We start from the raw sequence: 141,020 nt of genomic DNA on the forward strand, positions 1-141,020 counted from the left end.
TCTATCTATCTATCTATCTATCTATCTATCTATCTATCTATCTATCTATCTATCTATCTATCTATCTATCTATCTATCTATCTATCTATCTATCTATCTATCTATCTAATCTTAATTTCTTCATACATTTTATTGGTAATGTTATTATAATAAGAAATTATTGTTCAAAATCTAATTTAGTTTTCTGTAGTAAAAATGAAAACAAAAATATTAAACTTTAAACTTTCAGCCTTTCTATGCTTAAAGAAGTCTTAGGTTTTACACCAAGTTCACACCTTTTAAGACCCCATATGACCAGTCAACAGTTCTGGCTGGAGTAAACATGCCCCGCTGAGGTTACAGATGGGCTATATCCTGATGGGACAGTATCAGCCATCAAGTTTTTCACAGCTTTCTCTTGCATACAAAGAGATGTTAACATCCCAGCTGCCCCTCCTTACTACAGTAGATTCTCTCTCCCTCCCAAGATAGTCACATGTTTGTGTGACAAGCTGTGAGGAAAACCTTTTGCTCGTGTGTGATGTTTACACATTTCACATTTTTTCAAGGCTCTTGAGATATGGTTAAAGACATGTTTACCCCCAAATCAAGTCATCAAATTTATTTGTACCTATATCACTTTTCACAATGTATATAGTTTCAAAGCAGCTTTACAGAAAACCATGATGTTGACATTAACAATATCGTGATATAATTATAGTCACATTTAGCAGATTGGAGCTGGATGATTGTGCAATTTTGCAAGCAATCAATCAGTTGAGATTTGCGATGTAAGTATAAATCGCCCTACACAAGTATGAATGCAGATAAAAAATGAACTTATATAACAACTTTATATAAAGATCTGTGCGGTAATATAGTTATAGTTTGCGATGAACTAAAATCAGGCTGCTGAGATTTGCTATATAGTCTATATTGCTAGTAGAATGCATTACATTTTTCAGTTGTGTAGCCTACTAATGTGAAAAATTAAATGAGATGCTCAATGCACAACCCCCAAATTGTAAGGAATATTATGCTATTTGAAAAACAATTGGTTGTACTTCTGTTGTGTATTTATAGAATAATGCACCAGCATTTTTATCACAGTGAAATCAAAGTCAAGCAATTAAAGTAATCATAGGTTTAAATAGCACATCTTTTTCCTCAGTGTGCCTAGAAACGGATAGCAGTTCAAACACTGAACCCAGATCAGAGAGCAGAGTTAAAAAAAACGAAGGGACTTTGGCCTCAGCATGTGACGGTCACAAAGGGAAACATTAGGTCTGCCAGGAGACAAAGACCTTTGATTCCACTGATTTCCCTTGAACCTTCAATGACCAGGAAGAGCAAAGGCTCTCTGGGCAGGCAGGTGCAAACAAGGATATGGGGTGAGAAGCGCAAACTGCCATCTCCCCTTTGGACTCAAATACAAAGGTTGCTGGTCTTGCCAAAGAGGCCATCATAGAGAGGGAAATTACTGTTTAACACAATATTGACACAGTCACTGAAAATAGGCATTGTGAAGTCAGAGCGAGATGAACGCTGACTTCATATGTAGCTGCATAAAAATATAAATATATGATTGTAGCTAACAAAATAATTGAATACAGTGTGTGCATAATTATTAGCAGAGCCGGACAGTAACGGAGTACAATTACTTGAGTACAGTACTTAAGTACAATTTTGAGGGATCTGTACTTTACTCGAGTATCATTTTTGGGGAGTATTCATGACTTTACTCAAGTACATTTGAGAGGCAAATATTGTACTCTTTACTCCACTACATTTCTATCCATAACCGTGAGTACTGAGTACCCGTTACTTCTTCAAAAAAAAAAAGAAAAAAAAAAGGAAACCCTCAATTTGTTGTTTCCCTCTCAAACGTGACTGGATTGTGCAGGCGCCACTGATTGGGACAGCCTATCAGCAATCACCTTTCAGGTTTAGGTTCAGAGGTGTGTGAGAACATTGCTATATCGCCTTCTTTGCTGGTTTAGGTTTATTGATTTGATTGATGAAAAAACAGAGAAACTCACATGTACACCCCAATTGTTAGCTGAATTTTCTTTTCTGATATTACACATTAATGTAAGCTGAGCATTTGCTTTGATGTTCTTGAGTATGCGATGTGTTTAACACAGTCAGGTTCAAATATGGTTGCAAAAAATCCATTAAAACTCTAGCTGACGTTTGTCAGAGCGTTGCCATTGTGCTATTGCCTTGTATTGCCTTTATTTAATGTTAAATAAAGCAACATAAAAAGATGAAAATGACTTCATTTTACTTTCAATTCCTTTTACATTCTCCATTAACATTTTTCATAACTTTAAGACGTTTCTGTACATAAATGTAAGCACTGTGGCAGTAGTAATGCAATATTTTGAATATGTACTCTTGTACTCTTGATACTCAAGTACTTTTAAAAACAAGTACTTCAGTACTTTTACTTAAGTAGACATCTGACTGTAGTACTTTTACTTGTACTTGAGTAAAATTTAGCAAGGGGTATCTGTACTTTTACTCAAGTAATGAAGCTGTGTACTCTGTCCGCCTCTGATTATTAGGCGATATTCTGATCAAATTATTTTCCAAGAACATTTTACCAATTCAAAATCACATCATTCTTAATAACTAGCCTGATAATTTTGTATATAATCATTTCTAAGTGATATATAATTGTTAATTGTTAAGGGCTGGACGTGAAAAAAAATGCCTTATATTCAGATAGGCATAATTATTAAGCAAGTTTTCTTTTTTGAGAGATTATTAAATGCCCATGAGAAGGATGCAATACTATAGAAACTGCACGGTGTGACCATTGAATAAGAAAATGCTATTTGTAGCAGCAGGGACACAAAAACAGGTTGAGAAGAAAATATATTGACTGCAAAAGACTTTAAGAATTAAGGTGAAGAATTAGGTGTGCAACCATCATAAGCTTTAGTCTCCAGAGCCACCATTTTCCAGAACTGCAAACCTGGATTCTCCAGATGTACAAGGTGTGTCAGGTCCTCAGAGACTTTGCTAGAATCCTGAAACATGATTATCCAGGCTTAATCAGAATGACAAGCGGAAGTGTTGTGAAATACATGAAGACTGTTTTTTTAAAGATAGATTGAAAGTGTCTCTTGATGGACCAGCACCACTTTCTCATGTTTGAATAATTTATATTCTGAATTTTAAGAAATAATTAATATGTTTTTGTGAAAATGAGAACTACATTAAGCATCATGTTTAAACAACGTATGCACACAATGCCTCTGCACCTCACTCCCAATATGGGGACAGGAGAGCTGTCAGTCAATAAATGGGAAAACAAAGTAACTTATTCAAATAATACTTATTTGAAAAAGTAACGCAGATATTTTTTGGTAAATAAAAAAAAAAGCATTACTTTACTCGTTACTTGAAAAAAAAGTAATCTGATTATGTAACTCACGTTACTTGCGTCACCCCCAACACTGCATATTATACGAAATTAAAAGTTATTAAGGTTGGTGTGTGTGGCTGTCCTACGTGCCAGAGGCATAATGGGCAGTAAGTAAGTAAAGTTGGTGTGGTTTGGAATTGGTCAAATATGCTTAGGGAAAAATATTGTCAGAATATCGACTTGCCTAATAATAACTATGCAAGCACTGTATTGTTAACATAGCACAGCACCCTAACCCAGCGCTATATATATATATAAATGTACCTGCATAAAAGGTACATTTTTATGCTGTGCAGACAAAGTGAGAATGACAGGCAAACGTTGTGTACTGTTACTCACTGTACTGTACATTTTTCTCACTGTGATTCGAATGACACATGATGTAATCCAATAACGGTGTCTCTGGTCGTCTCGCTTCTCGCTTCATATGCTTTCAATGCTAGCAGGCTAAAGCTAGCATTTCCCAGATCGCCTACTGCACCTTTAATTGATGCCCAGAACCAAGCTGTGAGTCTAGGGTTGAGTTGAACTGCTGCTGATGAGGTGTTGTCACTTTATGTTCATATGACAATGTACATTTCCTCAAGCAATATGTTCAAAGGTCTCGGAGCATAACTGTGAAAAAACAATTCAGTAAAGCTTTCAAAAAGTTTTTCAGCAGCATGTTACTGTCTGTCACAGATGTTTTGCTATTCTTTTTTAATTAACTATAACTGGGTCAAATAAAGGCTATAATTTGAGACTGTGGCCAGTTGTCACAATGTTAGTAACTATAAATATTTAAGTACAATTACACAAATCTTTGTTTTCTCCAGCAGTTTTTTTTTTTTTTTACGTTGGTTTCAGACACTTAAATTGGTTAAGTTAGTTGGCAGGTGCAACGTTACTAATAGTCAACAGAATGTCTAAAGGGGACTTTCAAAATAAAGTGTTACCGCTATTTTTTGTGAATTATTAATATTCCAATATCATCATATTTGTGTTAGCTTTTGGGTAAGCAAACGGACACCGTAAAACCAAAACATATGAGCTACCATTTATATTTTTGCTGTTTCATTAATTATTTTGTGTTTCATGATTATCTTACTGTTTAAATTATTTATCTATAGGGTGTTTAACGGCAGTTTGACAACTTACTCCGTACAGCAGTACAACTAGCCTGGCTATTGATCAACATGTTTTTAATTAATTATTCATGAACAATAACCAAGACTTTAAGGTCTGTGCCTAAATTTTACTTACTTTTTGAAACTAGGAGAAACCAAAGAAATATTCAGTGGAGTAAAAGGTGTGAACTTGCCCATGTTTCCCCCTTTATCTTGTTGTGTACTTTTAAAGTGAGAGGATGTTGCATTTAAACTAATTTGGCAAAGTATTCAGATTGCCCAGAGGGGTTAATTGCTTGTTTTGGCCTGTGGTTGGCGTTTTTGTATACTGGAGCGTTTCCTGTCCATTAATGTGTCAATGTTTTTGTTTTTTTCTAAGAGTATATCAATATCCTCACTGGTTGGTTAATGGGACATAATGCTTAGTCAGTGGCTTTTAGTTGGTTTCACCATCTTTGGCGGGCGAAGCGCTGTGCCTTTTTGAATGAATGCTTGTTTGAGGTGAGACACTCTGTAGATTTAGGTCTTGTATCATAATGTAACCCTCATTATTTCCCTGAGCGATGCAGATCAATAACTGCTGTTTATGCATGCAGCCCGCATATACGGCACTACATTTCAGAGAAAGTAAAGTTGCAATTATGGCTGCTTAAAATCTGGCATGGTTTCAGTGTCCAAAGAAGCAGCACTGAAAAATAAAAGACAAACGTCATACCAAAAAGGTCTCAGTGGATATGAAACCATTATGTTGTTTCTTCTTTGTGCAAAAGATAAATTATCAAATAATAGTTCAAATAAAACCATTTATTATTCATAACAAAGGACCATAATCAGATGTTTACAAGAGATCACATATGCAACGGCGGCAGAAGTTACAGTAGCTGCATTCGGGGACTGGCAATGTGGTTAAAGATCTAAGGTATCTCAAGAGAGCAAATGAGAGGGAAGTGGAGGAGAAAGAGACTCAGAAAAACGGAAATAACCCCATGAGTGTATTATGTGGAGGGTTGTGACACACTGTGGCTTTCTGCACTTATGTGGCAGAGCGGAGAGCGGGGGCGTAAGACTTGGCATTTTACAGAGGAAAGGCCTCACTGTGTGCACATTGTGCAGCCATGTGTGGCATCACCACAGTTCACATCTTACCCATGTACAGTCTCCCAAATCTTCCCAAAGGGACTTCCAATTCTCATTGGCCTTGTTCCCTTTTTATCAAAATGCTTAAGCATGGAAAATCACTGACCTAGCTTCAGGGAATCTAAAGCTTTAGAGATGCATGAGCTGTGCCTAACCTGCTTTATAGTTTATCCAATGCACGGAATAGTCAAACTATGAAATCAAAAATGCATTTTTAAAAATGTTGATGTTGAATTTATTAATCAGTATTCCATTCCGCTTTGACTCCTCCTAGCAATAAAATGACATTTGAGTAAATCTCCCTTGAATCTCAGTGGCATAAATAGTTAATATTTCTCCTTTGTGCCGAGGAAGGCATGTGATAATCCTACATTTGAATGGTGTAACCCTATCAAAAGCTGGACTGTTCCATGACAAATTGCTTATGTTAATCTCTACATGAGCATACCTCTTATCAATGTGCTGAGGTCCCACATTTATTTTGCCTTGGGCGACTGTCTCTTCCATGTGAAGGATCTCACATTATAATCCACAGATCACATTGAATGGGGCAAGTATCTCATTTCTCATTGTGCGCTCCTTCCATTTAGGGTACATGCTAAAGGAAAGCCGACTGAATGAGGCTTTGAGTTGAATAGGACCGCAGGGTGAGGTGCTCAGAGCCAGGGCTAAGTCATCAGGTGGAGGGTCATCTTAGCCCATTGTGTGATTTAACGCTGGGTAAATGTCACCGCCGAACATCCCAGATCTAGCTATTCACTCCTACCTTTCACTATAGTCAGTTCTTATAACAATGTGTAAGGGTTTTGCAGCATTGAATGTTCTCCTCTCAAATGTCAGATAAGTATTACACTCTAAGCATTTAATTAGGTCTGCCAATTAATAAAAAAAAAAAATCAAATTACCTAAATGATGTGCTGATTAAATTAAAAAACACAAATAATGTCATGAATTCATATTTGTTTAAGGTGCCCCTGTGGTGAAAATCAAGTTTTTAATGTTGTTTATGTCTATGTGGTGTTTTTAATATTCTTTAAGACAAACCATGAGCAAATTCATGTCAACACCATTGCTGAGTATTTTTGCTGCAGTGAACCAGAGACAGTCTCAAAAACGCGATTTGAAATCACTGGTGTTTCTGGCATCACAAACTACATTGTAACCAATTAGAGGTGCGTTTACCAAAAGCATCGTTAGCCAACTATGTTCGCAAGTTCCGTCGTTATCAGCATAGTTCAACGAGTCTGTGTTTCCCGAAACCATCGTTCTAACGAACGTTCGCAAACAGCATCGCAAACTTGTGTGGTTGGAACGACAGCTCCCGACCTGTGGTTAAAAGCATAGTTTCTATGTTACATGACATGTGGACTTAATAAATCATTATCTTGTAATGGAGCCTTTTATACATTTTTGTGTTTCTTTAGAAATAAACAATGGACAAATGGAGTCTTTAAACGCCTCAGATGTAAAGTTATTCGCTGTCAAAGTGACGCCAAAATGAATGGGAGTCAATGGAATGCCAACAGAAGGTGGGGGTCCGCTAGCCAATGGCGGTGCCCGGGGATGCTTCAGTTTCCGGCGGATGGATTACCCCCTTGGATTTAAAGCGTAATTTTTTGAAGAGTGCGCATGTGCGAACGAACATGCTCTAGTCTACTAGAACGAGCCTATGATTGAATCTGGAAATAAAGCAAAATAACTGATGTCCTTGTCTGTGGACATCCTATAACCACATATAAACATCAAATAACCATGTCTGTAATTTATATCAAAACATTTAGCGTTAATTCGGTCTCAAACAGTTTAATTAGAAGAAGTTATTAATCCACCACGTGCGTGACGTCATAAACCAAGGTGGTTGAACGACCACTTTGCAAAAACATGGTTTCGGGAAACAGTCGTGACTAGTTGATTTTTCCAACGATGCATCATACTATGGTAGTAGCAGTGAGTTACGTAGTTGTACGGGAAACGCATCCCAGGTCCCATGGATCTCTGAGCTGGTGTGAGTGAGTGGAGGCGGGGCTAATTTGCATATTCATAGAACCGTGTATACTAAATGAGGCAAGGGTGAAGAGTTACATTCAAGCTATTTTAAGGCATGAGGTTTAAATATGTCATTTTGGTGATCAAAGATGGGTTGTATGGGATAATATGATTGACTACAGGGGGACTTTAAAAATAAAAAATAAATAAATGTAGATACTTCAAAACATTCCATTATTATTTTTGCAGAAAAAAATTGTCTTTACTTCCACTGAAGCATTCCCAAGGCTTGGTTTGGCATGAGGTGACGATGCGGACAATAATAGCGGACTTATACAAATATGCTTTTTCTTTAGGTTGTATTTAGCATCAGCTCTTTTCTTCCATATTGTGACATATACACCAGAGTTTAACTGAATATCAAAAAAAGAAACAAAAGGAAATATAGGGTAATGTTATCGGTTGATGATGTGGGCGTTGCACTCAAAAGTGAAGGCAGATGAACGTGAGCTTGCAGGGGAGGAGTTTAAGTAGATTGGAGAAGTCTTCCATATATCACCAGAGATATAATACATTAAACTGACAGCTCTGTATTTAGTATTTTATATGTCCCAAATACTTAAAAGGCAAGTGAAAATCAGTGATTTTTACTAGTCAACAACACAAAATGCAAATGACTTAGGCTTTGTGTCCCAGAGAATACTAACCCAGTTGGCTCATTTTATGTTATTATTTTTTAATGAGTTTCTTTTTCTGGCATGTCCTATATTCTTTCAAAAACATGTCAGAATTGTCCGTCTATATGACTCGCTCGCGCAGACGGGGAGCTGAGAAGCAGGTCAGGCGCTGATCCACATGTGTCGTGGTGGATGTGTGGCTGAGGGGGAGTGAAGCCCCACCAAAGCGTTGCAGCGATGTGTCAGACCTGCTCGCTCTTTTGTGGCGTGCCATTCATTCTGCTCGCATGCCTTGTTTTCACATCTTGTTGACCTACTTTGCGCTCTTGGAGTAATCCTCCAGGATCGTTCCACGGGTGGTTGGGGTGGAGCACTTTGCTATGCCTATCCCTCATTAGAATATCAGATAGCAGGAGAAGGCCTCTCGAAAAAACGAAAAAGAAAAGAAAAACAGGAAAAACATCAAGGACTGTCTGGAAGTAGAGCACATGGGCGTTATGTGCATTGTCTCAAGGGCCTGGGCTTGAACTCATTTACCAGGGCCTTGGCCTGTAATCGCAAAGACTATTCTGAGTCAATGCATTGTGCTTTTGAGTAAGGCTATCTATTCTTAGAGGAAAGACTTCAAGTTGGTCCCCTGTGTTGAAGGGTTCAATAAAATATAACCCTGTTTGGCTAGTTTTATTCGTCTGTCAGACTCGCTTTATAGATCATGAAGTCATTGTAATTTTATGCTTTGACTAATCAAGAAACGTAACGTTCATTATGTTTCAGCTGCAAAGAATGTTTTAACTTTGAGTCATGCCAAAATGCACGTCTATTTTTATGTCAAACTTCCTAACAGATCAGAGCTACTTCTTATGTACATTTTGAAGTTTCATCGCTCTGATTTTTATGATCCCTCTTAGATTGCCAGAGTCCCTGGTTAATAAACTGGATCTTGCCCAGGCCCTTCCCACTCCAAAGCAACCAGCATAATTACAGAAAGGATCTTTAATTAGGGCAAAGAGAAGAATTATCCAGCTGTGGCCAATGCAGTCTTCTCCTACATCATTTTCTCTTTCAGTGAGCCAAAAAATCAAAGGAGGGAGAGGACTAACATCGAGGACGGGGAGGGCACCTTGGTGGAATTTACCCAGCAATGTTGTTTTTGCTTTCTCATACTGTTTTCTGGGACTTTAACCTCTGTCCTTCACCACAGACTGGAGATCAGACTTTCCTCGTCATCTCGTTTTAGTTTTACACAACACTGTATCACAACAATGTATTGCACAAGAAAAACAATAGCTAGAAATAATGGGTTCATGATATATTTTGATAAAATTGCTTTAATTATTGTGAGTCAGTGGAGATCTTTGGCTGGTGCATCAAATCTCTCTGCGTTTTCAGTGTCTTGCGTCAGTGTCATGTTTTTAGGACAAATATACACACAGAAGGCCAGAGTAGGCCATGTTTGGGGGATGGGAGTTGGTGGTCAAGCTGCTTACCGACTCTTGCTGCCGAGCTGCCAGGGAGAAAACGCAAGCAGGGTCAGTCCAGTTCACAGCAAGCTATTGGCATGCTTTTGCCCTGATTACTCATTACCAGAACAGCGGGAGGTAGTCTGGGGTACAGAGAGCTCCCGTGCCCTGGCATACGGGACAGGCCCCACCATTCATAACTAAAAACCTATTACTCTCCATTACAGGACCAAAGGTTAACAGCCAATGACCCTCTGCCCACTGCTAGCAAGACACTGGGGTGATACTGACACTGCTTACAAAGGAACACAGGGCTGAATATTCGTCTATCTGTGATTATCAGTGTTAAGGGCAACGCTGCTAATGACTCATCTTAAGAAGAATATGTTTTGTGGGGAATAGCTTGTGTGCTTGTGGCCACCTGGGAAATTGGCCCAGTGAGTTTGTGACCACGTTGGCGCAAAAATGGTCTTGAGTGAAAGGGACAAGCTTCATAAAGTTGCTTTATGAGCTGGAAATAATGGAAGTAGATGTCTTGAGTCCAAATGATTCCAATTATGAAACTATAAGATTGGGTTAGAAATCCTGAAAACAACAATGATGAAATTAGAAACTGGGTGTTTCTTCAACTACGAGCCTGTGGACTTTTAGAAAATGAATTCCTTTGCAACCCATTTTTCACACCCTCACTAGATAGTTGCTAATTTAATACTAAGGGCCAGATTTACTGAATAGGGCACATTAGTGTGAAAGCGCAATTCCAAAAAAGCGCCGATGGGATCTACTGACGTGCAAATTAAAGAACACTGACGCAGCCGGATCATTTCCATAATGACAAATGCAATCTACCAAGAGCAGCGCAAATTAGTGTCTGGCTTAAGATGTGCTTTTTTGGGCATTAAATAATGGCGCAAATACAAATAAATTGACGTGCTCAAAGGGGGGATCTAAACCTTTTGTTGACTAACACATCTTACACCAATTTTAAAATTATGTATTGTGTCTGATAACATTTTGTGTTGGGAAATACATTTTACTTGTATTTGGAATATAATGTCTATCTCCTTTATTCTTTGTCCAAAACTATTTTAATGTGACTTTCATATAACAAAAAAGAAAGAAGTTGGTTTAAAAGTCATCATGAAATTATGATTGTCTTTTCTTCCCTATCGTGATGTATATACATTTTTTCTTTAACAAGAAGAAATCGTGATGTATACCCATTTTTCTTGATTTTGTCTATTGGGATTTGATTAGATCGTTGGCATTTTCCATTTCTGCGATCTCATGTGAGTGACAGGTTGCTGGGTAGAATATAGAGTCTATACCCAATTATATTCATATCCTTAAGTATATTAAATTAAAGACAGCAAAAAATGATATGATGGGAAGTTTCTATATATGAATCAAGCGCCTGAAAGAACCCGTTAAAGTTCTATATAGAACCTTTTCTTCTAAGAGTGTGCACTGCTTTGCCTTTCATCACAGAGAAAATAAATGATGCCATTTGGGTCGGATGCTCTATAATGTCTATTTAAGGGTATCTCCGAATTTGTTTGTGATACTAAATAAAACACAGATGATGAAACCACAGTGGTAAACTAAGGAGGCTGACCTTGTCCTGCCTCTGTAACACAAGCCTAGAATGATCTGCAGGTCAGCAACCTTCCCCTGCCCTCCATTATCAGACCACACTCTCTCCTTCTAGCTCTCTTTTCTCATGCTTCTCTCCCACACTTCTCTCTCTTGCTCTCTTTGTCTCTCTCGCCCCTCATGGGGGTTTATATCTCCTTATCTTTGTCTATTCAAAATGTACACGGGTCAGCTATTATAGTCATGCAGCGGCCTTTTTAAGCTGTCATCACTTTTCTCACTATTACAAAATAATGCAACATTATAATGTCAACAGAGGTCATGTAGTATTATGTTCCGCTTCTCCTCCGCATTGATCAATACACAGCAGAAGCACGTGAAAAGTTTGCTAGTATGTGTTGTTGTGCGGGGAGGGACTCACATTTTCCAGGTGACTGAATGATTGTGACGCAGAGCGATGTGGAAAGCGCTCTGTTATTGCTGAAAAACGAGACGGCGTCAGCAGCTTCTTGATGTCCCCCATTCAATGAGTAATTACTGCAAATCGCAAAGGCGAGTGCCAGAGAGCCTGAAGACGCCTCATCCATTTTGACGCTCATCTTTGCAATTTAAACCACCGGTGATCTCTCAAAAGGGCCTCCGCAATTGCGGCGCATTTGCACGGCATGATTTTCACTTGTCCTTGTCTGCCGAGCTCCTTATCTACGACGCCCTTCGTTATTATTCTCTGAAAATAACTCTGTGCTCAAGGTGAAAGAAGCCTTGTGAAAGCTAGCTCACTTTTTAATTCTCTTCACAAGTCACCAGCATTTTCAGAGTATTAGGGATTCATATACCTGCTGCACACCTATGCTAGTAGGAAAGGCTCCATGATATCAAAATTGAGATTTGTGGCTTTTATGGTTATGCATTTAGCAGACACTTTTATTCAAAGCGACTTTCTACATTTGAACCTACAACCTTGGCCCTGTTATAACTCCATGCGCTACCAGCTTAAAATGGGTCTTTTTAATCTGTTAATTAGCTTCGAGTTCATATATACGGTAAAATTGACAGAATTTCGCTATACTGACAAAAAATTTATGTAGTTGTCTTCTAGGAAAAACATAATAGCAAAAAGCAATAATAGCAAAAAACAGCAAAAAATGATATATGATGATAAGGTTCTATATATGAATCAATTGCCTGACAGAACCCTTTAAAGTTCCATTATAGAACCTTTTGCTTTATGAGTTTGCCTTTCATCCCATTTTGTACTCATAGGTGTTTACATATTTTTGTCGAAATAAAATGGTTTCTTGATATAGTAAAAAAAAAAAAAAAAAAAATGCCTATAGCATTATAAAGTATCAGATCTTGGTGCATGACATTATTTCTAAGGCTGGCTATTTAAAAAAAAGCACAGAACCATTAGATATTTCCGCCCTAAGCTGTGTGTCCTCATCACATAATTAAATGGGTTCTAATGTCAAATTTTTCAAATGTACCGTTACAGTTCAGAGGTCAGATACAAAACGATCCTCTAGGGGTTCAAAAACATGTCAGTCGAACATTAGTAGTGTCAGAGAATTTATGTGAAATCCTCAGTAAACATCATCCTTCCGCAAATTAAACCATAATCCATGTTACTTTAGCATTTACTGGACACCATTTGCCCAGGCATGTACTCTTGGCTCATATCTCTCTGTCAATCACAGATGGCATTTACTGGCTAAAACAGGGACTAAAGCAATCTTGTGCCAACAAGGACATTCATCTGCCAAAGACAAATTGGTGCATTGAAAGTCGTTTAATAGATAGGCTTATGTGAAATATGGAAAATGAGGGTGTGTTCTGGTGTTCGACAGCACTCAGAAATGAACATTTGCTTGGTTTACGACCTGTGTTGTCTCATTAAATATTCCTTATTAACACAGAGCAGTAAATATCTAGCTTTTTCAGTGTACTGCTAAATAATAAGACACTGTAGGCCTTCAGGTATTTATGAAGCTAACACTGAAGTCAAACGATATCTTACAGGGACAGATCACCCAAAAATGAAGATTCTGGCAAAATGTACTTACTCTCATGTCGTGAAGTTATTTTATGGAAAACAAAAGAAGATATTTTGAAAAATGTTTTAAAATGACAATGAAAATCAGTAGCGCCAAATGTTATTTTAGACCAAATTGACTTTTTATTCTATGGACAAAAACAGTTGAAATGGCACAAGGGTGAGTATGATGACAGAATTAGCATTTTTAGGTGCACTAAAAAAACACATACACAATAGGTCTAAATGGCTATGGTGAAGAACCACGCCAGCCTCAGGTCACTAGAGACTTGGGGATTGACCCATTGATAGATAAAGACAAAGGTCTCAGTGGTCAAGCTCGTTATCCGTGGCCACTCTGTTAGAGCCCTTATTTCCAACAAGACAGAAGATTGGAGAACCAAATACAACAATATTGATTTTGCAATTGATAGTTGCATGCCTGCTATTGATCAGGATCAAGCATCTGCCATTTGCAGAGGTGTGCATTTTCCATTGGTAGTGGGTTTGCAATTAAGACCCGTTTAGCATTCCAAGCCCATGTGTGATTTGTTGTAATGGATGTTCATTAACTTGCTACTTTGCTTTTGGAGGTCAAAAGACAGATGCCAGAATCCCAAGGGCTTTAGCCTTCTGCACCTCATTTTGTGACGTTTTATTTGCACAGAATAATTAGTAATTTTGAGTAGTTGAGTATTTGAATTTTGTAGTTGCAAACAGAATGCTAGAGAAGTATGAATACATTATAATTATTATTACAATAAAAAATGCAAGAGGAATGTGGTTTAAAGCAGTTGTCAGACTCTCAGACAACCCAAAGACCCCCTAGTATGAAAATAACAGATTTTCTTGGAAACACTATACATTGACTTTGATTAATGACATCAACAAACATTATTATTATGCTAAACTAGTATTTTCTTGATGAACAACCTTTAATTTGGCCTTTAAATGTCCATGATGGTTTCACTCTATAGAAGCAATCAAATCAACCAAAGATGTTGCAAAAGGCTTATTTAATATTTGACTATTTATTTCTAAGATACATAAGCATCGCTGTAAAGTTAGCAAAGTCTTAGATTTCAGAGATACAGTGTACATTGACATCAACATATGTTTTGTGTGTGTGTGTGTGTGTGTGTGTGTGTGTGTGTGTGTGTGTGTGTGTGTGTGTGTGTGTGTGTGTGTGTGTGTGTGTGTGTGCGTGCGTGCGTGCGTGCGTGCGTGCGTGTGCGTGCGTGTGTGTGTGTGTTGTAATGTGAAAATGCAGAAAGTTTTCTGTGATGGGTAGGTTAAGGTATAGGGGATATACTATACAATTTGTATAGTATAAAAAAGCATTGGGTCTATGGAAAGTCCCCATTAAACATGAAAACACCACTTTTTTAACATCTGATCCTTTCTAACCTGCTGGGTACCTTTATTAAGTTCTTAATTAGAGAATTTGTGTAAAGTTTTCTGGATTGTAAACATGTCTGTGTCTGAATTACAGGACTTACAAACTCAAGGCCAGCTTTACCTCTACCCCCACTTCCATCTCTTGCTGCAAAATCAATGGAGTGATGTAGGTATATGGAGGAGGACATGGGGACAGGCTTAAGCAGACTGCTTGTCTGAGTTCCATTTCATGCATCAGCGGCTACAAGCTCAAACACCATGATCAGCCTTTGCTGTTCAACACCGCACTTGCTCACACTAGTATATGCACCATATGCAAGCACGCACACACATAGCCATGCAGACACAAGGCGCGTTGAGAAGGCAACACAACATGTTATTGGACGCCACATTGATCTACTGAATATGAATTCTTGCTGCACCAGCGCTTCTGTGGAAACATTGTGGCATTCCTCTTTGGAAGAATAATTCAGCCTTTGTCAGTTCATACTCTGACAACAGTTTGGCATATAGGGAGTAGAGAACGGGGGGGGGGGGGGGGGGGGGGGGGTTTCCAGATATCAAGCGTAGTGTCAGTTCTGCTCAAGCTTGCATCAGCTGACTCTCAGCTGATCCACGTCTACCTATAGGAATACGACGCCTATCACTGTATATAAACTCCTTCAGTATTATCAGCAGCTATCGCGTTTCTCAGGAGCTGATTACCCTCCTCCATCCCCAGCTCCTCCTCTCATCCAGTCAGGATTTGGCATTCTGATTCCCCTTGAATCAGAATAAATTCTTGAATTATGTTGTACTTTAAAATCTTGAATTAATTATATCTGCAATATTCATGTTGGTTCTGTTCTGTTTACCCTAAGGGGGGTTCTTGCTGCTCTCCCTGCTCTTATCCATGCTAGGCTGCATGTATGCACAGTGAGTTCTCGCCAAGAACGGAACCAAACCGCCAATCCTTGACGATAGTGGTCCTGACAGAAAGCAGATTATCCGACTTACCTGGGTAAGTTTACTCAGAGTAAGCTGATAAAATCAACGTTCTGTTCCAAAACCTGAGGTAACTTTCAGGGTATGTATAGCCACAGCAACTTATTCTCTGAACATAACCTTATGTTCTAGGGTTAGTTTACGTCTGAGGTCTTCAGCGCATGCACTATGAATGTAATCGCCATTAAACAAAAGAAGAAGAAAGAAGTAGGTGCGTTCACGGCATGTTGTAATTACCATAATTCCAAGATTCTTGTAGAGCTCGTAATTACAGCTTGTAAGATGGGAATTTTCTGAGAGCTCCTACCACGTGATCGCTGGAATAGCCTACCTGTAACTCTGAGTATCATACTCTGGGTTGACTTAACTTACTCCAGACCGCAGTTTTGTAACCTGCATACCTCAAATAAGCAAGGTTAATCAACCAAAAATTCAGGGTATATGTGCTGGTAAGTTAACCTTGCTTTCTGGAATACCCCCATGACACAACTAATAGTTCAGTCAAATTAACTCGGTAATATTTTTAATTAAATTAAAATTAAATTATTACGCCTTTTTTTAAATAGAAGAGAAATTGGTGTTGAGTCAAGTGTAAAATATGGGTCCTGAAGCAAACCTAACTACTGATGGATGGCTAAAGGTTATAGGGTTGAATCCCAGAAACTGAAAGGTCACTCATCTCTACTGTACCCTTGGGCAAGGTGTTTAATGTACTGCTAATTTAATGGACGAATGAAATGACAGCAAACACAATGGCAGCAATTTTTAATGATCTAAATCAGAGAACAAACGAAATAACCTTGTGACATCTCTGATTCTATTTCTGACTGCGCACATCCAAATATAAGCTACTGTGTCCTCTGTTCCAGCTTAATTCTCTGTTTATAGATAGTGAGTCACTAAAAGAACATGCATCCGAAGACCTTTCTCTTTACTGTGACCATAACAAATCAAGGAACTCTGGCTCCTGACCTGTAGGTGTATTATAAGAAAGCCAGCTGCCTATAGCTGAAGTTAATTCATCATGACATGGTCAATGAGGATCACACTGGTATGGCCTGCAGGGAAACTTCCATTAGTTTGCTGTCCACTGCACAACGTGTCTTATTCAGGGGGTAGGACTGACTGAAGAGAAACAGATCCATAAATAAAACTGCATAGATCCACTCAGTGACTTTTTCATCTCACCATCTTCCGAAAATAGAACTCACCTTGTGATAAGGGTTAAATAAATTGAGGGGAAAACATATCTCTTCTGAGCTACAAAACAGTGACCTTAGACTCGATGGATGGATGGATGGATGGATGGATGGATGGATGGACGGACGGACGGACATTTTTGGGGGATCTGTCCCTTTATATTCCAAGAGCCATCCCTTCAGTTTTGGAATGAAGAGGTATCCCTCATAGCTTTAAAGTACCCAATTAACTCAAGGAGAGATCTGGTGGTGAAGTATTTGGGGAAATCAAATTCCTTTTCAACAGGCCCCTTGCAGGAAAGCCAGCAATAGGCCCCTTTATCTAATATGTGCCAAGAATAATTAGGTTATTCCAGCACTGCCTGTTGTTGCTCAGTAATTAGGCTAGTCTCTTATGGATTCACTCCAGGTCACAATGACCTTGAGGAAGAGGGAAAAATTGCCCACTATTGACATCTAAACTGAGGATAGCGGGTCAATTCCCACAGCCGGCAGGTTCACCCTGATCACGTACTGTGCGTTCCAGCGGCGGTGATGCGGAAAACCGTTGGAAGTTGAGGACACGGAGATGAAAAGGAATGTATGATGAAGTGTAGCAAGGTCCTCAAGGAGACAATGAAGGCTCTGCCCCTCCCATGCCTCTTCCTGCATCTCTAGTCCGTGTTCTTGGCCTTGCTTTTGAGGTAACTCGAGTTTCAGATACACTTTTTGTTGTGGTCATGCATTTAGAAGCTGTTCATCTTTCACAAAGCGCATTATGGAATAACAATATTAGGCTACATTTAAAGTAGGCTATGCTTGTTTTATAAGTCTTTGGCAACCTCATGCCTGTACTCAGGCAGAATATGCTTTTTCATATTTTCTACTAAAAAAAGAATTACTTGCGACTGATGCATTATTCTTTTCTGTATGACCAGAAAAGATTGAGTATTTTAAGTTGTTTCCACTGTTGATAGGAAAATGCAAGTGTTCGCGTCCACGCCTCCGTGCCATGCAATGCGCGCTCCACACTCCTCACAAACCCTTGGATATGCGTCAAAATCGTGTTTATTTGTGATAATCTTAGCCCTGTATTATTATTGTCTAAACCGTATTATGATAGCCTGGGAAAACCCAGACCACTTCCGGCAAATTTAGATTTGCTCTGCAAGTGGGTCTGGCAAAGAGCCCATTGAAACCCATTTCCAATCCGTCGAAATCACGGCACCAATCAGAAACGTTGGGGCGGGCTTTACACGATGATGACAGAGCAGAGACGGTGAAGCAGATTTTGTACATTACAAAGATGGATGCCGCCGTGGAACATCACAACATCACTCGTTCGAATCAGCTATCGCGTCTGTTTCAAGCGATTTAAAATTGGCATTTTCGTTAACACAAACAAAGAATTGCTGAGAGTCTCGAGATGTTTCTCCGTTGCTCTGCATACGTCATGTCATTCATCGCTCTGATTGGTTTTAGATCTATCCGACGTCCGTTGGTGACGCCCCTGTGGAAATGAATTGTCTATGGAGCTTTGCCAGACCCTAACTCAGTTACAACTGAGAGTGGTCTGGGTTTTCCCAGACTAGTATTATGAATGACATTTGACGAATTGCTTTGTTCATTTTTTGGATAAAAGCGTCTTCTAAATATGTAGCCTAATAAATGTTAAAATAATGATGATAATTATTATTATTATTTGCATACACGGACCCCAAAAGTCAGGTGACTGTAAACGTGCAAAAACTGTTTCCATTGCAGTTTTGCAAAATATTCACTTTCTGGAAGTGAAAAAAACACACCGTATTTTCAAAAGCAGTTGACGTAGCCTATATTAGGGTTAGATATTAGGGTTCGGGTTAGGAGAACAATTTGACTTGTAGTTGCCAACTTACTGTCATTAGAGTATTAGTAGACTGTATGCCTTATATCTGCTAAGACTTTATTTTGTTGGTCCCCAAACAGACATTCAACTGACTATAAGTAACTTGGCAACTCCTAACCCGAACCCTAATATCTAACCCTAACCTAACAGTCTACTACAGTCATAAATAATACTCTAATGACAGTTAGTTGATATGTAGTTGAAAAGTTACTTATAGTTAGTAGTGTGTCTAAAGTGGACTATCAAAATAAAGTGTAACCCACTATTCTATAGCAACATGTTGTTGTTGTTAAACAATGCTTTCTCTGAAATACATTATAAATTATATTTTAGACTAGAAGGTCACCTTGTATTATTGTCTCTGTAATTTTCTAGTAAGACAATGCTGTCTGCCAAGTAATCCATGCTTTTAAACTCGTTTTGTGGTGATAAATGTGCATCTTGTATTTTAATATGGTGATAACAGATTTTGTTCATCCATGCTGTTATGCAATGTACAAGCCATTAAAGATCTTCTGTCATCTACATTCTGCCAACATGGCTAGTTACAGTGTGGTAATTGGTCCTATTGGATCCTTAATCAAAAAGCTCATTGTTTCTGCTGCCTGAAAACCAACGATTACAGTCCCATATGCTGAGATGAAATGAAACAATTACAAGTGATGGAAGCCAAAAAATCGTTAAAAATAATATTTTTTCTTGTATTCAGCACCCATAATGGGACTAATATGTGTCACTTAAAAATAATCCACATATTTATCTTATTCTTATTTTGAATTTCAATGTTTTTTGTCATTTATAAAAGGAAATCTATTTGCAATTAAAATGCACATGCAATACACAAACATTATCATACTCTGTCATGATGACACATTTATAAATTGCTGGAAGCAGGGGCGTAATTGTACATCTTTTGGGGGGAGTTTTGTCTCACTTGCTGCTTCAGGCAAGATAAGACATGACCAATGGTGGAAAATAACAAATTCTATGTGGATATTTTTATTTGTAAATAAGTGCTAACTAATTGTATAGGTTTCAGTTTGGGAACACATTTTCAAATATACACGTGTGTGTGTGTGTGTGTGTGTGTGTGTGTGTGTGTGTGTGTGTGTGTGTGTGTGTGTGTGTGTGTGTGTGTGTGTGTGTGTGTGTGTGTGTGTGTGTGTGTGTGTGTGTGTGTGTGTGTGTGTGTGTGTGTGTGTGTGTGTGTGTGTGTGTGTGTGTACATATTTATATTTGTGTGCGAATAAGTTGCATTAAAAATCCACTTAGCTAAAAAAATTTGTTTGAACAGGCATGATGCTTCTGACTGGCCGTTCTGACAAGATGCATTGAGACAGACTGAATATGTGTTAAAAACCAGATAAAAATCAACAAGAGGTCACCCACTGGGGTCATCCAGTCATCAGCAGGAAACAGAAGAGGTCATGAAAGGTCAGACTGATAAACACCTTCATTGATGGGTGTAAGTCACCAGCAGGGCAGGAAACGAAGAGCTCCACCCCTCAGGGGTCACGAGAAGTTAAAGGTCCGAGTGAGGACACTGTTCTATGACGCAGGAGAGCACAGGCTGCGCAGATGAGTAGGCAGTATTGGTGCAATAAAAGTTCTGAGTCACCTCCTCCTGGACAGGACAGGCTGAGCTATTAGTATAATGTGAAGTCATATGTCTATTGAAGGACTGTGGCATTTTATAGCCTCCAAAATCTGCATAAATTAATACATGAATGAATATATAAATATGCATACATGAATGAAATGAATAATTGATTCACTTGAATAAATTCAACATCTTTCATTTTTCTAATGTTAATGCAGCCGTTGTCAACCTAAAATTAATGAATCAATAGTGCAAGTCATTATCATGAGGATGGAGTGTTTTTCATATAGAAACGTGATCAATATTGATGGCTTGTGGACGGGCCATAGCAGCTGAAAACTGGTGAGGAACCAAAAAAAAAAAAAAAACAAGGCTATCCTGCTTATTTGAAATAGCAATAGAAGTGGTGTGATTGACCGTTCTGAATGAAAAATGACAAACCCGACTATGTGGAGTCATAAAAACAGAAATATTGTGAAATATTACCATCAAAAATAGCTGTTTTCCATGTGAACATATTCTAAACTGTGTATTCCTGTGAAGGCAAAGCTGAATTTTCATCAGCTTCAGTGTCATCTTTCAGAAATAATTCTAACATGCATCATTGAACACAGTTGAGCTGCTTATTTTTTTGTGCAAACTGTAATACATTATATATGTGATGATACATATATAATATAGATATGAAAGACACAAAGACAAATTATTTGATAAGACAAAGAAACATGAAATGAAAAATAAATTACAGTATAGATTTTATGATGTTATCAAAGAATCCTAATCCCAAATAAAACATATCAGTTTCCACAAAAATATTATGTTTTCAACATTGATAATAATAATAATAATAAATGTTTCTTGAGCAGCAACTTAGCATGTCAGAATGATTTCTGAAGGATCATGTGACACTGAAGACTGATGTACAATATCACTGTTTTCACTGTATTTTTTATCAAATAAATGCAGCCTTGATGAGCAGCAAAGATGTCAAAAACATTAAAAAACATCCCAACCCCAACTTTTGGAAAGCAGATAATAAAAATAATGATTATATTGTAACAGCATTATAACAGTATTTAGCCTTAAATTGTTGCCTGCCACATCACACCTCAAAATAGTCGCCACTGAAGACTTTTGGAACTGTGTGCGTCCTTGTGCCATCCTGAGAAAGTGCCATTGAGATGAATGGGAATGCTAATGGATAGCTTTCTCCAGGTGTTATTGACCTCCTCAGTCCAAAACATAATGAGAAAGCCATAACTACACTCCCTTTCATGCAAGCAAAATCGGTGTAGTATTTACTCAGCGTTCTAAATCTAACCGACCCTGAGATGTATTTAGGGACCGTGACTTACTCTCCCGAGAACAAACACAGGCAAACACGAACACACAGGCAATATATTAAGACTTTCACAGGGAGGTCTCTGTTCCAAGAAGACCTTAAATAAACTGGCACATAGTGACCAAGAGGATGCAGCTGGACCATCTATCTGACTCCTGGCGCTCGAGCTGAATAGACAGAGAAGGGAAAGGGGGGAGAAAGAGAACGAATGAGTGAAAGAGAGACGGATGAGGGCAGAAAAGAGTGCTAGACTCAAGAGCACAATGTGTGCACCTGGATAAAGCTCCCCCACATTACTCAGCTCTCATCCGGCCCAGTCCGGATACGCTCATCAAAGACCCCTGCTGTCTGAACTCCCCTCCACTCTTGTGCAACTTTCCTTTCGGTTTAATAACTCCTCTTCCTGCTCTTTGAATTATTTTTACAGCATCACGTCTGAGCTTTAAATACTTCCTGGGACTCCGAGAGTTCTTGGAACGGCGTCGAGAGCCTCTTACAGAGGACACTGTATCTTACTTACACTTCAGCAACATAAGCATCGCTGTAAAGTTAGCAAAGTCTTAGATTTCAGAGAGACAGTGTACATTGACATCAACATATGTTTTGTGTGTGTGTGTGTGTGTGTGTGTGTGTGTGTGTGTGTGTAACCCTAACCCTAACCAACTTAACTATACTTAACTATATTTTGGGGACAAATTTGTACCAAGTTACTAAAACCTGATGCAGATGCAGAAAACAAGTTTTGTGTGATAGGTTTAGGTGTAGGGTTAGTGTAAGGGGACAGAATATACAGTTTGTACAGTATAAAAACCATTACGTCTATGGAATGTCCCCATTTAGATAGCTAAGTACACAGTGTGTGTGTGTGTGTGTGTGTGTGCGTGCGTGCGCGCGTCTGTGTGTGTGTGTGTGTGTGTGTGTGTGTGTGTGTGTGTGTGTGTGTGTGTGTGTGTGTGTGTGTGTGCGCACACACTAATCCACCTTACACCCGTTTTCTATGTCACACTTGTTGATTTGACTATTCTGAAGAAAAAATACATGGCCATTTGTCTCTGTTTGTCTCCCAGCGTGCTGCTGGGCCAGGCTGCTCTATAAAAGGCAGCTTTAACACTGAAACAGAGAGGCCAATGGCCCTGCATAGCTCTGAGGGACAGGAGTACAGAAGGTCATCTACAGCATGGCTGATGAGGCACTGTCTGTAACCCAACTCACTAAGGGAACAAAAGGCCACAGAGGTCACGACCTCTCAGTCTCTCAGCCGAATGCAAAGATAGGAGTTCAGAGAGACAAAGAAAGGGATGTGGATTTAGTGAGCCATTAGCCACTATTCAGCACTGCAAGTGTCAAATAAAATATCATTTTTACATTTATATTTCTGAATATCAGAAAAAGATAAATACAGTATTATAAAATATTCAGCAGGGTCCAAAAGTCTGAGACCATGTGATAATGCATTTATTTTGCATTTGCAAGTATTTGGTTTGTCATCCGTTTTATCGAGAGTTGAGAATGTTTCAAAGATCACTTTGGGCTTTAACTGAAGCAAGAACATTTAATCTATCATCAAAAATAATAACAATTATTATTATGATAATATATATAGGCTATATAATTTTTTATTATGCATTTTGGTTTAAAATAAAAATAATATTCTGTAAATTGTATTATTATATAATAATACAAGTTTTATAATTTTTTTAAAATTATATTTAATATAAAGAATAATAAATGTTGATAATAATAATAAATGTTAAATATTATTGTAAATGCATACATATTTTATATAATTTATTAAATTATATTTATCATTTTTATCACATATTTCGATGATTCTAAGTTTGAAAGAAAAAGGTTATTTAAATGCAACAATAATAAAACATATTATTTCTAGATTTGAAAGGAAAAAAAATCCCTTTTTTGGGTCTCAGACTTTTGGACCCCACTGTATAAATGTATATTTTTTAAATAGATGTGTGTATTGCCACCGAGGATTCTGGTTTATTTTTCCGGTTTATTTATTTTTCTGGTTTAAGGTTTTCAAATCAACATTATTTTCTTCTTTGACCAAATTCAGCTGCTACAATATACCTTCAGGTGTGAAAATTGTTGTAAATAAAAGCTCCAGCCATTGTTATTTTATAAAAGCTCTACCTCGATGCGATATTTCAACAGATGAGCACCTGATGGGTCTTGGAGAGCTACTTTGCACTTCTATCCCCATTCTTTATGTGTCGTACCGCCCACAATCTCAGTAATACCTCTCTCCTAATCGCTGTAGCACAAGGCCCTCTGGAAGACTCCGACTCCATCACTTAATCCCGTGTCCTGTTTGATTCTGCAAGGCACTCATCGCAAGGCTACGTGAACAGAGTGGAATATGTTTTCACGCCCGGGTGGTTATTTGATTAGGTATACCGAAGGTTTATGTGATAAAGCGCTAGCCAGGTCTCGCTGTAGTAAGCTCTGTTCCAATTCAGAGACAAGGACAAGAGGAACACATGTACTGTATGGGACAAGCCGAGAGTTTAATGTCATCTTGCTGCAGTTGCTCCACACACCTTCCTAAGAGGGTGTAAAGCGCGACTCCCAAGTTTATAAGAAGTTCTTGTTCTTATAAAACAGAGCCACTTATAATAAAACAGCATTTCGAGATGGACTCGTTGTTCTTTTTCAGAGGTTCTGGTTAGATTTAGCTCAAAGATAAATGGGATCATTACAGAGTCTTCTTTCATTAAACTTGTCGGTGTTATTATTGATTTCTATAAATGCTAGCAACTTTGAGCTGCATTTAGCGAAGCCTTCACTCACGTATAGCATTATTGACATACGCGTTGCCGTTGTCTGGCTCTGGGAATAAACGTTTGTGTGTTTAGCTTTGTTCGGTAATCTGTTAACCATTCCTGCATTTGGAAACAGGCCTGCCTGCAGTGTGACATGAGGGGGCCGTGGGCAGGCCGATTAGAAAGCTGCTTCATTACCCTTTGTCACATCAGCTCAGATTTATGGAGCCTAATGGAGGACATTCTGTTTCTGCCATTTACAGAGGGAGATGAGAAATCAGAAGTTTTCTGCTATCCATTACAGTCACTACATTGCGCTTTGGAAGAGATACTTTTTTTAAGCAGCAAGACCGGACTACTCGATCGCCCCTTCAGACTGTTTCACTTTCCAAATGGTGTCATTTATTTCAGAGATGTTGTTGGGTTGTTTAAATGAGAATTGTGGGTTATTTTGACCAACTGCATTCTGAGAAGATTTTTTAGCTATTTCGCCGTGAAATGCAAACAAAATAAGTCATGCACTTACACATTAGATTGGCTCAATGGTAGCATCTGCTGGCTGTCAATGGCACTGCAGTGCTTGCTAATTTAGGGCTGTTTCCATAAATTACTTTTAAGTAATATGAATTCTAATAAACTGCCATGTATTAGCCTTTAAAATTTCTAATTCAATTATTTTATTCATTTTCTTACTGTCCTTGTTTTATTTATATTCTTGCAAATTGCTTGTGTTCTGTTCTAGACATCTTCCTCTGGATGTCATTGGCACAGGTGAAGGAATTATGAGATGACACTGCAGAACCCCTTCAGAAGGTCACATGGCCGACACATAGTTCAAAACCATAAAACACTCAACTTTGTTTGCTTAAAAAGCCTGTGAAGAAGTTTGTAAAATGTGCTATTCTAAAGTTCAACCATAAACCCTGGCAACCCTAAATCACTAGTCATGATCACTGTCACCTGCATCCTTAGAAGCAAAATGAAATCCCAAATGTTTTATTGAAGTGATTATTTATACAGGAATTGAATTGCTTACTAAATGAAACTTTTAGCAATTCATTTAATGCATCAAATTACATTAGAAGATTTCATTTTGTTAAGTGGTAAAGGCCTACTAAATAACTGTAAGCTTTCCAATAAATTGCTTTTATTAAAAAATGAATTAATGGATCGATAGATGTATGGTTGAGTGATTTATGAATAAATAGATGGATGGATAACTAAAGAGAAGAGAGAGACAGATGGATAGATGGATGTTTAGGCTGAGGAATGCTAATGTTCTTCTTATCTTAAGCATTAATTATAAAATGCACATTTTGTATATTAAACTGAAATATTTCCAATGCTTTCAATTAAGACAAGCGCACTGCATTAAATCTGGTTCTGATTCTACTTGTGCATTGCTGTCAAAATTATAGCCCTTAATACTGCATATATATTATATGCAATGATACATCTTTTTATAAAATATTAAAAGGATAGTTCACCCAAAAATGGAAATTCTGTCATTTACTCATCCTCAAGTTGTGCTAAAAGAAGAATCCAGGTCAACCAAACAGTTGCTGGTCTCCATTGACTTACATATATGAAAAAAGGGACCATATTCTTCAAAATATCTTCTTTTGTGTTCAACAGAACAAAGAAACTTGTACAGGTTTAGAACAACTTGAGGGTGAGTAAATTACATAATCTGAAAATCTAAAATGAAATTTGGGTGAACCACCCCTTTAATAGTATTATAAACACATTAATCCATATGTGTTCCAATATTATTTTTACCTTTTTTTTATGAAGGCCATGCAGGCCACATTTGCTAAATGTTTGTCTAATTACTTTTGATCTTTGTTGCCCCCTGCTGTCTCTGTTAGTTAGACCCTTGTGTTTTTTAATCTCCATATTACAGCATTTACCTAATGATTTCAAGATCGTTATGGCTTTTTTTTAAGGTATTTTTTGTTTTCACAGATACCTCATTCTAGATTACACATCTTCATTTACTAAAATCACATATTTAAATGACTAACCACATATTATGTTATCATCAAGATATACAGTGCAAAATTGTGATAGCAATGAAATCGAAATGTTTAACGAACACTACTTGCTCTAAGTAAGTTATTAATCCATTTTTTCATCCACATTCATGACAACTTTGTGTTAAGCTGTGAAATTTCTTGTCTGGTTTCTCAAGTGGACAATATTCTTCAGATTTGGCAATGACTTTAGTCTAGAGAGCTGAACATTGCCTCCAATCCCCTAAGATCTCTCCTCAAAGCAATAACTAGTCTCAAACTTCTATGGAAATGCCAATGCCTAAAAACAATACAATACTAATCTTCAGAAAGATTCCCCATAAGGCCTGTCCGTGCCCCAGCTGTAATAAGCACTGAATTCACGTGGCCTCATGGCCCTAAGGTCCATGCTATTAGAGATCATTTTGCCAGCTGGCCTGTAATTTCTATTTTGAGATGAGATTTGCATTCTTAATAAGAGGTAAGAGGCCATGAGAGGTTATGAAATAACTGAGTGATTTAGTATAGAATGAGAAGTGGTCCAAGTACAGATCCCTGTGGAACACCAGAGGATTGTTGGTGGGGAGATTAATTGGATGGTTTTCTATGGAACCTGACAGGCTTAGAAATGCAGGCGGAATTTGAATTCAAGGGCTCTGCACTTTAGATGCTCATCTCACAAAAATATGGTGGTTTATGGTTTCAGTCAATGTTGGGGAAAGTTACTTTCAAAGGTAATGCATTACAATATTGCGTTACTCCCTAAAAAGTAATCCATATTTTTTATGGATAGTAATGTTACATACTTGCTTGCTTAATAACCCCCCATAAAAAATATAATAAAAAAAAATATATATAATATATATATATATATATATATATATATATATATATATATATATATATATATATATATATATATATTAAAGCCCCTTTCACACCCGAAGTGAATTGAATAATCATCAGGCTGAAAGAAATGCAAATTCATGTCTGTAGAGGGCGCATCTCAAACAAACCTTTGAGCTGCTGCCATTCTGGATTGAATAGGAAGCAGGAAAAGATAGTTCAACACAAAATTATGTTTAGGCTATCTAAAGTCATTTTTGCTTATATGGCTGAATCAGGTCATCGAAGATCAGCAGCAAAGACATTGGTTAATAAAGTATATTTGTCTTATTGGTTATTGGTATATTTGTCTTAATCGTTTTTTGTGAAAGTGAAATGAGTAACTACATGCGTACATTAGTCAAGAACTACAATAAGCATAGCATGCATCAATAAGCATCATAATGTTTTAAAAGTAAAGTAGTCACTTTACTTGGAAAAAGTAATCTGATAATGTAACTTTTGTTACTTGTTGTGCATTACCCGCAACACTGGTTTCAATAACTGCACAAAATAATTCTATAATAAAATAGAAGCACAATCAAACCAGTTCAGAGGTTCAGAGGTTTATTCCTGAGGGTGTTATGCTGGAAAATAGATTGTGATCTTAGTCCTAAAATAAATTATCAGATGACAGGGGATGGATAAAAGAGTTGAAAAGGTTAGAAAAAGATGCCCTAGAGTAACAGGCTTGACAGAAGTTCTTGGATCTTGCATCTGGGCTCAAGGACAGACAACAAGCTAAGTACAGAGAATTTCCAGAACTGCAATGTACAAAATAATTTTACTTCCTTGTCAAGGAACTCAGCTGACATCTATATCTAGTTACATGAAACCTGTCATGCTGCATTACTGTTCTGCGTTAGGAAGAATGTATTTACGGTAAAAGGTGTACCCAAGGTATATAAAGAATCACGTTCCTCTGCGTGACCAGACCAGTTTTCATCATGAAGGCCATAGTGTGTGCTTTTATTGTGGTGCTCCTCTGCAGCGCATCAGGTAAGAAAAAAATCGAATATCTAATATCTATCTAATATAACGAACTGGACATTGCTATTATGTCTCGGAGTAAGTTTGGAATGTAAAAATTTTAAATAAAATGTTTTACAAAATACTCTGATAAGGGCAGAAAAATGTCACCATTATCATCTATTTGTGTAATACTGTATGTGATCTCTCATCAGTGCACTCGCTGACATGCTACACCTGTGTGGATGCGGACTGCAAGACCCCGACTGAATGCCCAACCTCAAGCAATTTCTGCAAAACGGTTGCAACAGGTAAGCAAACAATATTATCTTAGTTATTTCAGAATTTTGAATAGTGAGTATAATTTGAATAGGCTATCATTGATATACTATTATAGATTTTGGTCATATTTTAATATTTTTTATATAATTTCTATTTAAATTTGAGTTTTCTTTTAAATATCTATATAGTTTTTGTATGTTTTAGTTTTTTGTTTTGTTTTTATTTTACGTTTTTAATTTAAGTTTTATGTATTTTAGTACTTCAACTTCAACTAAATGTAAATGTGGGCAGCTAACTAAAATAACATTTATAAAAAAAATTAAATGGTTTTAGTTCTAGGTCATGATATGACCCTAAAACAGCTTCATATGTAGGCTATTTATTACTCCTCCACTCGTGATTAAAAAGGGAACATGTAATTTCTTTATTCTAGAAATGATTGACCATGTTTTTCTTGATATGTTTTTAACCGCAGCCACTGAGTTCTCCCGGACGTGTGAGGAGTTCTGTGTGCCTGGAGTGAACATCCACTGCTGCACTTCTGATCTGTGTGACTAATCTCAATGTCACCAATCCTGTCGATCTACTGTCCTTGAGTCAGGCACTAATGCTCATTGTAATAGTAGCACTGGGTTACTGTCGGTGTATGTTTTTTCTTTTTCTTTTCCATCTGGTTCAAAGTGGATTGTTTTACAAATCACAGCTTAAATTAATTTCTAATTAGCATGATTTCTGTCCCAGCTCTGTATGATTTGATTTAAGATGAATAAAAACAACTCAGTAAAACGCTGTGTATGTGTGTGTTGAAGTCAAAGCAGTATCAGAGAGATGTAGGTCATTCGAGAGAGATGTTACGATGCCATTTGTCTGGATTAACCGTTGCTTTTAACAGATGAGAAGACTGGAAGCTAAACTCCTCTCATGAGATGCGAAACTACATATCAAATGTTGATTATGGGTGATTTAAAACATAACCAAACAAGCTTAACTCCATGAGAGTTGATGAGATGCTCTGTGCATTTTTATAAACCCTTCAGAAGTTTTGGTCAACAATATTCTGAGGTTATTGAACTTTATTGTTCCGTCTTTTACTTTTGCACAGTTAACTGTTGTGCTGCTCGTTATTATATTCATAATAATACTACTTATAATACAGTAACATTATATATAAATACATCCGTATACATACTACTGCTTCTTGTACACAAATAAATTGGGCGGATTCTAATAATCTTAATTCAAACAAGGAAATATGGGTCAGAATTAATCCCCCCTTCTTTATTTTCCCTGACCGCAGGGTTTGTTATTAAAGAGATTGAGGATTTTCTTCTTTTGAAATAACCAGCTGGGAACCTGCGCACCTTCTTTCACACAGCGCATGTGACAGCAATTTATCTTGTCATGTTCACTAATGGACAGCAAAAGATTAAGAGCCGGAGGCCTAGGTGGGTTGAATTGACATGGCATTTTTGTCAATTTACAAGTTCTAAGAAATGAGCAAGCGAATGAGCTGTCGTTTCTCAGAATCTGAGCTCTTTTGCTGATTGAGAGAGAGAGAGAGAGAGAGAGAGAGAGAGAGAGAGAGAGAGAGAGAGAGAGAGAGAGAGAGAGAGAGAGAGAGAGAGAGAGAGAGAGAGAGAGAGAGAGAGAGAGAGAGAGAGAGAGAGAGAGAGAGAGAGATATTTGTCAAGAAAGAGGAAGAAAATTGGAAACAGGACACACAGCAGTGATGAATTACCTTTAACTGAATTGGGACTGTAAAAAAAGGCCTTGCCATCTTGGCTTAGCTGCGATTAACGTGAATTCCAGTTTGCAACTGGATATCGAATAAGAAAAAAAAATGTTGGGTGGGGGTTTATTTTAAATATTCAAAACTGATTGGACAGTGTGAAGTGGGTGTACCTACTGAAAAGAGCCAGAACAGAAATGCAAGTTTGTTAAAATGATGCCCATTTGTGCAGACATTTCATTCATATTATAAAGATTACTGCAAAAAATATATATATTTTGCCAATTTGGAATAACATGCACTAATGAATGATGCACAATAAAACCAGGGACATGCATTAAGAAATTAAATAGGCTTCATTTGGATTTCTTGTTGACTTTCAAATCTGCTATTTGAATTACTTCAATAAAATATGCATTTGTAAGTACGCAGGACTAATCATTAAATTTATGTGAGCGCATTAATTATCTGAGTGCATTAGTTGGGCTTTCTCTGTCAGACCAGCCATCACCTCAAACTGCCCTTTTCATTGCAACATAAAAGAAATGAACAGATTGCATAATTTGGCACACTTCCCAAAAAATAAAAACAAGCAGATTATCACTGAAGCAAATCAAATATCTGGTGACCTTCACAGTCATCTGTTTGCACAGCCAGAGAACACCTTGCTTTCATTTTGACCCACTTTCTGCAACAGCTTACACATTCTTCTACCAGATTCACCTTCTTTCCTGATATCTGAAGCGCTGTGCTGTGCACCATAATCCTCTGGGCCTATTTTTAAGACAGTTCCAGATATAAACGACCTAAGGGTTGTTGACAAGACATCACATGCACTTTGTCTAAAAAACACTCGCTGTGCTAGCAGGTAATGTCATATGCCAAGGCGGTGAATCCTCAGCTGGGTAGATTTTCTCAAGCTGAGAATGGATGAAAGGAGATTTACCCAAGTGACTATGCCAATGCCACACTCCTTATGCAATGTAGAAAGTGAAACTCTGCACTCAAAGGAACAATTCTGTGTGACTGGAGCCTTATACAATTGACTTTCGATGGTCTAACCTTATAAGGTTGATTCAGTCATATTAAATAATATTTTTAACTTAAAACTATAGATAATCCAGATGGTCCCACACAGTGCAGGTTTTTGAAGGTACTTAAATGATAGATTTTCCTAAAAGCTATACATTAATGTCACCTTCATTTTCCCTGTGGATGGAGACAGAACATGGTGCTTGGTTAATAAAAGATCACTACCATATTTAATATATTTTTATGTCACCCGCAAGAACAAGAGGTCAATGTTCCCTGTGTAAAGACAGCTGGTGTTCTGTTCCTAGGCTATAGCTTATTTGTCTTCAGTCTACAATATGTTGAGATCCACATGTACAACAGTGGCATATGCAGGTAAGAAATACTACAGAAATTAAAGTAATCAAATGTAAAATAACGATAGTCTTCATTGTAAAATAAAATTTTCTTTGTCTTTTGTTCTTTGATTAACAAGACAGCAGCAGGAATATTAGGCTGCTGTCAAGTTAAGAGGTCATGTCCAATATTCTGTTACACAACATATGCAGGGCGGGCGCGGGAATATGTTTTAGGTTGGGGTGCTGTTTTTTTGTTTGTTTTTGTTTTGTTTCACGTTTGAATAAGAATAGAGCTGCACGATTAATCGCAATTAAACCGCACGCGATTGGGCAAAGGCTGCGATTATTTTATTCAGTGCAGTGCGGCTGATCGGTTGTAAATGCTGCTCCATCTGAACACCAGAGGGCGCTGTCACGCAGACATGTCAAATATATATCCCGCCGCAGAAGTAGGCTACGATAACGCGCATTATTCCAAGGCCTAAAAAATACACGACTGCTTTATTCTGTGTAAGAAGCTACATCATCTCACAGAAGGATCCTCAACTGTCTCTATGAAGTGAGTTTGGAGTAAAAGCATGTTATTAAGGCCCCGTTTACACGATGGGAAAACGCAGATATGTCTCTGCGTTTTGGCCTGTCATTTACACGAAAACGAAAATATTCGTTTCTCTAAATACCCGGCTATGTGTAAATGTGGCCTTAATGTTGTCTTTTGTTGGACAGGAGGTTCATGCTTCTCATGTATGGAAAGATGTTTGAGGCGTGTTGCTTTTTCAAATGCACGTTATAAGCTATGGGGAGCCGCCATTGTAGCAGAACTTCACCTGCTGTTAGCATTCCATTGACTCCCATTCATTTTTGCGTCACTTTGACAGCGAATAACTTTACATCTGAAGCGTCTAAAGACTCCATTTGTCCATTATTTATTTCTAAAGAAACACGACAATGTATAAAAGGCTCCATTACTTTGTATCTTACGTTGTGACTTCGTAGAAGCCGTTTTTGTCAATAGGCGAACGATTGCGTCATAACCACGCGACTCTCTGTCGCACTGTAGAGAAATTACCGTATAGACAGGCAGAGAAGCTCGCAAGCAATCGCGGGGACGTGAAGGCATAAAGTCAAGGGAGAAGCCCATAGAGATTCATAAAGTTGCTCCTGCTGCTAGCTCATGGACAACTAATAATCACGCTCTCCGTCTCTGCGAGATTCGGAAGGGAATGATTCAGATTTCCTCGGCACAGCTACTAGAAGACCCACGTCACATCTACGTCGTCAAGCTCAGTTTGAGTCTGCGCAGTTTGCCTGGCGATCAGGAAGTGAGTGCTTCAAATGGGCTTCACTTTTCTCCGTTGAACTCTATGGGGTCGCTGTGTCCATCTTATATACTGTCTATGGTTATAAGTGACTCAAACTCACAGTGCTTTTAAGCCCCGTTCACACCGCCAGCGACACGCAGCGACAAAGCGACAAGATCCCATTCATTTCAATGGAGCGCTGGCGACTTCCGGCGACACGAGCGACAGTGACCGTTGGCGACAGAATGTGGGCGTGTCAAGCGACAGGAGACAAGCGACAAAAGTTCAGAAATTTCAACTTTATGCAAATGAGAAGCGATTTTCGCGAGCGACAACCAATAGGAAAGAAGACTTTCTGTGGAGCTCACGTTACGTCACCGTCTCGAGTGCAGGCAAGACAGAGTCCGAGGGCGATTTCACTGTTTTATATGATTTGACTAACCACATTCATGGATATAATAAAAATGATGCATGGAAAAGAAACTGTCGACAGTCTCAGTGAGTTTAATTCATTTATAGTTCGAGTGTTGTACGTTTTTGATGCAAGTTTAGCACTGCTGCAGTTCACTTTACAGTTTCCCCTGCATTGTGTTGACTATTAGAGACAAGAAACTGTATTATTTGTCAAATACGAATGACGTTTTAATCATTCATGACCGTATGAGTGAGTTTAATTTGTTGCTTGATCGATCGTTAATCTAGTAAATGATTTAATCCACTGGACACTGCTATGGGAATATAAAAACACTCTCCCAGCAGCATACTGTTTCTTTTGAGCCTATAATTTCTAGTCAAATTAAAATAATATAAAGTTAGTTATCACTTGTGATGGTATTTAGTATAGATATGGCCAGGCGTCCAGTCAACCAATAACATTAGAGCGACAGCACTACCAACGCCCACAAGCGACTTCACAGTACAGAGACTAGCGACACACAGCGACAAAATCGCTGGCGGTGTGAACGGGGCTTTAGATGGAGCAGCGTTTACAGAGCCATAACGTTACATCAATGACAAGATGCGCATAAAAAATTATCGCAGCCTTTGCGATTTCATAATCGCGATTTATAAAACAAATAGATTTAAGTGCGATTTCGATTAATCGTGCAGCTCTATGTTGTTGCTAACTCCAACCCTTTATGACCAGTGTTTCCATCTTCTGACTAACGTTAACTCAAATGGCCTTCAGTCACCAGATCGCAATCCAATAGAATAGGCTTGTTTGAGATGAGCAAAATCTGCGCAGAACCGATCACCGGTGATCACCGCGAGATGCATGCCGGTTAGAAATGTGTCCGACTGCGTTCCGCCTGGCTCTGATGTCATGCTGACGTATGTCAAAAATCTCTCGCGAGCGCAAGGCACACCTGTCGGATTCTGCAGTTGCGCGCAGTTGCTCTCCACCGACTGCGCGGATCAAAAGCATGATGGGAAACGACTTGCTGACGACACAGCTTAATGCTCATTGGTTTAAACAACCATGATGTAATGTTCTCTTTTAAAATGTTTGATATTAAAACTCTGATAATCATGTTTTATGTGTATAAATGATCTGTGAATATTCCCAAACTCTCTGACAGTGCGATCTCTATATGGATTATGTGATTATGTAATTAAAATATATAGGCTATATATAAACACATGTATTAAAGAAAAAAAAAAGATTGATAAACACGTATTTGGAATGGGATTATATAGCCTAACAAGTGATTTGGGTGTCTTGTTCATTATATTTATTTTCATATTTAAGCAACAGAACTTAAATTACATCCAGTTTATTAGCAACACTGTGCACGAGCGTGAATCCCGCGATGTCCATCTTTGATCTCACAGGTGTCAGATCCACTGTGAGAAGAGAGAACTGTCCGGCTTGCCCGCGCTTTTTTCACTCCTCCCCTCACTGCAGCCGCCTACTCTCGCATACATTTCAGGCGAGGCAAGGCGCATCTCAAACAAGCCTATTAATTGGGATGTGTTGGAAAAGGAGATTTGCATCATGAATGCGACAGCCGACAAATCTGCAGCAATTGTGTGATGCTATCACGTCAATATGTAATCTCTGAGGAATGTTTCCAACGCCTTGTTGAATCAATGCCACAAACAATTTAAGAAGTTCTGAAGGCAAAAAGGTACTAGCATCCTGGTACTATACCTTTTTGTGTATACATTACACACACATACATTTACATACATAGTTTAATAAACAAGTTACTTATATTTTAGGGAACATATGGCTAAATAAAATATTTCTAAAATATGTTATACAGTAATCAAATATTAAATATAAAAAGTTTCTTTTTAGTTACAAGAATTGGCCTGAAGTATGTGAATGGAGCATCCACAAATAATAATTTCAGAAATAATGTTAAATGAAAATGACATTTTAATTTACACAGAACCAAATCTGCATCAGAGATGCTCAGAGCTTTAGTCTTTTACATGCCTGTGTAAAGACAGGATGCCTCTGGATCACATTTTTAACAGTAAATTACTCCATAGACTCCGTCATAGCCCAAACAAAAGCTCTCAACCCACTTCTCTAGTAAGTAAACAACATCAGCATTAACAAGCTCAGCACTTGATAGAGGGGCTGCCTGGAGTGGTAATGGTCCTCCACATCTATTGGATTAGAGAAAGGATGTCATTCAGTATTAATCTGTGGAGCAGTAGGCAGTCTGGAACACTAAGCACTCTGCTCTCTGTCTGCCTGCCTCGTCCCATTGTTCATCCTATGCTGTGGGCACTGGAAAGAAACCATACTTCCCAGAATGAATCTCTTCTGCTTCTCTCTGGTAAGATGTGATTCTGTTTTCTTCTCTGTGGTTTGTTGCTTGACTGTGTGTGGATGAAACATGAACTGCTGGAGGGTTCAAAGGCAACATGTGACAGTGCATGAAGATCAGGAACCATGCTTTAGCTGCTTTCGGAGGGCCTTAGTTTTGCTTCCTTAGTGAAGAAGTCAAGTCAGTGTGTTGTGTATTATGGCTTACATTTGTAGCTCTTGCATTAAAGAGAAACTATTTATCACAATATCTCATTCAATTTCATTAGAATTATTTATTTAATTATTTTATTTATAAAACAAAAACATTCACTGTAAAAAAAATATATCAGAAGTTGTAACAACATATGTTTTTACATTGCTTTAACTCATTTTTACACTGAGCAATTTTCAAACTTTTGTTATAAGTTATACAAGATTCAACTATTTTTTTTTCTGTTCACCATTTTTGCAATTTAGGTTGAAATTACTTAAACATTCAAAAATTTAAGACAGACAACTTTTTTTACAGTGTTGGTAAAACATTTCTCTGCCAGATGTTGTTTTGTGCAATAGGATTGGTGGTATTGCGTCACTGAATTTACGCTGCTCTGATTTTCTGTAAGCAATATAATGCTTCTGGTTGTTTGTTTTATCTTTTGCGCAAATGGATTTGCACTCAAATGCACTATATAGGGGCCATTTACACGACAAAACGCAAAGTGATTATGCGTTTTGGCCGATCATTTACACAACATTGCCGTTTTGTGCAGTAGCACCTCACTGCAGTACATGAGATCCAGGGGGCGGAGTTGGATCCAGATCTAAGGGGTGGAGATGGGTTTAGGGGTGGGTTTAGGCAGTGGTGTAGTCTAGTTTTTTGTAGTGAGTATACTGTGACCCCAGCACCCCGCACCCCCCCCCCCCCCCCCGCCGCCTAACCCGTCTCATACTAACCCGTCTCATCACCCCATAAGCACCACCACACTCACTAATGCATACAGTATGTAATTGAGAGCATTATGAGACTAAGTGTTATCAACATGTCAATTTATAAGCAACACAAGACTTTAACAGCCAATGACATTTACAGCTGAGGAGACTGGACTGATTTTCTACTGTTTAGTGTTAATCACCATTTAACTCAGCCAGTTAAGAGCTAGCCTACATTTAGCCTTAGATGTTATATGAATATGGTCCCTGAAGCACAGGTTTTATCAGCTGACAATAAAATAAATAAAAATAAAACAATATAGTCACAAATACAAATTTACTTTTAGAAATGGTGCTTTTGAAAGAAAATTGTGTTATTGTTTTGGCAAGTTTACTGTTTAAATTAAAACATTTATAAAAACTTGTGTGATATTCCTTTTTAAAATAAGTTTTAATAGATTTCATCATTGTTATTATTTTACAGTACATTTTACTGTGCAATTTCTTTCATAATTTCTTTGAGTTTATACCGAACTTTTATTTTGACAGGTTGTCGTAAAGACATTACAGTTTCTGTGTGTGTATGATACGAATGAATGACGATAGTTTTATCAAATGAAATGGTGAAATTCTCATGAAGTGACTCTCATAGCAGCTCTGTGATGAAGTTCATGTGTCATGTGTAGCCTACATCATGTCCTCATAGCTACAGTGAAGCGCTGACACAAGCACGCGCTTGCTTCAGTGTGTGTGTGTAGTAGAGCACACATTGAGCGCTCATTCCCAGAGACGCGTTGAACAACTGCAGTCTCTTTTAGTTTTTAATATTCACGCGATTTGATCTGTGTCCATTGCAAACACAGACGCGGTGAATTTATGAATGAAAGTGTGAAAGTTCTGTCACAAAACGAAGTTGTTACGTATCCTCACGCTTTTTTTAGTGGGTATACGGAAATACTTGGCATTTCCTAGTGGGTATACGGCGTATACCTGCGTATCACGTAGACTACACCACTGGGTTTAGGGATCAGGGGCTGGAGATGGGTAGGTTAAGGTATATGTAAGGTGGGAGGAAACCCCCTGGATTTCGTGTTCTGCAGTGAGGACCATCTCGTTTTGTGTGCCTGAAAACGCAAACTTTTGAAAATGGACAAAAATGTCATGCCCATGCGTATTATGTGTTCAGTCTATAAACCTTATTCAAAGCAGGGCCATTACAGGTTTGAAAGCTGTGAGGGAAAGACTAAAGCCGCGGACACACTTAACGACTAGAGACAGAGTCAGAGACAATTGCGTTCAATCGGTGTTTACAGTCTGTGTTTAAAATCTGCTCCAGTCGTTTGAAACAGTCTGTAAGTGTGTTCAGTTCAGTCATGGAATGTTTCAGCTAGTCGTTATGTGTGTCCCCGGCATTATTGTGTTTTCAAGGGCATCCGCTGTATAAAGCTCCTAGATCACTCAGAATAATTTTTTCACATTTTTGCGGTGTTTCGTCGTCAGAACAATTGAAAAACACATGAAATAACTGTACAACCCACTGAAGATGCATTTCTATCCCTCACAGCCTCCCTTTTATTCCCTTTAAGAATAAAATCTGGCGCTGCTGTGAATAAGGTCTATATGCGTGTAATGTTTCTGGTAACACTTTACAATAAGGGTGCACTAATAAGCATTAATTCATGCTTAACTAATGCACAGATAATACTGAATTAATGTATTACTAGTGATTATCTAAGCTATTCATTAATGATTGCCTCATTAGCAACTAATGAGGAGTCTGTCTAATATATTAGTTCATATATTAATTGTTATTAATTAAATATGTAATTGTGGATTAATTCCATAATCACTTATTTTATTAATAAATAGTGTTCATTAATTTGTTAATTACCACAATGAGCCTAATATGCATTAATACATTATTAATTACAACATTAGTAGAGTGTCAATTACTACAATTACTAGATGATGAGTTAATAATGATGTGCCTCAATAAGTAAAGTCACAACATAATGATTGTTAGCTAATGATTAATTAATCATTAATGACCATCACTAGAGTTTATAAAAGATGTTTATTAAACACTGGTTTCCAAAAACATTGTAGTAATTGACACACCACTAATGCTGTAATTAATAATGTATTAATGCATATTAGTTTACCTGTATTATCTGGAAGTTGAAATATAAGGCTTTGGCTCATTGTGGTAATTAACAAATTAATTAACAGTATTAGTTAATAAAATAAGTGATTATGGAATTAATCCACAATTACATATTTAATTAATAACAATTAATATATGAAATAATTAACCAGACAGACTCTTCATTAGTTGCTAATGAGGCAATCATTAATGAATAGCTTAAATAATCATTAGTAATAGGCTAAATTAATTCAGTATTATCTGTGCATTAGTTAAGCGTGAATTAATGCTTATTAGTGCACCCTTATTGTAAAGTGTTACCATGTTTCTTTACAAAGTCGCCAACTACTGGCCTGGCATGCATAATACAGCATTTTTAGTCGTTTTCACAGATCCATGTGAACGTTGTCGTGTAACCTAGGCTATAAATCAGGGTCTGTGGGGTCTTCAATGGGGTCTGTGACTCTTAGTGGAATTGGTGGTTGTAAGACATTAATTATTTGATCTCAAACTAATTTTTGTTCAAAACATTGCTTTAAACTAAAATACAGCATGTACTTCGTTTAAACCAAGGTTAAAGTTGAGAAGCTTAAATTAAGCAAAAATTTTCACATTTGAGAAAGTGAAATTAAAGTGTGCATATTATGTATGTTTTTTTTTGTATAACAATATATGCAAATATATTAATATATTACTTGTATTAATAAAATACCATATTCTTGTTAAAAAAGGCTAGGCTTAAAATGCAACACTCAGACCTGGCTTAGCTTAAGCCCGGATTATAGGCCTTAGTTCAATAAGGACATTTAAGTAGCTGTTATAAACATGCTTTAGAAAAAACATTACTTGTTTGCATCTTGAGACAAAACAATGGGACTGACATACTTTAAGACTATAAGACTATTGTCTGTGATTAGGTATTTTGTAACTAACAAGTCCGTCTCTGTCCACCAAGGGGATGAAGACCCTTGCAATAAGTACAGTGTACTTAACGTTATTAGCTTATTAGCAGCACAGCTTGTAAGTGACATGTTTGTTTTGTAGGAGGGCTCGATGGACAGCCTGTACGAGGCCGTGCAGGAGTCCTGTGAGGCTCAGGTGTACACCATCCCCAGCAGGTCCCACAGTCCAGCTGTTCTCTTAGATGACACCACCAACTGGAAGAGCGCAGGGCGTTCCATCTCCATGGTAACTTCACAAATGACTGCTGGAATGTTGCATGCATACTGCACTGTCATGGGAAATGTATCAGCCATCTGGATGCACGCTATAACAGTGCTGTGGACATCATGAGCTTCCATTAAAATAAAGGCTGCTGCTAACTGATTATACTGAAACCATATGGAAATATATTAACATCTATTTCAGGTCTGTTTGTGAAAGAGAAACCTGGAATGTTAGGCTTGCGCATTCTTGAGAACACGTCAACATATGCATGCATGCGATTTCATATTAATACATTTCACATAAATATATACAATAATGTATCACTATACTGCCTCATACTGTATTTATTTTTCAGGAAATTTCTCAAATCAATTCAGACAACACTAGAAAAAAGAAACAAAGGTGAGATTAAAAAAAAAAGTTGAACTTCCAGTCAAAGTAAAAGTGAAAGGGCCCGTGTGGCTTCCATATAGCGACATATTGCAAAATGTAAACTCTCTCTGCATATTTGTATTTTATTAAATGTTGTCTTGTCAACTTTCAGGTCACTACCAAAGTCTGTTTCTGAAAATGATGCTTTAGGTATGTGATATATATTTAGTATTTCTTATGCATCACATGACCAAGCTGCAATAATACACCCTTGTTGTTCTTGTCCTTTCACGCTCATAATAAAGAAACTAGCTTGACTGACAGGCAAACAAAGAAAAAGGGTTTTACAGTGTTTATCAGATCCTTATATACATGAATGACAGGACAAACAAGATTGTCTAAATTTACTTCCTCCCAATCAAGATTTCCAGAGTGAAAAAAGTAAAAGCATGGGACACTGGTGGACCTTAAATGAATAAATCTCTAATTGTTGTGGTTTCCCTCCTGCAGATAATACCATCTGCACTAATTCTGGCTGGCCGGCTGCCAAAAAGCAGGAAGATTTAGTCCTCCTGAGGAACAATCAGAATGAAGGTAAAACCACTCTGAGGATTTGTAGGTTAAGCCCGACTAGATTTCATTTAGAAGACACACACAGGCAAGCAACAGCCGCTTAACATTGGCCAATCAGAAACCCTTATTGCGTCAAATCCCATTCACAGTGAATGGAGAGTGGGTACAACACACCCACAGTGTTGTGCAGTCATCAGCTCACTTAAAGCACTTGCTTGTCCTGCGTGGGATTAATTAAGAATCAGCAGGGTCTTAATTGTAAATAGGGCACTGGACTTTAGGGCACTGAGGACTTTCAATGACAAAGTACTCGGGTAGTTGACAAAATGTGTCATGGACTTTTTAAATCAACAGTCAAGATTTTAGATTAAAGCTAGGGTAGGCAATGTTTTTCATGAACACTTTTTCTTATACTGGTTGAAACTCTCATCACATCCTGATAGCAATCAATAATAGAAGTCGTCTAAATTTTACAAAATTGAAATATATTTTCGGTGGAAGTCTCAGGACCAAAAAAAGTCCAGTGCAATGATAAGATGTCCTATCTGCCTGTCACCATATGTATTTACATACCTTTGCAGACATCACACATCATCAGCATGTTCAATGGCATGAAGCTCTCACTGTAAAACAGTAAATGATCAATAAGTTATAACAACATGTGTTTTTACATTACTTTAACTCATAAAAAAAGTTGCAATTTGCTTAACTTATTTTGATAAGTTATACCTACAAGATCCAACTAATTTTTTAAGTCAGTTTAATGCAATTTAAGTTGAAATGACTTAAACATCCAAGTTGATTGTACGGCAATCTTAACAACAGAAATGGAGGCAGCAACTTTTTTTTAGACACGCACCGAGTGCACCTTTCACAGTTCCTCCTGCACCAAAACGAGCTTATGCTGCATTCACGTCATGTCATGATTACCGTAATTGAGAAATGGCAACCCGTTGCATTCTACTCAGAGCAGTTCACGTCATCAGACTCGGATTAATGCGTTTCTATATCAGCACAGAAATGAATCTAGCAGTCAGGTGGCACAAGTAAGAGCTCTGTTTACGTTCATTATTATTGTAGGTCATTTAACGCCACCTCTCGGCTCGTGTCGCTTTGCAGACTCTGCTCTGGCTGTACGTGTCCATGTGGTTTGGACGAGATGTGACTTTGGAGACGCTCTGAAGGGAGGGAGGGATCTTATACTTTCAAAGATAGCTTGTTGTTGGTAGCCTCTCTGAAATTGCCTACCCTACCTTTAAATGTATATAGGAGAAAAGTGGATATTTCATAGCTGGTCATCGTTTCTTTGTCATTTTACTGCCAAGGAATCGTCCTTTTGCCTTTTAAATGTTCCTGTGGTGTGACACAGAAATGAATACAGAAAGTAAAAGTACAAACATTCCATGTAATCTCTCATTTCATATTTTTTTAATGTTCATAAAAGATGCATAATGATGATTAAAGAATAAGCCAATTCCTAAATGGTTTTAGCTGGAGTATAGCAGGACATGTCAACTTCACACATGTATTTTATGTCAACTACCCATTTGTTGCATACATTCTGTCCACGTCTTCCTGATTAGTGTAACATAATCTAACTAATGTCAAATGTGGTTTATTATTTTTAATAGATGATGAAAAGATTGTTAGCCTACACTAATCTGAATTTCAAATGGTGGTGCAACTTCATTTTAAGCTAATAATGTTGTTGAACCTGTCTGTATGGATGCACAACATTTCCTTGACTAAGCGCAGTAAAATATCCTGCCGGTATTTCCCCTCGTCAAAATACATGAAGAAGCAAAACAGGAAATGAGGTGCAAAGCCACATAACTTTTCTCATACGGAATGTGCTATTTTGAGCTCTGCTCTGGTTAACCTTATTTTTTTAATCTTGTCAGAGATTCTGTAATGTCGTGGTTTTATGTACCGAAGTCGTCTGCTAATAAAATAAATGACTAAATAAAAAGCTAAATATTCATAGTGACTTGGTTGCTAAGTACTATTGCTTACTAATTCAATTAATGTGTTTACATTTCAGATATAGTGAGAGCTGTAAGAAGGGCTGAAAGCCAGAAAATGGCAGACCGAAAGACCAATTCAAGAAACATACAGCAAGAGAAGCCTGTCCAGGTCAGAAACCGACATTTTGTTTTAAACATTATCGAGATTAAAACAATATTCACGGAAACAATATATTTTAAATGTCGCATTTTCTCCTTTTCTCTATCAATCAACATACATATCACACACATACATGTTTTGCATTACTTTTTCTGTTTACATTTTTCATTCTTTTACTGCTACATTTGTCTATTATGAGGGGTGTAATCCAAACCAGCTAAGCAGCAGACAGAATGACATGGTGAGTTCAAACCCTGTCCACCCAGGTGGTTTTGTGCCAGCTGGAATGTAACTGATCGTCATGTATTTCATAGGGGCCGGAACAACAGTTGTCCCCAAAAAGGGTATTGTGGTTGATTGTGTCTGTACAGATGGTTGGGTGTGGGGCACGTTCTGCCCATGTAATCCCTCTGCCTACATTGCATTAGATTCAGTCGAGACTGCTAAATTTGTTTTGTGTTCACCAGTATAAGGTCCAGTGACCGCTGTAAAATGGCCAAAACTGAAGACTGTGGAGAATATTGTTAGCATAATGAAATAATAAAATGCATAAAATGATTATATTTGTCTTATATGTTTAAAATATATATATTTTATATGAATTAAATTAGGCCTAACTTCAAAATTAAAATGTAACGATGTCATTTAACAATTTTGTCTGTTAACAGCCTGAGACAGAAAATGACAAAATGACAAGAGGGACAAGGGTGAAAAAAGTAGAGAGGAAAAGCAGTCAAAGAGGAACTCCAACACAAGAGACAACAGGTGAATTAGCATATTAACTTGGAATAACAATTACTTATGTTGTGCAACAACGATGTGTCAATGTCACTGACAGACAATTTTTTTTATTTTACATCTATTGTAAAGCTCACATTAAAGGTGCCAAAGGAATGAAGCATGACATTGGACAACAGTCACATAAGCAGGAGACTTACTGTATTTCTGCTGAGGGGTCAAGGGTCACGGAGACAGCCCGCTCCAGTAGGCATCGCTGGAGTAACCCCACTGAAACAGCTGTAAACTGGGTACAAGCCTACAACACCTGTCAGCCTCCCCACAATGAACATCGTGTCCACACCTGTGACTGCGCTACATCCAGAATCCCAAGTCAAGGAGATAAAGTCAACGTTCAAAACATGAAGAGAGACTCCTTGCCCAAAGGAGTGGTGCGTTCCACAACCAATGTGGATTTCTGTGCCCCAAATGTAAGTCATTTTATACATACACTATCATTCAAAAGTTTAGGGTTGTTGTATTTTTATTTTTTTGAAGAAAGTCTCTTATGCTCACCAGAGCTGCATTTATTTGATTAAACTACTGTTAAACAGTAGTATTGTGAAATATTATTTGAATTTTAAATAACTGTTTTCTACATATAAACATATTTTCACATGTAATTTATTTCTGTGGTGGCAAAGGTGAATGTTCAGCATCGTTACCTCAGTATTCAGTGTCGCCTGATCCTTCAGAAATCATTTTAATATGCTGATTTGGTGCTCAAGAAACATTTATTAACATTTAAATAGTCGTCACAAGCGGAGTGATACAAATGGTTAAATGGTTCCAGTGCTGATACTGGGGGAATATCGCACGGTTCAAAAGCCGCTAAAGCCCTTCGTAAAAAATGATGATAGTAAGCGAATGGTCTCCACACATAGTATACATTCATCAAATACTCTCGTTTCCGCTAAATCCCAGTGTCAGCCCATTCAGAAATACCAAGAAACCGCTATAAACGCCACTTCCCTTTGTCAGCAAAATCCTGTAAGTCCACAGAAACCAATCAGAAGACATGAATCAAATGATATGATGAAAAACGGTGTGCTTATGAACCGGCTTTCAATTTCCGAGCTGCAAGTTTTTATCATGTGTTATCCATGGTTACAGTGACAGGATTTTGTGAGTAGCAAGTAAACACAACAGTGTTCCTTGTGCTGCTGTAAACATCTGACAGAAACGGATGCGGCAGTCACTTACAGCTCCCCCTACTGTGTGGATCAGTTTCATTGGTACATTTTGAATTCTGCTTTCGTCATCACTTGCAATGTTTCCAGATGCATCTGTAGTGATTTTGCAACTGTTTCATATGTTTTGTTGTCCAAAGAGGTGGAGATTTTTGGAAAAAAAAGCACACGCATTAACTTTTGCAGAAATTTTGCAGAAAAAGACAGTTAAAATTTGTTAAATACCAATGAATTGATTAAAGTGACATTTTTGAAAATAAGGCATTTCAATAAGGGACTAATAACCTTTGAAATGATTGAACCTAAACATAGGATCCTAAAAAAATGCTAATTAAATGAAAACATGTCAGACGGATCTGAACTCTTATTTATATATATATATATATATATATGTTGCAATATATGTTGGTTATATATCTCAAAGTCTCATAGCCTTTGCAAAGCGCTTAAATAAATTGAATTTCTATATATAGTATACACAATCCATACAAGCTTAATTCATGTGATATGAACCTCCCATCAAGTGCTGAGTGGCGATGTTGTTATTGCAATATAAGACTCAAAGATTGTCCTGGCCTGCCAACCAGTGACGTTTCCACACGCTTAAAACAATTCAGGGTAATGACCTCTAGTGTTTTCTAAAGGTATATACAGACAGTGCAAAGTTGATAATCCTATCCTGTTTCCTGGATTCTCATATGGCTATCTTGTAAGGGTGAACTACTACACTGTATCACTCTCAGATAAACTGAAGCTCTCATAAAAGGTTAGGAAGGGCTGTTTGTTTCCAAAGGCTTGTGGTGCTGGAAGAAATAGATTATAATGCTGTAATCCTGGATTTGGATTTTACTGCGGCCGATTGCACACGGCTGGATTATGCTGTTATTGTCTGTAAGGTTTTCTTGAACACTATTGGTCAGTTCATGCCTCGTACAGCAATCCACATTAAGGTCTTTGTTCATTTAAATGAGAAGTTTTCAATTTCAGTGCCTCCAGCCATGCCAACTTGCCAAGCGTAGTTGCAAAAATAATGATTATTTTCAAACAGGTTTCCGGAAGACTCTCGCCGTCTTCCATTGGTCGCTCAAACAAACAGTCACACCCCCAAACTCATGCCATTGGTAGATCCAATGTTGCTGGTTTTGGCTTACTTATATTTGTATAAAGAGCCTGTGACCTACATGCTTTGCATATACAAAATACGTAAGACAGACGTCAGATAAAACTCGTTGTTGTGCAGTTTTGCAAAAATTCCTAACTAAAAGTTGTGAAAGCAGACGGGAAGTATTTCAAAAGCATTGGTCCACTTCCTTTGCGTGCAATGGAGCTTACTTCCCCTATACAAAAAAAAGCAGATTTAGCAATTTGGGCAAAGGAATATTGATTAATAAGCTTTCACTTGACTATATTTATAGCTTTTCCTATAATGTGAAATGATGAATGTGACAATAAACATAAAAGTTATATAAAAGACAATAGAAGCACAGATTATTGCATTTATTCTACAATCTGAGGGCCTTCATGAAATCGATATGGTGCAAGGAGGGTTTTATTATGCAAAAAGCACCTCTATGGAAATTCTTTTTTTCTGTGTGTGTACACTTATGAATTTGTGTTACTCGAAATGACTCTGAAGTGGTAAACCACAAAATGCAGACTCAAGCATTCAGTGTTTTTCCCCTGTAAAACTGATGCCTTGATAATAGACCGAACACGCATTGGCTCACATCCTGTGTGCTTTAAGGAAGTTCTCGTGCTCAGTTGTTCTGCTGAGGCATTGCAATTTATACACTTGTGGAGCTGAGAGAAGTAAAACCGCTAGTTTTACATTAGAGTTTCATTTTACGAAAAAAACTGAACGCACATCAAGGCGATGCTTCAAAGGGCTGCTTCAAATGCATCAGACAAACCAAAAAGTCTTAAACCTAAGGTAGGTTTTATTAATGTATCTTAACAATGGTAATAATTTGAAGGTAATCATATTAAGTGTTGATTAAGATCCCAGTAGATCTGACACTGGAGCAAAACAACAACAACTTGACACCACATAACATTACTGAACAAGTATGAATGGCTTCATCGAGGTCGGATCTAACTTAGTTTGCTATTTGTATGAGATTACATGGATTTTTAATTTAGATAATTATTTGTCATTTCCTGTGAAAGAGCTGACAGGCTCTGAGTGGATTAGGAATCTATCAGTGTTTTTATCAAATTGAAAACTTTACATTAAAATGATGATTTAAATGTAACATTATAATGGCCATTTTTGTTTTATATAAAGTAATATATATTTTATACATACATGTGCTTTGATGTTATATCTATTCACTGTAACAGTTGCTGGTATAAAATAAGGACAATCAACTTGGATGTTTATGCCATTTCTTAATGACATATAAAAAAATATATATAATTATATTATACATTATAATTATATATAGTATAATTATATTATACAACTTACAAAAAAAGTTGCAAATTGCTTAACTTATTTTGAAAAGTTAAAGCAATGTAAAAACATACGTTGTCATAACTTATTGATCTCATAATTTTTTACAGTGTTGTAAATCTTCTCTCTTTTATTTACCTGACACAGCGATCCACCAGTTTTGGGAGATTTGACGCATTCAGAAATCCACACTCCCCTTCCAGACTTGAGGAAAATGGAACACCTGAGGTAAGAAGAATTTGGATGAATGAGACACTTTTATCTGCTCTTAAAGAGCCCTGTCATGATGCTATGTTTCCTTGTTACATACTTCTCACTATACCCTTTACTGCAAAACAATCAGTTACAATTGTCTAATTGACCACTGGACAGGATTACTTTTTTATATACAGACGGATTAATAAAACATATTGTGTTCATTTGTGTACAAAACAGGCAGAGGGTGAATACACGGCAGAGAACTGTGAGAAACCAGGAAGTCTGGGCAAAAAGATGAAGGCCATCTCGATGACTATGCGTAAAAGGATGGGCAAGAAACACGTCAAGTCCTACTCTGAGGACATGGTGAGTCACAATGCAAGTTCCTCATATAATTACTGACACCTATTAGGCAACTCCGTTTTTCATTATTTTTCAAAATATCAGCAGTTTGTTCAACCGTGTATAGGGGAGACTGGGGGTTGGTTGACACATTTAAATGTACAGTATAAAGATGTATTATCTCCCTTGTTTATATTATTATTATCTCATCTTATAATGCTTATAAGTCTTATATAAATATAGAACTGGTTTATATCTCTATTAGCTAACATTTATAGGCCTATATATTTAAATTTCAATCTCTTTTTTACATTTATAACTTTTGTTTTTACCCAGATTTTACCCAGATACCCCTTATTATTCAGAAATTTACCAAAAAATTATGAATAATTATTAATAATCCCCCCCCCCCCCCCAAAAAAAAACGAACCCATGTAGCCAAACTACCCTAGTCATCCCTGTCATTCAATCTGCAGAATAGTTCATAGGAATATCCAAACTGATATTTTGATTGGTCCAGGGTGATGACACTGAAGGAGAAACGGAGAATGGGACTCCAGCAGAGAAGAGCTCAGACCGCACCAGCAACTCGTTAGAAAGCCTCTACAGTGGACAGAGCTCGTCCAGTAAGTATCCACACACGTGACTGAATTTCAAAGTGTTTTGACATTGTAATCATACTCTTGTTTATATATTTATTGGCTCAGGTGGTGTGACCAGCAATTCAGATGTATCCAGTAACAGAGACAGCTTGAAACTGGAGGAGGAAATGCCCTACACGGGGCAGTTCTGTGGACGAGCAAAAGTTCATACAGACTTTGTCCCCAGCCCATATGATACAGACTCCCTCAAACTGAAGGTGAGCTGGATTAATCAGCACAAATTTAAAACATAAATTGCCAACAGGAAGTTAATGGTGTCGGCTGTCTTTTTTAGGTGGGAGACATCATCAGCATCATAAGTAAACCACCTATGGGCATATGGACTGGAATGCTCAATAATAAAGTGGGAAATTTCAAGTTTATTTATGTGGATGTTTTGCCCGAGAAAGAGAAGGAGGAAGAGGATGAGGCCCCGAAAATAAGATCTGTGAAAGTGTGCAAGAATCCACGACCAAATACACTTCTGGAGTTATTAGAGAGACTGCATTTAGAGGTATAACCAGACAGGACATACATACACATGAACACACATAGAAACATCAAGGCCTATTGCAAACAGACCGAGGGGGAAGCTTAAAGGGATAGTTCACCCAAAAATAAAAACTCACCCTCAATTTTTTCCAAACCCACAACTGTTGGTTACAAATATTCTTTGTGTTCAGTAGAAGAAAGAAACTCATACAGGTTTGGAACAGATTGAGGGCGAGTAAACGATGACAGCATTTTCATTTTGGGGGTGAACTATCCCTTGATTTTATTTTGTTTTAACTTGACTCACAATTATTTTTGCATATATTCACAACATTTTGAGACAACCCTTTGTACACACCACTATGTATCAATCATACAAAAAAAATCTCTCAGCTCCCATAGAGAATGATTTGAAAATGCCTGCTCATACAGTATCTACTCCAATGGACACATATGTTTAGAATTAACTGCACACTTTTTTTGGCCAGATGTAATGTAATGTAATTGATATATTTCCATGATAAATGTCCATGAATTTGTCCTTAAATGGACAGTTTATAGCTGTATTGCAACTTTTTAATGTTTAAAATCTTTTTTTGTCACAGGAATATGCATCTTCATTACTCTTGAATGGCTACCAGACAGTAGATGACCTCAAACATCTGAAAGAGAGGCATTTGATTGAGCTGAATGTGACTGATCCAGAACACAGACACAAGTTGCTTGCTGCGTCAGACTGCCTCTATGTCACAAGCAGTAAGTGTCAATACAACCAATTTGATTGACAGCTGTGGGAAAACCATATTTTGGTTTTCTCTGTGTCCATCTCATGAAACATTATGTCAGCAAGCCTCAGGAAGGGCATAGATTCTGCTATCTTTGCATCGTCTATTTTTGTGTTTGGATGAAACTCTGCCTTTTTGAAATACTAGAGGTTGACTGTAAGTCCTGTAATATTGAATGTCACAACCTTATCTGTTTTAATTTAATCCATGGCGCTCTGTGCGGTCAGGAACAGACCTTTTCAGGATTAATTGCTGTTTGGATGTGGGCTCACTGTGTGAGCAGGTGGCACATGGTTGGGCTGCTCTGGCTGATATGAGTGTGGGATAATAACCAGGAAGACATACTGCCATTTAATTAACATTAATTTCATTTGGGTTTTTGCGCAAACCTGATTTGATTGGCAGAGATTAAATTAACGAGCAGGAGTTTGTATGAGAGATTTAACCTTTCTGTGCTTTGACCTACAGAAGACGGAGAGGGAGAGATGAAGGGCGATGAAGAGGAAGACAAAGATAATGACTGTCCCAGAGACTCGGGTTGTTTTATTCCAGCAGAGTGTCCTGACAGTTGAGAAGCACTCACTAGTTATTAACTAATGTCTCTCTATACTGATATAATTATTGGTAAAGCTACAAACAGACACAGAACTATGTTTTCTTTTGTTATAATATGTGTTAGTCTTTTATTTAGATACTTGTGCTTTGTCTTTACACATTTTTGTTCAGCTTTGTGTTGATGTAACCTTTTTCTGTTCAATGTAGATGTCATTACTTTCGTGCCACCATACTTGTGTGTGAGGAACTTTTACAAATGTTTGTCATGATTTGTATATATAATATTATAAAATGATAAAAAATAAATTATTTATTCTGCAGCTTTCTCTTGTTTCTAATTTTGGAATAGGTACACATTGATATTGCTGCTAAAATTTAGATCATGAACTGTTTCTTTCTCAAAATAACTATTTGGTTTTGGTGGGTGTTTAGATAAGTTTCCAGATGACTAGAAGTCCTGTGCTTTAAAAGGAGGTTTGGGTCCAAATCACTTTCCATAATATGCAACCCCCCTCTCTGAGCTGCTGTCTAATATTTAGGCTACTGATATTATTGGATTCCGGCTAAAATGTGCTTATATTTGGAAAATTAAAAAGGAACGTTTTTTTTAACAAGTCTGTAAGAACTAAGAGTAGGACAGGCACAGCACTGAGGTCATATTATATGTGTATTTAATTATATGAATGCATTGGTGCGTCATAATTTGAATGAAAGGGCACAGTGGCAAGTCAGTTTTAAAAAATGTTTCCATATCAATTTTACTGCAATCATGTAGCAGGAAATAGCCTAAGTTTGTGACCACATTTATTCATTTTACTTCTATGTTCTGAAAAAATATAGTATCAGATCAGATACATATTATAATAGAGTGGAAAAATATTTTTATTTGATTAATAATACTACTATTTTTGTAAATAAAGATTTGCCAATAATTAAATATTTAAAAATGTTACAACTTAATTTTGAGATTGGATTTAAATGTATTATTATTTTTATTGTTGTTATTATTATGGCCATTATTTGTTTGTTTGTACCATGCGTACTTAAAACGCACTTATTTTCTTATTTCTTTCTATTTATAATTAAACGCACTGACTTCCTTCAAATTTCCTGGTTCGAACAGGAAATTGTGCAAAAGTCCGCTTGTGTTTTAAAGAGCATTTTGGGAAATGTAGTTTACAGCATAGATAATTCCTCTCACATTGCAACCATGGGGCTGATGAATAGAACTACAACTCCCTAAAGCCCTACAGCTCGTATTAGGTTGACGTGTATGTGTTCGTACTGTCGGCGCAGAAACTGAATGAACATCTCTTGTACAGTTATCCATAACAAATTGTGTTGGAGATATGGCGGGAGAAATGTCCATTATAGGTGAGTGTTAATTTGAACTAATGTACCCGGCAAGATACATGTCAAATTTATCCAAAGAATTGTTTGTGTAACGTTACGTTAGCCGTTAGCTAGAAACCGAACTGACGCATCTGGCATGAACGTCCCAAATAACTGACTAACGTTATACGTGGATAACCAGATTGATTACAATGAAATTAGACAGTTAAGTTAGTTATCTTGTCTACCCTGAGACAAAACAGTCAGACTCTAACATAAGCGGATCTTATTCGCAATTTATACAGCTGACTTTCGTTCTTTATATTAACGTTACAGTTGTTACAGCGGCTGTCTCAAAACCTAACGTTAGTTAGCTAGACAGCATTTTGGGCTTCAGGAATATTGTTTAGATAAGTTAGCCACCCTACCAAACGGCATCGTGGTCTTTGCCATGTTTTATTTTTCCACATACCATGTTTTTGGACATATAAGTTACCATGCTATCCTTTGAAATGCTTATGAACGGCATATAACGTTACTGTACATGGTAACCAATTGGTCCTGTACCACAATACGTTTTTGTAAGGGAGCTCACTGCCTGATTTCACCATTAATTTCTTTTCACCAGTAATATATATTTGTATGTCCCTACAGGTTCTGTCATCCTGGCTTTATTCCTAGCAGGATATCTGGGACAGCAATACCTGCCTCCTCCGAAGCCCAGGGTCATTGGTTTAGATCTTGGGACCACGTTCTGCTCAGTGGGAGTGTTTCACCCCGGCACAGGCGATATTGAGGTTATCGAAGATGACAAAGGTCGCAAAAGCATCCCGAGTGTGGTGTCGTTCACCCCTACCGGTGTGTTTTCTGGACATGAGGCCCAGGAATTGTCTGACACAAATCCTCAAAACACAATCTACGATGCCAAGAGATTTATAGGGAAGATTTTTGACCAAGAGACTTTAGAGAAAGAGAGTGCACGATACCCGTTTAAGGTACGCATTTTATACGTTACATTCGTTCATTACTCTTGCAGTATCTCTGACATTTTCTTTTTACTATTTTACAGGTGGTATTCAACAATGGGAGTGCAGAATTCTTAGTCTCTACAAACACCACCTTTACAGTTACTCCTGAATTCATCGGATCCCGTCTCCTCCTCAAAATGAGAAAGATGGCGGAGAAGCAACTGGGAGTTCCTATTAATAAAGCCATCATATCAGTACCGGCAGAGTTTGACGAGAGGCAAAGAAACTACACCATCAGAGCTGCTAACCTAGCTGGTCAGTTTACTACTCACTTCTTAAAGTGTCATGAAACCCTCCCATGTTTTAGCCTTGGTGTTCACATCTGAGAAAAGCTGAAAAAGACTCAAGAAATGGCCGTGTAAAGCTGTGGAAAATTGGGAGTGTAGATGGTGGGAAGAGGGGAGAAAACAATCAATAAAACACAGACCTAAAACACACTCATTATACAGAATAATGAATATTAAAATATGAGCGTTCTCTTGTTGTTAAATAAATTGCGGCGTTCCACACAGAAAAACGCTCTCGTGTGTGTGCTCCGCATATTGTTACAGTCATTATATCTCCCTTGTATTTGCAGTCAAACTCAAACTCTAAACACATCGCGGGGAAAATGCAAACAGCACTTTTTGGTTACTGAGGGAATATACACGTACGACACATGTGCCTGAAGGACAACGACACTTGTCCGTCCCGGAATGTGTCCGTGCGAGTGTCTGTGCCGGAATGTGTCCTTGCCGGAACGTGTCCGGACCCCGCGTCCGTGCCGGTCTCACTGATAGCAGCGGCAACAAGCTCAGCAGCTTGATTTAAAAAAAACACACACATCTCAGCGCTATAATGCCTCTTATTTTACAAAAGAAACTAAATGAATGCTCTGCTAGTTAACTGGAGATATTTTATTTAGTCGTATAATGTACATCCGTGCCGCGAGTTGTTTCAAAATAGTGGTCGGGAGAATATCGACCCTGGAAAAAACCCATATTGCTCCACGACGTGTCAGTGTCACCGTACGGTCGCTTTGGCCAGGTGGTATTTATAGCGTAGGGGGCGGGACGCTTTACATTCTAGAGAGCATTTGATTGGACAGAAGATGTGATGAAAAGCTGAAGTCCGCAGTGACGTTATAGAAATCCGTGATCCATTTTAGCGGAAGTGAGGGACTGTATGTTTTGAATGGTTATATCTCCTAAATGTGAATTTTGTCAATGATTTGATTTCAGGGGGCCTTTAACATCTCAAAATATATATTTTAGGGTTTCATGACCCTTTCAGGTGCGGTCACATTTAATATTTTTCTTCAATTTCTTCCATACTACGCTATCTTTTTTTGCACACAAAATGTTGCTGAAATTTCACTTATGTCACCACACCTTGTGTGACAGCGACAGCTTAGTTATGCCTTTCTATTGAAATGATTGAAAATAGCCTGCTGATAATGTTCTGGTTAAAATCTATAACAGTTCAATGATCAATAGTTAAATGAAATGATCAATCTTTTATCCAGGGATGGACATTCTGCGGGTGATCAACGAGCCCACGGCGGCAGCAATGGCTTATGGACTGCATAAGGCAGAAGTGTTTAATGTGCTAGTGGTGGATCTTGGAGGAGGAACACTAGACGTGTCACTTCTCAATAAGCAGGGTGGCATGTTCCTCACCAGAGCAATGGCAGGTGAGTCTGATTGTGATTGACATTATAAATGTCAGCACAGAGATTTTACTGTGGGAGATATATATTTGTGGCTATTAATGGGCAGAATTACTTTACTTGCTTAACTGTGTATGTATAGTTGTTTATGGTTGTCAACAGGCCAGGGCCGTCCTTAGGGCGCAACTGGTGCAACTATTCCACTCTTTAAGTAATTGTTGCACTTATACCACACTTATTCATTTAATTATGAATTATACACGTGGGGATTTTTTTGTTGTTGTTGGGTGGGGGTGTTTATGAATGTATGTCTGAAAGAACTGTCTCAGAAAACTTTCCATGGCATTTTCTTTTCATCCTACCTCTGTATAATACCTAATACTGTGGTTTATAAGCACACTGCTTTTCCATAAGCTCCACCTACTGCCAAACAGTGAATTTGCATTTTCATTCAGCCCGTCTGCCGTTTTTGCTCAGACGCATTATATATGAGATGCATAATAATAGTTTAACATTTTGACTCATACCTTTTCCTAAAAATGGTTTTAATTTTTTTTTACTGTTCATGACTACTAAATCGTATCTACAGAGACGGCAGCCAATGAGTGTGAGGATTGTCTCTGACGGTGGAACACCACCTGCCACGGCATTTCTTCATGGCAAAATCTATTTATTGAGCGGAGAGACACACCACTTAAAAACACTTTCTATAGAAAACCTCATGTGGGTGTATTTAATATTGCTTTTTACTTTGCGTTTAATTGTATTGTACTTAATGTCATTAAATTAAAATATCATGGAAATTTCTAGTCAATATAAGTTGTTTTCTAGTTCTGCTCAGTTCTACAATATTTGTTGTCTGGTTATTATGTTTTGTGAGTCTTAAATCTTTAAAGTGATTTATTTCAATAATTTTCTGGTCATCACAAATGAATGGAAAATCATTGAAATTCATGGTCTAGAATATGGAGGTTGTTACCCTGGTTATGAACTTTTTTTTTAAAGACTAATTTTCCTCCAGGCTCAGTGGTTTGACCTCAATGGGTATTTAGGTTGCAAGGTTTTGGGTAATACTCTCTCACTGAAACCTCACTGACATTTAACACGCATGGAAATGATGCCACATCAGGTGCACAAGCCTCATCCTGTTTCAGCACGTGATTAACACGCGTCTTTATCTCCATAGGTAATAACAAGCTTGGAGGGCAGGACTTCACCCAGCGTTTGTTGCAGTTCTCCATGGAGCGAGTGCGGCAGCAGTACGGCGTGCCCGCTACTCTTAAAGAAGACATCCACCTTCTCCGACAGGCTGTTGAGGCCGCCAAACTCAACCTCACCCAGGACACTAAAGTTCATCTCCGAGTTCCTCTTCACCTGCAGACAACAGGAGAGAACGGAGCACAAGAGGAAAAAGTCCTGTTTCAGGAGAAGCTGACGCGGGAGCTCTTCGAGGAGCTCAATGCGGATCTCTTCCAGAAGATTCTGGCACCCATTGAGACCGTCCTCATAGAGGGCCATCTAGAGAAAGAGGAGGTGGATGAGATTGTCCTAGTCGGAGGATCTACAAGGATCCCCCGCATTAGACAGCTCATCAGTCAGTACTTTGGGAAGGACCCGAACACCTCCGTGGACCCTGACCTGGCCGTGGTGACCGGGGTGGCCATTCAGGCAGGCATCATGGGCGGCTCTTGGCCTCTCCAGGTCAGCGCAATTGAAATTCCCAACAGGCACCTTCGCAAGACCAACTTCAGCTGATTGGTCGAGAGACTTGAACTGCTGCTTGGGCATTTGTCACATGACCGATCTGTGCCAACAAGCCAAAAAACTGGTTAAACGACATGTTTAATGTCTTTGCTTCCTCAAATGCATTAGCTTTGCAATGAATTGGGCCAAACGCAATGGCTACTAGAGCATTCGTTCTTAATGTCTGGAGAATCACAATTTGTATGTTTATCTTCTGAACAGATGCAGAGTATTTATTTAGATTTTCATTATATAAATAGCATTGAGAGAATGTTTTTCTCCTGTTATCCCGAGCAAGTGTCTGCTTGGGACAATATCGGTTAGTTTGTTGCCATCTGTGTGCCTAACTGGTACTAACTGTGCAATAAGTCTTTTACAACTGGTTTTGGCAGGTTTAATGATGTTGTATTCAGGGAAGCAGCTGTTTGTATATGACTGAATAATCATTCCATCCTCAGCTAGTTATTTATTTATTTATTTTGCAGAGGCTAGTTGTCTTTAACAGCTAGCTTAGCTTTCTGTCTACTTGTGCCTTTTTATTATTTACACATTTAAATGTGTTTGATAGACTAATCATAGTCTGATTATTTTATTTTTAAAAACTTGTCTTTTTATGCAAGTTTGTTTTGTTTTTCTAATAGAGTTAAATAGTGTTGTAGTAAACAGTAACTGCCAACTATTAAATACAAATCATCTAAAATGTACCAGCATGACCGTGGTATTAAGTTTAAGAAATATTCAAACTGAAACTTTTTACAATTTAAGTTAATTAACAGATTTAGATTTCACACTTAAAGTTTCATATTCTATTTTTTCTGTCCATATATATTTAACCTTATGGACAAAAAAAATGCTAAACAATTTTTTCTGTGTTTGCCTGTTCCGTTTACATAATACTAAATGCTCAATATTGGAGGTGAAAATCAATTATGACAAGTGTAAACTTAAGTTTATTGCACTTTACATATGTCAGAGTCCAGAACACAGTAAATAAGTCAAAAGGGAAAAATGATGATACATTTATCAGTGTGAATGCATATCCAAACATTTCCTGTAACTCTGTTCAAAATATTGAATTATTATAATTCTATTTTTGTAAAAGTCCTGTACGGTTTTATGTGTCATTAAAATCCTTTAACTTTTGCTACTGTGCAAAGAAATACAAACACTGTAAAATCTGCAGAGTTTTTTTTTTATTGACTGACCTCTGAAACACATCATAAAAACATCAACCGGCACAATCGTTCAGCCCCGTCCTCTGTGTGACAGCACAACCACTGTAAACAATGTCACATCTCACATTTACAATATTAAGTCTGGGGTCAGGGCACCTCAGCAACAGGAAGCCCTGTACAAAGTATGCAATACATGAAAAGCTACTTAAACAAGAGGGTTGACGCTAAAATTATAATTTAAGAGATTAAAAAAGAAAAGTCACTGAACAACATTCAAACACTTTTTATTATAGGACAGTGTCCAAGTAATATTGCACGGCATCGAAACTCCAAGCCAGCTTTCCTTATAAACAGTGTTCAACTACAGCCTAAACTAAACTTTTGGTTTCTGTAATCCCCCACTCCAAACTAATTAGGGGATTTATTTCGTTTTTCTTACATCAAACCACAGGTATGTATGCAGAACATGTGCCTAAATGTTCCATGTATTCTGGCATCATACCGACCAAGATGATAAGGCTGGGTGGTTTCAAATGAACCACATGCTAAATAGGTGGAATATCAAACACGGTAAATATCACTGGAGGGCTAAAGGCAGGCACTCTGTAAACACCTGTTAGTTCTACAAAATTTACAACCGTTTGAACAGAAGGCATCATTAGACTGTGAATATCACATCAAATCAAGGTCTAGAAATAAAAAACAGCTGGCATTATATATATATACGTTATACTCCACATTGGCTGGCTATGGAAGATTAGAAAAAAATTAAATCCCCAAAAACCGATAGATAAAATCCACTATATTATCACAGGCATGCTTGCAATACGAAGCAAGTAACAGGCATTCCAGCATCCTCAAGCGTTACGTGGGGGAAGAGGCCACAGATTTGGTAATAGTCAGAAAAACCACACTTCATACTTCTCTTATTGTCCAGAATTTAGAACAAGCAACTTAGCGGAAGGAAAAAAGAAAAAGAAAAAAAAAACTGTACAAGAGTCCATCATCACCAGTAGACTAAGAGTTAAGTCAGTAGTCAGTTCAGAGGATACACCACAAGTTGGTTCAGGATGTGATGTATTTTTTTCACTCCATGAGTCAATGAGCAACGCCTTAATTGGTGTAATAGTTAAATCCATTTTCCATGTATGGTTCATCGCTGCTGACTCCGTTGCTCACCTCTGTGGAAAAAGAAGAAAGGCGGCAATAAAAATTAAGTTTAACATCCATGACGTTTGCAAGACGATGCAAAATCGTGAACCGGGCATCTTTAAACACACTTGAGACACACCGGCTCTGTTCCAAACCTTAGTGAGCTGCCTACGTAGTCTGCATTGTATGAGGCGTCAGGTGTGCTTCTTTTTCAACCTTGTAAGAAATGTTTTTTGCCTTAAAACCTTGGCCAAATTCAGTAAGTCGGTATTACACGCATTACAACAAGCAAGAAGTTTTTCACTCAAAATAACATTTATTCACTTTTAGTCAAGGTTAGTTGTTATTACTTTTATTCAACAATATCAATCGAAAACAGTTTCATATGACTAAAAATGTACATTTTACTCATTATTGTGTTTTTGTGCTGATTTGTTCATTAGCTTAGCTGGATGCTAACATCAGAAGTCTCTCATATTCAGACAAAATTGAGGGAAACTTTTTTCATTCAGTACGTTTACTCAGTAAATCTAAAGAAATTGCTCAAATTAAAAGACATTTATAATGTTACAAGAGATTTCTATTTTAAATAATTGATGTTCTTTTGAACTTTCTATTCATCAAAGAATCCTGAAAAAGATCTCAGTTTCCACAAAAAATTCAAATATCACACCGATTTCTGAAAAACACTGTTGATATTTAAAATCCACACCCAAACAAACACACACACAAACAAATATTCACAAAATGATCTGTTTAGTTGTAGTTGATTTAAATTTTCAACAGCATTAAGCAGAAATCGCTTACTACACCTTTAAGCAGCACAACTGTTTTCAACATTGATATTAAAATAAATGTTTCATCACCAAATCACCATATTAGAAGGATTTCTAGTGGTTCAACTTAATAATAACGCTTTATTAGAAGGTATAGCTGCCTAATATGTAGTCTGCACACTTGAAACAGAGCTGTAGATGTTCTTTTTGAATTCCACACATCTGAATGATCCTCCCCCTCGTACTCACCATACGCAGCCCACAGTTACCCTGGCCAGTGATGCTACAGATCATTCAGTCTGTGGGATGTCAGCGGAGAATGGATGGATGGATGGATGAATGGATGCAGGAAGAGACAGGACGGTGGCAGGCAGTAAGAGACAGGAGGGAGAGGGGAGGGATTCGGGAATGAGATGGAATGGGATGCGGAGACAGACAGTAGTGGAAGACTCAAACCCAGGAGGTGGACAGCTACTGTGGCTGACCTTAAAAACACACAGAGGCATGCGAACACTGTTGGGACACATGCACACACAAAGCTAATCCAGAAATACAAATGCATGCAACATGTGTTATGTGTACAGTTAACCCTGTGAAGGCTGACATTTGAATTGTGCCCAAACAGAGCAAACTTGTTTGTTTTTTCTAAAGTAAGATTGTTATTCAGAATGGCAGCCGCGAGTTGCGCCCTCTACTGGACAGACGTCAATTTGCATTTCCTTCAGCCTGAGGTTTATTCATGTCACTTTTGGTGTGAAAGGGCGCAATATTCTAACACAACACGTTACTTTTAAAAGTAACTTTCCCCGACACGGTTTATTTATATTTTAATCTGCAATTCAATTGACTTAATCCATGGACCAGTTAACTAACATATTTAACTACAATGTAACTTCTTCAGGTTTAAGTTCTTTATCGTTCAGCTCTTTGGACTTTCTCCAAGTTTGTTCCTAACGTTCCTGGCGACGTAATAGTTTTCTTACTGTAACTTGGGCCTCAACATGAGTTTCTAGCCATTTATCAAATGTTTTACTCACTATATATTATAATTAATAGTGACTCCCTTCAGTTTTGAGTCACAAGATGGTGCTAATGAGCTTGGTCGTATGAAAAGTGAGACATTGTGGAGTAATAAATGAGACATTAAATAAATGTAAATGTTGCACCAGTACATGTACAATGGTGAAATATGTAGTTTAACAGTAATTATTACACATTTTGATTGCTCAATAAGCTCTTTCTCACACACACACACACACACACACACACACACACACACACACACACACACACACACACACACACACACACACACACACACACACACACACACACACACACACACACACACACAGTATGAGAGGTGTTTTGGTGGCTCTTACCAGAGAAGATGAGCTTCTCCTTCATGATGTTGACATCTCTGCTGGATCTCCTGACAGCTGCGCTCAGCATGATCTGCTCTGGGTTGTAGCTACGCATCCCACTCATTCTCCACCTGTGATCACGTGCACACACAAACACACACGTACACAAACCGCACTTAGTGACCATAGCCAAACAGAGAATGCGTTGTTACAGCTGACTCCGCTAATAAAACATTCATTTTTGATTTATAATCCCAGTGTTGACAAATCAAATCAACTCATGAATCTCATGGTGATTTATTAACGTAATTGGTAGACACTAAGATATGGTACAACGTATTTGGGTTCAGTAAAAAATGTATACTTTTATTCAGCAATGTTGCATTAAATTGATCAAAATTGACAGTAAAGCTATTGCTAATGTTATAGATTTTATATTTCAAAGAGTCCTGAAAGAAAAAAATGGTTTCCACAAAAATATTTAGTTGTTGTTTTCAACACTGATAATAATAAGAAATGTTCCTTCAGCAGAAAATAATCATTTTAGAATGATTTCTGCAGGATCATGTGACACTGAAGACTGGAGTAATCATGCTGAAAAATTCCGCTTTGCCATCACAGGAAGAAATTACATTATAAGTATATTGAAATAGAAAACAGTTCTTTTAAATTGTAATAACATTGAACAATATTACTGTTTTTACTGTATGTTTGATCAAATTAATACAGACCTGGTGAGCATAAGGTACTTCTTTCAAAAACATTTTGAAAAAATCTTACTGACCCCCAAAATATTTGAATGCAAGTGTATGAATAATTTACTAAACTCTTAAGACTTTGTTTTTTTATTTTTTGTATGAACCAAAAACAAGCATGTTAACCTATAGTGACCATCTGTTATACAAAGTATGTTTTTGTTCCTAATATCCAACACCATCTGTCACAACATTTTGGAGTGTTGTTGGCTCAAAACAAGTCAAGCTCTCAAGTCAAGCCTATTGATGACCTTGAAATATAAATGTAATTTTTTGGGGGGGAGGGAATACTTCTCTGCAACAGTAGAAAATGACTTTTGCAGAAACAAAAGCAGCTAAATGTAATTGTCAGTCAATTGTGATTGTTGCTCATTCCGTACTCATCCAGTTTAGTATCATAGCAAAATCCTAAAAGTGTATTTCCTGTATAAACCTGAATTAAATATGAATTATATGTTAAGTGATGAACAGTGATAATAAAGTGTAATCACGTGGGCTGTGGTTTAGTGAGAAGAGTTAGTCATAGCATTGACAAAATCCAGGTCAAACAAAAGATCCAGGCAGATAGATTGAAAGAAGGGCAAGAGAGGGAGATATGCACTGGCAGCGTGGGCCAACAGTGCTGACCCAATTACCTGATTATGTGATAGCTGAGAGATGCCAGAATACAGCAGAGAAGAGGAGCATGCACGTCAGGCAGAGAGCAAGAAGAAGAGGAGGAGAGGTGGAAGAAAAGGGGTAAAAGAAAGGGAGAGAATCAAGAGGTCAGTTCAGAAAAGCAGATGCAAATGTCACTATGGCAAGCGCAGCAAACGTAGAGGATCCAGAACCCCACAAAACCATGAGTTGTCATTTCACACGTTAACCAGTGATGCGGATCTGGAACATTCAACATTATAATGATCAATAACCGGTGAGTATGCTAAACATCCAATACAACATCAACGCAAACACATTTTCTTCTTATTTCTTCGAAGCAAAGTGATGTAATGTACTAGAATTTACAATCTAGATGTTTTAAGAGTGACTTTAAACAACCTTTAGCTTTCATTACATTCAAAGTCATATTTTCTTGTTGACCAAAATTGTACTGTTTGGGGAATTTAAACAGTAAAAAAACAGCAAGTTCATGCAGAACATACATTTGAATATATCTCTTTAGTAGTAAAAACTAAATATTTATATACAGGATACTCTTACTTTCTATAAACATTAATATTTCTATTTGCTAATGTTGTATTGCTTGTAATGTAGATGAGATTGAAAGGATTTAAATTGAGATGAATATTTAATATTTCATTAAAGTATGTTAGTGTATAAAATAAGAACTAAGATATTGTTGTGTTAACTAAAACTAGATATAATTTTGTTTTAAATATATATATATATACAGTTTAATCTGAAATAATTTTAAGTTGTCGTACTAAAGCTAATGAGCTAACGCACGCACACACCCAAGTCATTATTTTGAATAGAACATCATCATAATGTAAAGCACACCATGTCAAACAAGTGGACACTTACTTCTGGAAAATAAATATTCCCAGAACTACAGCAAAGGAAATGAGATCAGTGGAGATCCATATCAAGCAGTACTCGTCTGGAGTCTGGAAAGACACAAATGCTAGTGAGGCACACACACACATACACACACACCACTAGATGGTGCAGGAGAAATTGATAGTGCAGCCAATGCTGTACAATGCATATAAAACAGCTCCTGAATATTATATAGAGTAAATTTGATCAATATATAATCTAAACAAAATATGACATTAACTCAATTAACATATTTACTATATTTGCTTTATATTCTAGTAAAAAAAATAATAATAATAAAGCAGTATGCTTTTATTTTGAATAAAGGCCAGAGCAGCAGATGTTGACCAATTCTTTTTCTAAGGCATTGTCTAATGAAGAACCTACAAGCAGAAGAGGGTTTGTACCATGAGCCAGAGCGGATAGTGCATCTTCCTCAGCACCTGCGGGGCTTCAGAGGAGACGGACGACACCCCACTGCACCACAGCAGGGAATACAGCCACGGGGCGTTCACCGAATACAGAGTCAGACTGATGTTGTTCTCATTATACAGCCTATTCAATTAAACACAGATATGAGATGAGCTTTTACACACTTGACTGGGGACTAAAAGCCTATTCACACCAACTATTCACACCAGCTAAATTGTGCTCTGGAATAGCAACATAATATAGCTTGTGTTTGTCTAAACAACTGCATTTCCGTTACATTACACTAGTGCAGCAGACACTGCAGCTTTTGTTCCCAAACTGTCCCTTATCGTGTAATGTGGATGTTGTAAGTGAGACCAGGTGTTTGTAAGTAGGGCAGAGGCCTACCGGACGTCCTGCACAGAGGCCTGGTTGTAGCGCAGCAGGACCCTGCTGATGTCTGTATGATGGAGTGTGTCGAGAGGCAGCTTCTGTACTGAGGTCTGCTGTAAACCCGGAGCAACCCGCCTCACCATCTCCCTGTTACTGTCCACCGTCCACATCACCTACACAAACACACACACAAAACAGGTCAATGTGAGAAGGGGAATACAAGCTATGGAATAATGATACGCAATTAACTCTGTAAAGCCTGACATATAAAGTAATACATATAAAGAAAAAATCAAATTATAAATTTAAAAAGTATCATGAATAAGATTTAAATAAGATTAATATGACAATATGGAACTCATATTCAAGGAGGTTAAAATATTCAGAGGCCCAAATTGAGCAAAACAAAACAAACATATAATGCATTGCAAAACTATGAAGATGTACACATGCTCCTCAAAATCCAGATGTATCATATTTGATACTCGTATTTTAAGATTTTTCATAGAATTCTGTATGGATAATCATCTTGAATCATCAGTGTTCATCTTAAAATATTACTTACATCTTACAATATAAACGTTATTATTACGTTTACTTTATAAAAATCAGTTAAGATTTCACAGCAAAAAGACACATGTACCACAACCTGAAGGTGAACATTTTTACTATTACGGTATATTAAAAGGCTTTTTGCTTGCTGAAAAAAGTATAAAATATCAATCAGATGACAGCAGGCATGTAGTGGATTGTGTAAAACAAGTGTTCACGCAAAGTTTTGATTATGTTGATCATTTAGGAATTAACTTATCTAATATGATACAGTAGGCTTTATAATGTTACAGCCATAATGTAATTAGTTTTACTCACAGCTAGGGGGCGCGACTACACAACCATATAAAACAGGGACAAACTAAAGGTATCTATTTCAACCCCAGGCCAAGGACGAATGCGATTTCCAGTAGCATATCAAAGGTGAGTATCACTCCCTCAAGAGACTAACCTGCCGTTGTGGTATTCCTGACCTCAGAACAGTGTCCAGGGTGAGGTTGACCCAGTCCAGGTGGTGGGGGTGATTGGGCGGTGGTCTGCGCAGAGTGAATACAGCCGAGCTCTTGGATTTAGCCGCTAGTTTCAGCATTTGCTCCAGGCTGCACACTGTCTGGTTCCCCACCGACAAGCGCTCGGATGCTGACATGTACTGTACAGTCCAGAAAGGATCATCCTGCGTTCAGTGGAAATCAGTTAGTCAAGATATACATACTTATACTAACGTAAAAAATGCAAACTTAAAAGTCAAAAGAAAACGAGGACATTTAGTCTAAATGATGAAGCTATGACACTGTGCTTCATTGCATTGAAGTCCACTTATAATTGGAGTAAATGTCAAATTTAAAATTGACATAACCCTTAGAGATAAACAGACCATTTTTGTTACTGTACCTTTAAGATATATATATGCAAATGATATCTGTTATAACTGGCTAATCACTTTGCATGAAATGCAGTATAGTTATTGTTCATTAGGTTGGGGTGATTGCACAAAACTAACAGTGGTCGATGTATTTGTGGGCGAACATATACTAATGTGCTGACATCATAACTGTGAAATGTTTTATCCAAATGACCTGTTTTGCAATACAATTTCCCTTAATGGTCAAGAGAGAGGCTTAGTGTGAGTATGAAAGTACATCTACATATTAGACTGAAGTCCCCAATCCCCATTAAAATGTAAAAACAATCTTCAGTGTTGCAATAAATAAATGCAAATTACTAACACTACATCTGTATTTCAGCGGTTATTGTAGACATTGTTTAGAGCCAAAACGGCCCATACCTTCAGAAACCACTGGCCAGCGTTCAGTGAGCTCAGATCAGTCCAGTTGAAGAGTGAAGCATCCTCATTCTGTCTCTCTGGGAACACACTCCTCACGTTTGTGGTTCTCCTCAATGTCCGGTCTCTCATGAGGAACGGCACACCATCTAGACTACAGCCAAAGCCAGAGTTACTCCGCAGTGTGTGATTAGACAGCACTTAGATGCAACTGAGAAAGTGCTTCCATTAGGGCTGAACCTGCCAGCACTGCTGGGTAATATTCAACGATAAGAGAGTGAATAAAAGAGGTGAGTGGACTTACTGTACGCTGTGACTGGCAGAAGAACATCTGTACGGACTTATTGCAATAGTGGGATTCTTGTACAATCGAAGTAGTATTATTTTTCATTTGGCCTTTTTACAAAGGGGAACCAATAAACTGAGGTTTAATGAATTGAAAGAGCGCAATGGTGGAAGTTTGTGTTTGAACCTTTGGGTTACCAGACAAGATAATTTAACCTCTAAGCCACATCAACCCATTTCATTTGAATATGGTTTTATACCAGTGCCACCACCTCTCAATGAAATTAAACCAGATGTTCCCAACCAAAGCAATGTGTTGCCTGAAACAACCAATCCCAAGGCAGTAATGGCCCACAAGACTACATTTCCAATTGCATTTATTTGTATAGTGTTTCTTACAATATATATAGTTCTTTAAACTGACTCGACTGTTTAAACATTGCAGCTGTATCATTGCAACACAATGGTCAAGATGCTATCAGGAGAAAAAAAAATAATATTTCAATGATGAATTTAAACATTTTACAAATAGATTTTAAAGGATTACAAAAAATTATTTGCAGTAATTGTTTGCAGTGTTTTTAAAAATGAGGTCAAAATTATTTTTGTGGTAATCAACATTATGCCAGAGAATGATTCTTTCCATATAAAGCTTGTTTTTGAGATATCTCAATCAAAAAAATCTTGAGTGATGACTCTCTTTAACCAAGATAAATGACAACACAACAACAGATGGACAATTTCTGCTCCATTATCTAAAGATGTGCAGGCAGAGTAGATTATAGCTTAAAGGGGCTTCTTTATAAAGTCTTCCTGTCTGTCCCAGTGTTCAATTACTATGTGCTCCCTGGGTTAAAGAGACGTCACGACTCATGCCAACCTCTCATTATAGCAGTCTCGCTCTGCCACACAAGGATTCACACTTAGAAACACACACTGTGGCCTTGTGCCTTTAGACACACACTGCTCTGTATAATCTATTGATTGAACTGTACCAAGAGGAGAACCAGACAGAATGAAATGTATGAATACCTGATGGTCACATCCGCCTCCAACCCACTAACATTTCTCTGCAGAGCTCGGTTGAAGGATAGAAGAGTGTTCTCTGGAGCGAGCTGAACAAGAGAGGGAAAAAGAAAAGAAGAAGAAAAAAACTCTTTAAAAATTAAGAAGTGGATATGATACAAAGATTAAAATACTGCATACTTGAACCCTATGGAAGCAGCAGAGGAAAGAGCATTGTTAAACAAAATGTGAGACTCTTCTCACCCTGGAGCTAGGCAATAGCAAAACATCTTCCTTGTTGTTTGTATATAAATCAATAACTCCTCTCAGAGGTTCACAGAGTGCTTGAGGGCCAGACAGATGCACAATATGTGTTCATGCTTATGCAACGGCATGCAAGCAGCAACTTGAGATCATCTGAACACAGCGGGTCTACATGTGACAAAATGCAGAATGAGGGTGAGATGCTTCCTTTGAAGCACAAGAGAATGAGGAGAGGAATATATTACGGGTCAACAGGATCAGTGTGAGTGTGCCTTTGGAGAGGACTTATGGTTATGACCCTCATCTCAGAATTCTGGCTTTTAAAGCCATGGTGGTCAGTTCCACACCTATGATCTCAAACCGGCACCCTCAATGTGTTTTCAACCCAAGTTTGGGTGTTAACAGCTGTAGCTAGGAGTGGCAGAAGACAATTACTTGAAGTTCCTCCAAACTAAATTGTTCACTAATAAGGTAGCAGAAACGTTACATAACACTGCTGCTAGAAAGACGCATAAGAACGCTGAGATGTTATTACCAATTATATTTCTCATTTATTTTTCTGTAGCCATATTCAGAAGCGGACCAATTTTTCAGACGGGGAAATTAGGTAGATTTGTGTTTTTCACAGATGACTTTAATCCAGAGCAATTAAACATCTTAATTGTAAACATTTTCACACACGAGAAAATTACACACACAAACAACCTGTCAAAAGTTTGAAATAATTAGAATTCTTTTACGTTTATTAAAAATAAGTATCTTATGTTCACCAAGGCTGTATTAATTTAAAGAAAACACAGTAAAAAATAGTAATATTGTGAAATAATCTAAATATTACAATTTAAAGGAACTGTTTTTTATTTTAATATACAGTGTATAAAAAAATTTGATGGCAAGGCTAAATCTTTATAGACATTCCTTCTGTCACATGATCCTTCAGAAATCATTATAATATGCTGATTAGGTGCTAAATTAGTGACAATTATAATTATCTATGTTAATATATATATACATACACATATATTGTATAATAATTCAATTGTGAGCTACACATACACTCAAAAAGTCCAATTCCAGCTGAATCAGTACATGAAATAATGGATGTCCTATATTCATACCTTAAAGTAGCTCATAAAACTAATCCTGTCCAAATACTGCATTTGACTACAAATTTACAACAGCATTTGCAATTTTTTTCTGTGCCACTATCAAACAAAAATAACATCAACACATATAAAAAGTGCATTTGCCATAACAGAGCACAATACACCACTGATACACACGAGTGTATTGAAAACCCTTCATAACCACCAAACCTTGAACAACGCCTACACAGAGATTCTCACTGGCTCTTACCAGAGTTATATTTAGCTATGACAAGCCAGGGAAAAGAAATATGAGAAAGATAAATGAAGAGAGAGAAAGAAAAAGAGAGAGAAAGAAAAAGAGAGGGAAAGTGAGGGATGGAAAAAGACAGAGGAAAGAGATAGAGGCCTAGCGAGAGAGAGAGAGAGAGAGAGAGAGCAAGGACCAAACTGCCTCCAGCAATCTGTGATGTAGCCTGAGCTTGATGTAGCATCTAGGGAAGACAGGAAGTGCACAGCACAATGTTGACTATTTGGCAGCTTACCATTGGAGCTCCTTGATGGCCGATGATGGCGGGTGCCGCTTTGAGACTCCCACGCTCCATAATGCAGGGTGAGGTGATTGACAGCGGAATGAAGTACAGCGTGAGGAGAACACTCAAGTAGATGAGGAGAACCATCATCTGGAACCCTAAAGAACCAACAACTTAGTTATCTGAAATTACAACTACGGTACAGCTTTAAAAAAAAGACATAAAATGGCTTTAAATGAGATGTTTTTAAACTATTAATTGTGATTACATGTGTTATGTCATCATCTTTGCAGTGGCTAAGAGGAAATGCCTGAATGAAAATTTTAGCTCAGAACAAGTAACTGTGAATGCTTAGCCAGCACATTTAAAGTGTGCGGTCTCCTTGTACACAATGTGCTTTCCAATATTAGAGCTACTGTAAGTAAATTTATGTTGACAGTTGAGGAGCCATGACAGCAGCTCTCCCGAAGAAGAAAACTGTAGAAGTTTAGGCTAAAATGTGCAACATCTTCCCTTGCAGCAATGCTGGATATATAACATTCTTGCGTTGCACTTTGAATTGCATTCTGAGCACATGATGTGTGGAATTGAGCTTACACAGCTATTTTAATTCACATGCAAAGTTAAATATAAATCTTACAAATGAAGACAAAATACACTTCCATTCAAAAGTTTGGGGTCTTATATTTCATAATAAGTTTTATTTAGCAAGGACGCAATTAAATTAAGTGACAGTGAAGACGTTTATAATGTTAAAACAGATTTCAATTTAAAAAAATAGCTGTTCTTTTGAACTTTCTATTGATCAAAAATATATGCATCTATATTCAATTGATATTAATAATAAATGTTTCCTTGAGTACTAAATCATCATATTAGATGATTTCTGAAGGATCATGTGACACTGAAGACTGATCAGTAATGATGATGAAAATTCAGCTTTGCATCTGAGGAATAAATCACATTTTAAAATATATCCAAATAAAACAGTCATTTTAAATTATAATAAAATTTTGACAATATTACAGTTTTATTGTATGTTTTATTTTTTAAAATACAGCTTTGGTGAGCATTAGGCTTGCTGCGATAGTCGGTGTTACCGGTGTTCAGCCACACACCGATTACATCACTTGCCCACAGCGGTATTCTAATTTGCACACACACCTTCATGGTGTATGCAGTGCCTATTCATTTTGTTAATAAAGCCGACTTGTTTGTTTCGTTATTAAAGTTCAATGTTAAATATAAGCAAGTTTATCACTGTTTTGTTATTGTTTTTCATTAAGAATAATAATGAACCCACCATTCAAGCAATTGCCGCCCCCGAATTGCCGTTAATTCGTAAAATGCAAGCTGGAAAAAGCGAGGTGGAAAGACTGCCCCCATCCACCAAATTAACCGGTGGGAAATTTCCTCAGTCACATCCCTAGAGAGCATAAGAGATTTCTTTAAAAAAAAAAAAATTCTCACCAACCCCAAACTTTTGAACTCTTATGTAGGCTCTGTGTACTGTACGTCCCAGAGGAAGGAAGATACATTTTGTTCTGATTAACTAAATGAGCTGAACCAGTTAAATCTGTGCTTAGTTGAATCAGACGAGCTTGGGTACGGTACTGTCACGGGTATGGTGCGGATGAAGACAGGCAGAGGCACAAAGCTCCAATTCAAACTTTTACTAGAATAAACTTACAAAAACTGGTACAGGCAAGGGTAACACTCTCCATACAACGTAACATAAACAAACATTGACCGACAACTGAAGGGAGAAAGACAGGAACTTAAATACACAGATGACAACGAGTGACGACAGGTGAAGACAATGAAGGGTGATTAACTGATTAACTAGACAGGTGATGAAAATGAACTAATGAAAATGACGACAGAGAGGAAGAAAAACACTGAATGAGAAAAAACAACCTAAAAGTCCATGGACACAACAGAAAACACATTAACAATGTGACAGAACCCCCCCCTCCCCCCAGGCGCGTCCTCGCGCCGTAAAACATCCAAAGGGGTGGGAGGGTGGGCGCCCTGGAGGCTGATGGACAGGTGGCCGATCTGGAGCAGGAAGCCTCCAGGGCGGAGCAGGACGTGCAGGTGGCCAGGGCGGAGCAGGATGAGGGCGTGGCCATGGCGGAGCAGACGGACCCTCAGGCGTCCATGGCGGTGAGGACCCTTCGGGCGGCCATGGCGGTGAGGACCCTTCGGGCGGCCATGGCGGTGAGGACCCTTCGGGCGGCCATGGCGGTGAGGACCCTTCGGGCGGCCATGGCGGTGAGGACCCTTCGGGCGGCCATGGCGGTGAGGACCCTTCGGGCGGCCATGGCGGTGAGGACCCTTCGGGCGGCCATGGCGGTGAGGACCCTTCGGGCGGCCATGGCGGTGAGGACCCTTCGGGCGGCCATGGCGGTGAGGACCCTTCGGGCGGCCATGGCGGTGAGGACCCTTCGGGCGGCCATGGCGGTGAGGACCCTTCGGGCGACCATGGCGGTGAGGACCCTTCGGGCGGCCATGGCGACCGTGTCGGAAGGGCCTCCACGATCCCCTCAGAGGACTTATTGCCCCCCCCCAAAATTTTCTTGGGGAGGTCAGCACTGGACTGGACCAGCGGCGAAGAGGGCTCTGAGCTGACCGGGGCCAGCGGCGAAGGCGGTCCTGGGCTGGACGGGACCAGCGGCGAAGGCACTGGGCTGGACGGGACCGGCGGCGAAGGCTCTGGGCTGGACGGGACCAGCGGCGAAGGCTCTGGGCTGGACGGGACCAGCGGCGAAGGCTCTGGGCTGGACGGGACCAGCGGCGAAGGCTCTGGGCTGGACGGAACCAGCGGTGCAGGAAGCTCTGGGCTGGACGGGACCAGCGGTGCAGGAAGCTCTGGGCTGGACGGGACCAGCGGTGCAGGAAGCTCTGGGCTGGACGGGACCAGCGGTACAGGAAGCTCTGGGCTGGACGGGACCAGCGGTGCAGGAAGCTCTGGGCTGGACGGGACCAGCGGTACAGGAAGCTCAGGGCTGGACGGGACCAGCGGTGCAGGAAGCTCTGGGCTGGACGGGACCAGCGGCGAAGGCTCTGGGCTGGACGGGACCAGCGGTGCAGGAAGCTCTGGGCTGGACGGGACCAGCGGTGCAGGAAGCTCTGGGCTGGACGGGACCAGCGGTACAGGAAGCTCTGGGCTGGACGGGACCAGCGGTGCAGGAAGCTCTGGGCTGGACGGGACCAGCGGTACAGGAAGCTCTGGACTGGACGGAACCAGCGGTGCAGGAAGCTCAGGGCTGGACGGGACCAGCGGTGCAGGAAGCTCTGGGCTGGACGGGACCAGCGGTGAAGGCTCTGGGCTGGACGGGACCAGCGGTGCAGGAAGCTCTGGGCTGGACGGGACCAGCGGTGCAGGAAGCTCTGGGCTGGGCAGCGATGAGGGCTCTGTGCTGGGCAGCGATGAGGGCTCTGTGCTGGGCAGCGATGAGGGCTCTGTGCTGGGCAGCGATGAGGGCTCTGTGCTGGGCAGCGATGAGGGCTCTGTGCTGGGCAGCGATGAGGGCTCTGTGCTGGGCAGCGATGAGGGCTCTGTGCTGGGCAGCGATGAGGGCTCTGTGCTGGGCAGTGATGAGGGCTCTGGCGCAGGATCAGCGGCCTCTGGCGCAGGATCAGCGGGCTCTGGCGCAGGATCAGCGGGCTCTGGCGCAGGATCAGCAGGCTCTGGCGCAGGATCAGCGGGCTCTGGCGCAGGATCAGCAGGCTCTGGCGCAGGATCAGCGGGCTCTGGCGCAGGATCAGCAGGCTCTGGCGCAGGATCAGCGGCCTCTGGCGCAGGATCAGCGGGCTCTGGCGCAGGAAGCTCTGGGCTGGACGGGACCAGCGGTGCAGGCGGCTTGGAGCTGGACGTCAACCGTCCAGGGTCGAAGAGGGACCAAAGCGGAGAATGGTGTCGGGGTCCATCTCGACCACCGCCTCTACTGCGGCCTCCACGGGTCCCGCGAAATCTGGCCAGACGGGTTCCCTCAAACGACCCTCCATGGGCAAAGGCTGGGAGATCTTGGCTCTCCTTGGCCAGGACGAAAATTTTTACCCATTCGTCCATTTTTAGGGGGGTCGGTCAATCTGTCACGGGTATGGTGCGGATGAAGACAGGCAGAGGCACAAAGCTCCAATTCAAACTTTTACTAGAATAAACTTACAAAAACTGGTACAGGCAAGGGTAACACTCTCCATACAACGTAACATAAACAAACATTGACCGACAACTGAAGGGAGAAAGACAGGAACTTAAATACACAGATGACAACGAGTGACGACAGGTGAAGACAATGAAGGGTGATTAACTGATTAACTAGACAGGTGATGAAAATGAACTAATGAAAATGACGACAGAGAGGAAGAAAAACACTGAATGAGAAAAAACAACCTAAAAGTCCATGGACACAACAGAAAACACATTAACAATGTGACAGGTACACAGAAATGAGGAATCAATAGCAGTTTATTAATTTCGGCCCTAATGCTGTAACATGAAACACTAGAGCATTGAGCTAGTGGAGATAGTAATGTGTGTCTGTGTGACGACAGGAATGTATCGATAGGGCTGAAGGATTTCTCTGTGTAACGCTTTAATAATTAACATCTGGTTAATAATGATGTCTAACTGAGAGCTCTAAGTGAATTCGGCTTACTGGTTTTCTCTCCTCGTGCCACCTGTCCCGCCACCAGCCAGGCCAAAGCGGTAGTTGCAGCTAAAGCGCCGATTTGAAGGAAGGGACCAGTAGCCTGAACAAAAATGGAGACATTAATTTATCCTAAATACACAAACATAGACAGAATGAGAGAAAAGTCTAGAGAATTGAGGAACCTTACTTAAAGGGATGGTTCATAATAATTAATTAATTAGTTAAAATAATAATTACTCACCCTCGTGTCGTTCCAAACCTGTAATAATTATGTTTATCTTTGAAACACAAATAAAGATATTTTTAATGAAATCTGAGAGATTTCCATCCCTCTTTTGACAGCCACGCAACTACCACTTTGATGCTTCAAAAAGTTTATAAAGAGATTGTAAAACTAATCCATATGAATTGAATGGTTTAAATAGTCCAAATTAAGGCTTTTACTCACATAAACATTCACCAACTCACACATCAGTTGTAAAAGGAAGCTCAAGCATGTTCGCTTGACTTGCGAGAACCAATGAGGTTTGTTCTCACACGTCAAGCAAGTATGGCTGAGCTTCTGTTTATGTTCACTGATCAATGTTTATGTGAATAAAAGCCTAAATTCAATCTGTTCATCATATAAAGCAATCGTGTCTCTACAGAAAATGTTGGACTAAACCGCTCAATTTATATGGATTAGTTTTAGTTGTATGTAACTTTTTGAAGCCTCAAAGTGGTACCGGTAGTTGTGTTGCTGTCTATGGAGGGACAGAAAGCTCTCAGATTTCATCAAAAAATATCTTAATTTGTGTTCCAAAGATAAACGAAAGTCTTACAAGTTTGCAACGACATGAGGGTGAATAAATAATGACATTGTTTTCATTTTTGGGGGTGAACTAAACCTTTAAAAAAAACATTTTATATATTTGCACACAAGACAAACTTCTAGCCTGAAGCTTACACTATCGTTCAAAGGTTTGGGGTCTGTAAGACGTTTTAATGTTTTTGAAAGAAATCTCTTACACTCACCAAAGCTGCATTTATTTAATGATTTATTTAAATGATTTATGAATAATAATTTATTATGCAGCAAAAAAAAAAACAGTAATACTGTGAAATATTATTGCTTTTTTAAATAAATGTTTTCTATGTTAATGTATTTTAAAATGTAATTTATTCCTGTGATGGCAAAGCTGAATTTTCAGCATCATTACTCCAGTCTTCAGTGTCACATGATCCTCCAGAAATCATTTCAAAATGCTAATTTGCTGCTCAAGAAGCATTTCTTATTATTATCAATGTTGAAAACAGGTGAGTTGTTTAATACTTTTGTGAAAACAGTGATACTTTTTTCAGGATTTTTATTTTATTTTTTTAGATTGCTCAAATGAACAGCATTTATTTGAATGATAAATCTTTTGTAACATTACATATGTATTCACTGTCACTTTTGATCAATTTAATGCAACCTTGCTGAATAAAAGTGTAATTTCCTTCAACAACAACAAAAAATCGTACTGACCCCAAACTTTTGAAGAGTAGTCTAACTAGAAAAACATGTATAGAAAAGTCCCTGACATTTTTACCAGGCTTTTCAGGACTATCTGAAACCTGGAGATCAGATTTCTAAAATATATATATATATATACCTGAAGAGAAATCCAAACTACATCCCATTCCTCTCCCCACATCTGAGTGACAGATATCACGCCAATTATTGTAGCGAGCAAAGCGACTGTCACACCAATCTAGTGAGAAAAACCAGTTCATTCAGTTAAAAGTCATATTGCACAATTCAACTTCATTTATTCTCAGCAAACCAAACTACGCTTCCTTCTTTGGAAACATACATACAACTTATACTCTCTCAAGTGGCCAGAAAGCCTCAGGGCATAACAAGGTGTTTGTGACACTGTGTCAAGGTTAATTTTTTTTGTCGCAATGGACTAGGTTTTCTATTTCTATTCTGGGGTACAAAAAAAAACATTTCAATGGTTGACAGGTACCTTGTGGAGCCAGTGAAGGTTTAACTGCTGTCCGACAGCTACATGACACAGGGCTAAAATCTGGACCAAAAAAAAAAAGACAAATATTAAGTTTAACGAAAAACCGGGTGACAGCAACTGTTCAGATGAAGTGATAACTGGGGTAGGAAGCTAAAATAATGCTGAATGGTGACATGTACACACATGTGTGAGAGAGATATTTAAAGCGTTAGTGGTTTTGGAGAGGTTTTGGTATGCAAACCCACAGTACAGTATCAGTGCTACAACTCACCATTAAAAATGCAATATAGGTGAAGCCAGCTGCCGTGGTGGCCAATATGGGAATGGTTCCATCGCTCCACTCCCCTGACCGGTTATATAAAAACCTGTGGGAGCACAATACCGGAAAACCGTTAGAAGTTGATTATTCAGCATTAGAATTCGTGGGTGTCCTCCATAATGTTCAGACCTAACCAAATAACCAAGCCCCTGAAAAACAAATAGAAGCTACTAATCTTTTGACAGGCTCCACATTTCTCTTGCTCGCTCTCATGAGAGCTCTGGATTATATAAGTATACTTTTACCAAAGAGGTGGGTCAGAGAAGCATCTGTTTTACAAAAAGCATCATCTGCCTTGTGCGTATCTTTGAAACAAAGGGATATAAAGCATATGAGAGCATGAGCACAGTATCAGGGTCAGTATTAGCTTTCTTCAACATCTAGGCACAACGGTTGTGATCAGAATTGAATACCGGCCTACTCAATGTGTAGTATATCCTTTATATCCTGAAAAAGTGCATATTATTCCACAATAGGCTTCAAACTGTAGTATGCTGTAGACATCGTAATGCTATTTTAAATTCAGAGAGTCATAAAAAGTAAAATAAAATAAAGTTTTTATATAATGCTGTGGGGAAAAAATGGCAAATGTTATACTGCGTTCATGGCATGGCATGCCATGTCGTAATTACCGCGCAGTGCACTTTCGAATCGCTCTCGCGGTACTTTGATGTCATTCACCATTCAGTCAGTGCATCTTTAAGTCGAACACACTTTAAATCTGCAGTGGTCAGGTGGTACAGTGGCCACGGGGTACAAGTCATAGCTCTCAGAAAATGACAAGTTCAACAAGCACATGACGGCTTTTTACATGGCGTGAAAGCACCTTTAAAAGAATGTTTTCAACATTGATAAAATAAGAAATGTTTCTTGAGTGTTAGAATGATAATGGCTGCTAAACATTCAGCTTTGCCATCACAGGAATCAATGACATTTAAAAAATATAGAAAACAGCCGTTTTAAATTGTAATAATATTTCCACAACATTACTGTTTTTACTGTATATTTGATCAAATGTAGCCTGGGAGAGCATGAGAGACTTCTTTTAAAAACATAAAAAAATCTTACTGACATAGTATATACTGCAGCAATAGCATGTTAGTATGTTTATCTGAGTGTAGAATCAGGATGGAAAAGGGGTGGGCATGTCATAGATCACCCTTCTGAACCGACAGGCTAAACTGCAGCTTTGTGGGCGGAGCCATATCGAGGGTTTGCCTGCTAGATGCCTCTCCTGCCTGATCACAGATTCTACATGCTTGCACGGTCCCTCTGGGCATTAACTGGAGTTCGCTGTGAATCAACCTCTTTTGTCCTCTACAGTAAAATCAAGGACTCATGTACCTCCCATGAGGCTGTGTGGGAGGAGGTGGAGGCCACAAAGAAGGAGAGAAGTGACATTGAAAAGGAAAAGAAAACAGAAGATGAAAGAATTAAAAAGGAGATCAGGAGGATCAGGAGAAAATGACCTTGAGGAAAAAAAGCAAACAATGGCTTTTACAGTCACATTGTTTTTAAATGTCCTCAACCTGTTTTACGGAGTATGTGGCTCCTGGGAAATGGAAGATTATGCAGTATTGTTTCGTCATGCCTCGATTACTGTAATGCTTTATATATAGGCGTTTGTCAATCTTCATTGGTACGCCTACAGCTTGATCAAAATGCAACTGCCCCCTCACTTGTTTTCTATAACCAATACTGTCCAATAGTAATATACTGTATGTGGCTGTAGTTTACATCTGTGCCTTATGTTGTCTTGTTATTTGTTTATGCATATGGTATTTAATTGTTTTTTTCTTTCTCTTTTATTGTTTGCTGGAAAAAGAAACTGATGAAAACAATTAAACCGCTTTATAAATAAATTTGATTTGACTAAAAATGTATTTAATAGCTAAACCATGACTGAACGTACATGCAAGTGTTTTTGTGTGTTAATATTATACAGCATTATGCAGATATACTATATTATATATAATGTAATATAATACATTTTATATATAAATAAAAATTATATATCATAAAAATATTATATATTCAAAATAAAAATAATATATTACTATTAGTGCAGTCAAATCGATTAATCGCAATAATTCCATCTAACATAAGTTTGATTACATAATAAATGTGTGTGTATATACTATTATATTTATTATTATATGTGTGTGTGTGTGTGTGTGTGTGTGTGTGTGTGTGTGTGTGTGTGTGTGTGTGTGTGTGTGTGTGTGTGTGTGTGTGTGTGTGTGTGCGTGTATAGTATATACTCTATATATACACAGACACGCACACACGCGCACACACACACACAAGATATATACCGGTATATAGTATTTATAATATATATACACACATTATATAAAAACAAACTTTTATGTTAGATGGAATTAATTGCGATTAATCGTTTTGACTACTAATTACTATGTATGTATGTATGTATGTATGTATGTATGTATGTATGTATGTATATATATATATATGTATGCATGTATGTATGCATGTATGTATGCATGTATGCATGTATGCATACCGGTATATATATGATTATTTTTCTGTATTTTATGTAAACATTTAGTTCACAAAAACGAGCAAAACACAACAAGGAACACTGCCCTTGGTCGTATATCCCAAAATGTACTCTGCTCGACTTGCCCTTCCGTTTAATGTTTGACAAATTAACTGGAAATAATAGCAGCCTCGATTGCCAGCATAAGTTTCTTGACTCAATTATTAATTGGACTGACAAAAGCCCAAAAATGTTTTTATACAACCTTGCATTAAAAATACAAAATAACTGCATTTATTCAAGATGATAATTAGCTGGATTAAATATGTAACCAGTATGCAATGCAATGTAGCATACTACTCTAATTCATTGCATAATGCATACTGTTTTAAATACTAAAAGTAGTATTAGTATATACTGCACAGTATGTGCAATCAGCACTTCCATTCTAAATCCCAGCCAAAAACAGTCCAGCCTATCTATTAAAGTTGCAATCTGTTCCATCAGAGCCTTTTCCATGATCTCTGGATTACTTTAAGCGTAGGATTATACCAAATTTGTTTCGGGAAAGCTCATGAGTTTCTTAGATTTTTCTGTCCAGAGAAACAGAGATTGTGGGATCGTTGATGAAAGTGTATGATTTTAAAAGGCCTACTCACCAGTTAAACTCGCTGTAGTCATTGTGAGCCTCCCACCAGAAGTAAAACCACACCAGTAACAAGGAGAAAGTGCATAAGAGAATGAAGGTCCATAAACACTCCCACTGGAACAGAAAAACACACAAAAAAAATAGGAGTAAATAGGAGTTTTAAATAAATCTGTTCCATAACTTGTGTCGATCAACAAGTATTATTAAACAGGTTGGTATCAGCATGCAGCAATACAGTCACTGTGAGAAACTGCCAAAAGATAATCTCGAGACCTAGATGGAGAACAAAATGTCAAAATACTGTCAACACACCGTTTAAAAATTGAGTGAAATTTAATATGGAGTTCTCATAATGCATACTCATATGAAACTCTATTAATCTGAATAGAGCTGCTTCAATAGTGAGAACTGCCTTCATCACAGATTCATTATTGAAACATTAGTTCTGCTTCCTTCCTGCTGCCTGAATTCAGCTCACTTTCCAAGACATCAAGAGATGCATCAAAACGCAAACACTAAATTCATTGCAAATCTGCAATAATTCAATATAAATTTCCCCATACTTTACTCGCATAATGTAACAAATTATGCTTTCTCATCCGATGATCTTCGCATCAATGTTTGTTTAATAACTGGAAGTGCCTTGTAAAATATCCTATATTGATTTGTTTTATAGATTAATTATGGACTAAAATGAAAATATCATTGATATGGTAAGCTCTTTTAGTACCATGTTAGCCACTCTGGTATTTCTTCTCCAGTTTACATCTTCCAGTGGATGGAATTGGCATTTAGCATTTGGTATAGCATTTCTCAAACATATACAAACAAGTAGCCTATTCAACGACACCTTCTTTTGAGACAAGAGTTTAATTTTCAGCATATCACCAGCACTTCCCACACATTTTTTTGTTTGCACATATACCCCTGGCACAGCCAACCCCTTAACAATAACCAAAGTACTGTGAATAAAGTCCGAACCTAAAAATATCACAATTTATTTGACTCACAGAGTAGTGCGTTATCTACAGCACACAATAATTGGGTTTGTGGATTAATTAAATGGCTAGTGTGCAATTACATAAACCATGAAAAACAATAAAAACATTCATTTATTTAGACATAATTAATGCTTTAATGTTCGAATGGACTAACGTTACTATCATTTTCAAATCATTGTAATTTTCCTTAATGGGTTTCCTCTTTAATCCATCCTGGTGATTTAGTGTCAGTTCTGTAAGTGTATAGCCTATGGCAGGCAACTTAGAATTCCTTCACATTATGAACTGAAAGAAGACAAAAATACAGGTATAAACCACCCAGTAAAATGAAAACCTGATTTTTTAGAACAGCATGGTCAAATATAATAAAATTTTATAAATAAAATAAAAAATGCAACCTGGTTACATAAAGAAATTCACTCTGTTCTCATTGCAAAATAAAGACAATTCAGAATGACAGCACTTACTTCAATAAAAAAAATAGTGGGGACACAAAGTACTCATACTGTCAATCTTCTTCCTCGTCACTACACAAATAATGAAAATATAGTCTGTCATGAGGGAGCAGAGCAATGAAAACCGTTTTGAAATGTTCACAAATGCAGTTAGAAAGCATGTATTAATTCCTAAGCTCCATCATCCAAAAACACCTAAATATAGATGGATAAAGAGGATTATGGGTAATTCTAAGCAGAAAAATAATTCACACAAATAAATGCTGCTAAACCTGAGATCTCACACCAACATCACAGGCTGTCTGAATGCGCCAAATCAATAGCGCACCATAAAACGGGTCAGATGTCAAATGTGGTTTTGTTTTTCCAAATGATTTTTCCATCGAGTTTAAAAATGACACCAGACTGAGAACAACAGAAATGTCTAGCACGGACATGGGATGTGGGTGGATGCAGGGTGCTGGGTTTAACATTATAATATACAGTTAAAAAAAATTATATTCATTTCTATTAGCTAAATATTACATTTACGTTATGTTTTTAAAGATAAACTTTAAGTGAGCATTTACAGCAAAGGTTATCTACATATGAAAAATGGGGAAATGAGCATGCACAATTAAATATACAATACTGACCATGTTTTTTCAGCATAAGATTTATTATTATTAAGTCAGATCACTTCAAAAAACCAAAAGCCCATTTCTCCTGAACATGCTGCATAATTTGAAGTATCCTTCGTTGTGGGACAAGTCTTGCACCAAAGTTTAATAGTTTAAGTTATGGATTTATTCACCGTATAGCAACACCCTGCATCCACCCACATCCCATGTCAGTGTTAAACATTTCTGTTGTTTTCAGTCTGGTGTGATTTTTAAACTCGATGGAAAAATCATTTGGAAAAACCAAACCACATTAGACATTTGACCTGATGTGCATTGATTTGGCGCATTCAGACAGCCTGTGATGTTTTTTAAACATAATATTTATCATTATTAAGTCAGATCATAATCACACATCAGATCACTTCGAAAACCAAAAGCACATCTCTCCTCAACACGCTGCATAATTTGAAGTATCATTTGTCGTGGCCTTGTGGGACAAGTTTTGCGCCAACGTTTAATAGTTTGAGTTAGGGATTTATTCATGGCCTGAATGACTCATCCCTCATAACCTTGAACGCACAATCTTAAGATGAAGATAGTTCAGGGTATGAATTGATCAACTCGGCTGTGTTTTTGGCACTGCTGTGGTTGTAGCAGATTGCCATGACATCATCAGGGTCAATAAGCAACAACCAGGAGACAACTCGACAGAAGGGATTCAGAGCAAACTGTGTTTCCTCTAAACGAGAATATCATCTTATCATTAAGCCTCAAAGAGCTTATTTTCAGAAACGCTTGTTTGATTCTGTCCCGCTGATCTGAGATGGCAGCGCCACTTCACTACTTATTACCAAAGTGTTGAATTTGTGTTGTGCAAGTCAACTGTCTGGACTTTGAACGTCGTATTGTTACAATCACAGAGTTATGTCAGGCACAGAAACCCTTCTATGAACAAATCTAAAGGTAAAATCAAAGTAACAATTCCCTTCAAAACGATCCCAGGAAAGCTTTGCATGGCACATTAGTTTTAATGCTGTAAAGTAAACGGCTTGGTCTATCGCTAATTGGTTAAGGTGGGGTGAAATGGCATGGTTACAGTGCTTGCCTTTAATTATCTTCATTAAGTTAAACAGGCTTATCTGATGCTGAAATATGGGCATAATAACAATATCTCAAACTAAGATCTGCCAAGCACTGCCTGCAATTATGAAAATTAGCTTCTTTAGCATTTCCTGAGAAAAGAACCGAGCTGAACCACTGCCCAAAAACATGACAGATAGAGGCATACAAACCGCAAAAAACAACAACAACAAGAAAAAAAGCTTTTCACTGGAGTGCATTGACTTTGATGCCCCATAATCATATAATTTATTCATACAGTACCACACATCTGCCAACTGTAGACTGACTGCTAAATATCTAGTCCACATAGGCAAAGGGCAAAGAACACGGGGAGGCCAGCTGCCCGATGTGAGAGTGTAAAGGAGAGGCAGTGGGTGGAAATGAGCAGCGGAACAACGTCTTTTCATAACAGTCCCTCAGCTATAAGTCTCCTTGGTGAGAGCGAGGTGCAAAATCAAGTCCCTTTTTTACAGACTGACCCATTCTGGAACACATAATCCATTAACAGAACCGTTCAAAGAAAAGATATGCGTTCTAATCATAGAGTGGTTATTTTACTGGTGTACAGAAGCACTTTTCCAACACGGGTCTGAAAAACCAGACTAGACAGCTGAAAAGAAATGTCATTGGAGGTCAAATTTAGGTCAGATTAAAAGTGTCAAGACTATGCAAAATGACTTTACTAAAACAACATGGATTCAATATAGGACTACTTACATCTTCATGGGTTAGTTGGATCTTTTCTACCGAATAGACCCGCAGTAATAGAGGAAAGGGTGCTATGTAAATTCTCACTATAGTGTTGGCATTTACATAAGGGTATTTTTGGTCCTGAAAGTAGTTTCACTACAGCTCCACAGTGTCTGCCTGAAGGTTACAGTCAGACATGCTCGATGTCTAAATGTAAATGCTGTGATCCTGACTAATTTCCACTTGAAATTACACTCTGTTTATTTCTATTCAAGGAGTTTCCATTGATGTTAATTGTTATGTAAAAATCACTCTGGGTCAATAATGTGTAATGGTGTGGCGGCTGCCACAAAGAGTGCTTTCATAAGCTGCCTTTGCAAATGTGCGAAAGGAACAAAACGGAATATGTACTTTAAACATGGAAAAACATCTTCATCAAAGAACTAAATGTGAGATGTAGCAACATAAATCTTGATTTAAAAGCACTGAATAGCCAAGATCTTTGTAAATCCATACTTCAAATCCATAGTTAACCCAAACATTTTAATTCTGTCATCAATTAGTCACCAACCCATTGAAAAGCTCCAGAGGAACATAAACAGATTGAAGATTTTTGTCCATACAATGATAGTCAATGGAATCCAAAACAACATAATTTACATTTTTGGATGAACTATCCCTTTAACATCGTTCTCTCTTCTTCTCCAATGTAAAATAATAACTGTAACCTAATAATCTCCATGTTGATGGACAGGAAAGATTAAATCTGACAAGAACATGCGTTGTAGGTCACCTTGTAGGAAATGCTGGCACTAGAATACACCCATAGATCAATTCATCAAAGCCATTTAAAAATGCTGCTCTCTTCTGTAAACGTGAACCCTGAATGACAGCAACAGCCCTGGCAGAAGAGTGGAGAGATTCGGAAAGCAAAGTCTTCCTGCGTGTGAATCCAAGAATATTGCAGTGAACGGATTACTACGTGCAAAACAGCGTCTGGGGAACAGAAAGCAATCACAAATATAATCTGTATTCTGGGATGGCAAGAGTTTAAGAGACTCGGTTTGTTGCTGATGCGGTCTGAAGATGCATGTACATGTCTGTGGGTTTCTTCCAATCCACTGGAAATGACAGTCTTTACCCTGAGGGGAAAACACTGATTTTTTTTTTTTTTTTTTTTTTGGTGGCAGTTCTGTACCTGCTGTAGGCTGGAGTCACAGTCTGTCACTGTGCATCATGCCTATGGTGACACCCTGCCCTCAGTACTGACTGGAAAAGGAGAATGTTTATACTACAGTGTTTTCACCAGACCAAAAGGTATTTGAACTCCATTTAAAAAGGCTAGAAAGATGTTGAAAGGGATATTTCACCCCACCTCCCCCTAAATATAGCTAAATACGGTTAGCACAAAGGCAAATTTTTATGAAAGACACTGACAAATACATTCTATAACCAAAGTGACATTTCAGTTGATGAGTGCTGTATGAATGAAAGCAAAGTAAACAACTAGTTGTCTGTCGTGTCATTGACGCATGTATACCACACACATTGCGAGTTAATCTTTACTGTCAATCACTAATGTTAGAGCCGTCAACCTCCCTCAGATTAAAAATGATAGAAAAGAGGGGAACTGTGCGGAGTGGGTAGATCCTGAGAGGTTTTGGCAGCAAATCTGAGAGGATGAAAGCAGGCTGGCGTAATGATGCTGAAAATTCAGCTTTGGTATTAGGAATATATTACATTTTAAAACATATTAAAATAGAAAACAGTTAGCCTATTTTACATTGGAATAATATTTCACAATTACTTTTTTTAACGGTATTTTTGATCATATAAATCCAGCCTTGGTGAGCATAAGAGACCTGTTAAAAAACAATACTGTACAAATCCTACACTTTTGAATGGTAGTGTATGTAACTGATCACAGTTTTTTCACTACACGCCAGTCGCTGCTGTTATTGTGTATATTGGCTTGTACAGAGCATACAGGGGCCCATGGGAGAAAAGGACACTTCTATTCATGTGTCCTTTGTGTTGGGATGCGTAAATGGAAAAACTCTCAATTATTACTGAGGAGGGATCTCTTTTCAGTGGAGCACAGCTTACAACTTAAACAGGAGACAATTTATCTGTCACACTCACACTACCCAGACACAAATACAGGCTTCATAGAATAATTCAACAGAACTACATATTACACGTATTAGATCCATGAATGTTAATACTGGGGTTAAATCACAAAGCTTTTGTATTGAGTTTGAAAATGCCACATAGGAATCTCACCGCTCCAGTGATTCCACAGATTGAGTCTGGAATCATGAAATATGGATGCGCTTTGTATAATCCCCAGACCTCACACCCCAGAGTTTAGTGTGTCAAAGTGTGAGAGCTGGGCTCTGAAGCGATCAACTGTGGCAAGATGGAACAAAGGTCAAATTGTTATGTATGAGTAAAATATCATATCCGGTTTCATTTAAAAGTGACAGGAAACGACATTAGCTGCATTCATTGAGAACTGACACCATTCTATCTCTCTCTCTCTCACTTACAGACAGCTGAACTGGCTGTTTCTGTGGACAGGGTCAGGCCTCCCGCTATGGACAGTCAAGACTGAGCCGAAACTGCTGACAGCACAGCAAAAGCATCTGAGAGCCAGAGAACAACAGGAAACCAGGGCAATGGCTTTTAGTCTCCTTTTGTGGAATTGAAATGGAAATGTATATCTGCTCCCTTTTCGCTCATTTTATTGTATTAGGCATTGATCCAACTGCACACTGATTGGAGATATGCGATGCACATCTTCATCTGGTTCTCACACTATATTCTGAATCCAAAAAAAAAAAAAGTTAAAAAGCAAGCTCATGCCCCTACCATGAAGGTGGTACCATGGTAAGGCAATGTTTTTGGATGGAAATACTGTGCCACTTTGATATAGGCGACCACAAATATATTACAAAAGTACACCCCCCCCCCCCCCAAAAAAAAAGCTAAAATAAACGAAAACAGTATTTCATTGTATAATAATATATAATATGATTTATAAAAGAATATTAATATATATAAAATAAGTATCTTCTGCTCACCAAGGCTGCATTTATTTGATCCAAAAACAGTAATATTGTAAAATACTTTTCAGCAAGGATGCATTAAAGTTCCTATATTTTGGATCAAATAAACGCTGTGAGCAGAAGAGACTTCGTTTAAAACATAAAAAAATCATACCGATCTAAAATGCTTGAACGGTAGTGTATGTATAACAGGTCTCAAGTCCTTCATTGTAAGTCTATGAGATTCGTTCACCAGTTTTATTATCAAAATTTTTAAAGTCAGATCCACTGGAGTTTGTCCTGCATTATTTGATGAATCAGTCATGTCTATAATATAAGGACCAATAACAAATTATACATTATGTCTCCTGTAATTTTACAGTATTGTGCTGTTTTACTGTAAAAAAATTTACAATGATTATCAAACTTACTCTCAGACAGATTCCTAAGACAACTTTAGATTCCCTGGTGCCATGTGATGCTCCTCCTTTTGCTATCGACATGCATCTGTACTGATAAGACTCCAACTTTATCTTGGTTTCTCTGACAACCATCTCTCCTGCTTCTCTCAGCAACATGACCACAGTCAAAAATCTGTGTCACTGACTTTCAACACAGTCTTCTCCTTTTGCTCCCGTCTCATCTTACAGCCCGATTCTCTGACAAGCAATTGTGTCCCAACTCTCTTCTCCCACAGGGACCTTTACGGAGTACACAACTGAAAACAGCAATGCTCAAGGCAAAACTCTCCGAAGGAGAGCAAACATTTAAATAAATGCACATCCAGGGACTTTTGGATATTTTATTTGCTTGCTTAAAAAAACTTGCATGAAAAGGAAGGGTTATAGTTTTTCCACTAACACATGTGTTTTTGAGCTGCTGAAAGTCCTTAGAGAGATCATGGAAAAGGAAAAAAACTAGAGGATGTTTATTAGCGTAACACTTACTGTGGCAAATCAAAGGGTACGTACAACATGAAAGGCACATGTTCCCTTGACGCAGTCCCTATTCCACTAACGTAAAATGTATACAGACCTGCAATGTTTTGATTAAAGTCTTCTTTTACTAAAGCACCCTCGTGGACTCTTGGCCTCGCTCACTGCATTAGACAACGAGGGTAATACCATTTGTTGGCAGTCTGGAGGCAGCTCTTTCAACACACATATATTACATCACAATTCCCCTGATGCTCAGCACATGTCCTTTAATTAACTTCATGGAAGCGGTATCCTAGACAAAAAGTGCTTTGACGCATAAGAGGCAGATCGTTACTTATACTTGACTCTATTCAAGCAAACCCCAGTCAAAAGACCCTCAAATAAAAAGATTATGATTAATGTGAATCCTAATTAAATGATTTTATCCTCTATGACTAATATTTGCTTGCTGAAGTAAATCAATTGCATAATCTAATACATTAAAATCCGTAAGTCTTATGAAATCTAATGGCAGGCTCCATTTGTTTTTTTCTCTCTTTTTTTATGAACAAGGCTCATTAGTCTGGTTATTTCACATGTATACTATACAGTACAAATGTTGGTTCACTACACTGAGAAAGTTTTCTAAACGACTGACCTCTAAATGACCTAGAGTTCCGTAATAAGCTTGTGTTCTCATATTGACACTACATCACCTATGTCTATGCACAAAACAAACTAGTCTGGGTGACAGATAAACAACACAAGGGAACACAGAGTTTGCAATCAGCCAATGAATTTCTGACCTGACTGCACAGTGACCCTTGACTAATCTGAACTTTGATCTTCTCAAAAAGGTTTTCTTGGAAACTATGACTCATCATGTGACCTTATTAATTTCCAATCCCAGTTAACCTATTACACTTCCAAAACAATCTGTATACGTTGAGGTTGTTACTTGAACATTATGAAGCTAAGCTGTTTTCTATGGGTCGCAAGATAAAGTTTGCAGTCAAAAGCCGCGTTTCCACCGCGGGAACTTTCCCCAGGAACTAGGAACTTTGGGGTGGTACTCGGTGTGTTTACACCGCAGGAATCAGGGTCTAAATGAAGTTCCGGGTAAATATTTCCCCCTCCGAAAGTCCCTGCTGGCGAGGTAGTACTTTTTCAATGTTCAGGAACTTTCGGGGGTGGGACTTGTGTGCTGAACATGCTGATTGGTTGTGTTCACGCCGCATTTTGATTGGATGACTCCACGCAGCATTCTATTTTAGCCGGCATTTTTAAAAATCTAGTTCGTGGCTTCATGCATTAAGAGCTGTCTGTCTGCAAATATGAAATTTAATTTAAAAAAAATAAAAAAACACAGCTGGACCGACGACAAGGTTCAGGCTTTATTAAGCGTATTTGTGTAACAGGACATTTTCTGTGCGTTCGTCCCAGCCATCTCACGGTCAATGTCCGCATCGTCTAATTTTATAGCATTACGAGCTTTCTGAACACGCTTTAGTATCAGTGCTCGTCTCTTTTATGCCGTTTTGTTAATTACCTCGTTAGTAAACCAATACATCACAAACAACTGCAGCACAGTTTGAATCTCCTCCATACTTATCATAAATGTGGCGCTCAAAACTGATTACTGTCCGTCGCAGACTGGGAGGAGCAGTTGCACGCAGTTTATAATCTTCCCGGTACTTTAGACCGCGGTGTAAACGCAGAAACCAACCGGTCTGGGGCAAAAAAAGTTCCTGGGACAAATTGTTCCGGGTAATTTCGGTGGAAACGCGGCTAAAGAAACAACAACAAATATAATTGTTTTTTTATGCGAGACTTTTATTTTGAAAGACGTGTGTGAACGCTGTTGACTCTTCTGTCAGACGCAGTTTAAGTAAAGAGCGCCTGAGAAAAACATATTGCCTGATTTAGATTCTGCAGTCAGATGAGATGTCAGGTTATATGTCAGTATTATTATTTTAAGGTTATTTCTGTCAGGACCACTATTGTCAAATACGATTGACAATTAGCATATAGTTTGGATTGGCGGTATGGTTCCGTTCAGGGTGAGAACTCCCTGCGCATAGCATGGATAAGAGCAGCAATTACCCCCCGTAGGGTAAACAGAACAGAAGCAACATGAATGTATGCAAATATAATTAATTCAAGATTTTAAAGTACAACATAATTCAAGAATTTATTCAGATTCAAGCGGATTTAGAATGCCAAATCCTGACTGACAAGAGGAGGAGCTCCTCCTGAGCTCCCGAGAAACGCGATAGCTGCTGATAATACTGAAGGAGTTTATATATGTATACAGTGATAGGCGTCGTATTCCTATAGGTAGACGTGGATCACCCGAGAGTCAGCTGATGCGAGCTTGACTAACGTGACCTGCCAGAACTGACACTACGCTTGATTTTCGTAGCTTGTTACAAAATAAAAAGTCTCTCACCTCAGAAAAACTAACTTTCCTGACCTGTTAGCCGTTATACTGTGCTCATTGCGCGCGAAGGCACGTGATGTATATCACTTCATAAAGTGCAAAAATAAACTAGATTAAAAAGTTCGTTGAAACAAACTTTAAGTTGGCTTGTGAAAGTTTGGAACAGAAAGTTTGAAGAAGTTTAAAGTAGTTTGAAGTTTAAATTAGTGTAAAGTTTATAGTTTAAAGTTTAAAGTAGTTTAAAGTTTAAAGTAGTTTACAGTTAAAAATAGTTTAAAGTAGATAAAAGTTTAAAGTAGTTTACAGTTTAAAATAGTTTACTAATGATTTATTAGTTTAAAAATAAATTACGAGCATGCGACATAGTTATGTTGTCAATTAGTAAGTCATGAAATTACCAAAAAGCACCAATAAATTACATAACTGGTATGTCGTGTGTCAGCTGGGAAGGATTTGCATGCAGGCATGTTTATTCTATTAATCCGGAGAATCTTCCATATTTCCATTTTATTAACACCTTATGTTAGTATTGTGTATTTACCATGGTAACTGTTGTATCCATAACCCCAAAATGCAATTTTTTTCACTTGGTGTTTTTTTGTATATTTTGAATTGACTGTGGTGGCAGCTACCATCATACTAACTTTATTGTATTAACAAAAACTAGTTTGGGACTTACCTTATACTGTTAATTCATCGGTTCTGGTCATAATATTATGATAAGCAAAGTGGGACGGTACTTGTGTGTCAACCAATTTTGTGAAATACATTTGTGTTTGTTTTTTTAACGCAAATTTATTATAATTATATAGGCTAATTAAATAGGAATTAGGTCAACTTCCTTAAGAAAAAAAAGTGTAGCGGATAAATGACCATGGAAAACGTGGGTCCTAAGGCCAAGTCAGTTGAGTTCCACTGTTCCACCGGACACCACACAACAACAAACATGTCACGATCAGTGTAGTCTGATTCGCGAATGAACCATTGACGTGATTCTGAATATTTTGGGTTGGTTCTTTTAAATTAATAGGTTAAACAGACTCTTTATTTGTTTTGAGTCTTTAAGTAGTAACAGAATGAAATGACTAAGAATCAGAAAAACCAAAGTTAGCTTCTTTGAAATGATGCCGCTTGTTGGGGCAGTGTGAACCGGATTTAATCACTGTTGAAATCTGATCCAAAAAAAACTTCACCACAGCAAAACTGTTCGCAAAAACATTCAAGTAAAAGGTGTGTGCGACGAACTAAAATGAGACATCTTTAATTTTAGCTGTGGGATTTGAGCTTTAATAAAGTCTTCAAGTCACAGCCAGACGGCTTAGAGACAGGGTAACTCACCTTGGTGGTGTCATCATGTGACCGCTGGTAGCGTTTCCAGCGGCAGCCGTATATTCCGGTTAGACATGACAAACACAGCTGTCTCTCATAGACCTGTAAGGGTTGGTGCTTCACCATGCTCCTTCAATCCAGACTCCAACCCACCTCACTATCATCCCACTGACCGCCAATGACCCTGCAGAAAGACACACACAGAGCACTGCATAAAACAAACAGTAGATTAGCATTAGAACCATGTGACACTTCAAATGGCTGACACATCCATAAATCATAAGAGGGGAGGAATGGATAACTGAGAGTGTTTTTCCAATTCCAGTATTGTCACTGATCAATGCCATTCCAGGTCCTCTAAATACTGTATGCATGATTCTTAAAACTGACCATTCCAGCTAAATATGTGCTTGTTAGAGATGTTGAAATTTACAATTCAAAAGTTTGAAGTCAGTAAGATGTATTTTTATTAATACTTTTACTCAGCAAGAATTATTTTAAAGTCATTTATACTGTTACAAACGATTATATTTCAAATAAATGCTGCTCTTTTGAACTTTCTATTCATCAAAGAATCCTGAAAAAAAAAAACACGCGTCACGGTTTCCACAAAAATGAAGCAGCCAACTTTTTAACATAGATGATGATAATGTTAATATGAAATGTTTCTTGAGCACCAAATAAACAATTAGAATGATTTCTGAAGAATCGTGTGACACTGAAGACTGGAATAATGGCTGCTGGAAATTCAGCTTTGCATCACTGGAATAAACTACATTTAATAATATTTAATAAGAAATAAGAGTCATTTTCAATGGGAATAATATTTCACACAATATTTCTATTTTTACTGTATTTTTGAACAAATAAATGCAGCCTTGGTGAGCATAAAAGACTGCTTTCTGTGTGTGGATCAATCTGTTGTGGACCCTCAACTGCTCTCGTGTTCATGTGGGTCAGGCACCAGATCGGCGCCGTGCCCGTAGTAATCATCACTGTATTACCCAAGAGAATAAATTCACATTCTTGCCGCTTCAGCCCAGAGATTTTCCACTGCTTATCAGTCTCTATGAGGTACTAAGCCTCTGCAACCCGTATCAGGGAAGGCAGTGAAGCACTGGCATCAGCCAAAACACTGTCATCTAATAAGACAGCTTTTTCATTTACACAAATCCAAGCACTGCGGAAAAGCTGACAGAGAAGTACTTTCAATGTTGTTCATTTTTAGATTTCCGCTACAAATCTGCTTAAACGTTTTACGTTTAATAAATAAACTGTTTACAGCACCCATCAAAAGCTTGGGGTCAGTAAGATTTTTAATGTTTTTGAACTAAATTAATTATTTTATTCAGCAAATATGCATAAAATAGACAGTACAGACTTTTAAACAGTTACACATTTTCTCTTTCAAACAAATGCTGTCCTTTTGAATTTTTTTTCTGAGAAGAATTCTGAGCACAACTGTTTTCAACATTGATAATAATGTTTCCTATGCCCAAAATCATGATTTCTGAAGGATCACGTGACACCGACGACTGGAGTAATGATGCTGAAAATTCAGCTTTGCATTTTAAAATTGATTAAAATAGAAAACGGTTATTTTAAATTGTTAAATTATTTAACAATATTACGTTTTTTTTCTGTATTCTTGAGCAGAGCAGAGATTTAAAAATCTTACCAACCGCCACCATATTTAGCTATTAGCATGACTATCATAACTCTGAGCATCTCCTCTTCTTATCCGCTAAATGATTCATTGCAGTAATCAGGGACATCAGGCAGAGAATAGAGACCACCAGCAGCCTTTCATGTGCACTGTATTGGTGGGAGGTGTATCCGGTAATTAGAGGACCCAACAGAGCAATGGGAGTTAGTTGCGTCACCAAGATCTCATGTGAATGTGCATGAACCCTCAACGGAACATGATAGCAAAGACATTTCTGTAGTTAACTGAACATTACAGGAAACATCAGAGGTCACGTCACCTCATTTTGACAGCATGAACCTGCATAGTGCTACGATGAATGTTAGAGGCCGCGCTGTTGAACTAGCATCCGCTAATTTGCTTGACCATGTCCTTGGAGTTTTTTATATTATTTTTTATAGGCTATTATATTAGAAAAAGCTCCGCTTGTACAAGGCAGACTGAAATATTTTTTCTCAAGGGTGTGTTATATAACAAAAATCATTTCTTTCATAACAAAAATTTGCTTCAAATGCTTCTCTCGTGTTAATTTACTGTAAATTAGCTGTCAATGTTAGTTCATTAAAAAGAAAGCAATCATTCTTGCACTCCCATGCAGAGAAGAGAAACCATTTTGGAGAACTGTTGAATAATTAAGCGTCTCCTGTATTTACTGCTGGGTGTGTGAAAAATTTAGAAGGGGAACGGTAATCTAACAGGTGGGATAATTATAGCGTTAATTCGATCTGGTAAAGCCAGCCATGGCTGAAAGGCTTTTTACATCAACATTTGTTTAATACTTGCGTGCCAGGATACATCTAGAATGAACCATTTAATAAACTAAGCTAGAATAAATCATCATGTATTTATTCATTAATATCATCCAGGAATTAGATGGCTCAATAAATAAGCGTGGAGGTTCAAATAATTAGGATTAGTCACTGTTGTTGTCATGAACTGGAGATGAAATGCAGCCGTCAGCTGTTCCGTGTCTCAACAGATCCCTCAGAGAGGGAAAACATGCTATTACACAAGACCACGGTGAAGCAGCGCAAAACTCTGCTGTCTCTTTAAATATATCAACTTTCTGCCAGGTCACCAGTTCACGTCATTATCAGGTGAAAGGGAGAAGGTAAGCACTTGCGAAGAACTAATGATTCACTTTTAGACATTGTCAGTGGAATTGTGTATGTCCTCTATGATGTCTATCGTATTTCCCAGAAGTTGCACTTGATTTATAAATTGTACAAGGTAAAAATCACATTGTTGAGAGGGAGAAAAACACAGATAAGTCACATTCTATGCGTTGGAATTGAAGACACAGTACGTTTAAGATTATTATTTTTTTTAACGTGACATGTTCTGGAAAATACGGTATCTATGTACTATGATGTCACCCCAACAGCACTAATGATGTCAGTGTAAAATGTCTGAGTAAGAGACAAGGTCACGCACTCTGACTCAGCTTTCTCGTAATCCTCAATGAATAAGACTGTCATTCTTGCATTTTGAATAAAATTTAATCTGCATCAGCCAGCTACATAATTTTAGCAACTGTTTAAATCAACAGAATTCACATCAGCAAGTGTTTAATTGTGCAATACATAAAAACACACCCAGGCAAGAGTCTGTTTACTGTATGTCAACTAGTGTGAAACTTTTACGTCGGGCAATCGTTGTTGTTCAGCACTGAAAGCTCTAGTTGACTCTGGCGCCATATTTTTAGGGTTCTGACATGGGTGAGAGAGTTTAGGAACAATATTCTCCTTTTTTGCTGCTTCATTTCCTATTGTCAGAAAACAGCCTCCATTAAGGGAAACGGTTCAGCAGTTTGAATCTCAGATTAGAGATAGAAGAGAAAGGTTGAGTTAGAAGGAACCTTCCACGGCAAAAAGAGCCATATCATTGACAGTCTCAAGAGCCATGCGGTCACATTAGTGAAATTTTGGCAAAAGTTTGTGGGCAAAAAAGGTCCATTGTTTATTGTCAATAGTTTAGTGATGCATGAGGCACAACTTTCAAGCAGCTTTTTGTTGGTCCGTGTGGCAAATCCATGAAATCTGCATGGAACTTTTTTTTTCACCCTGATGCAAATTTCCCAATCATGAGGATTCATATTAAAATGCCTGGATTTTGCCTGCGAAAGTCGCCGAACAACGGTAAATTTGACCGCACCTTTAGGCAGAAATGTCAGTCTACTATTAGTATCTTAAACATGTTTACTACTTAGGTTAAAGTACTGGTCACACTGAGCAAAAAGATAAGCAGGTTAAACGGTTTACAGCCTGGTGACAAACTAATCAAGCCACTGAGTCATTTTAAAGATGTCACTGTACCACGGTCAATTTGGTGAGACGTTTAAAGTAACCGCAGACAATCAAGGGCTCCTCAAACTGATGCGCTACAAATGAATACCATCGGTCCTCGACAAGTGAAGAGACAATTGAAGAAAATGATCACAATCACCTCTTTGCCTTAGGGAGAGGTTGCAGATATTTCATTTTTATTCAGGCGTAAGATGTCAAATCTGATCGATTTACAGGACAAAGGTGTTGCATTTTCCACAGGAGGAGATAAATTGCTTTCTTAAGCTTTTCTTCATGTGTGTATCAGGTAAATTATTCTTGAAGGAGCAATTTGTTCCAGTTCAGATGTTCAGAGTAACCGGTGCTTAAAGGAAATAAAAACTTTTCACAGAAACCCTTTGTGTCTTACTGCTACCACAGAAAATAATACTGATTAACATGAGGATTCAGTTTGAAAACAGTAACAAAAAATAAATAAAAAAAACACTAGACTGGCATCTAACTAGTCTAAATCATGTTGTTTTTACTAAATGGAGGGGTTATGATTAAGATGATACAGGCTCTGCCATGGCCTGACTCATATTAGCAGGTTGTTTATGTCTGACTCCCTCCGAAATGAAAGTGTTCCAATGCTGTGTCAGCAGATCCCAACGCCCCCCCCCCCCCTGCCCGCCCTCCCTCTCTCTCTATAACAACTAAAAGATATTCCAGTAACCATCTGTTTGCTCAAAACTGCCAAATACCTTTGCGCAAAGCCTGAGTTAAAATACTCCCTTACAACGAGGGAGTGAATGTGACCTAACAGATCAGATGATCACAGCCCCTTTTTAAAACACTTCAGGCTGGAATTTACAAAGACCACAAACAGTTCGGACTTGACCTCTTCCACAGCACACCTAAATAAACACAGACAGGGTCTGAGCGGCGGAGGACCAACAGAGCTGGTGCGGCTGGAGGTGAAATAATATTTGGGGTGGTGGAGGTTGTTTCTTAGAATATTGTTTGAGAAACTGAGCCTATCGAACAAACTGAAAAGGATGCATACAACTTTAGTGGTTGTGCAATGTACCCTACGTTTGCCTATCAAAAAGTTGTATTTGGCGTTAACTTTTATAACAACCTCATTTCTCAAGAACTAGATAAAAACTCAAGAACTTCCCTCAAGAGACTGAAATTCATCCAGTATAGTATAATCTCCAAACATAATGAGACCAAGAGTTTTGCAACTTCAGGAGATTTTTATTTAAAGGGGTCTGTCAACAAACTTCCTCAAACCCTCTCCATTGACTTTGTATTGCGTGAAGCTGCCTCCTTGTTATTTCTTGCTTCTAACAAAAGACCGAACAATGCCTAAAAGCTACTGTGTGACAGGGTGTACAGCAAACAAGCTAAAAAAAAACAGAACTAAGTTTTCTATAAGCTACCGAACCGTAAAAGCTACCCTTTAAGGAGACAAAAGTGGATACAGGAAATAAGACGTGAAGCATCAGCAGGAAGAATGGGTAAATTGTGGGATCCTGACACTCAGTATGCCTACGTGTGCAGTAAACATTTTGTCACTGGTAAGTCAAATATCCAAATGTCAGTTTTATATATTATATTTCTGTAAGCTAAGCTATTCTGTCGCTGATTACGTTCCCATCCAGTGGGCGTAGTTCTCAGAGTAATATGACACGTTGCGCTCTGGCTCACTCTCAATTGCCTCTATCCACTTTTGTGTCATTAAACGCTCGTTTTTTGGGTCGACAGCTTATAAATTTAGTTCTGGGTTTTTTTAGCTTGTTTGCTGTACACCCTCTCACATAGCAGCTTTTAGAGATTGTTCTGGTTTTTTTTATAAATCAGAAATGACAAGGAGGCAACTTCACGCAATACAAAGTCAATGGAGAGGGTTGGGTTGGTTAAACGCCCCCTAATGCCAATGAATGCTTTAATCAAGACCTCTAGTCTATATTATTTAGTTTTACGCCGATGTCTGCATAAACAGTGTCATTATTACAGTGTCAAATGAGTTCTGAGACATGCTGGTCCTCAACTCCATGCGAGAATGGCTTTTGAAATGGCCTAAATTCATAAGTCTTAAAACCATATTCGACAACATAAAAAAAACGAAATAATTTTTAGAGTAATTTTATGAATACATTTTATGAATTTATGGGTACTTTTCACAGCAATGTGCACTGGCCGCAAGAGCTTTTTTGAAAATGTCCTTGGATGCTATATTATTTATGTAAAAACCGCTCAAGTCCAATTAGGCTTATTCTTGGTGACAGAAATTGACGAAAAGGTCCGTGTTTGATTGATTCCATACATCAATCATTTTTGTTGAGAAATTCTGTTGTGAAGAAAGACGTGCCAACTTGGCAGTCCGCAGCTCGCTCAGAATTCTAATGAGCATGGCAAAATGCTGATGTGGAAATCTGTTCATTCAGAGGGTCCAAAATGCCAACATAACACAACATTACAACTGCGTATTAATGCAGTGTTTTATAACCCTTTCGGGCAGCACATGACACAAATATAGCAATGGAAAATGTTTATGTGACAGCAAAATAGGTTGCTTGTGAAACATTGGGCCACTATTTAAGTGACACAAATGACACATAAATCCCCAAGTCATTACCTCAAGTCAAGATATGAAATGAACCCGAAGAGAATGCATGGGGATTGCAATCTACACTGGCAGAAAGCATAAATGTGACCACAATCAAATTGTATGAGACAGAGGAGAGGCCATAATTCTTCATACTGTCGAGAAAACAATGGACCTCTCTGTCATAATGTCATATGGTGAGGTCTAACATAATTTGTGAGTACTGTAAAATAGAGGTAAACATGAAGCTATGGCACATTCCAAATCAAATGCTTTATTTTTGACATGCTTATTTATTATGCAAAACGCTAAAATCTATGTATTATTTATTGACTGTCTTTGCACAAAAATGGGACTTAAGCAATTAAATAAACTGTCTGATTCCCTATTAAATAAAAACAATTATATTAATTACACAGATCTTTGGAATACTTTATTCCTATTATTCAAATGTGGAACAAAGTGTCAAATATTTTTTATAATTGACCCTTCGCAGGGAGCTTGATTGACAGGTGATCTGACCAATCATACTTCGCCATCCGCCATTTTGTCCGATAAAGCAGTCAGGAGAGTTAGTAGATTAACATGGGAGGATTTTAACTTGAAAACGGAGTGTACTGACGCCTTTCCCTGGTTAAAACAACATTCCTTCTTTATGTTCATTCATGTTTATTTGATGCTATAAATTAACTAGAAGGAAGAGATGATCGGTTCACGAGCAGCTTTAACTGAGGCTCTACAGCGATCTGTCACGACACATTAAAGAGCCACAAAACGCTTTATTGTTTACATTTATTTTTTAAAAATGACCAAATTTCAAGGTGAGACTATGTTTAATATGTTTAATTACAAAAGTAACCGAAAAGTAACCTGTTCTGCCTGTCTGTCAGCCAGTTGTCAGGGTGCTCTCTGCTTCGTGATGTCTTTTTCACCGTGTAAGAACATGGTGGGGCGTGAGAGCGGCGTAGCTTGTCGGACATAGCGACAGTAACTAAGGGGGGGACATACATACCCATGCCACTTTCATGTAGCCTATCACTCTGCAATGTCTCTATTTTTTTTAGTAGCTAAGCCGACAGATTGTTTTCTACGTTGCAATGGACTATGGGAGGAAAACCTGTCACTCACATGAGATCGCAGCAATAGTAAACCACAAAGATCCGACGATCCACTTAATTCCCGATTACCAAAATCAAGCCCCACCCTACATTTTTTCTTGTTTGAGAAGCTGTTTCACTCAAGCCGCATTTCCACCGCAGGTACTTTCCCCAGGAACTAGGAACTTTGGAGTGGTACTCTGTGTGTTTTGAACTCGGGAACTTTCGGGGGTGGGACTTGGGCACTAAAGATGCTGATTGGTTGGGTTCATGTCACATTTTGATTGTAGCATTTAATTTTAATCACCATTATTAAAAATATGTTAAAAAAAGTTCCTGCATGGGACAAATTGTTCTGGGAGGGTAATTTCGGTGAAAGCCGACTGTATGTCGAAAGAGGCGGGATAGACTAACAACTTCCATTTCATACAAACTTTAGCTAGATAAAGATAAACAAGATAAACAAGATGTACCTGATCCCTTACATGACATCCATTTATTCCTAATTTAAGAGTTTAATATAATGTATTTATTAATCAGTCTCCGCCATCTAAATTAATCAAAGGCTGGTTTAGGGACACATGGCAATCAAAAACAAAGAAGAAGTTCCCTCATTTCCTACTAGTAAATGACTAATAGACTGTCATAGCATGACAACTATAATAATCATGATAAAACGCTCAAGAATTGGTGAGGGTATATGAACTGGGTCACATGTCCGATGAGTTTCCTTATTCATTTCTCATTCACTGAGAACTCAGTCCTCTCAGTTCAAGCAAACAGTGTTCGTCATGTCTCCCAGGACAAGGAGAGGACATCTTCAGTGGACAAAAAAAAAACACAGCAGTCAGCAGAACGCTGAGCAATGAGCATCTAGGAAGACCTTGTTCTGATTGATCGAAGACACTGTAATAGATTTAAGTTAAATATAGTTCCTTCCTCTATTGTATAAGCTGCTGTTGTCTTGAACACGGATGTTAGATGCTGTCATTTTTCCACTTGACGTCTATTTAGAAGAAACATTCACTGTCAGGACACAGTGACTTTTAATTTTAAAACAAAGAAAATTATTCACTGGCCCTAATTAAAATGTCATAATAAATGCAACAAAAAAAACAACAACAGGCAATTACTATAGCCATTATGAATCCAACTAATTTATCTGACATATAGTTTCAGAAAGCAAAATGAATCACTCTAAACCAGGCCCAATTAAAAGAGTATATTTGAAGCCGTTATTTAGAAGTTGTGACAAGTGACACAAAGCACTTTTCACAGACTAGCCTAACTACCGACAGTGCTAAATGCCCAGCAGTGTAATTATAAGGATAGCAATATATTGTTACAGACGCCTCCTTCCTTCTTGACTGGAGACAGTCTATGATTTAAAATGCCACAGATGAGAGCTGGGCTGAGTCTGTGTACTCAGGATATTTTGGTTTCTCACTGGCACTAATTAAAAGCAGCAGGTGGTGCCATTTGGGGGAAAAGAAGACAGTAGAGGAACAAAAGGCAAAAATCCTAACTGACCTGCAACACGCAACATATTTTCACAAGTCTAAGCAACAATAGCCAATAACTCATTTGCTCAAAAAAGAGAGGAAACTCAACTTGCAATTGATTTAAATCGAGTTATGTTACCATGTTGCTAAGATAATGGAATGATAAAGCATAAAATGTATAGGCCTAAACATTAAGGTTTGGGGTCAGTACAGTTTATTCAGTAAAGGTACCGATATACTCACGGTGAAGTTCTTTTTCGTTCTTCGCTTAGGGGTAAAAGGAAGTTTGAAATACGTGAGCAGCGATATACTGGAAGCGAACATCCCGAAGCCGCCCACACTGCTGAGATGAATACGTCTGACATCGACGGACTCAACAGAAGAAATAAACCAGATATAGGCCTAAGAGTTCTATGTGAAAGAAGGTGGAGCCTCAGCTCACATCTACATTACGTAATCGCCACAGACCAATGGGAGTTCAGAGGTGTTTACCAGCCAGAGTGGACTTTTCCAGTAAGTTTGCTTTGGCAAGCCATTTTGAACTCCTGAGGCCAACACAAACCGAACTTCATTTCGGCCTGATTTTGTTAAAAATTACATCATATACGTTTGTTCTTCGATTTCGCTTGAAGTATATCGGGGCCTTAAGAATACATTAAATTGCTCAAAAGTAACATTAAAGACATTCATAATGTTTATAATGTAAGAAATGTTTCTTGAGCAGCAAAACAGAATCATTTCTGAAGGATCATGTGACTGAGGACTAGAGAAATTGCTCAGAAAATTCAACTTACTATCACAGGAAAAAATTGCAAAGATTTTTCAGTACTGGATGAAATATAAACGTGATTAATTTATAATTAGCATTTTTCGCCTCAGGTTTTGGAACTGCAACAGAGTGCATACAACTAAATCTCTCTCTCTCTTTCTCTGACATCTTTAACCCAAGCTTGTCTATGCACATCAGATACAATATAGTTTTAATGACGAGCAGAAAGCTTAAAGATGACAGGGCATCAATTCTCACCCAGACATCATTGTGCTAATGTGGAACAGCGCCATTTTTGAAAGATCAAATGTGGTTAATTTAATGCCCCATCATTTATTCAGGAGAGTAGTAATGGAGCTAAAGACATAACACCGCTTAGTGGTGCTCTTTAAGTAATCATTCCTCCTTAGCCAACTAATTGACTGCCTGCAATCAACCATATTTGGTTAGAATTTACTCTCGTGTCAAGCTTTCTCCAGTTGCGTTTTGAGAGCCTTTTAAGGATTTGTTCAGACTGCCAGCAACAATCTGGCATGTTTTTTGGCATATTGGCAAACTCTAACCCTAAACAGGGTGTATTAGTGTGGAATATCAAAACATGGAATTCAAACAGGATATTTATCATTTTATTCCTAAAGCAATTCTCAATGCAAATTAAATCAAATGCAAAATCAGTGGCCAACCTCCTATAAAAAGCAGGCTTTGCCATAAAAAAAAAACGTTTTTGAATAAAATATCTTAAAAGAGTGAAACAAAATGAAGGACTTAACACCTCCTACACACGAGGGACAGAGCAAAACGAACAACAAACCAGCATAAACATACTTTGTTCAGATGGCTTCACTCACTCCAAACAGAGGGATGCTGAGCTTGGCACGTTCTCCATTCAGCTGAACCCGCTGCCCTCCAAAATGCTAATGCAGAAAGCACAAGAATGGCCTAATGGAGCAGTTTGCAACAACCCCTGGAGATTAAGTCCAGTGTGAGAAAAAAAAGTAATTCTGGATCAGACCTTAATTATACAGTAGGTATGCTGAAGTATTTCCCTGGAAAACCAGCACCTGACAAAGGCATTCGAGGCATGCGGAAACAGTAGGAACATTGTTCTGGCAATAACGAAGACCATCAAATCCTTAACCCTTCCGGTGCCATATGAAATCTCAGAGGCGGTAAACACAGGTGCCATCTGTCTGAAATGGCAATATGGGATACATGGCTAATTCATAGTTTCAGTCATGTGACCGCCGCGGAGAACTGGAGGGCAAAACATCCCTTGAATTACAGCACAAGCCTGTTCATTTCCTGATTCTTCATTTTAAGCATAGTTTGTTTATTGAATGTTGAGATGTTAAGTGGTTTCTTTATTTTTCTGTGGAAAAATGCTTAATGTGAAACGTTGCACACTGCGCTTAGATTCTGGAGTCATCTATGTACTTGCCTGTACATAGTATGTTATATTAATAAGGTTTTGAATTTGGTCCACAGTCTAAATGAAATAAGCCATATTAAGCATTTTCTTAATGCTTTTCAAAGGGAAAATGCTTAACATGAAATTGAACGTGTTGTATTGATATTCTGGGCATTGCTGCTTGCCGCAATACAGTAGTAGGCCTATGCATCATTAATAAGGTGTATACTGAATTTGCCCTTTGATAGCACCATCTTAGTACATTAGTTGGTAAAAGCTTAGTACATTAGCTGGTAAAAATAACTAGAGGGCAGCGGAGGAAAGCCTTGTTTTGCCCTCCAGGTTTGACGTCACGTGAAAACTATGTGTAGCACTAAGCTTCAATTTGTTCACTGATGATATGATACAGGCTATACTTAATCATCAAACACTACATCTCTGCTTTGCCTTAACCTGTGCTCCAAAATTAGCTAAATTAGTCATCACTACCACATAAAAAAAGGGGCAAGAGCTGATCCTCTACCTGACTTATATCTCATACAACTCTTCAGTGCACCAAAGACAAAACATAAGAGAGGGCTCACAATCGATTTAAACTAACCACAGATTTCTGCTACCAAGTTAAGAATCATCCACCATCAAGCACAATGAATATTAAAGGTGCAATAGGTGATCTGGGAAATGCTAACTTTAGCCTGCTAGCATTGAAAGCATATGATCCCACCCTCCCAGCAAAACGCCGTCCAAAGCCACGTCTCTTCCAAAACACATGAACACACTAGAAGTGGGAAGTTCGGATCATTTTACTGACTCGGACCTTTGAACCTCGTTCATCAAAATGAACGAATCTTTTTTCGAGTCGTTTCGTTCATTTCAGCAGAAAGCATTTAAAATGTTACATGTTAAAATTCCCCAAACACAAATGTTGATCGCATTTAGAATAAGAAAAAAAATTACAATGCAAAGAAAAGAAAAGGACAAATTATGAGAAACAGAAACGATTAATTAATTTATCTTGGTCTTCAGGCTATGCAGTCTTTAAGTTTACCTCACCTCCCGAAGCTGTTTGTTCATCCCGTAACATCCTCATAAACTGAGCTTTGCAGTTTGTAGTACCGGATACAGAATTGATTAGTTCACGTTTAGAGTCTATCGACTTCGGGTTGGAGTCATTCGTTCATCACGTGACAGCCACATAAGCTGAGCAATGCAGTCGCCGGTACCATACAGAATTGATTATTCATCTTTTGAGTCTTCAGGTTCGAGTCAATCGTTCATCACGTGACAGAAGAACGAAAGACTCAGAAGAATCAGACCCAAAGACCCGAGAGGTGAACTAATCGTTTCTCTTTCCAGTACTGACACCATAGTCTCTATGGGACTGACAGGAAGAACGAAAGATTCGGACCCGAACCCGAAGACTTCGAGAGATGAACTAACCATTTCTGTTTAGAACCTATTGGATGTTGCGCATGCGCGGTCAACACAAAATGAACGAATCACTCTGATGAACAAATGAACGAATCACTCTCTGATGAACAAATGAACGAATCGTTCATGATCGACCCATCACTAGAGCACGCACAAACCAGAAGCGAGACGAACAGGGACAGATTTATTGGATTATATCATGTGTCATTCAACCGTGAGAAAACTTTACAGTTCAGTGAGTAACAGTTCTACAATAACGAACGTAAACAACTGTGTGCCTGCCACAGTCTACGTGAACGTGCTGATTATGTATGATGTCTGCGTGAACAGGCTGTGCAGTGATATGCAAACACACGTTGACTTACACATGCTTTCATTTCCTTCGGACCGAACATTTTATGGTCCTACGCCTTCCACAGACGATATATAATATACATTTAGACCGCTTAACATAGTGTTTGCTATCAGGATATGAGGAGATTTTCAACCAGCATAACAAAAAAAATTTTCTGTGGAGAATCTCCTATTGCACCTTTAAAGACCCCCAAGTTTCAAAACACAGATCACCTCATCCGATGCGGTTTCTTACGTCCTTTGGTCCACTAATGATGCAACGCTGTGCTCTGAGTCTCAGAGTCTCGTCCATTATTCCTTGACATGTGGGAGGGGGGTGTGAACTAATCAAAGACAGCACATGGCTCAGCTCCCACAGGACTGACAATAATAATAGGTCATCTCACAGCATCACCCGGCTCACTTACGATAAGGAGGGATAATTCAATGTTAAACCTGTCATGATAGATAAATGAAGACTGCTTCCTTAGAGATGGGCGGCAGTGGTGCTTTTACTCAGCTAATTGATGTTTGAAGAGATCTTTATTCTTCGCAAACTAATGCAAATTTAAAGTGTATGTCGCAAGATACAACAGCAATGGGTTAATGGATTTCAGCTTTTGGTCTGGTTTTGTTTCTAAAGGCATTTTAGATGTGTCAATCAAATGGAATTTAAAATCTAAAAGTCGTCATGCTAGTATTCCAAAATAAATAACTTTCTTTAAAACGTACAAATGTGGCTCAGTCAGAGTTAACTTTTAAAGCTGCATTTATATCGGTCAAATCAAGGGGCAACAATTAAGATACAGATTACAAGATTAAACGAAGCAAGATTAACAACCAGTGACATAAAGATATAGCCTAGGTTATGATTTTAAGTGATTTACCGGATTAAAACATGTTCCTCCTGGATCAACGTTCTTTTGCTGGACCGGCAACATTCCTATTAATGACTGAGTGTATTAACATTACATGCGTAAGATTATTTCAATGTTTATCAGAATTTTGCCATATTTTCTGACAATCTATAGTGTCATGTAAAATAATGAAAGTGAATGGCCAAACCAGAGCTGTCAGCACTCTTGGATATTCAAAACAAGCTCAAATTTGAGGAGATTCAAGAGCTTAAAATGATGAGTAAACATGAATGTTGCTCCAGATAAATGTTGAGGGGGAAACCAGACCAAACCGTGTCACCTGGCGTCAACAGAAACGATGTATCCGCGTGCCATTCAAGGGGAATTCCAAGCAATACAGTTTGTTTACGAAACAATCCGTTGATGTTGGTGCGACGTAAAATGTTTTTTGGTGTTCCTTGTGCTAAATTTAAATGTAAACATCGATCTTAATAGCATTCAAAACAAAACACTCAAGTTGTGGTAACATATTTGCAATATGTAAATCTAAATTAACAGGACAAGGTTTTTAGTTGCGTCCCAAATGACACACTACACTGTACTTATGCACTATGCATATCCAATGTACTATGTGTGATGTATGTATCCTATGTACTGGTTCTCTCTCAGTGGTGTGAACACACTACTCGCACTATTTATACTAAAAAACGTAATAGAATAGTGCATGCAAATTGGAACGCACCTCATGTTTTATCTGATGATGTTCCTAAAAAAGTAATTTGGGTGTAATGGGTGGAGCTAGAATGTCCAACCACACCATAACCCTACCCATAACTGTATCCCTCCACCCATTAGCTAGATCCATTAGATAGGAGAAACTGGACTAAGGCTAAGGCTGCGTCCGAAATTACAATAGTCTCTTGAGAAGGAACTTATTTTGAACAAGTAATTCATTCACAACCGCTAACATGTTCTATAGTATGAATGTGTAGTATGGATGTAATCCGGGCATACTACATTCGCCATGCATGCTGCCATTATCATGTGACCTGATAGTGAAGTGTGCGCACTTCAGAATCTCGCCGAAGTAGGTCAGCCGGGTACTTTTTTTGCCTACTCATTTATGAGTAGGCTACTATGATTTCAGGCAAACTTATTTTTTCACATACTGTTGTTGGCCTACTAGTATGGAAGTATGTGAATCGCATACTCTCAACCGCTAAAAAATAATGCTCAATAGTATGAGTCTGTAGTATGAATGTAATCGTGCTACATTCGTCATGTTGTCATTATCATGTGTCAGTGTCACATGGCTTCACTTGACTGCCGTTTACAAATCCTCTGCTGTTCACAAAGTGTCCTTCATATGCATATGCATAATCTCATCAGAAGTAGTAGGTCATCCGGCTACATTTGTCAACTCTTTAATCAGTAACGTTACTGTGAATTCAGACAAACTTATTTTGTCACATACTGTTTTTCACCTACTATATAGAAGGGGAGTGTGGCTTTTCGGATGCAGCCTAGGTCAAGCTTAACCAATGACGTTCAGAGAGGGAAAGCTGGACGTCATCTGGCTCTGCAGTGAGCACCATAAGTGCGAGAACGCCATACTGTTGCTATGGCTACAACGCGATTTCGGTTACAGAGCTTTTAATCTAACTTTTGTGGTTACTGAAATATTAGAAAGTCCAATATGTTTAAAATATATATATACTTTCAAGATCAACCCAATCAACTTTTTGTTCTGACTTCCATTGGTGGGGATTTAAAGACTCCGCCACCGCACCCTGTCATTGTATAGCCTAACTTAACGTACCATCTGCGTCCTAACACTTGATTGCCTTTTAATATTACATTAAATATGACATTAAACGAATAGCCTTGCATTGATTTAACACAATGCATGCAGGGATAAACAGTTTTTTTCACCATTTAATGGTGGTCTGCGATTAAACAAATAATTTAAAGTGCGGATAATCAAATGAAAACAAGAAAAACACGTTTATAGCGAGTTTCTTACCTTATCTCGACGCGTTTGCCCTGTAGTTTTTTAGCTGGTGAACTCTGGAGGAACGTTTCCTGTGTGCGTTCCTTCCTTCCGTCCTTCCTTCAACACCTAACGGGACAGGTAGCCAACAACTGACACGGCAACTCAATCGAAGGATTTTAAAAGAATATGAGACTAACGTAAATTAAAAGTGAGAGTGCAACGGCAGATCACGAGAAGCAATTTGAAAAACAATAAAAAGTGTCTGAACTAAAAGGGCATACTGTTTGTTTGCCGGGCTCCGGGCGGTCTTTGTGTGTACCTGCGCTTGTGCTTCTGGCAGACAGTGAGACAGCAGAGAGCAGTCCTGCCGCTAGCTTATGGGCGGGGCCTATGCGTTGAGGGCGGGGCCAAATGCTGCTCTGTCTTATTATGCTCCCTACTGTCCAGTTGGAGTCAAATTTTCAATGCTATCATTTGAGCTAAAAATACAACATTTGTTATGTTTATGTATTATTCATTTGTAAATTACTTTCTTAATCGTCAAAAAAAACAAAAAAACATAATTTGCATAGTTTAAAAAATAATTTGACCAATATAAAGGAAGGAACTCAAGTGCAGGAGTGGATTATTACAAAAAGCTGAGCCCTTATTCTGTTTTATTCAAACAAAGGCTTGTAATGTAATAATCCTATATATAGTTCTTGTGAACACTTATTTCTAACTTTTTTTTATTATCTTTTTTAGATTTTTATTTAGAAGGCACAACCCTCTGCTCTTTGCATGTCTCTCAAAAAAGACAGAGAAAAATTATTTCAATAAAATTAATGTACTATATTTTAGTTTTATAACATTTTTGATTTCATATTTTGTTATTTGATGGTACTTCAATTATATTTACACTGAATTTATAATCCATTTATTCACTTTTTGAGCATAGACCTGAAAATTAAATGTCGTATCTTGAATGCTAAGTTTGATCTCTTTTCAAAGACGACGCTTGGCAGATTAAAAAAGTTTTAAAAAGTGAACTTAAAAAAAGTTACAGAATTTTATGTTTTTTGTTATGAAAAAATGCACAAAAATACTATTTAAAATTTGTATATTAAATATATATTTTCAAAAAACGTTTAATCTAAAACTGCAAGAAAATCCTAGCCATGAATCTAAACAAGTTGTGTTCCAAATTTGAGCTTGATATGCCAAAAAAAAATTGCCTTGAGTAGGCTAAGAGTTTGTTTGGTCGCAGTACCAAAAGTTGATTAATTCCCATTCATTTCCAATGCGGTCCGCGAGGAGCAAAATTGTGACGACTTTTTTAACAATTCTTCTGTGGACAAATGTAAACACTGTTCAATTAAGTTAGTAGGCTACTACTGCATAATGCATTAAATAGTGGAAGTGAAGAACCAAGACTAAAAACTAGTCTGTTGTTTAGGTTGCAGCAGGGTAATTGCTTACCCTGTCATTTTAGGACCTGTTCCAATAAACTGGACACCTATCCTCTAATCAGCTCATTCATCTCCAAACTCCTCTATTTTTCTGTAGGTTCTGTTTTTCTGTAGCTACTTGTGGATAACCATGCAGGCATCTTAATTTTCTATGAATCTGGAGTCAAAAAGGTCTGATAGTAGCTAAACAAAAGTTTTAAAATACCAAACCCCAAATACCAATTTCATTTTATTTAATGAGAGAAAAGGAAATGAACAGACTACCCATGAATTTGAGAAAACCAGCACTGTACTATCCAACCGCTTTCTTTTATCGCCATCTAGTGATCAACATGGTGTAGGGTGAAAAAATAAGTTTTGAGTTATACGACTTTTTGTTCCTATTTCAAAGGTAAGGTTATCTGAATAATTACCTCAAACCATGAAACATACCAAGCCACAATTTGGGATTAACACCTTAAGAACTAATCATTGTGACTTCAATTTGTAAAAGTGACTAAGGTCACAGCCAATTACTCCTTATCCTTGATGACTAAGAGCCTGTTAATTTAAGGCCCAGACAATGAAGGGAATTAGCTACTCATCAGTCCGAGCATCACCTAACCTAACGCACAAACTGTACCTACTTAGCCTACTGAGGAGGTTTGGCTACATTTTGCTTTTATTTTCCAACGACATACATCATACGTTACACAGTGGTATAAAAACCGCACCCGTGAAAGATCTATGAATATAGGCCCGTTCGTACAATAAACGATAACTAGCCTAGATAACTTTAACGATGAGCGTGCACACCAGCAGACGAATCGTTCTGTTTATTCTAAGCGCGTGCTTGCCATACGCGTTTGTCATTTGCCACTTTAAATGCTCGAGCTCTTTAAAGCAGGGTGGATTTTTAAAGAGTGTATGTCAGGTTACATTTTTTTTAGATATATTAAATAAGGTTTAGATGTCTGAGTGAAAATGTAATAATCATTAAAATGATTACTGTAACTGCCCTACAATAAGCTCTGTGACCAGTTTTAACGGTGTTTTTGCACCCAGCACAAGTAATTCACCATCGTGAAAATACGCCTGCGTATGCTAACTACCTAACTTAAATAACTAAATGAATAAATAAATGTCCTAATCACTAATTATCTCGCTCTATCACTCGTACAATTATCAACACAACTCAGCGACCTGGGGAGACGTCTCCCTTGTATGACGTCAAGCGATTCGTTTGGGGGGAGGGAGCAGTTTTAAGTGAGCAGTGTCTTATATTCTTATATTCTGCCTTTAGGTATCGAAAAACATACAAAACAATGCATCAATTTGTCAAACGTGTATTTCCCCTAACTATTTTGTGTTAATCATAATTACACATTTAACCTGTCATACACACTTTAAAGCAGGGGGGGGGGGGGGGGGGGGTTCTGAAAGTAATTAATCGTTTCTCTGTGAAGTTTTCGTGGTGTGGACTATTTATTTTATATTAGATCTTTATTGTCATAGTTATAGTTATCGTGCTACATGCTTTGTGTGAACAGCCTTAAGAAATAATTTTGTCTTGCAAAAAAAATTGTGCCTCTTAAAAAAGACTTAAAACAAAAAACAAATAGGCTACATGATGAAAACGTTTGATTGCTGCGATGCTAAAACGACACAATTACATTTGTGGTAGCCTATTTTATATGATTTGCATGAATTCAGGTAAATTAATGACTCTGTTTTGCACATAAACCAATTGTGCATAGGTTTGCACAAATATATGTGGGTGGGGGTTAAAGACATGTGCAATGCTGCAATAAGTTACATCAGCTTTTGAGAAGTAACGAAGCTCACATCTTACATCATACATGTTTGGCAAGGCCCCCCAGTTCAGCTCATAACTCAATGACTGCTTTGTGCAGATTTTCTGAGGTTCCATGAGCATTTGCATTTTACTTTAAACAGATAACTAACATGCAAGTGTTGTGCTGTATCAAGCACGACATCTGATTCATGCCAGACTGAAGTGCTAGTGGAACTGAGATGTTTAAAGAGACTCCAGTAAACAACAGATTGTCATTAGTAGCAGGACCACATGTTTGAACAACACATACCACACACAGGTGGTCAGAGCACAAAACACATGCTTTTGCGCTGATCGGGAATTTAGAAATTTACCTGATAAAAATAGGACAATTTTAGAGCAATTGGAGAGCTTTTTTGTTTTATCTTTAATGTATTTCTGATGCACATTCAATGCATGGATTGCTCATTTACAGAAAGAAAGAAAGAAAGAAAGAAAGAAAGAAAGAAAGAAAGAAAGAAAGAAAGAAAGAAAGAAAGAAAGAAAGAAAGAAAGAAAGAAAGAAAGAAAGAAAGAAAGAAAGAAAGAAAGAAAGAAAGAAAGAAAGAAAGAAATGTGTTTTTTTTAATGGACTGTATGACTTTTCAGGAATTTATGGTTTAACCCAGCAGCATGGGTGTGTGTATCATAGGGGTCAGAAAAAAGGTAATAAAGTGGGTAAATTAGGTAAATGTGTTGTTAATGCATTTGATGAAAAATGTAAAAGTTGCATAAAGAAAAAGTGATTAAGATAGCAAAAGAGCTCAGACCAATAAGCTCAACAAAACAAAAATGAAAAGAAAAAGACTTAAAAGTTAGTCTCAAATGTACCATTCCTGCACCACACCCACGGCCTGAAAAAGAATCCACGGTTTGACGTGGCAGTGTTGGGGGAGGATGTGAGATGGGGATGTGAGCATGTCTCTGCATCCCCCGACAGAAGAATCTAGAAGGAATGTTGACAAAGATGGAAAACTCTGTAATTAAAACAGTTATTTTATATATCCTGAAGTTATTTGTGTAGTTTATCGACAAACAGTTTAACCTTTATACTTCAGCATAAAATGCACATTCTGTTCTGCAAAACACTGCCAACTCAGCAGAGCAAATCTGGGCTCAGTGGTAAAATGCAACACATTATCATCTTCCATTACACACTTGATGCCAATACGATTATTCATAGGTTTTAATAAAGACAACACTTGTTTAGTTGCAGAGTTTAGCTCATTTTTTTTTGCCGATTTCAGAAGGCTTTAGGACCATGCAGTGGTGGAACGAGGTCATTGGATCCAGAGGGAGGGCTCTCCCAACTTCTCCAGGAAAGTCAGACATCCTCATTTGAATAGCCCAGCTCCAGCTTCTAGAAGTTTCTTTCCCGGACTATAAAGGCCTCTGCTTCAGACACTCTGCAGCAAAGCAGCGTCCGAGAAAAGAAGAGGAGCACATCTGAGAAAACAAGAGGAGCACATCTGAGAAAACAAGAGGAGCACATCCAAGAAAAGAAGAGAAACACATCCAAACAGCTGTCCAAGGTAATTATTGGAGGGGAAATATTTGTGTATTTCACAAATATTTATTTGGAATGGCTTTATTTTGTATCCTAAAGGCTGCGGCACAGAGTCAGAGAATATTTGTTTTACTCTTATTACAAGTAAAAAAAAAAAAAACTATTGTCAAAACACGTTTTTATTTATTTTTTTTATTTTTTTGCATTTTTAAAATGTATTTACATGCAACTTAATCCATAATTAACTAAGGTCGGTAATGATGTAGGGGAAACAAATATCTGTACTTTTGTCATCTTATGCAAAACCAGTCAAAACTAGTTTATTTGCATAGCAGAGTTATAGGATGTGTAATATTAATAGTTGTTTTATACGTTTAGTTTTTTCTTAGTGATCCAAATTTGTGAAATTGTTTTTCTTTTTTTTCTTTACACTAAACTGTAAAGAGTGATCAAATTTTTCCATTGGGAATGGTTTTTATGCTATCACTCAATCAGTGCAATTCACATGCGGGTCTACTGTGGAAGTTCTGATTGGTTGAAAGTTTCTCCCTAAGATCTTCAAACCAATAAGAAGAGTCTACGTATCTTTCTTTCTCTGTGTGCATGAAGTAGCTGCAGAGCAGACTTCTCAAATTCCTGCTTCAATCGACCCTTAAGGACGAGAAGCAAGGAGTTCAAGTCACTGATTTTGTGACTTTGTTTTGCACTATAACCAATGTACATAAATATATTTTTGTGTAGATTACCCAAATGCACCTCTTGTCTTTCAGAGTGAAAATCGCAATCGTTGACAACTATGAATATGAAAACGTATCAAGGTATCACAGGATAAAAAGCAACATACAAAGAAGAAAAAAATATGAATAATCAACCACGCTGACTTACATCTTGTGCTTGATAGTGGATAAGGACACATAACATCTTACAACCGACTTTACCCTCAAGCATAGTTTTAAATCGTAATTTCAACATGCAACGTGATCTCTATATGCAGTAAAGTGTTCTGATATTTAATTAAAAGTGATTTTTCACATTTCAGAACTTTAGCAAATAAGCAGGCTCATGTTAAGCCACGCATTCCTGTCTGATTAGTCATTGCCGTTGCTTTTGTTTAACACGTTTGACCTAGAAATCATGGCCTACAAGCATCATTTATGTAGGTTTACCAATTTAGGGTACATACATATATATGTATATATATAAAACTTAAATTAAAAGACAAACTTATTTCAAACTGATATAAAACTCATGAACAAACTACATGCAGCCTTTTGTTCCTAAAACAAACACATAGACATTTTAAAATTAGCAAGAATTGTTGAATTTGCACTCAGTATCACTGATCTCCCCTCTTCTCCTCTAGGCTTCCGTTGCTACCCAAAAATACAGCAAGCATGTGGGCGTCCAACCTCATTGCTCTATGCCTTTTGGCTGTGGCCGTGTCCGGTGAGGACAAAAAGCTGAGTGCCCATGCAACCTCCATGGCAGACACCAGCGCAAACCTGGCCTTTAATCTCTACCACAACGTCGCCAAAGAAAAGGGACTTGACAACATCCTCATCTCTCCTGTGGTGGTGGCCTCCTCTCTGGGGATGGTAGCAATGGGGGGCAAATCCTCCACTGCGTCCCAGGTGAAGAGCCTATTGAAGGCGGACTCCCTGAAGGACGACCATCTGCATACAGGCCTGTCCGAGCTTCTGAGTGAGGTGAGCGACCCCCAGGCCCGCAACGTCACGTGGAAGATCAGCAACAGGCTGTACGGCCCCAGCTCTGTCAGCTTCGCTGAGGACTTCGTCAAGAATAGCAAGAAGCACTACAACTACGAACACTCGAAGATCAACTTCCGTGATAAGAGAAGCACCATCAACTCCATCAATGAGTGGGCTGCCACGTCCACTGCCGGAAAGCTGCCAGAAATTACCAAGGATGTGAAAAACACAGACGGTGCCATGATCGTCAATGCTATGTTCTTTAAACGTAAGCATTTATGTTGCCTCTTTAAAATTAAGGAATGTCCATAACATTATATTTAATTATTGATCTCAGAGAGAGCCAGGCAAAAATAACAAGAAAACACAGAACTGACTAAAAATTTTAATGTTTGTTTCTGTTTCCACAGCCCACTGGGATGAGATGTTCCACCACAAGATGGTTGATAACCGTGGTTTCCTGGTTTCCCGCTCTCACACGGTCTCTGTTCCAATGATGCATCGCACGGGTAAAACCAGCAGCTTATCTCAAAGTCTCTTACCCTAAATCTACTACCTACAAAAGAACTCAACAGTATTTAACTTGGCCTTTTACAGGCATCTACGGCTTCTATGAAGACACAACAAACAAGCTGTTTGTGGTCAGCATGCCTTTGGCACATAAGAAGTCCAGCATGATTTTCATCATGCCCTACCACGTGGAGCCTCTGGAGAGACTGGAGAAACTGCTCAGTCGCCAGCAGCTGGACACCTGGGTCAGCAAGCTCGAGGAGAGAGCCGTCGCCATCTCACTGCCTAAAGTTAGCATGGAAGTCAGCCACGACCTTCAGGTGAATCATTTTTGCCATATATATCTGGTTGCAAACCACAACTAACATTGTATGCACAATGTATGAGCGTCTTTTCCTTTGCTTTGCAGAAACACCTGGGAGAACTTGGTCTCACTGAGGCTGTGGACAAGTCTAAAGCTGACCTGTCCAACATTTCGGGCAAGAAAGATCTCTACCTCGCCAATGTCTTCCATGCCTCTGCCTTCGAGTGGGACACAGAGGGAAACCCATTTGACGCCAGTATTTATGGTAGTGAGAAGATCAGGAACCCCAAGCTCTTCTACGCCGACCATCCCTTCATTTTCCTTGTGAAAGACAACAAGACCAACTCCATCCTTTTTATTGGCAGGCTTGTTCGGCCTAAGGGTGACAAAATGAGAGATGAATTGTAACTTTTAGGCAATTTGAATTCTATTTTACGTGGTTTTAAAATGGTATTATTGTTGTTAATGGTGTGACTATTACCTCATGAGTCCATTCCAATATTATCCAACACGTTTGGAGAATCTAAGTCAACCTGTCAGTACAAAAACATTGTTTTAAGGAGATTGGTGATATTCATCAGGAGCAATGCAGTCCTATAGGTGAAGAATTGGAACCCCACAAATGTATACAAAGGTTTGATATCAATTGACATCATGTGCATTATTCAATTATTCAATCAGACACTATGCTTACATTAAGTGTAGTGCCATTAATGTTAAGCTGTAGTATTGTGGTATTTATGATTGTGCTTGTAGAAGCCCTCTTTATGAGCATGTGAGATCTGTGTAGGGTTGGCCTTATCTTTAACGTTTAAAGGGAAAAGGTAGTCCTATGCAAGTGTTCCTCAAGCACAATTGTAGGTTCTCTGATTTCACTTCCATCAAGATTGTTTGACTCCTGCACTGATGCCTGTCTTCTAAATTCTCCATTTTGTTAGATGTCATGTTTTATTGTCTTTATCATAGGCTATCTTTTGAGAAAGTGTGCTGATTTAAAAAAAAAAAAATTTCCTTCTGTTTGTTTTTTCAATAAACTGAAATGAAAAATAAATATTTTGTCCTGGATTTTGTGTGTGTGTGTGTGTTAAGTAATGCTTCAAATAAATAAATACATAAAATATAATAATAAAATAAAAGTCCCACTGTTATGACAGTGATAATGATGATTGACTAAATCAATAATGACAGATAAAGGCACAGCACATTGTGATTGCTCTGTCATTCCTAATACTTTAATCCCAGTCATTCCGCATGGTTTGATGTGGCAAATTCCTCTGTGTGTTTATACCACAGAGGGCTTCAATTGTTGTCTCACCTCCTCACCTGTTAAGAGACACAGATTTCCCAGGCAGCCTGCTGTCTTTATGGCACCACCATAAACCCCAAAACCACAAAGAGCACATTTGATGTGGAAAATCAGTTAGGCTACTTCCTTTCATAGCAGATCCATCCTGTAGGCTGTATGTGTTGTATACAAAGGACGTGTTAGAGGCTGGAGTGAAGGGCTCTCATGGTGATATGGACAATCGGGAAAGGTTAAAGAAATAGCCAAAGATGAGATTTGATCGAGATAATTAACCAATGCGTAAACATTGTCTGGATAACCCTGCAGACTTAATGTAATATGCTGTTCATAAATGAAAAAAATTGTTTAAGAGATATGATTAAAGAGAATATCCAGCCTTGTACGGGACCTACAGGACTACAGTGCAAAAACCTATCTAACAGGGCCATCTTGTGGTAAGCAGCAAAACTGCATGCAGACAAGACGTCCTGATGTTCTCGAACATGGTTAGTGCTACCTTACTTTGAGAAATGTTTCTCATCAAAATATGATGGGAACGACAGACACACGATCACATTATAAAATATAATAACATAAAACAACTTAAAGTTTTATGTATCGGGGGTTTGTTAGACACAATTCATTTCATAGCTCTTTACGGCAACGTTCCCTATTTGGTCGGTAGGCCTATATCAGAACGTTATAGCCTATAGGCTACGTCGAAAATAAAACATCGATTCAACGTTGAAATGCGGTTGAAAGGCGTGTCTGACGTTGATTCAACGTTAATTCGATGAGCAAAACGATGTTGTTTCGATGTCACGTCAACGTCGTTTCCACGTTGATTCACTGTCAGTAGGCCTATGCTATCTATGTTGTTTTACAGAACATCACAGTTATGATATGAGAATATAAGGCATGTAGTTAGAGAGTAGGCTACATGCTATATAAGGAAAATATTTATATTTTAGAATGACAATTTATTTTCAAACCTAGGCCTATGAGGTAAAACGCCCCCAGGGGGCAATGCTTCCCACTAACTGTTGTTACCATGGTCTGAACACCACATCCTTTGTTTCTCCATCAAAAGCTAAGTGGTTTAATAAAAATAAAAAATAAAATGTTGAATAAAAATGGACCTTCCAGAAATTCACACACCATAAAGCGGTGTGAATCGAGTGTTGCTTTGAGAAACTCTTGAACCACTAGGTCAGTATCCCTTGACTCCTGGTCCTGAAAGCAATCCACCACATGCTCTCCATGCTGGCCTGGAATGCAGATTCCTGGAACTTTACTTTGGATGCATCCGGTGACTTCGAAATTGGAAGAAGGTAACAATGCGTTTTATCCTGTGTATAATAATCCACCGGCAGAACGTGTGGAGACATATGTGACTTGTTTAAGGGATATGATCAGATCAGATCAGATCTGGAGGATAACATATGAATGGGTCCAGCAGAGATGATGAACAGCCTGGACCATCTCACTGTCTTGTTCAACAACAGATCTGAGATCAGATCTCGAGGATCACATATGAATGGGTCCAGCAGAGATGATGAACAGCCTGGACCTTCTCATCGAGCAAACAACAGTGAGATCAGATCTGGAGAATCTATACCTGCTGACCAAAGCTCAGGCAATCAAGTTGAGATGAGACAGGCCATTATAAAAAGAAGGAAGACTTCTGCCAGGTCAGAGATCAGATAACAGAAAAAGAGAAGATCAGACCACCGCTCTGATTCTGACTGAAGCAGTTTTTAGAGACAGCTCAATTTTGTGTCATTCAAAGCAAGTATGGATCATGACTTTGCATTCACGCTCTCTGTAGCCGCGTCCCCATTACCATTAAAATTCCGCAAATTGAAATTGCGAATTGAAAATATGCCCAATGGAAACACGGCAATTTCGCAAAAACTTCCATTTATCGCAAAAAAGTTTTTCCTTTTTTTGCGCAATTACAGTTCACCTGACGTAGATGACTCGGTGTGTTTGGACAAAATACGAGACAGAGTTCTTTATTAAGTTCATAAAAGACAAAAGATTTACTGGAATACTGGATTCTAAACCTCAAAGAAATGCCACAATCAAGACCTCGACAGGTATGAGGGAGAAACACCCAGAAACACTCACAAGTATAAGGGTCTTTCCTTGCCATTAATGCTTGGATAACACACCTCCTTTGATTAATAATAATGGCTAGTGCAGTGGCTAGGATATACAAAAACCTACCAACGTCCATTGCCATGATTTTTGGAATGACTTATCGCGAGAGGAAAAAATATGTTTTAGTTGCATAACATCGGTTAATGGAAACGGCATAATTTCACAATAGTTCTTTGTTGACATTTAGAAAAAAAATGCAAAAGTTTTGCGCAAATCTGTAATGGAAACGGGCCTAGTGATATCATCTTGTCTATTTGGTGTTTGTCTGTCACAAGCATTTACATTTCATTGTAGACAGGAAAGATTGTAAAATGGGGAGCAAACAGCATTTTAGATCATGCGTTCCTCCCTGCCCTCGCTACATCACGGGTGGGACACGATTTGTGTTGTTTGTCTGGGAGCAGAGCATGCACTGCCAGCTCTCGAGGGGTCTGACTGTGTACACTGCGATCAGCTACCATCAAGGATGCTCTGCTCCCGCCGGGCGCTCTTTGTGGAGAGCGGATAGGCTTGTGTTCCTCGCGCCTCTGGTCCCGTTGTTGCCAAGGCAGAGCTACGACTCAACTCGTTGGGTTCGCAAATGGATCTGGCAGAGGGGTTAGAGACAGGCTTAGACTTTTCTCTGCCTTCACCTGCCGAATCTAGTCTAGTCTTATCTCAGGGTTTGGAAGCACACTCAGCAGTTTCTTCAGCCCAGAGTGAGGCACCAGTGCTGGCACCGGTGATGTTGTTAGCATCGAGGCAATATATGTTGAGGACACTTCTGCTTATGAGGAGCTTATGGGGGTTGTGACTCGTGCCGTGGCTACATTAAACATCGACTGGCCGGCAGAGAAGCAGGAAGTTCATCATAGCTAGACAAACCCTTCGTGCCCTCTGGATCACAACCTCCTCGTCGGGGCCTTCCTTTTCCCCCGAAACAGGTTTCTTATCATCTTCATTTGCCAGATGGTCAGACTTCAAATTATTCCTCAATCATGGGGCTAAATGAACATTGCAATGGGCTGATGCCTACGGCATGCTAGGATGACCTGCTAAGAGACCTCGATGATGAGGGCGAGGGTGTGGGCCAGGACGCATTAAGAAAGCTGTGCCGGGCCACAGATATATCTCTCCGGGCCACCAAGGAGACGGCCAAGTCTGTCAGGTGGTCTATGGCAGACCTGTCGGCTACGGAGAGATATTTATGGCTAAACTTGTCTGGTATGAAAGACAAGTTTTCTCATGGATGCCTTGCTTGCCTCTCTTGGGCTCTTCGGCAATACTGTCACCTAAGTTGTTCAGGAGGCAAAAAAGCAGGTGGCGGTGTTCGAGAGACATCTCCCTCGCCGCTCTCAGATCTCTCGCCGTCTACCAGCTCCTCACATCGAGAGCAACAGAAGCAGAGCCTCACTACCCTTCCTTTGGGGCTGGCCTTGTCACCTCGCACTATCACAAAATGCGTGGATCCAGCACTGGCTCCGTTGCGACTCCATGGGCATTCGCGTGCTGAAAATCAATGTGCTTTCACGCTTCAGCTGGAGCTGAACATAATAATCCCATAATGATTTTAGGTTTCAGACATTTAAATAAACTTAAGTGCTAGCAAAAATACATTTAAAGTTTGTTAAATACACACTGATGTCTATGGAAGCGGCAATAATAATCCTTTCAATAATAATTTGACAACGTGTTTTATTTATATCAGATACACATTGTATAGGTAACTATAGTTTACTCTATTCTTCTCCCAGTTTATCGGTGACTTACTTTAATGTATTTTGGGAGAAGTGGTTGAATTTATGTGTTGTAAATCCGACTGTTGTAAGATCCGATTCTCTGAACTGTGGTGCAAACTAACACGGCGGTTCCCATCAGGCATTATAGATTATAACTAACAGGGTCATTATAAAGGTGTTTAAATGACAAAACACATTCACTTACACATATTTTAGAATATTAGATAGTTCATGATATAGTTAACAAATTTGTGAATATTTTGAATAAAAAAGGAAAAACGAAATAAAACCGTTTGATCAACAGAAAATGTAAGTTATCATTTTAAACAGCTTATAAAGCATTAAATCCCTCTCAGATAAACCCAGCCTACATGTTTAATACAACTTAAACTGCAAAGAAACTTAAACATTTCATTTTATATCCAGTACAAGCACAAGTGCTTCATCAGAGAGAGAGAGATGGGACCCTTTATTAAACTGATTTAATACGTCAAAGAAAAGCAGTTACCCTGTTTACTAAATGTATGGCAACTAATATGAATTATTCTGCATAGTATAAATAATGATTTTTGCATAAATTAACAGAACTCACAGAATTATTGCATTCCATTTTGTAATTTCTCTTAAGCAACTTCTTAATCAGCATACACACAGTCACGTTTCACAATTTTCATGAGTCCAGAGACAGCTTACATTTGTAATTGCTTGGTATCATCCAACCTCAGTCAATTTGGCTTTTGCATAAACATCGCTAGAATATCGCATTTGGTCTTAGCAACAGATGTCCACTAAGCTTCGTCAAATCTGATTATGTCACTACATTGTTTTTTGGTTAGAGAAGATCAAAGAAAAATAATTAAAGCTCCCCCATGAGTAACATATGGATGAAAACACAACATGCGAAACTTCTGTGGAAAAAAACAAAACAAAACGTGGACTCGCCTTTGGTACGGGATGCACATGGGGCTGCTCTGGGGCCAAAACAGATCAAGTGTTAGACATTGGGAAAGAAACACACTTTCACTGACTACCTGTTCCTCAGCTGCCATTTCATTAGCGCTGTTGTTTCTGCTGTGCTGGGCAGAGTCGGATTAGACAGACGACAATCAATCCTATTAAAGTAGTCTTTGTAAGCTGCACTGAAACACACATGCTCGAATTGTCCTTTGTGTCTCTCCCATGCAACTTGTCATGTGTCTTTCCTTCTTCGTCAGTTTCAACATCCTTGCACTTCTCAGATTTTGGGCTTGTCCACTTGTCTGTTGGCCTTGCGAAATATTGACTTGACCTCCTCCGTAACCATTTCTTGCCAGTTATCTCTAAAAGATTAAAATTGATGTAGAAAGTTATAAATGACAATGACAGATTGAACTGAAGATTCATTTTAGGACTTTGGTAAGTAATGCACTTCACAACAACTGAAAAGAAAAAAACACAGCATGCACGAATAAACGGACATGCAATTTGTCCAGCACAATTAATGAACACCATCACGGCACAAACCCACCAAAAGTAAACCTAACCACATGACAAATACAGCACAGCATGCAAGGTACTACCTCCTTGCAATTGGCTGTGGGTTCATGCCTTTTTCTCAGCTTTCCTTCTCCTGTAAGCCTCAATGTCCTCAGGTCTCAAACCATGGTTGTCTTCCCTGATGCATAAATCCAATTATCCCATTTGTAAATAGTATCCCATTCATAAGTACAAAGATAATTATTCTAAAGCACAGAAATTATTCTGAGAGTACAATTTATTTGGAGAGAGTAAAATAAAGGGCAATATAATGAAAAGGCCAAACTGTTTCACATAAATGTATATATGTTTACAATATTTTAAATGCTAAGTTTATTTAAAATATTGTAGAAAAAGAATTAGCCTATATGTAAAATAAATGGTTACATATTATTGAAATCTTACCCTGGTTTGATCTCTGGTGGTTTTGGCAAAGGATTAGTAAAATTAGTTTTTCCAACAAGCCAGTATGTCTCTTCGATGCCTTTCCCCTAAAGAAAAATCCATAAAAATTAATTTTAAAAGCTAAAAATATCCACAGTAGCCTAAGTTAGTGCTTACACTACCATTTAAAAGTTTGGAGTCAGTTTAATGTTCCTGAAAGCAATTTAAAATATTATTTTTTGGAATTTAAAAATAACAGTTTGATAAAAATGTAATTCCCGTGATGCCGAAGCTGAATTTTATTTATTTGAAATATAAATATTTTGTTAGATTATAAATGTCTTTACAGTCACGTTTGATCAATTTAATGCATCCTTGCTGAATACAAAAAATCGAACTGACCCCGTACTTATTATCAGTAGTAGTGCATGTTAAAAAATGATTTTGTTCAAATATAATTGAATTAATTATGATTATTAAAAGCGTTTGTTTTAGTACCTTCAGCTCAGTCTTTCCTCGAACATCTATTTTGTAGCCATCGTTCAGTGAGTGGAGAATCTTCACTGTACTAATGTTCACATGAATTCTGTAAGCTGATGGAAATGATGTTTATTGACCGATCTTCTCATTACAGTACAGGGTTAGTATATCACATCTGTCAAGAAAAATATCTGAACTGAACATACGCAACCCTGTAGATTCCATACGAGAGGCGGTGTTGACTGTGTCTCCAAAAAGGCAGTATCTAGGCATAGTTAGACCCACGACTCCAGCAACACACGGCCCTGGATAGAGAAGAAACATAAGATAAAGGATGCAATATTTTATATCTACATATAAAATATTACAAAAGATTACATGAGTATTACAAGAGCTTTTTCATAACATTACCACTAAGCGGATAAAAACAGCTGGAGATTGAGAGGCTAACCTGAGTGAATGCCGATCCGTATCCTGACGGGAACTTCTGGCATGTGCCGCATCTTGAAGGATCCCACGGAGCTGAGAATATTCAGGGACATGTTGGCGATCTCGGCTGCGTGCTTGTTGCCGTTCTTCTTTGGCAGCCCGGAGGCCACCATGTAGGCATCTCCAATGGTTTCAACCTGCGATAAAGAAATGGCTTTTCATGGAAATCGATCGGCATGTTGTCCTGGACATCCAAGCCAGTGTTATTTTAGTATCATTGAGATACTATTAAAGTATCGAAGGCATTTGTCGCCAATTTCCAAAAAGAACTGTAATAACATTGTAATAACCCTGAACCAAGCTTACCTTGTAGACATCGTGGCTTCCCAGCACCGCATCAAATAGGGAGTAAAGGTCATTGAGCAGATCTACAACCTCAATTGGATCACTAAGGGATGAGATGGTTGTGAAGCCTACAATGTCACTGAAGTAGATGGTGACTTGATCGAAGTACTCTGGCTCCACAGAGGCACCGGTTTTCAGAGCTTCTGCCACAGAACTGAATGAAAATGTAAAAGAAGTTTAATCGGACGTAGAAAGATTGTTGATCCAGGAACGTGTCTTATTTGAGAAGTGTGCAGGAGAAGGAAAAGACTCACGGAGGAAGCATCTCAGCCAGAAGCTTCTCAGTCCTCTGTTTCTCTACCTCCAGCTCTTCTGTTCTTTCCCTGATCAGGTCCTCCAGGTTAGAGGAGTACTGCTCCAGCATACGCAACATGGAGTCAATGATATTGGTCTTTTTGCCCTTGTTGATGAGCTTGAACTGAGAACAGACCATAAAGATGCATTATGAGGGAGTTTAAAAAAATAATTAGATGTAGTTGTCTTTTAGACATATGCCAAGACACTTTAATTAAAGTGTCTTTATTTGTTATGTTCCTGAAATCTGGAAATACTGCTATCCATGCATGTTGTCATATTAGAAATAGAATATATAAATACACTATACCATTCAAAAGTTTGGGGTCTGTAAGATTTTTTTCAAAATGTTTTTGAAAGAAGTCTCTCATGCTCACCAAGGGTTTATTTCATCAAAAATACAGTAAAAACTGCAATATTGTGAGATATTATTACGATTTTAAATAACTGTTTTCTATTTTAATATATGCCTGCGATGCAAAGCTGAATCTTCAGCATCGTTTTTGCAGTCTTCAGTGTCACATGATCCTTCAGAAATCATTCTTATATGATGATTGAGTGCTGAAGACACATTTCTTATTATGTTTTTGTGGAAATCCGTGAATTATTATTATTTTATTTTTTGATGAATAGTTTGCAAGAACTACATTTAGTTTATGATCCATTGAATGCATCATTACTGACCCCAAAATTTTAAATATGAAAATAATAATAACATAACACATGAAATAAAAGCAATGTAATAATAAAATATAACAAATATAAAAGCAATAATTATTACAATAAAATAATAAATCAAAATAAAATGGCTGGCCTAATATTTTGTAGAAGTAAGCCAGCCAGCATTTTAACATCCACGTTAGGTCCTAAGGCTTTTAATTCTGTTAGCCAATGGACTCGAAGCTCACCTGATCAAAGATCTGATCAAAAGCAGGCCTTCTGTCAGGCTGTTCACACCAGCACTGCTTCATTAACTGGATGCATTCCAGTGGAGCTTGGTCTGGAGCTACAGTGGGCCTGCACATAGGCGGAGGTTTCTTCACCTTCCTTATTATCTCTGTTGATGCAATAAACATGTCACTGATAATACCTGCCCAGTCCCTGTTATCACAGCCTGTTTACCGGTTCTAAGTACCATTTATTTACAACCAACCTTCAGGAGTCAAGCCCAGCATACAGTACGGCGCTCCTCTGACGACTACTTCTTGAAGTATAATCGCGAAGCTGTACACATCTCCTTTACATGTTCCTTTCCGTGGATTTTCCGGATCTCTGAGAAATTCAGGAGCTGTCCAGAATAGATCTGAAAGACAAATAATTGCCTTATTATGTCTTTTTTTTCCAATATCAGGAAATTAGATGGAATAAAAGTTTTATTTTATAAATACCCATACCCTCTGGAGGTGGGGTCTCTTTTGGAGCTTTCTGGGACTCAAGAATCTCATTGTAACCATAATCGGTGATCTTTAAGACAAAACGTCCATCAACTACACAATTACGAGACTTGAGGTGCCCGTGAGGAAATTCCCTGTGGTGAAGATATTTCATGCCCTATTGGATGGGTAACAGAAATCATCAGATTATAATGCCGACAAAGACAGATATTATATTGAAAGTGCAGAATGGATTTAAAAATGATCTGAAGGTTATTAGAAGTTCACATTTTCATAATATCATAACATTCAAAAGTACCTTGATGAGATCCAGCAATAAAGAGGATTTAAACATCCAGTCCAGTTTGACATCTTCATTTCGAAGGAGGTCATGTAGACTCCCCCGAGAACAGTGTTCAGTGACGATGGCAAACATCTCACAATCGGTGAAGAACCCCAAAAACGGATTGACATTTTCATTCCGTAGGTCCCTCATCTGGGAATTATAAATATGATAGGAACCGTCACTCAAAGAACAAGCTCATACCGAAATGTTAGTTTTAAATTAAAGGTTTAGAGCCAATACCTTAGTGAAAATATTAGTGGTGCTCTGTTTAACCTCCTTGAAATGTCCTTCCTTAAACTTTTTTAGCCATACCCAGTCACCCTGCAAAGATCAAAACGACTTACATTTACATTTTGGCAGACACTTTCATCCAAAGCAACTTTCATTGCATTTAAAGAGAGAGTTGAAAAATAAAACAAATCATAATTTTTATTTTCTTTACTATAGAAGTCAATGGGGACCCACATTCTTCAAATATATTTGAGAAACTCTGGTTTAGAACAACTTGAGTAAATGATGATGAAAAAATATTCTATAAAGGTCCCTTAAAGGTCCACATGAACATTTGATCAGTTCTTGCTTTCCCTGGGAATCGAACACTTGACCTTGGCGTTGCTAGCGTACTGTTTGAGCAACAGGAAAGTTTGGTCAAAATAAAAAGACATGGTGTGTTCAATAAATCAAACTAAATGACACATAAAGTCACCTCATAGACGGCCACGTTTGAAGTTTCATGCGTTGCCGTTGCCATGCTGTTCACAGAGCGGGACCGGTCGCCTGTGCTCTTCTCCTCAATGTAACTCTTTGAATCGCTAAGATCCTCAAGGGTGATTTTCTGTGAGCAAAGAGTGCATAATAAATGTAGAAAATATAGTAACATTTTCATAAAAGCGCGCGTAATGCTTGAGGAGGGCAGATGAGGTGACGCGTACCCTCTTGCTCAGCTGCGGGTTGATGAAGGTCAGGTCCTCAAGCGTAAGCAGGATTCTGTTGGGCCCTTTGATCAGCTGGATTTGTTGAATCCGCCTCCTACAAAGATCAGACAAGATCAGGCACAACTTCTTGTACCTTCTATATATTCATAAAATTAAAATAATCATAGGTTCTATTAAAATCACAGCAAAATCACCTTATGAATAGAGTTAGGCCAATACAACCAAGAACTATTATGAAGACCGTCACAAACGCTATGATGACGTATGTTAACTCCACACCTAAAACACAAGAGAAGGAATTAGCTGACAAACACATAGCATATAAGTTTCAAATGACATATAAATCAATATGCATCAGTTAACAGTGGACATATAAAAACAACAATATCATTGATTACAAGTGAAAATGATTATTTTTTAATTTAATTGATTTATCTTTTAATAATAATAATAAAAGTGACACATAATACATAAAATGATATGCACCAGTTAACAATAATCATGTAAAACAGCAATAATATATTTGGTTAGCAAGATTAAAATCAAATATTGTTTAATTTTAATTCATTTTAATGAATAATTCCTTGAAATTAATAAAAAATAAAAATAGTAATAATCACATATATCATTTACTAAACACCATTGATCATATTTTCATTTTGCTATTTTTAGCATAAAATACTTATTTATATTTCTTAAAATTATTTGACTTAATAATTTTTGAATAATAATTTTGAATTTGAATAATAATAATAATAGTTTTTTAATATTGATCATTTACTGAAAATATTGAGCACAAAAATACCAACTTGCTTAAAAAGCATTATACACAACTGCTAATGTAACTATGACACACATATACAAGCTGAGAGAGATGAGTGTGACTTTTAAGAAGAAACAATTGCACAATTAAAAGTCAAATATCTGTGTCTCATTGAACAACATTGTGTGGGTCTGTGGTATACCTCCTGTGCAGATGGCATCGGGATCAAACCAGCAGCTGGAGTCTGAAGGTGGAGGTGAACCTCCAGGGAAGTGAATGGACTTGCCAGCAAACAGCACCATGTCCGAAGTCAGGTCTACTTGAAAACAACGATACAGTTGAGTTCCCCAGCCATCAGTGTCCAGGATCACGTAGTTGGTCTGCCCGTTCCCTTGAGCGTCCGTGCGGATGTTCTGGTTGAACCCCGAAAATGTGATGTTCCTCGTGAAGAAGGCCAGGTTGGACCCGGAGAACCACTTACCTGCTCTTCTGGCATTGTGCATGGACTTGGCAAACAGGTACAAACTGTTGTAGATTGTACCAAAGAGAGGAGAGACCTGAAATGTAGCAGAATATTTGAATCAAGCTTTTTGAGTGTACAAATAAGATTCATAATGTGTCAAAGTGCACCACCCACACCTGCTCTGGCTCTTGTGACACTATCAGCTCCCCAAGTCGTTGGGCCATATTGAACGCTTCGTTGAACGACATCAGATCTGACTCCACGGTGACGGTGAGCACGGCGTCGTAGGCTTTGCGCAGTTTGGTGTTGTTTTGCAGTGGGAAGTAGGTTGTGTTGGTGTACGGTAGGCTGTACAGGAGGGTGTCGTACGGTATAAACACATATTGACCATTTGTCAATCCCATGTCATAGGCCTTCATCAGGAAAGAAGATTGTTGCTCTCCTCCAATGAGCGCTGAATGCATGCACATAATGATCACTGAAACATACATGGAAACTGAATTAATTCATGTTGAATTTTAAAAGCATTTAGGACTAATATATGGTGTGAGCAGAGGGTTTTATCTTAAAATAAAATGCTTTATTTAAATTCTAAAAGGGCCATGATAAGAAACTTGTAGTTTGACTATTGAAGACAAACCTTCAGTCAGTGTGCACTGCAATTTCACATACATTCGTTTCACATAAATATTAATGAATTGAGTAACAAATGTAGTGCATGCTTTTACACAGGTATGAATACGTTTTTTTGTTGAAGATAAATCCTTTGACAATTCTATCAAAAGAAAGTGAAAATGATGAGAGATTAAGTCAACTTTAAGATGTCATCTGTTTAATCATACTATATAGGGGACACCGGAGCTAGTTGTCACATGAGCTGTATTTCATTAACTATAAGATTTTGAGTGAAAAGGTTTATGTCTACACACACACACACGCACGCACGCACACACACACACACACACACACACACACACACACACACACACACACACACACACACACACACACACACACACACACACACACACACACACACACACACACACACACACACACACACACACACACACACACACACACACACACACACACAACCCTGAGAAATCATTGTAAAATGTGTGGCAAATAGCCTTGTCCTCTCCTAAAATGAATGTTTATGCTAACAATGCAAATCTACGTGTCCAAAACACTTTACCTTTTATCTCCCCTGCGTTTTGAATGCTCATCAACGTGTTCTCCAACACAGTGTCATTATTCCCCGTGGACGCAACAATGCCAACAGGAAGGCCCTGGTTTCTGAGAGCACTAGCCAATTTGGCAGCCGTGTCGATCCATATATCCTCATTAGAAGACACGATGCCTATGTTAGCCCAGCTGAAATACTTCAGCACCTTGTAAAGCACCCGCGTCGGAGATGGTAAAGTCCGGGCAAATGTCGGGTAGCCCTGGACCCGGTCTAACTCATAGTTAATGCACGCCCATGAAAATATAGACTTGTCCCAATTCTTGCCCATGAGCGAAGCTGCATTGCAGTATCCTGGATTTGTAGGGCCTACAAACGCATCAACTACGTTCTCATATTGTACAAATGAGGTCAATGCTTTTGACGTCTCGCAAGCTTCCTGAAGGATGACAAAGTCCATTGTACAGCCCAGGTCTAAACTAAAATCCTCGTTTATGCGGCCAACAGCCAGTCTGGACGCAATGGAAGGAAGTGCTTTAGAGTAATAAGGGTCACAGTTCCAAGGCCCCAGGACTCCTACTTTGAAAATCAGGCATTGGACACAGCATGGGAACGTCAACACACCAAGAATGATCCATAGTGTAATGCTGTAAAATGGAAGTGTTGAGAGGCTGTGTCTGCTCCTGAGGACGGGGCAGCAGGGGTAACTGGATAACTCCCATAAAGCACCTCCAAATGGGAGGTGAATATGTCGCATTGTCCTCCTTTAGAAGCCGTTATGAGAGATGGACGTCACAAAGAGACACCTGGAAAACAGCAGATTAGATATGAACTGGAGTCACGGCACACTTTTAGCATCATTTTCAAGGCCAAAAATTCAATATACTTATCTGTAATATAATATCTAGGCTGTATATTTTCTACACAATGTAAACATTTCAACTCATCAAATTTAAAGTTGTTTTTTTCTTTAAATAAAATCAAAGCCAAATCTACCACCTGAAGTGATAAGATCATTTGTCCACTCCAAATGCAATTACCGATGAAGAAAATCAAGTTGAAACGAAATGTTTATAACATAGTGGATATAGAATGTTTTTGACAGGGAACATTTTTTTTTGTTTTGGCATAAAAACATTTTCTTTACATAGTATTATCATATTTTCTTAGGTTATTGTTGTATTATTTTGTTAAAAGCTTCATACACTAGAAATGCGAAAAAATTGTAATTACAAATTTATCTCCACTTACATTTATGCAAGTGCACAAAATAAAATACATTGCTAAATAAAATATAATTTAGAAATAGAACTTACCATTATTCATATGGGCCTCTTGATGCATGAAAACATTTCCACAAAGTATGAACTTTTTCTTCCAGTGCTTTCTTTCATACAGTAGATTTATATCCTTCATAGAGTTACACGGTCAACATTCACGACGGTTTTCCAGCATCAGTCGTTCCGTGGGCATAAATAAATGTGAGCAGATCTCAGCTCACAAACAACAGTTTGATGAGGCTTGTCAGTGGCGTTGAGAGATTCAACTTAAGCACCCTGGAGAGCTACTTAATGCCTGCAGTCATCAATAAAGGTGTTCTTTTGCACCTTCACAATTCACACCTAACGTTCAGCGACATTTTCCAGCTTCACTGTTATAAATATTGTTGTACAGCAATTCTCGATAGTGTTGTCAATTTGGGCGAAATTATTTACCTTAGTTTCGTTATATCGCAGGTTCCTAGAATCCTTGACGATTTTAAAAAACAACAAATACATTTTATAGTAAAATAAAATGGAAAGCGATATTCGGTATAAATCCCCTTGAAAATATCAAAAGGCCAAGATGTTTCTCTGTTCAATGAAAGTCCTTTGAAAGTGACCCGCGGATGAATCTAATCCATACTTGGTCAGGGACAAAATAAGAGGATTGCAGACACATAGCCTACGTTATAACGCTTCAGACCCGCCACCTTTACTACTGACTGAGCTAGCCATGAAATCAATTAGTTACCTTTATAAGACAAATTGATATTGAAATATTGTTGTTAATGCACTTTATGGTGTACATTCATCACAAGCGTTAACGAAGACGAAGACATTTTGATGCGCCGAAAATAATTAGTGCACTGAACCAATCATATAACTCCATGTGATTTTCAACATAGGCCTACATTTTATTTGACATTAATGTATATTTTATATTCGTGGTAAAAGGTAGAAATCGTTTAAAAACTAGTGTAAGGATTTAGGAAAATATGGGAATTATAACAATACAAAGTAATTTTGTATTGTTCAAAACAATAAAATATGTTCAAATAAGTTTTCAAAAATGTTTTTATTATTAAAAACATGCCTTGTATTCACTGTTATTATCATTATTTATGAATACCATGGCATAGATAGATAGATAGATAGATAGATAGATAGATAGATAGATAGATAGATAGATAGATAGATAGATAGATAGGTGTGTGTGTGTGTGTGTGTGTGTGTGTGTGTGTGTGTGTGTGTGTGTGTGTGTGTGTGTGTGTGTGTGTGTGTGTGTGTGTGTTTTCTTCATGTTTTTTTTTGGCAGACAAAAGCTTCAAATATTCATATTATAAAACACCTTCATTGCTAATTTTTTTAAGAAACAAAAGTGAAACTTTATGCCAAACTGCTATTTCTTTTTTCAAGAATTAAAATGTACAAAAACATTGTATTTAAGTTTCTGAGCTCTCATCTTTCATATTTAAAGTTCATATTTAAGGTTGAGCAAGGTCTAGCCCACCTCTCTCCATGGAAACCCCGTGGCGTATGAGCGTTTATGCAGTGTAATTAGCCATTTGTTTGGTGTAGTTGTGATAGGCCCACTTCAATTGAATTTGCACAAGGTGTATTGGGTAATTAAAGTTAACGAAGGGCGCTCCCTTGGACGATCCCTAGAGTTCTCTTACATTTGCCTGCGTCAGTTAAACCTTGTGTTTTGAGAACACATCTGAGGTCTCTCTGAGCTCATTTAGACTATTAGCATCATGTTTATGGTTTAGAGATATACGAGCACAGGTAAGGACAAACATTTACAGGACGAATGCTGTTTTACTGCGTGGTCAGTATTAGGCTACATCATTGTTTCACATTGGAGAAACATCTGCTGAAAAGCTTGCATTAGTCTTGACTTTCTGATTGATCATGTGACTTTTGGGATTTCTGATTTGCTTGAGGAGCTTAATGCACCTGGGCATCGATGCAGGCCTGTGCTGTGTACGTTTGCCTTCAGGTTACTGTAGAGATTTTCTGGCGATTTGTGCAGTGAGAGAGAGAGAGAGAGAGAGAGAGAGAGAGAGAGAGAGAGAGAGAGAGAGAGAGAGAGAGAGAGAGAGAGAGAGGAGGACGACGACGAGAGAGATGCGCTGACCCATATCCAATAAGCCTCTGAGCTTCTTAAAAGTTACACCTCCTTGACACCTCTGCCCTACAACCAGAAACGGATGATGCAAACTCAGCAACCACAGCCCAAAGCACTTACAGGTAATAATAATACAGCAATCTGCAGCACTCAGTAAAGGAAACAAACCAAAGTGTCTCGGCCTTTCAAACATTTACTGGGTTTGTATTGATTTATCTATTTATATTTGAATAGGGTTGGCTAGGTAGCCATAATTGATTAAACACTGTTGAAGATGCACTTCATATACTATACTTTCTAATATTTGTGTTACAATTCATAATATTTTATAGAGGTTTTACTCTCATTGAAATGAAGGCGTCTCAAAGACTATTGTTTTTGTTTTAATGTACCGCCATCTAGTGGAGGAAAAAAACGTGTAGATTAGAAGTTGATTTTAAGTTTGTTTTATAAAATATAAAACTATACTTCAGATCCTGTATTATCATTGTAGTCCTCTTCATTTGCTTCTTCCACTCCTTCTCTTTATTTCACTTCTTCATCATCAATCTGTTTAGAGACTCTGCAGAAAGAATACAAGAGGCTTTGTTAAGAATTCCAACAAGTAAATGGTTTTCTTTGTGGCATAAATCCACTGGAAAGTCATGAACAAGTAATAATATTAATACAAATAATATTACATGCATCTTATAAGCTTTTTTATTCCTTAAATTCAGTAGTTTTTCACATCAATGTCAGAAGAACCATTTTTTTAACCATAAACTTTTTGTGCAATGAAAAGCTTCAAGAGATGTTAAAGGTTCCATCCATCAATGCTGATAAAGAACTTTTATTTTTATGTGTGTAATTTAATCTCAGGTTGTATAATGGTAACCTTCAACACTGTATAATTAATGAGGTATCTTGAGGTTATATGTGACCCTGGACCACAAAACCAGTCATAATTCACACAGGTATATTTGTGGCAATAGCCAACAAAACATTGTGGGTCAAAATTATAGATTTTTATTTTATGCTACAATCATTAGGATATTAAGTAAAGATCATGATCCATGAAGATATTTTGTTAATTTCCTACATTAAATATATCAGAATGTATTTTTGTGAGTGGATGCTGCAAAATCGCCAACATAAATGAGCAACTTTAAAGGCGATTTTATTTTTTTTATTTTCCAAAAAAAAGGCGATTTTTTGGCACCCTCAGATTTTCAATAGTTGTATCTCTGCCAAATATTGTCATATCCTAACAAACCATACATCAATGGAAAGCTCTCCATTAAAAAAAAATACCCACAAGACTGGTTTTGTGGTCTAGGGTCACATATGTTAATATGAATGTATCAATAATAAAATAGACTGAAGTGTGTTTTATTTGATAAATAAAAAAATAAAAAAGTGAAAGGGCTGTCAAAGTTAACATTTTAGCTCAGGAATTTTTAAACATTTATTGAATTTAATATTATTACTGATGGGAAAATACAAGATTAATCATGATTGTTGTTGACAACCCTAATTTTTAACTGTGAAAAATAAAACCCCAATGTGCTGTTCTTGGGAGTTTTTACTTATATAAATAATATTATAATGATTTGCTTTGGCTTCAGTACAGTGACGGAGTGAACGCCTTTATTTATTTATTTTAATGTAAGAATAAAAAAAAAAACATTCAGAAGTAGCCTACCCGGAATCAGAAAAGATTTGACGCCCTAGTGTTAGGTCTACAGTATGTAAATGTTGTGTGGTTGTAGTAGTAAATGATCGCCGCTAGAGGGCGCTGTTGAAGCTCGTCGCGTTCAGACGTTGGTGGGCGCGGATTATCATCATCAGTGAGTGAAACTCTAGACGAGACTCTGCTTGCGGTGGCTTTTTATTGCTTCATCTTCTGTGGCGAGTCTGTAGCCTACTCTATAGCAGAAAGATCGACAAAGTCACGAACCCAGACATTACCGCAGACGTGTTCATTAGCCACACTACAAAAAGCTCTGGATATGACAATGACTAAAACTAAAGTATTTTCCGATGTTGGCCTGGAAAAGTAAAATCTCACCGACAGACGAGTCTCGCGGCACATGGTAAGTTTTACGAAAAAGAAAAAAGTTTTCTCCTGTTTTTCACAAGCGACGCGTGTTGTCTTTTTTAACGTTACTTAACAAAATCGAAATGTACGCGGATTCCTTAATCTCCGATAGTTTGCGCGATGAAGAGACAAGGACAATGAAAAAGCCTAGATAGCATATATTTATGCATTCTGTTATCGTGACAAGCACACGTTTGTTGAGCATTGTCAAGCTGTTAAGTTACAAAGTTTGTATTTTTAACTGAGCACAGATGTGAGTCCAACCATCAAAGCAGAGATTTTGGCTGCGTCTCAAAACTTTGTGAGCTGGCTTCCTAGACAACGTTATACCCAAAATGCTGTCAAGGTAACGTTAGGCAGTCACTAGACTTTGAATCAAACCCAATCCGGTAAATTAACAGATGGGTGTGTTTTATTAGAAATTTCGGAAGATTTTTAAAAATAAATATTGTTTTACTTTTTATAAAATGTATTAAGCTACAAAAATAAAACATGATATTCACGATTAATGATGATGATGGCGAACATTTATGTAAAAATGTCGATATGTTTGCAAGGTTATTTGCAATTGAACTTAAATTGCTCTGTTTCTCACTTGAATGAATGCCTACACACAACTGAGTGATTGTTGTTTCCTGTTGAAGGAAGTGGCATTAGCATGATTAAGTACTACTCTTTAGAGACCCACCAAATGGTGCCATTTGTCAGTTGGCCTGATTGAAACAGCAATCCAACTTTACCTGTTCATTATTGCATTTGCAACCCATTAATAATAGTACAAGAAAATCAACATATTCTATTTAGATATTGTTTTAAATTCTCTTTGATTAAGAGTGCTATATTGCATAAAATTGAGATAATGCTGTGCAGTGAAGTGCGCTTTCTAGGATATGGGTGGCAACCTGCATTATGTCAACTGGACTGTAGTCAACAACCATAACAATGTTGAACACTTTGATGCTCGTCTCTAATTCAAAGGTTATGTGCTGCTGTTGGCATCACAAAAAGTAGGCTACCTGGCATACAAAAGTTGTATTACTGAGTGGTTTGAGACACTAGGCTCCCAATAAATCTGACCCCCCCCTTTAAGTACTGCATTCTTTCAGCTTTATTGGATTAGGATGTCTGCAGTCTGCTAATTAAATTGGTTAAGAACCAACTTTAGTTCTTTTGTACTGAAGTTTTCTTTTTCCTATGTAAACTCCAGGAAAGATAAATTAAGTTTAAAGTGCCCCTATTATGATTTTTTTTATATATTTCCTTTCATGTACCTATTACGCGTACCTTTTCATATAGCTGTCTGTGAATGTAAACGGTCTGCAAAGTTGGAAGTGCACGACAAATAAAGTTATTTTGTCCTCCAAAAGAAAGAATTGACTCTGTACCGCCTAAACGAGTCGTCAGAAATTCCAGTCTCACTTTCGTGACATCCATATGTAACAAGGTAACACATTTGCATGCCTGCCTATGGTCTTCATTGGCTGCCCGAGAACAACGTCTACTTTGATGCGCCCTCGAACGCGCTCGGATTGATTGGTAAAACCGACGCCATCGTTACTATCTTTAAAGTGTAAACAATCTTTTGGCTTTAGGAAGCCTCCGGAATGGAAGTTCAGTCATGCGAATGGGCGTTTTTGTTTAGACACGCGCTGCAAGCTGTAGACCAATCACAACAGACTAGGCCGTCTGGCCAATCAGAGCAGAGGAAGCTCGCGGAAAGGCGGGATTTAGAGAGACTGAATCCTTGGATGTTTTTGGCCATTTGATGCTTGTAAACCAGTTGTAGGAGACCTTCAAATCAAAACTAGGAACCTTTAAAATAGCATAATAGGCGCACTTTATAGGCGCACATAATAGGCGCACTCATCTGTAATTATACTTGATTTTAAATTGATTTTAATCTATTTTTGGTATAATTTTATTATTTGTTTATTGTAACTTTATGTATGCCTGTACGGTGACCTTGAGTGTCAGAAAGGCGCCTTTTAAATAAAATGTATTATTATTATTATTACTTTAAAATATGCGTTTTGATACTAGACCGGTTTCATGTAGACTCTATGGGTGAGCCTCACAGTCTCACTAAAAGGGGAGAAAGATAAATTGTTTAAATATTAGGGGTGCCACAATATACAATATACAATACAAAAATGCAACAATACGTATCGTGGATAGTGACAATATGTATCGTGGATAGTTCACCCAAAATAGAAATTACTGTATAAGAAAAAAATCATGTTTTCAGAGTTTTAGTGTCAGTACTACATTAAACTACTATATAATGTTGATTATAATGTATAATAATGGTCAGCTTCAGAATCATGAATATTTTTATTCTGGTGTCACCATTGTCTTTGAATTACAAGCACCAAGTCCAAACCTGTTCATTTAAACCCACAATGTAATATCAAAGTTAGCATTTTAATCAACAGTACATTTTTTGTTAACCTTTTATCATATGTCTTGGGAGTATCGCAATAATATCGTATCGTGAGTTCAGTATCGTGATATATATCGAATTGTGAAATGAAGGTATCGTTACACCCCTATTAAATATGTAGCTGTTAACCACTGACAGTGATTGCTCTTAAAATACATTCCACTTAGACTTCAGGCATTCTAGGGAGGGACTTAACAGTGTACCACACCTGGAGAGTTCATAACCCCTGGAACACAGGCAGATGTCTCTTCACTGACAGAAGAATTCCATGCCTCCAAATTCCATTCATTTGGAATGTTCTAAAGTTAGTGTGTAATCATTACCAAATACAAAATTAATAAATAAAGGGGCTGAAACTGGTTTTCAGTGCTTTCACCTCATGTCCTAACTCCTAAGAAGAGAGTAGAACAGGCATGATTTCTTTTAAAGTTACAAGTCTGTGTCTATATCCCTAACAAATACTCCTATTTAAAGGGGTAGATCACCATAAAATGAAAATTTTATCATCATTGCCAATCGTTCTTTTTCGGACCACAAAAAGGAGAAATCTATTTAAAAATGTCCCACTCACACTCATCATCCATATAATGGCAGTAAGTAGCAACCACACTCGATCAATGAAGAAAAAGACAAAAATTGTGAGATAAAACCACTGCTTTAATGGCAAAAGTTTCAGTCTCATGTGAGCTTTCTCAATGCCAAGTTGACCACTGAGAAAGGTCACATGTGACCGAAACGTTTGTAGCCGGAAACCCTTTTGTATACCACCAGAACACTTGGAATATATGGCACTTGTCACATGGGACCATTCTGTGATACTTTTTTGTCTTTTCTTTTTTTTAAAGCCTGATGGTGTCTCTATTCACTGACATTATATGGATGAGCATGAGTGGGACATTTTTTATTTTTATTCTTCTTTTGTGGCTAGAAAAAGAAAGAACGGCATAGCCTACATAATTAGGATAGTAAAGGATGACTTAGGCTAATTTTCATTTTAGGGTGAACCAACCCTTTAAGCAGATTCATCAAGTATACAGGTGAAACTCGAAAAATTTGAATATTATGCAAAAGTTCATTTATTTCAGTAATTCAACTTAAAAGGTGAAACGAATAGGCTAGATTATATACACTCATTGCATACAAAGTGAGATATTTCAAGCCTTTATTTGTTATAATTTTGATGATTATGGCTTACAGCTTATGAAAACCCAAAATTCAAAATTAGAATATTGTGAAAAGGTTTTTAAGCCATAATCATCAAAATTATAACAAATAAAGGCTTGAAATGCACTTTGCATGTAATGAGTCTATAATATATTAGTTTCACCTTTTAAGTTAAATTACTGAAATAAATGAACTTTTGCACGATATTCAAATTTTCCGAGTTTCACCTGTAAGTGCAGCACTTTACAGTGTTTACAGTTACATTGTCACAAATACTTTTTTTCTTTTTTGGTACCATTTTCTCATAGCATGTCTGCTATTGTTATAGTAAAAAGATAAAAAAAACACAGTTATAAGTCACTGAATAGTTGTAAGTGTGCACTGCACTCTGTAACTTAGTGTTTTTATTGTACCTATTATGCAATTAATTACATAAGAGGTAACCGTTTACCTAGCGTGCTGATTCTGTTAATCGTTATCTATAGCAGTACACAATCATACAGATGAATTCATGTTCAGTCATTTTTGCTGCTTCATTCTCAAGTCTCTTTCGACCTGTTTTGTAATGAGGTTATTAACCCATGCCCAGATTCAGCGGTAACTTTGTAGAGTGTTGAAACAGGGTTTAAGTTCATGTCAAATAGTTAAACAAAGAGCACATGGTAGCGTGGTCAGTCAACAAAAGTCCTAAGTAGAGCGTGGCAGAGCGTTTATAGATTTTAGCTGGAGTCATAGAGAACATCTCCACCTATTAGACACACAGAGAGTCTCCTGCGTACTTCATGAAAACATGTAAGCAAGATTCAGATATTTTTGTGTAGATTGATCTTATTTTGCACTTTTTTTAGTAATCAGTTTAAAGTATTTACATGTGTAATTCAAATTATTCAATATGAAAGCATAAGCAATATATTTAGGTCTGTAGAGTGAAAAAGTTACATACAGCACCTTCTAAATATTAAGACCGTTTTCAACATTGATAATAATAAACAATGTTTCTTGATTAGCAAATCAGCATATCAGAATGATTTCTGAAGGATCATGTGACTGAAGAATGGAGTAATGATGCTGAAAATTCAGGAATAAATTACATTTTAAAATATTTTAAAATAGAAAATGGTTAGGCTATTTTGAATTGTAATAATATTTAACATATTGCCATTTTTTCTGTGAGTATGAGAGACTATCATAAACATTAATATTTTTTATATTCTTATTTTACTTTCAAACTGAATTACATTAGGACGGTAAATTATCATTAGATATTTAGACATGCATTTTGACTTTCCATTTGTTTTATTTATTTCACAAGTAGACCTGGTAATATAGATATGGCATATACAATAATTATTTGGACTTAATCATTGCTAATAATACTGGTTTGCATATATTAAAGCATGAAAGAGTTTCATGTATATTCTTTAACTAAATGATGTGCTAACAGCTCTTAAATTCTCCATGAGAAAAGCCTCGCTCCCTTGTAATCATGACAAGTTGTCACTGTAATTGAAAAAGTCAAATTTAATAGGCTCTTTGATCATAAGAACTAGTTCAAATCCTTTGAGAAAGTGCAGAAAAATTATGGCTCATCAAGTTGCACTAGAAGAGAAGCTTGAATATTTATGTTTTTCGTGGAAAGGATGAATAAACAGACCCAGAGTCACAAGCATGTACGTACAGCTGTAAATGATTGGCTACGTCGGTGTACAGAATTAACACATGTAAATGAGTGACTTCTGATTTCTTCAAACCTCTCAAAGGCCCCTGTGAAGTGGAGTCTAGTTCAGTTTTGCTGATAACATATGCCATGCAAGACCCTCTTTTACATTCAGTCGATTTTCTTGAGAATGATTTGTGGTGATGCTTGAAGTTAATGTGATAATGTGTTTTGGGACATTCATGGCTATAAAATGAAACCCTTTAATGTGTGTTTTTGGGTTTATAGCTCACCATGGCCACATTGCTGTGTCTCCTCTTCTCTGTGCTTGGCCTGGCTGTCATGGGAGCAGTGAAGAACTGCCATCCGCAGTGCCGTTGTGAGGTGGAGAGCTTCGGCCTCTTCGACAGTTTCAGCCTGACCAAAGTGGACTGCAGCGGGATCGGCCCCGGGAACGCTCCTGTCCCCATCCCTCTGGACACCTCCCATCTCGACCTGTCCTTAAACTCCATCACGTCCATCAGCGATTCGATGCTCTCCGGACCGGGTTACACCACCTTGGTCAGTCTGGACCTAAGCAGCAATGTCATAGCACATGTCAGTCCCAAAGCATTCTCTAAACTTCGTTATCTGGAGACGTTGGACTTGAGCAACAACGCTCTTGAGGGTCTTGGCGATGGCTGCTTCACTGGACTCCCTCTCGTTGAGCTAGACCTGAGTGAAAACCAATTCAAAGAGTTCAGCCTTGATCTCTTCACCACCAGGGCACAGGATAAACCAATCATGGTGGACCTGTCGCGAAACCTTCTGACCTCCATTACCAGGAGGACGCCTGGCCATCCGCTGTACATCAAGAGTCTTGTGCTTACAGGGAACCGATTGAAGACGGTCCCAACGCTTAACGGAATCCCGCTTCAGTATCTCAACCTGGACGGGAACCTCATCTCCAGTGTTGACGCAGGGGCCTTTGATTCGATGACAGAACTGGTTCACCTGTCTCTCAGCGGCCTGTCTGACCTGACCTTGATTCAACCAGGTGCTTTCAGGGGTTTGGGGAACCTGCAGGTCTTAGACTTATCAAACAACAGCCGGCTCAAGACGTTGAGCCCAGATGTATTTAGCGGACTCGTCTCTTTACAAGAGCTCCATTTGTCCAATACTGCTGTCACACCATTATCAAGGACCGTCTTTACCCAGATGCCAAGCATAAAGAGTATAACTCTAGGGTCAAACGTGCATTGCTGGAAGACACACAAGCAAGGACAGTTTCACAGACAGATCGGACTGGCAAAACCCAATGATATACTTACCTGCGACAATGCAGGAATGATCTTATGAGCCTGAAGTGCCAGGAAAGACTCGTTTTCTCATCTCTGTGCCTTATTAGTATCTCTTTTATATTTTCTAATTCAAGATTGCATCGTATTTGCACATACTATGCCAACTAAGGTCAGCTATTTTACAGGTGTTTTTACAGGTGATCATATTTTAACACCGAGACAGTACATAACAATGGCCTTTGCACTTTATTTATCACATTTCTGTTCTTCTACTTAATGTCACCTGAGATTTGAAGTGTTACGTCAGTTCTAATGTGATGTTTATTTTGTTTTTTAACACAAATGGTCTTAAAGTGTCATAAGTTGTGTATTCAAACAACAGTAGGTCAATTTAGAAGTCATGGTGCCTTACGGTGTCATTTATTTAACACTATTCTGGAACAAAACATTTCTAATGTTTAGATGCCCCCTATATGATACACTCGGAAGACCATAGAAGCCTTACAGTTTTTACAAATTTGGCATTTTAATGTAATTTATTACTTTAGCAGTGAAATGTTTTCCTAATACTGAACCTAAAATATGATTTACAAACTACAAAATGTTCTATCACTCAGTCTGACGTTTGAGGGAAATGTAACGTTAATGAATTCTCTTAATAATTCCAGAGTCGTCATCACAGACGTTTACATGATGTTGCTCTGAAATTTTGCACTTTTGATGTTTTAAGATGGTGTTTTATGTTTGTTCAAAACTATACTCCTAATAAAAGTTAATCAACTTTAGATATCGAATATCTTGTGATTCAATGCTCACTTCCCCAAATGGTATTAAAACTTCCAAAGTTAAGCCAGGGCTCTTTCTGGGTCACGTAGTGCATTAGTCATATACAGGCCTCACTAATGTGGTTCTCTTCAGTCTGACGCACTCAGACAGCAATGATTTGTGTATAAGAAACACCCAGTGTTTTATCCCACTCTTTTTTTCTTTATATAGCCTAAATACTAACCATGGACAGCAGTTTTAGGTGGACAGAAGACTTCATTGCTGAATTGGACCAGATGACTTTAACCTGTCATGCTTTAGGTTTGTAGGCCTCACAGACCGAGTCTTCATATTTCCCCTTAGCTACTCTAAATTGTTGCCAAGATCCAGCTCTTTGAAATTCTAGGAGACTAATGCCAGAGACACATCCCCCTCTTCTTTTCTGCACAAAAGCTTAATGGAAAAAAAAGGTTTACTTAACGGCTAAACTTTCACTTCATCCCTTTGCACTTTCTGCCATGCTCAGGATAAATAAGTAATGTAAATAAATGTGGGCCAATGAGGAACAACAGTCAA

General features: G+C 38.1%; 7 protein-coding genes across 16 annotated transcripts; 5 read left to right on the forward strand and 2 right to left on the reverse strand.

The window, feature by feature from the left end:
- Positions 1-28,316: 28,316 nt before the first annotated feature.
- Positions 28,317-29,961, forward strand: LOC306997854 (uncharacterized protein). Its single transcript, XM_079611377.1, has 3 exons — positions 28,317-28,469; positions 28,655-28,750; positions 29,197-29,961. The coding sequence occupies exons 1-3, from the start codon at positions 28,418-28,420 to the stop codon at positions 29,277-29,279; spliced, it is 231 nt and encodes a 76-aa protein (XP_079467503.1). The 5' UTR covers positions 28,317-28,417; the 3' UTR covers positions 29,280-29,961.
- A 5,712-nt stretch (positions 29,962-35,673) lies between these two features.
- samsn1a (SAM domain, SH3 domain and nuclear localisation signals 1a) lies at positions 35,674-50,949 on the forward strand. Its single transcript, XM_079609443.1, has 16 exons — positions 35,674-35,913; positions 40,003-40,146; positions 40,481-40,527; positions 40,670-40,707; positions 41,008-41,091; positions 43,112-43,203; positions 43,394-43,435; positions 43,863-43,959; positions 44,065-44,402; positions 47,761-47,841; positions 48,049-48,177; positions 48,674-48,779; positions 48,861-49,012; positions 49,090-49,308; positions 49,892-50,042; positions 50,540-50,949. Exons 1-16 carry the CDS (start codon positions 35,890-35,892, stop codon positions 50,641-50,643), a joined length of 1,848 nt encoding a protein of 615 aa, XP_079465569.1. The 5' UTR covers positions 35,674-35,889; the 3' UTR covers positions 50,644-50,949.
- An 855-nt stretch (positions 50,950-51,804) lies between these two features.
- On the forward strand, positions 51,805-57,561 carry hspa13 (heat shock protein 70 family, member 13). Its single transcript, XM_079609228.1, has 5 exons — positions 51,805-52,000; positions 52,613-52,953; positions 53,028-53,241; positions 54,491-54,658; positions 55,821-57,561. Exons 1-5 carry the CDS (start codon positions 51,976-51,978, stop codon positions 56,387-56,389), a joined length of 1,317 nt encoding a protein of 438 aa, XP_079465354.1. The 5' UTR covers positions 51,805-51,975; the 3' UTR covers positions 56,390-57,561.
- Positions 57,562-57,757: 196 nt separating this feature from the next.
- gdpd5b (glycerophosphodiester phosphodiesterase domain containing 5b) lies at positions 57,758-106,994 on the reverse strand. 8 transcript variants are annotated; one of them, XR_013797115.1, is made up of 18 exons: positions 106,923-106,994; positions 106,672-106,767; positions 90,678-90,852; positions 79,076-79,179; positions 75,869-75,962; positions 75,598-75,657; positions 75,241-75,339; positions 73,613-73,706; positions 68,961-69,106; positions 67,094-67,176; positions 65,780-65,930; positions 64,946-65,167; positions 63,958-64,115; positions 63,546-63,693; positions 63,124-63,206; positions 60,863-60,975; positions 59,730-59,965; positions 57,758-58,733 (listed from the first exon to the last, which is right to left on the reverse strand). XR_013797115.1 is itself a non-coding variant. In XM_079609225.1 (18 exons), the coding sequence occupies exons 3-18, from the start codon at positions 90,792-90,794 to the stop codon at positions 58,666-58,668; spliced, it is 1,755 nt and encodes a 584-aa protein (XP_079465351.1). In that variant the 5' UTR covers positions 90,795-90,852; positions 106,672-106,767; positions 106,923-106,967; the 3' UTR covers positions 57,758-58,665. The 8 variants fall into 8 exon arrangements, 4 of the variants coding, with proteins under 4 accessions (XP_079465351.1, XP_079465350.1, XP_079465352.1 ...); XR_013797117.1 differs by adding an exon at positions 62,235-62,249 and having other exon boundaries at positions 106,672-106,991; XM_079609225.1 differs by lacking the exon at positions 59,730-59,965 and adding an exon at positions 62,235-62,249 and having other exon boundaries at positions 106,923-106,967.
- A 1,427-nt stretch (positions 106,995-108,421) lies between these two features.
- serpinh1b (serpin peptidase inhibitor, clade H (heat shock protein 47), member 1b) lies at positions 108,422-114,974 on the forward strand. 3 transcript variants are annotated; one of them, XM_079609234.1, is made up of 7 exons: positions 108,422-108,480; positions 111,150-111,434; positions 112,180-112,227; positions 112,773-113,386; positions 113,529-113,627; positions 113,716-113,948; positions 114,038-114,974. In XM_079609234.1, the coding sequence occupies exons 4-7, from the start codon at positions 112,804-112,806 to the stop codon at positions 114,338-114,340; spliced, it is 1,218 nt and encodes a 405-aa protein (XP_079465360.1). In that variant the 5' UTR covers positions 108,422-108,480; positions 111,150-111,434; positions 112,180-112,227; positions 112,773-112,803; the 3' UTR covers positions 114,341-114,974. The 3 variants fall into 3 exon arrangements, with proteins under 3 accessions (XP_079465360.1, XP_079465361.1, XP_079465359.1); XM_079609235.1 differs by lacking the exons at positions 108,422-108,480; positions 112,180-112,227 and having other exon boundaries at positions 111,313-111,434; XM_079609233.1 differs by lacking the exons at positions 108,422-108,480; positions 111,150-111,434 and having other exon boundaries at positions 112,028-112,227.
- Positions 114,975-119,035: 4,061 nt separating this feature from the next.
- Positions 119,036-129,561, reverse strand: gucy2f (guanylate cyclase 2F, retinal). Its single transcript, XM_079609521.1, has 19 exons — positions 128,988-129,561; positions 127,684-128,477; positions 126,662-126,963; positions 126,225-126,579; positions 125,454-125,538; positions 125,257-125,353; positions 125,031-125,159; positions 124,565-124,645; positions 124,298-124,474; positions 124,000-124,156; positions 123,759-123,908; positions 123,514-123,662; positions 122,566-122,729; positions 122,273-122,465; positions 121,929-122,103; positions 121,684-121,782; positions 121,496-121,590; positions 121,019-121,104; positions 119,036-120,417 (listed from the first exon to the last, which is right to left on the reverse strand). Exons 2-19 carry the CDS (start codon positions 128,426-128,428, stop codon positions 120,333-120,335), a joined length of 3,324 nt encoding a protein of 1,107 aa, XP_079465647.1. The 5' UTR covers positions 128,429-128,477; positions 128,988-129,561; the 3' UTR covers positions 119,036-120,332.
- Positions 129,562-132,939: 3,378 nt separating this feature from the next.
- tsku (tsukushi small leucine rich proteoglycan homolog) lies at positions 132,940-140,464 on the forward strand. Its single transcript, XM_079610646.1, is given in 3 exon segments — positions 132,940-133,119; positions 133,122-133,133; positions 138,688-140,464. Coding segments are annotated over 3 exon segments (1,101 nt in total). The 5' UTR covers positions 132,940-133,080; the 3' UTR covers positions 139,738-140,464.
- Positions 140,465-141,020: the final 556 nt, after the last annotated feature.

Source organism: Phoxinus phoxinus, assembly GCF_949152265.1.
Source record: "Phoxinus phoxinus genome assembly, chromosome: 4".
Taxonomy (NCBI): domain Eukaryota; kingdom Metazoa; phylum Chordata; class Actinopteri; order Cypriniformes; family Leuciscidae; genus Phoxinus; species Phoxinus phoxinus.

Coding starts and splice junctions, on each gene's coding strand:
- LOC306997854 (XM_079611377.1), top strand. CDS start 28,418: ATGAAGGCCATAGTGTGTGCTTTTATTGTGGTGCTCCTCTGCAGCGCA. Junction 28,470..28,654: donor GCTCCTCTGCAGCGCATCAG/GTAAGAAAAAAA, acceptor ATCTCTCATCAG/TGCACTCGCTGACATGCTAC. Junction 28,751..29,196: donor CTGCAAAACGGTTGCAACAG/GTAAGCAAACAA, acceptor TTTTAACCGCAG/CCACTGAGTTCTCCCGGACG.
- samsn1a (XM_079609443.1), top strand. CDS start 35,890: ATGAATCTCTTCTGCTTCTCTCTG. Junction 40,147..40,480: donor CAGGGCGTTCCATCTCCATG/GTAACTTCACAA, acceptor TTTATTTTTCAG/GAAATTTCTCAAATCAATTC. Junction 40,528..40,669: donor ACTAGAAAAAAGAAACAAAG/GTGAGATTAAAA, acceptor GTCAACTTTCAG/GTCACTACCAAAGTCTGTTT.
- hspa13 (XM_079609228.1), top strand. CDS start 51,976: ATGGCGGGAGAAATGTCCATTATAG. Junction 52,001..52,612: donor GGGAGAAATGTCCATTATAG/GTGAGTGTTAAT, acceptor ATGTCCCTACAG/GTTCTGTCATCCTGGCTTTA. Junction 54,659..55,820: donor CCTCACCAGAGCAATGGCAG/GTGAGTCTGATT, acceptor TTATCTCCATAG/GTAATAACAAGCTTGGAGGG.
- gdpd5b (XM_079609224.1), bottom strand. CDS start 90,794: ATGGTGAAGCACCAACCCTTACAGGTCTATGAGAGACAGCTGTGTTTG. Junction 75,963..79,075: donor GACTACAGCGAGTTTAACTG/GTGAGTAGGCCT, acceptor GTGCTCCCACAG/GTTTTTATATAACCGGTCAG. Junction 75,658..75,868: donor CCTATATTGCATTTTTAATG/GTGAGTTGTAGC, acceptor TTTTTGGTCCAG/ATTTTAGCCCTGTGTCATGT.
- serpinh1b (XM_079609233.1), top strand. CDS start 112,160: ATGCACCTCTTGTCTTTCAGAGTGAAAATCGCAATCGTTGACAACTAT. Junction 113,628..113,715: donor TCCAATGATGCATCGCACGG/GTAAAACCAGCA, acceptor GGCCTTTTACAG/GCATCTACGGCTTCTATGAA. Junction 113,949..114,037: donor AAGTCAGCCACGACCTTCAG/GTGAATCATTTT, acceptor TTTGCTTTGCAG/AAACACCTGGGAGAACTTGG.
- gucy2f (XM_079609521.1), bottom strand. CDS start 128,428: ATGCGACATATTCACCTCCCATTTGGAGGTGCTTTATGGGAGTTATCC. Junction 125,160..125,256: donor ACCCGCAGCTGAGCAAGAGG/GTACGCGTCACC, acceptor CTTTGCTCACAG/AAAATCACCCTTGAGGATCT. Junction 122,466..122,565: donor CTGGCTGAGATGCTTCCTCC/GTGAGTCTTTTC, acceptor ATTTTCATTCAG/TTCTGTGGCAGAAGCTCTGA.